We start from the raw sequence: 140,381 nt of genomic DNA on the forward strand, positions 1-140,381 counted from the left end.
AAGATGAGGTTGGGATCGATTTAGGAGATCGGCTGGATTAATTTTTGCTATCCAATTGCCATTTTTTTTATTCTTCTTCTAGCCAGAGTAGGATCATTACAGCAAAGAATGTCCGTGCAGATTTCTAACTACATCTGACTATCAACCTTCAGTTTCGACAATATCTCGAGTGCTATTTGCAAGTGGTCGACAGTTGCTGATCTTGGTTAGTGTATAATTTGGACATTGCCTGAGGGTGATACCAAGTTGCTAAAATATTATATCAAGTAATAATTCCCAAAAGGATCATAGCATGTAAAGAAAAGGAATATGCCAAATGCCCAAATGTATATCATGGTCAAGCTGGGTTATGTTGTTATGCTACAATGTTTATAGCATCTTGGCAGAATGGAAAAAACTGAAGAAAAAAAAGTTGTATTAATAGTAAGCCTCTTTTCTTATTTCAGAACTTAATATGAAATTCTTTTTGTCATAGTGTAGCAGTCATCTAAATCAATATTAACTAAGACCATATCCGGAGGAACTTGTCCACCCGGATTTAAGTTATCGACTTAACACAGGTGCTCGTATTTTTTTAGATTTATTCTAGAATTTAACTATTCTTTCAGTAATAGACGATATGTCCATCAACGGCGAGGCTTTGTGGTGAGTCTAAGTGTATGTATATGAGTGTCAACGTATGTACTGTGTGATTTTTCACGAAAGAAATTAGGACAATATATGGATTAACATCTAGTTTAGTCAGATGTTTTTCGTAGTGGTGAGCTTGCGTGTATGTATGTGAGTGTTTATGTACGTGTGATTATATGTATTCTCTGCGGTATGGGGCACTCGTGCAAGTGGCTCCACATGTCAATGTGACAATTAATGTGGTTCTTGTCCTCGCATGAGGACCATGCAGGCAAACTTGATTCACAAATATCGTTAAACCATGTTAAAGCAATCCTTAATCGATCCCTTTATTTATTCACCGTCTTTGCTGAAGAATCTTGTCCTCGTTTTTTTTAATCTTCGTATTGTTTCATGTTAGTCCCTAATAGATTAGATTACTAAACTGTGTAAGAAAGAGCTATCCACATGTGTACAAATGTAACAATCCTACGGCTGTGTGATCAATCTAATGCCTCAGCAGCGCAGCCAGTTCAGGCTCCGGACACCAGTCGCCAGAGCGCGTCTTTGGAGGCCGCGACGTCTCTTCTGGCGACGAACGGGTGCGCAAGAAGCTGCGCCACAGACGCCCGCTTGGTGTAGTCCTTCTGCAGGCAAGCGGCGACGAACGCACGGAGCTCCGGCGACGCTGCGCCGTCTGGCAGCGACGGCAGCTCGCCGAAGCAGATGGCGCACATGAGCGCCGCCCAGCTGGGCTTCTGCCCGGCGGGGAGCAGCGGGTACCGTCCCATGAGGAGCTCCAAAACGGTGACCCCCAGGCTCCACACGTCGGCGGCGCAGGGGTCGGCGTGTCCGTGGCGCTCCGTGTCGAACCGCTCGGGGCTCATGTACGCGGCGGTGCCCTCGTAGGCTGCGCAGTGGTCGCCGGCGCGCGAGAGGACCTTCGCGATGCCGAAGTCGGCTATCTTGACCTCCCCGGCGGCGCTGACGAGGAGGTTCGCCGGCTTGACGTCGCGATGGACGACGCTGCGCGCGTGGAGATGCGCCAGTCCGGCCAACGCCTGCGCCGCGACCTCGGCGAGCGCGGCCTCCGGGAACGCCCCGCGCCGGGCCGCGACGGCGTCCAGCGAGCCGCCGTCCACGAGCTCGAGCAGGAGCGCGACGTCGCCGGGGGCCGCCGCGGGGAGCACGGAGTGGCACCGCACGACGTGCGGCGAGCTGTCGGCGCGCCGCAGGGCGTCCACCTCCGACGCTGCCCCGGGGTCGCCGCGGTGCAGCACCTTGAGCGCGTACAGCGCCGACGTCCGGCGGTGCGCGACCTTGTACACCGTGCCCCCGTTCCCGCGCCCCAGCACGGCGAGCCTGTCGAAGTCCGAGAGCCGGAACTCGCCGCTGGCTCGCGACGCGGACGTCGAGGCCGCCGCCGGCGGGTTGGGGTTGGGGTGCCGGAAGGCGCACGAGGGGACGTCGAGCGAGATGTGCAGCTGCGGAAGCCTCCTCTCTCTGAACGTCAGAGCCATTTGCACACTAACCACGAATAGCTTGAGATGGGAAACTGGGAAAGGGAGGATTTTTGGTAGAGGTGTGGCCTGCTTATATACTCAAATTTCCGATTAATTTAGCATTGGTGCTGATTGTGCTAGAGAGTGACAGGCAAGGACCGGTAATTTTCTGATTTGATTTCTTTTCATTTTTTACTTCAAGATTTTTACTTGGAAAGCGATGGCGAACTTTCGGCTTCGTGCAAGCATTGCATTGCAGGTAGGCGTTAAGAAAGTTCGAACAGGCATATCTCCAAACACCTTGGGCTCTCTAGCTTATCCTGTGAGATGGAGACAGCTGGTGTAACCTACGGCTCACAATCTTGACGGCTCCGCCGTCAGCGTAGAATAGCAATGTCATTTTAAACTGGGAGATCCGCCGAAAAGATCCCCTGGATTAGATAATCATTAACGATTACACGGTAAGTAATTAGCAATTCAGCACGCCTACACTTACATTTTTCATATGAAATTAATTACACTTTGGATTAGCTTGATGAAGCGAGAGGTGTTGTCCAGCCAGGCTGGTCCTAATTCAACAGAGGAGTCAACAAAGGCACTCCATCCGGGAATGAACGCGGCTTGATTTTTGTTAATGGCGCTGCATGCGCGGTGTGCCATCAGTCGCGACCTAGACGGCTAGACCTTCGTCTAATTTCCAATTCAAACAGCACAAAACGAGACCACTCCTGAGTTTCGCGTGACTAATATGGTTAATATTATTACTATATGAAAAGATAAAGAGATCAATTTGAGGGAAATGAAATATGTAACTTTTTTTTGAAACCATCAGTCACGTATACGTACACACCCTTGAACACGCCCATCAACGCTAAAAAAACATAGAGTAATAGACATCTAGCATTGAAAAAAAAGGTTAGCCAAAACACAAGCACTCGTGTTTAGTTGGAGACATAATAATGAAGTAAACATGTTCCACCGTAACATGGAACAGCAACGGAGAACTTTCGAATTTCAAGTTTGATGCAAGGAAACAACGCAATCAACTACGAAAACAGAAAAATAAGAGCATAAGAACGAACAATTGCAATCGAGCAATCCTTCCGGTCACAAGCAAATGTGGTTTTCAAATGTCGCAGTCTCTTTAAAATACACCTCTCCTCACAATTTGCGTCTTTTTTTTAGGGAACCACCTGATTTCATTAAGACCGTGAACTAGATAAATCACTGGTCGCCAAAACATTAAAACAATCTGGTAAGCTACCAGGATCAAAAACTACGACATCCTGATTTAGACTACCTGATGTAGCCAATTCATATGCTACTTTGTTACATTCGCGTGGGACATGTATTACTCTAGCTTCCGAAAAATCTTCGTTGAGGAGCTCCTTCAGTTCATGCACCAAAGCTCCCATGGACGACAGTCTGAAGCTAGATACTTGCAACGCCTGTTTTACCATCATAGCATCCATTTCAAATATCACTTTGTCAATGCCCAAGGACTGGGCGGCCTTCGCCCCTGAATACAAGGCCATCAGCTCGGGTCGCCAGGCTTCCATCACAATCTGCGTCTTGCTCAACTTGTCCGGTTACAAAATTTCGTCTCACGAAAAGCGAACCATCATTGGGGATCAACGTACATCTTTTGGGCTAAAATGAAGAGGATGCGTAACTGGGCCTTCGATGAGCTGCTTTGCATTCAGCCTTTTAAATGGGCCTTTAGCCTCCGCTGTTTGTAGTTGTTCAAATTATTAGAACACAAAATTTGTTTGGTTTAGCACTGATGATCAAAATTGCTTCAGACATCCTAAAAGGTTAAACGGAACGGATCTAAAACTATCGTTGCAATCAGATTTATGAACGGCCCACGTTGTCGCTGGTTATATTTTGGAGGAAAAAATTTATGTTCTGCATCTGAAACTGGCCGATCCAATTGGTTTGACTAGGTCAACGAGCCGATGGTTAACCAAATGAGATCAACGCCGACAACGCGGCCTGGATTTGCACGGTACATAATCGGCTAAAGGTAAACGGTAAACCCTTTAGAACACTGACCATAGCCTGTTCGGCAGCCTGTATCAACCCATGTACGTAACAAGCTTGCCCCAGGCCTGTTTAGATCGTCTCACCTAAATATTAGTTGTTGTGTTAAGACTTGTTTAGATCCATTAGCTCTAAAAATTATTGCTAGCTAATAGCTAAAGAAAACGGAACCTCAGCTAACTTTAACAGCTAATAGTTATCTCTAGGGGATCCAAACATAATAATACGCAGAAGCAACTGCATGATCGTAGATTTCAAATATACACTCGCGAAATTGAACAAAGATACGTTTGAGTATATACGGTTCCTTCGTCAAGTTTGGGCTTTTGGCCATGCATCTGCAGAATAGCAGTTCCCGAACCATGGAAGACAGGCAGGAAAAATTACAGCGTGTTCCAACAACCATTGATTCAGGGCTTTCAGGTACATCATCTGACCAGTACACCATTAGACTTTCCCCAAAAAAGGAACCTCAGCCTCGAAACTAAATCCTCAGCCAAACCAAATAGACAAATCCTCCACAAAGCTAATTTTTTTTTTCCTTACATGTTTTGGCATCCGCCCGTCCCACGACACAACCAACACCCTGCCAAGATTCAGTTTGAATTTGAAATTTTGAAATCAGCATGGTACCCAGCTGCTGGGAATGGCTGGTGGCTGGAATTGGCTGGCTGGGCTGGCTGGTCCAGCCCCAGCACCAGAAAATCTAATGGTGTACAGGCCTGCCGAACAGGCTGAAGGATGACACCAGAAAATCTTGACAGACAGACAGCTCCAAGAGACTCATCTTTCGACAAGACCCATTATAAAACAAGCAAATGCCTTCCAGTGCAATTGGCTCCTGAAATTTAGGGAGAACAAGGGTTAGAGTCCCCAAAATTAACAAGGGCATGTGACTCTCTTGGGTCACAAAAGACAAAATTACAAGTTTGCAGTGAATGTAGATTCTTTTCAAAAACCATTGGAATGTCAACATTTCTGAAGCAAATATGACACCTCCCACATTCCATACAAGCAAAAATATTAGTATTTATAGAATGAACAAGTAACCAACAAGATAGCACATTCAGGATCACTTCAACAGAATTTTGAGGTTCTAGCTGAAAATTTGACTTAGTACAACTCCAGAAGTTGATTTATTTGGGAACAAAGATAATACTTTCAGTTTCATGAGTCATACCATAATAATAACACTATAAGGTGAGGCGGCAGTGTGTTAACCACTCGGTATTTAGGAGTTATAACATCGCCCAAGACATCTTAAAAGAAACAAATTTAGTCATTAATTGTGTCTGTAGCAAGAATGACTATTAATGGGACAGCCATGTAGCTAAATCCTCCTCCAAACTAGAGAGTTGAGACCACTAAGTGCACACACAACACCCAATTTCCAACCAAATTTCGACAGTTAAAACTACCAAAGTACTCCATACCAATCACATTATAAATTTGGAAAGATGACCTAAGAACATGCAGTTTGAATATCACCTTTGAGTTCCCCCAAAAAAAAGAGGCACAAGATGTGCTACCATTGAAGTTTCTGGCTTGGAAAATGTGAATGACATTAACTGTAGTCATGAATTGCAAGCTGAGAAGAGATCCAAGAGACCTTCAATAGCCACTAGTGGTTAATATATGAACATTTTTTCAGTTTTCAAAATAATATCCAGATGTGCAAGGCTTTTCAATGATATAGTTGAAGCAACTAGATATGAAATTGTAAAAAGAACACAACAATTCATAGCAATGGCTAATCAATTGCATGTGACCATTAAGATGTTGTGAACACGAAGCTGGATGCCTAACTCACCACAGATGATAACTATGCTACTCAAATAGCCTCGCATACCATTCAGCAGTTTCTGTTGTTACTTTGTTAACAGGTATGTACATGATTTACAAAACTTCAGAACAAAATGGTAAAAGTATCAAACAGATGTTCCGTGTTTTAAGCTCATAAAGAATACCATTGAAATTTGTTTACCTAGACAATGTTGACATTGTAGGCTGCACAAAGTTGAAGAAGCACACTTTTGTTTGCTGGGTCTACATGCTGCTCAATGACAGGACCAAACCTCCCAGGAAACTGGACAGAAAGTGTGGCCAAGGATGTGACCACAAACTGTTTTGTATCATTTACTTCTTTCAAAAGGTCATCTTCACTCTTTCCAGCATATTGAAGCCGTACAAATGAGACAGAATAACTTGATGTCTTCTGAATATCCACTGCATCAGTACCATCATTTTGCTCTTGTTGCGCCCCATCTTGATTCGTTCTGGACAACAGTGAGACAATACTGTCAAGTAATTTACCCCACGACTGGGCTGCAGCAGCATCCAACAGCACCGCAGACTCACGAAGCAACTTTGTCGAAGCAACTGCTGTCAACTTAACTTCAAGAGCACCTTTGATCAATTTGAGGTTGGGAATCCAAAATCGCTGAAGGATTTGGGTGAAAAGATTTGGCTGAATTGCATCAACGGAACTGACAAGAACACTTGATCCATATTTGACCAGCACTAGTGACATGAAAACCACAAGAGAGTTCACAAATTTCACTGCCTGTCTAGTCTGTAGCCGAGTAAACAAAGCACTCCATATCTCACTTATATATGGGTTCAGAATGTCAAAACCAACATTTTCCACTATTGTGTTCAGCATGTAGAATGCAGAATCTTCCGTGCTGCTGCGTGAGAGGAGACTACGGGATATTGCCAAGATATTTGGAAGCCTGCCCTCTTGGTTTAGCTCATTTGGAATTTTCCTAAGGAATGCTCGCAGCAAGCGAACCAAGGCAGGAACACATGGTGGTCGGTCCCAAGTGGCATTACTGAGAAGGACACCAAATAGCTGCATGTAATTCTGCGAGAGAGGTGGCCGACTCAAATTGACGAGTTGTGCAAATATCTGAAAAGCATATGGCCAGAACTCTGAGATGTCCTCAACCAATATCCTCTGGAGCACTGGGAAGAGGCTGGCCTCAAAAGCAGAGAGTAGTGCTGGGTCCTGCTCACCAGTCCGGCCAATAACTGCTGCCAGAGCCTCAAACAAGTAGTGGTTGAAGTCAGGGTTCTTGGGGTTATTGCACACTTCCATGAGAATACCCACAAGTCGAGCAGTGATCTCATGAACAATTTGACCAGCTATATTAGCAATCCCAAGCACCCGCATCAGGCACTTCATCAGGTAGGGGTTCTCGTATGAATCAGGGAAACCTAGTGCTGTGGACAGGTTCTGAATGACCTGTGCGGCAAATGGATTGATATCAGCAGCAACATAACGTGGAGACCTGGAGTTGCAAAACAAAGCAGTCCATAGATTAGGCTAAAATGTAAGTCAGCATTTTTATTTCCTATTTATTTGCACAGTAACATAGCATGAAGTAAAACAGCAGCATATAAACGTAATACATCATCGAACAAGCTGCCTACAACCAGAATTAGTATAATTGCTTTGCATGTCATGAGAATATTAAGCACGTCTTTTGTTTAGAAGTAAAATACGTAAATCAGTCAGCTTGCATTAACCATTCAGTACTGCGAGCAAACATATTCTAGCAGTAAACCAACATTAGGAAGATTAACTTATCAACTTCTAGCAATAAGAAATTCAGTGTACCAAACATGGCATTACCATGTCAGAATGCAATGGAACTAAAGGGTGCGCATTAAGGTTCTTATTCTCAGCCCATAGTACTAACCGAAAGCTGATGCACCACTAGAGTACATGAACTGAAAAGGCAGAGTAGAATGTACGACTAACAAGAAAGGCAAACAAGGAGGGTTCTAGCTTGTCAATATCAGAAACTCAAAAGCATTGTTTTTGTCTACTCAACAAACTAATCCAGATTGGCAAGAGAAGAAGCAATCCAGCACTAAAGGAAACTAACTCATGCGGCACTAAGGAATATAGTCACCTGCTCCTCTGACCCTCTATTCTAGAACTGGAAAAAAAACACTGGCTCAAAAATCAAACAGATTCAATTGTAACTGATTGAGAATTGAATAAACGATCACTATAACAGCACAAGTTCAAGGTGTAAACCACTTATTCCTAATTCGTGTATGAAACTACTGTTGATAGGTTATGTGGTTCAACTCGAATTGCATCCCCTATGGAACCACTGGTAAATAAACAGCAAGAAAAGAGGTCATATATCACATGACAGCCGAAATGGGGGTTGTCAGCATTTTACGCACCTGGTCACTGTGGTCAACCCTGGTACCGGGACAGCATCCTTGATGATCAGCAGGTTCTCGATAAAAGTAGCAGCATATGAATGAACAACATTGGACTCATGTGTCAGAAACCTCACCACACTTGGTAGGAGTGCCAGTGCAGTGGCTTTGGGGATCTGATCCCTGAACTCCTTCAAGAACCTGAGCACAGTTGCCTTCAACATTGGCTCAGACTGCCAATCAGGGGCCTGGAGCTCAGGCACAATCACAGATGTAAAGAAGCTCTCCATGTCAACCACGGGTGTACCGCCACCTGTGGCACCAGGCTTCTGCATAAGAGCAATAAGAAGGTATATTGCAGCGTCCTTCTCCTTCCAGTTGTTTGCCCGATTAGCAACATATGCAGTCAACATCTGCTGGACCTGTGCTGACACAAGTGCAGCCACCTGCTCCCGGTAGTTCGCTGCAAGGCCTCGCAGCAGCCGGCACGCTGCCCGTCTGAGCGTATCTGCATCGCTACCCTCAGAGTCACGCCTAACATATTCCACCCAATTGCCCTCAAACAACTCCTCATCCTCATCCCGCAGGCGCAAATTAGGCACGACAACACTATCACATATCTGCTTCATTGCCTCAGGACTCCCAAATAAGGCATGGTGCACGCTCTCGGCAACTGTAGTCAAGAACCTTATTGCAGTAACGGCAAGCTGTGCACGGGATGGAGAAGCGGTCTGCGCCATGAGGAGCCCCCACACAGCTTCAACAAACTCCTTCAGGTACCCCCTAAACTCCTCCTCGTACTTCTCCATATAAAGCTGCAGGTTATCACAGACAGCAGCACGGAGCGCATCCGGGGCACCATCTGCCTCCACAGGCGGTGGGTAGGATGTGGTGAGGAAGGCTCGAAACTCTGTCATCCACTGGCGCATGTTATCCTCGAAGAACTCAGGCAGGTCGATGGAGTTAAGCGAGTAGAAGATCTCGCAGCAGAGGCGAAGGCAGTCAAACACGGGGCGGAGCTCGAGCGGGTTGGCCGTGGTGGCTGCGGCCTGAAGGCGGCGGGAGGCGAAGAGGAAGACCTCGAGGAGTGGGGCGGCAAAGATGTCAAGGCAGTACTTGAGGTCGAGGCGGAGGGCATTATTGTCGAATGCGTTGCGGAAGCGGGAGAAGAGCGACACGATGGCGGCGAGGAGAGAGTTGGTGGCGGCGATGTCCCCCGCGTTGACGGCCGTACCGAAGGAGGACACGATGGACGGGAGGAGCGACTCCCACTTGGCGGGGAAATCGGAGGCCGCGGCGGCGGCGAGGGCCTCGGAGAGCTGCGCCTGGATGAGGGGCGGGGCGGTGAGGAGGAGCTGGAGGAGGTGCGTCTTGATGATGGCGCAGTCGGAGGCGGGGAGGTGGTCGGCGGCGTCCGCGGCGTCGGCGTCGGGCTTGGGCCACCGGCTGCGGAGCAGGTTCTTGAACTGGACGGAGGCGGCGAGGCGAGCCTGGAGGTCGTGGCGCGGAGAGGCCGCGAGGGCGAGGATCGCCAGCGCGAAGCCCGGGGAAGAGGCGGCGGAGTCGATGCTCTTCTCGGCGGCGCGGCGCGCGGCGGCGTCGGGTGAGAGCGAGTGCGCGAACCAGCCCGCGAGGGCGTCGAGCGTCTCCGGCGCCACCTCCATTTAGCGCCGCCGCGGGCCGGCGATCTGGTTGGGAGAGGGAGATCGGGGTGGGTGCGGAGTAGGGTAGCGAGGTAGGGTTTTTGAAATCCACCTTGCGCTTTGCGTTGCGGCTTGCAGAGGAAGGGGAAGGCCGGAAGCGAGGCAGACAGACAGAGAGAAATAGGGGCGACGTGTGAAGGAAAGGGCAAAGGGAAGTGGTGGGTATGGGCCGAAGTATTGGGCCAATTATTCGCCGGCCTAGACTTTTTGGTTGGCAAAGTAGTACTAGGGCCGAAGGTGATTTCAGGCCGCCCCGGCCTTTTTTTTTATGATGCCAACTTGCCAAGAACAATTCATCAATCAACTACAGGAAAATGTTAAAATACATCCAGCAGGCCAGCATGAGATCAGAGGATAGCAATGGCCTGTTTGATGCGTAATTCCTCTTGCCATAAGCCAAAACAGGTGCAAGAATCAATTTAAGAAATACATGAAGCTTGTTTCTGTAACCATTGGAAGTCAAAATTGCTTCAAAGATCCTTAAACGTTGCAACTGTCGCCGCATCAAATTCATTTTTAACATCAAAATATCATTGTCTGATGCGTAAATAAAAGTGCATCGGGTTTGTAAAATTGTGTTGCATATATAGAGGTTTGTTTCTAAAATATGTCTGAAAGCATCTAGGTCTTTAGTTGGGTTTCAGTGATTAATGACAATACGATATTACTATGACTAACGTGTGTTTTGCAGATGTAATTAAGTTAGGTCATGATAATGACAATTAATTGGCCAATCATGATTGTCATGTCCCTATGGAAATTGTTTCGGTTTTCAAAGGATGGACGACAAGGTTAATGATGGACTAGTTATAAGTGTCGTTTGGTGTTGAAAAGACACTTAGAGTAGTTTAGGACTTTGTTTTTCTTTGGCCGTACTATTAAGGGGGTATGGACTAGTAGCTTGACCTATGTGAGTCTAGTGGGTTAGGTGTGGCGCACACTTGTCAAATCTAGCACTAGGCAACTCCAAAGTAGCCCTTAGATCAATTGAAGCAAACTTCATTACATATGATTGCGAGTTTAAAGTGAATGGAGGGTCAAATATTGACCGAACGTTGGTTCCAGTGTGATCGAACGCTGGCGTAGAGTCCGGTCAGTTCATTTGAGGTGAAGTCGTCTGGATGCGACCGGACACTGAGTGAAATGTGACCGGACGCTGGGTGCCAGAGTCCGATCAACTCTAATAAGGTTCTAGAGAGCGAGAATCCTGATCGGACGCGTCCGATCAGTGCTAACCGGACGCTGATCAGGTTCCGGCTACTGACCGGACGCTGAGCAGCAAAGTGACCGGACGTTGGGTGCCAGAGTTCGGTCAACATCAGTAAGGTTCCAAAGAGAAGTTTTTGTGACCGGACGTGTCCGGTCAGTGCTGACCGGACGCAGGTCAGAGTCCGGTCACAACTTAACGGCTCAGTGACGAGGAGAACTGACTGGAGCGTCCGATCACCTTGACCGGAGCGTCCGGTCACCCCGCAGAATGCTGACTCAGGCACATAACGATTCGTTTTGAATGGGGGTATAAATACTTTCTCTATTCATTCAAGGAAGTACTCTTGCCCATTTCAACAACTGAGAAACACCCTTAAGAATGCCAAGGAGAGTAAGATCCTAATGAGGTGATTGAGATTTGAGAATCCAAAAATAAGGCCTCATTAGCAAAAAGAGAGTAGCAAGTGTGCATCCACCCCTCTCATTAGGCTTGTTGTGGTCAAGTGAGAGTTCTTGCTTGTTACTCTTGGTGATCGCCATCACCTAGACAGCTTGGTGGTGATTAGGAGTTTGGTGATCATCCGGCGCAGCTTGTGGATGACCCAACTCAAGTTGTGAGCGGTTGTGGGTGATTCACCGCGATGGAGTGTCGAAGAATCAACCCGTAGAGAGCACTTGATCCTTGCGCGGATCAAGGGGGGCTACACCCTTACGCGGGTGCTCCAACGAGGACTAGCGGGGAGTGGCGACTCTCTGATACCTCGGTAAAACATCGCCGTGTTCCTTCTCCTCTCTTTACTTTAAGCATTTACATTTGAGCAATTCAATTCTTGTCTTTACATTCTTAAAATTGCAATGCTAGAGTAGGATTGGAACTTAGGGTGCTAAACTTTTATGCGGTAGATCAATAGAATCACTTTCTAGGCATAAGGGGTGAACTAGGCTAAGTGTAAGGTTTATTTATTGTAAAGAATTTTAGAATTAGCCTAATTCACTCCCCTCCTCTTGGGCATCTTGATCCTTTCAATTGGTATCAAAGCCTCGTGCTCACGCATTTAGGCTTAACCGCCTAGAGAAAGATGTCTCACGGGGATGGACCTCCTCCTATCTTTAAGGAAGATGATTTTTCTTATTGGAAAATCCACATGGAGACGTATTTAGAAGCTCTAGATGTTGGAATTCTTAGAGCCACCTCTCAAGGTTTCTCAAAACCTAGGGATCCCACGCACCTTCAAGGCGATGAAGTGAATTATAGAAAATAAAACGCAAAGGCTAGAAACACTATCTTTAGAGGCTTTTACAAAGATGTGTTTAACCAGGTGAGGAACCACAAGGATGCCTATACACTATGGTCGAACATTTATGCGCTCCATGAGAGAACAAAGAGTGAGCATAAGGAACGCTATCATCTCGTTATGAAAAAGCTTAATTCTTTTGAAATGCTTCCTAAAGAAAGTACAAATGAAATGTACTCACGCTTAAATATTCTTGTAGAGGAAGTCAATAGGCTTGAACTTACACAAATGCAACCATCTAATGTTGTAAGGAAGATCTTGAGTGTCCTCCCCATTGACAAATATGGGCATATTGTGACCGTGCTTCATCAAGGCAATCTTTCCACCGCTACACCAACTAAAATCTTAGGAAAGATCAACGCTCATGAGATGTATATGCACATCACACCATAAGATGGCTCATCCTCTAACAAGAAGAAAGACAAGGACTTAGCATTCAAGGCTAGGCAAGAGAAGGACAAAGAAAGAATTGAGTATGAAAGCTCAAGTGATGAAGAAATTGATGATGCAAGTCTTGCTCTCTTGGTGAGAAGAACTGCCAAGATGCTAAAGAAGCTCAACAAGAACAGTGTCAAGTTTGATAGCAAGAAAAAGTTCTTCACTAGCACTAGAAGGAAGCCAATCTCCGAGATGGATTGCTATAATTGTAGAGAACTTGGTCATCTAGCACATCAATGCCCCAAGCCTAAGAAAGATAAATACAAGAAGAAGAACAAGGGCAAGAAAGATGACTCAAGTGATGAAGATGAAGATGAAGATGAGAAGAAGAAAAACAAGCCATACAAGAAGAAGGATGGTAAGAAGAAGGACTTCCACAAGAAGAAAAATAGCAAGGCATACATCGTCGGTGATTGGCTCACGAATATTGATTCATCAAGTTGCTCATTCGATGATGATAGTGACAACGAGAAGGTGGCCGCCATTGTGATTGACTCTTCATCATCTTCACCGACACCACCACCTTTTTCCTCTACACACCTATGCCTTATGGCCAAGGATGAATGAAAAGTATCAAATAATGATGAAAGTAGTGGTGATAAAATGCTTGCAATGATGATAGTGATAGTGATGATGATGAATTTGAATCACCTTCATATGATGATCTTATTAAATTGCTAAATCAATACACTAAGATCATTATAAAGTCGAGAGCTAAGAATGAAAAACTAGAACTTAAGAATGATTCTCTTTTAGCTAAATGTGACATAGCGGAAAAGGCTAGTGTTGAGCTTAGAGAAGCAAATGATGCTATGTCATCCAAACTCAAGGGGCTCAAATCTTCTAAGAAAGAGCTTAAATATAAATATGATAAACTTGAAGGGATACATAATGAGCTCATCACTAGCTATAACATGCTAAAAGAAGAGTATACAAATCTTAAGATCAATCATAATAATCTTGTTATCTCCTAAGAGTTTTTATCCAATGAGCCACATGATGCTACTAACCATGTTGTTAAGATTGATATAGCTACATTATGTGATGACTTGATTATTGAGAGCATTGAGTAAGGTTTTAGTAGCAAATGCAAGCAAGTGGTTGAGTCCGATGACTATGATGAGTATGTCAAGATCAAGAATGAGAATGAGAAGCTAAAGAAAGATCTTGAGAAGCTATCAACCACCAATACCATTGTGTTAGAGAACCTTGATCATGATTATGATGTAGAGCTCAAGGAAGAGAATGAGAAATTCAAAGAAGAGAACAAGAAACTAAAGATGGGGAAAATCATGATGAGCTAAAAGAAGAGAACAAGAAGCTCAAGTTGGAGAAAAAACATCTCAAGATTGGTTTGAGCAAGTTCACAAGAGGCAAGTATCTTCAAAGTGAGTTACTCATGAACACCATCATGAAGATGGATAGAAGTGGAATTGGATATTTGGTAAATCAAGAGAATAAAGCTCAAGCTCAACACCAATAATACAAGTCAAAGCCAAAGCCAAAGAGATGTTTTGAGTGTGGACAAGAAGGTCACTTTGCCTATAAGTGTCAAACTCCACCACCACAACTCTTGCCCAAGCATGCTAGACCTTTTGCTTTCAATGCTCATTACATGCTTAGAAAGGATTCTAGTGATAAAATAAAAGTCATGTTCTTAGGACCTTGCAACAAGAATAGGCATAAGAAAATTTGGGTTACAAAGTCATTTGTTGAGAAAGTTAAGGGCCATCAACAAGTTTGGGTCCCTAAAGCTTGATCTCTTGTGTGTAGGTGAACTACAAGACCGGTGGAAGTCATTAGGTAATTGATAGTGATTGCACACAACATATGACCGATGATCCTCGTATGTTCACCTCCCTAGATGAAGAAGTAGATGGCCAAGAAAGAATTACATTTGGAGATAATTCAAAGGGCAAAGTCAAGGGATTAGGCAAAGTGGCAATATCAAATAATCATTTTGTCTTAAATGTGCTATATGTTGCTTCTTTGAGTTTCAACTTGCTATCCGTTGGATAATTGTGTGATCTTGACTTCCAATGCTTGTTTACCAAGAAGGAAGTGGTTGTATCTAAGAAACATGATGATAAAGTTATATTCAAGGGATTTAGATACAACAACCTATATCTAGTGGATTTCACCTCCGAAGATGCTAACTTGAAGGCATGTCTATTCACCAAAACATCACTTGGGTAGCTATAGCATAGAAGACCTGCTCATGTTGGGATAAGCTCACTCAAGAAGCTTATGAAGAATGAATTGATGAGAGGGTTGAAGTATGTGAAATTTGAGAAGGACAAGCTTTGTAGTGCATGTCAAGCCAGCAAGCAAGTTGCAAACACTCATCCTACAAAAGCTTTCATATCAACAACAAGAGTCCTAAAGCTCTTTCACATGGAGTTATTTGGACCAACAACATACAAGAGTTTAGAAGGAAATCTTTATTGCCTTGTGAATTGTGATTGTTGATGACTACTCAAGATATACATAGGTGTTCTTCCTTCATGACAAGACCGATGTTGCTTCATGCTTCAAGAAGTTTGCCAAGAGAGCACAAAATAAGTTTGAAGTAAAGCTCAAGAAGATTAGAAGTGACAATGGTAAAGAGTTTGACAACATAAACATTGAAGCCTATTGTGATGAAATTGGAATCAAGCATGAAGTCTCCGCAACCTACACTCCTCAACAAAATAGTGTAGTTGAGAGAAAGAACTGGACACTAATCACACTTGCAAGAACAATATTGTACAACACACCTGAAGCTCTATGGGCGGAAGCTATCAACACCACATATTATGCATCCAACCGCCTATTCCTTCAAAAGTTTCTTAGCAAGACACATTATGAGTTGCTCAATAGGAAGAAGCTGGACGTCTCTATGTTTAGGGTGTTTGGTTGCAAATATTATATCTATAAGAAGCGACAACACCTAGGGAAGTTTCAAAGACATTATGATATTGGTTTTCTTTTTGGTTACTCATTAAAGTCCAAAGCATATAGAGTATTTAATTATGCCACCGGCTTGGTTGAAGAAATATATGATGTGGAATTTGATGAATCTAACGGCTCTTAAGGAGCATATGAGAATCTTGATGATGTAGGTGATGAACCATTGAGGGAGGCTATAAAGAACATTCTAGTTAGAGACATCAAGCCTAAAGATAATGATGATGTATAAGTGATTGATCCATCTTCTTCATCAAATATGTCACAAGATGGTGATGAAGACAGGAGAGTAGAAAATGAAGATACTTATATCTCTCATGATCAAATGGTGGCATAAGCACAAGATATTGATGCTCCATAACCTCCCCCTTAAGTGGTTGATAGAAAAAATTCACCTCTACTACAAGCTCATCAACAAGATCACATTATAGGGAGTCTATCAAAGGGTGTAATGACTCGATCTCAAAAGCTTTCTTCTTTTATTGAACATCACTCTTTTGTCTCATGTGTTGAACCTAAGAATGTAGAAGAAGCACTTCAAGATTCTGATTGGATAAATGCCATACATGAAGAGTTGAACAACTTCACCCGCAATGAAGTTTGGACTCTTGAAGAGCGACCACAAGGTGCAAGAGTCATTGGAATAAAGTGGGTGTTCCGCAACACGTAAGATGATCAAGACATTGTTGTGAGGAACAAGGCAAGACTAGTTACAAAGGGGTTCTCTCAAGTTGAAGGGTTGGATTTTAGAGAGACCTTTGCACCCATTGTAAGACTTGAAGCCATTCGTATCCTCCTTGCATATGCATCGCATCATAAAATGAAACTATATCAAATGGATGTTAAAAGTGCATTTTTAAGTGGCTTCATAAATGAACTAGTCTATGTTGATCAACCTCTCGGATTTGAAGACCCTAGATATCATAATCATGTTTATAGGTTGTTCAAGGTGCTATATGGGCTTAAGCAAGCCCCAAGAGCATGGTATGAACGCCTTTGAGATTTTCTTATTGAGAAGGGCTTCACCATTGGAAAGGTCGACACCACGCTATTCACCAAGAAGCTTGATGGAGAGATCTTCATTTGTTAAGTATATGTTGATGATATCATCTTGGATCATCAAATGAAGATTCTTATAAAGAGTTTGGTGAATTAATATCAAAGGAGTTTGAGATGTCTATGATTGAAGAGCTTACATTCTTTCTTGGTTTTTAAGTCAAGCAAATGAAAGAAGGGATTTTCATCTCTCAAGAAAAGTATACCAAGGATCTTCTCAAGAGGTTCATATGAATGAATGTAAGCCAATCAAGACACCAATGCTATCTAATGGACATCTCGACCTAGATAAGGAAGGTAAAATGGTTGATCAAACTATCTACCACTCTATAATTGGTAGTTATTATATTTAACCGTATCTAGGCCCGACATCATGTTTAGTGTGTGTATGTGTGCTATATTTCATGATAATCCTAAGGAAGCTCATTTGATTGTCGTTAAAAGAATCCTTAGGTATCTTAAGCACACACCAAGCATTGGCCTTTGGTATCCCAAAGGAGCTAGATTTAAATTAGTTGGCTATTCTAATTCGGATTATGCCTGTTGCAAAGTTGATAGGAAAAGCACATCCGGAGGGTGCTATTTGCTTGGTAGATCACTTGTGTCTTGGTCTTCCAAGAAGAAAAATAGTGTGGTTTTGTCCACCTCTGAAGCGGAATACATTACTGTGGGTGCTTGTTGTGTACAAATACTTTACATGAAGCAAACTTTGTTAGACTATTGTGTAGTTCTAGAAAAGGTACCACTTTTGTGTAACAATGAGAGTGCGGTAAAGCTTGCTAATAATCTAGTTCAACACTCTCGCACTAAGCACATAGATATCCGCCATCACTTTCTTAGAGATCATGTTGTTAAGAATGATATATCATTAGAAGGTGTAAGGACCGAGTATCAATTGACGGATATCTTTACTAAACCGCTAGATGAGGCTACATTTTGTCGACTGAGGAATGAGCTCAATGTGCTTGATTTTAGCAACTTCACTAGAAAATGAACTTGTGTTGTCCCTTGCATTGCATTGTAATATACAACATGTTTAATTTTTGGTAATGTATTTAGGTCTTGTCTAACATGGTTAAGATAACCGCCAAAACGCGTGTGAAGAAGCTTAACCTTGGATCAAACTTGACAAGCAACTAGAATTACTTTTAAGTATTATATTGCATATGCATGTATGCTGTTTTGTCGTTTCTCTTCAATTATCCTTTTACTGCCTAACTCCTTAAAAAGAATTATAGCATAAGGCAAAATACTTGAAAAGTTTAAGGGTTTGAGAGAGGTCACTCACATCAGTCCCAATTGGTGTTTATTTGGGTCTTATTGAAGTTGGGACTTGATTGGAAACAGGCAGCACGAAGGAACTTTGAAGATTTGCTGAAAAAGAGTGATCGAACGCTGCACCAGACTTTGAAGTGCAGCGTCCGGTCAGTTCATAGGAGGTGAACCATTGCTGCGAAGGAGTGACCGGACGCTGAAATAGTTCTTTCCCTACGTCCGGTCAGATGATGTCCTTGCGTCCGGTCAAGCGAATAAGAAGATCTAAGGATCGACCGGACTCTGGCTACGTCCGGTCAGTGGTGATCGGACGCGTCCGATAGCGACTTGAGAGGTTTTGAACCTCTCTGGAGTCGACCGAACTCTAGGTGACAGCGTCTGGTCATTGCCACCGGAGCATCCAGTCAGTAGAAAATGTATGGGTTTCGAACTCTTTCTTCTTTCCTTATCCGTTACATCTGGGGGCCACCATATAACGTCGCGCCTTGACCTAATCCAATCACCCATGCCGACTTCGCCGTTCCCGAGTTGCCATGCCATGCCCAAATCACCGAGCTCATGCCCGCAGCCATGCCTCCACGCATCATGCCGCACTGCCTGCTGCGCTGCCTAACCATGTGCCCACGCCTCTGCTCCACTGTGCCTCCACTACCTGCAGCTCTCCCGCACCGCCGCCTGTGCCTCACCTACCACAACAGCGCCACGCGCCGCCCTTCTCCTCGCCATCGTGCCCTAGCACCATCACGCCCATGCCTCCGCTCCATGTGCCCAAGCCACATTGCACTGCCCAACATCTTCTCTGCCGCCGATCCATGCCGCATTGCAACCCTAACCCTAGGTGTTTTCCCCGTGGTGCCCTCGTGATTCATTCCTCTACTTTTTGGATCACCAGTTCATCAGGTAGCAAGCCCTCGATTCAAATTTCATACCTATTGCTTGCTTCTTAGAGTTTCGTATCTCTAGATGTATGTTGAAATTATTCATATATCCGATTTATTCTATCGTGCAGCAAGTCGGTGTTTCTGAGATCACTTTGGCAGTTGTCAGTCAACTCAGGGCCAAGCTCGCAAGTATGGATCGAGGCCAAGCCTCAGAAGTGACAGTTGATAGTTGATTCTTGTCAGTGGCAGTTGTTCTTTCTAGCTCTAGCAATGGCACATGCAAAGAATGCCGGAGGTGGTCCTGGTGATGAGGATCCGAGGCCTCCGCCTCACTTGCCTACTGAGGTGAAAGGCAAGGGGACAAAGAAGACTACATCCAAGAAGCAGAAGTTTGCAGATGCCGATACAGCGAGAGCAGCAGTAGTAGTAGCCCCATAGAGCGTGCAGAGAGAGGAGGTGCTCGGAGTGGTGTTGTCATTGTAGATTAGCTTTCACCAGCACAGAGGGCAGCCATTAAGCAGGTTGAGCATCATTATGGTAGTCTAACTAGGACTATCATGCTTGAGGGACGACGTGTTATTTTGGAGGAGACTTAGCCTCAAGGGGAGCCACAGCAGCAGTCACATCCACCAGTGCAGTCAGAGGGTGCTGAGCAGACTTAGGAGGGAGAGGAGACAGAGCAGGCATCTCAGCCACAACTTCACCGCTCTAATCGTACATGTACCTAGGTGACACCAAGGCTAGAGACATAGAGGAGGGGTTCTTGTCCACCTTCTAGACCATAGGGTCTGCCTCCAGTGACTCACCTAGACTTGAGGACCACTACGACCAAGCAGGTGCAATAGCTTAGATTTGTTCAGTTCGAGGACTGGTTCCCGCCGAGGAGGGACGAGCGTGCTTCAGAGGGTTTCTATACACCACTACATGAGGACTTCTATAATGCTTATTTGAATAGTGGTGTGGCTTTTAGATCTCAGAGAGTATGCTCTATTAAGGCCATTGTAGCAGCAGCTAGAGAGCAGATCCGTCCTTACCTCTCTTACTTGCTAGGGTTGATAGACTTACTTGGACAGATAGGCATATATGTTCCATCTTGGGTCCATAAGTTCTATGCTACACTTTGGATTGACCCGGGGCATAGATTCATTTACTTTGCTTTCAGAGGCCATGACTATAGGCTGATGAGCTTCAGGGTTAGAGAGATACTCAGGCTTTAGGAGTCACCCATCTGGCTACATGAGGTTTCCTATGGTCATACAGAGCCTCCTAGATGCCCTCATGGTGGTCTCGTGCCTCCCACAGATCTCATCCGACCTTGCTTCATAGAGCCATTCGGTGAGGGGTCGAGTAGGACACCCAGTGATCTTACTCCTATAGCTAGACTGCTTGATGCTATCATGAGGAGGACACTGCTACCAAGGATGGGATATTGTGAGGGATTGACTCACATTTAGTTGTGGGTACTGAACTCCCTGATCCAGCAGACAATATTTGATATATGGGATCTCATTCTTTTTTAGATGGAGGATACACTTGCAGAGGGATTTTGAGGTCATAGGCAGCTACCGTATGCTCACTGGATTACATTTCTGATTCATAGGGCAGTCACAGTGAGGCCTCCTAAGATATTGGCAGAGTATTCTGGTGCTACTATAGAGTTTCTGGCATATAACATAACTTAGATGCTCCACCACAGTGTAGCGAGGACACCTAGCCAGCCACACCATCGTCCAGAGGTGCCAGAGACTGCAACCTAGCAGGATGATATCATCAGGGATGTAGCAGCTACAGAGGAGGAGTAGCTAGATGCTCAGCAGGAGGGTATGGTCGAGAGCAACCCTAGCGATAGTTCTGATGATGACTATCAGGATATCCCTCGGATGCCTCCTTGAGGACATGATGGTGAGGCCAGTGGCTCTAGCTTAACTCCACAAGCACCGCAGACAGACCCCGCTCTTCTTGCTATACTTGAGCGGATGAGGCAGGATCATGCTCGCCAGGCCTAGGAGACCATAGCTGCTCTAGCGTAGGTTCAGGCCAGATAGGACGAGTTTTAGCGATAGCAGTAGGCTATCTAGCAGTAGCAGCAGGCCATGCAGTAGCAGCAGCTCCTCATGCAGCAGCGGCTACTTGGATTTATGCAGCATGTCATCTCTACTATTAGGGCTCCACTGCCACAGCTTACACCTTAGCTCGACCAGCCTGCCACTAATTCATAGACTCTAGTTGTACAACCTAGTGGGCTTTAGAGTTAGGGACAGCTAGCTCCATAGTTTGCTTCACCGATAGAGCAGGTGTCTCAGTGGTTTGCCTCGCCTTTGACAGCCCAGGGTCTTTCCTTGACACCTCTACATATGGGCTTCACACCGGCTCAGACTTTGTCGATGCTTATGACTGATACCCTAGTTTCTAGGAGCCTTGGTGCTACATTGAGTGAGTTGACAGGATAGCCTACACCACCAGATCTATATATCCATGGTCCTTCCACAGTTGCTCCTATTACTAGGACTACAGAGACGCTCCCTTCATCTGTTGCATCATTAGAGCCGCCTGCTTCAGTGATACCTGTAGAGTCATAGGCCGCACTAGTTCTAGATCCGACCTAGACCGCTTCAGCTTTACTTCCAATGATAGAGGGTCATATAGCTTAGAGCTTCGGATCAGAGGATGATGCTACATAGTTCTAGATCGCTCACCGCACTTTAGCGCCCTACTCGTCTGCTCTAGCCCCGCTGATCGACCCTTAAGTTTTGGTGCTTGACACTAAAGGGGGAGATGGATCGAGTATGATAGACTTAGGGGGAGCGATATATTTAGGGGATCCTAGCTTATCTATTATATTTGTTTTTTATGTTTGATACATTATTATGCATTTTATGTTTACTTTCATGCATTGAACTACATACGTGTGATCATGATACTTATGTGATAGTGATATTAATTTGATATTTATGTGATATGTGACACGTGTGCTCTCTACTTTGATCTTTATATATGTCATGTCACTTGGTTATGCTCATTTGTTTTGCTTCCATGTTTTACTTCGATGCAAATGAGTTTTATTTCTTGTACTCATGCTTATTTCATATCTATTGAGTACATCATGTTGGCTTGGGTCATATAAGCTTGCCTAACTCTTTATTCTTATTGTCAAAAGCTTATATGAACCAAGCATGCTGAACACCTCATCTCTTTTACATACTCGAGGTTGTATTGTCATCAATCACCAAAAAGGGGTAGATTAAAAGCATTTAGGCTCCTAGTTGGGTTTTGGTGATTAATGACAATACAAGATTATTGTGACTAATGTGTGTTTTATAGATGTAATTAAGTTAGGTCATGGTAATGGCAATTGATTGGACAATCATGGTTGTCATGCCCCTACAATAGAAATCATTTTGGTTTTTAAAGGATGGACGAGAAGGTTAAGGATGGACTAGTTCTAAGTGTCGTTTGGTGTTGAAGAGACACTTAGAGTAGTTTAGGACTTTATTTTTCCTTTGACCGTACTATTAAGGGGGTAGGACTAGTAGCTTGACCTAGGTGAGTCTAGTGGGTTAGGTGTGGTGCACACTTGTCAAATCTAGCAGTAGACAGCTCCAAAGTAGCCCTTAGATCAATTAGAGCAAACTTCATTCACATATGATTACGAGTTTGAAGTGAATGGAGGGTCAAATGTTGACCGAACGCTGGTTCCAGTGTGACCGGACGCTGGCGCAGAGTCCGGTTAGTTCATTTCATCATGGTGAATTCATCTAGATGCGATCGGATGCTGAGTGAAATGTGATCGGACGCTAGGTGCTAGAATTCGGTCAACTCTAGTAAGGTTCCAGAGAGGGAAAATCCTGATCGGACGCGTCTAGTCAGTGCTGACCGGACGTTGGTTAGGTTCCGGCTACTGACCGGACGCTGAGCAGCTAAGTGACCGGACGCTGAGTGCCAGAGTCCGGTCAACATCAGTAAGGTTCTAGAGAGAAGTTTTTGTGATCGGACACGTTCGGTCAGTGCGGACCGGACGCAGGTTAGAGTCCGGTCACAACTTAATGGCTAGGTGGTGGGGAGAACTGACCGGAGCATCCGGTCACCCCGTAGAATGCTGACTTAGGCACATAACGGTTCGTTTTGAATGAGGAGGTATAAATACTTCCTTTATTCATTCAAGGGAGTACTCTTGCCCATTTCAACAGCTGAGAAACACCCTTGAGAGTGCCAAGGAGAGCAAGAGCCTAGTGAGATGATTGAGATTTGAGAATCCAAGATTGAGGCCTCATTAGCAAAAAGAGAGTAGCAAGTGTGCATCCACCCCTCTCATTAGGCTTGTTGTGGTCAAGTGAGAGTTCTTGCTTGTTACTCTTGGTGATCGCCATCGCCTAGATGGCTTGGTGGTGATTGGGAGTTTGGTGATCATCCGACGGAGCTTGTGGATGACCCAACTCAAGTTGTGAGCGGTTGTGGGTGATTCATCATGACGGAGTGTCGAAGAATCAACCCATAGAGAGCACTTGATCCTTGCACGAATCAAGGGGGAGCTACACCCTTGCATGGGTGCTCCAACGAGGACTAGTGGGGAGTGGTGACTCTCCGATACCTCAGCAAAACATCACTGCGTTCTTTCTCCTCTCTTTACTTTAAGCATTTATATTTGAGCAATTTAATTCTTGTCTTTACATTCTTAGAATTACCATGCTAGAGTAGGATTGAAACTTAGGGTGCTAAACTTTTGTGCGGTAGATTAATAGAATCACTTTTTAGGCACAAGGGGTGAAGTGGGCTAAGTGTAGGGTTTATTTATTGCGAAGAATTTTAGAATTAGCCCAATTCACCCCCCCTCTTGGGCATCTTGATCCTTTCAAGGTCAAGTCAAAGATTTGACGAGCCATGATAGCTATTTATTTTGATTTGCTGTTAAAACTTATCAATCTCTCATATTTGGCTTGACAAATCCAAGGCAAATTTATTTACTTAACTTCTGTTTGCTAAATATTTGGTATGGTAAATTTTAGCGAAGTTGCTAGCAACCGGACATCCTATGCGGACGGTGTCCACACGGGGAGCAAGCGAGCGCCTAACACGTCGAGCTCATGAGCGAGCGCACTAGCAATGGGCTCGCACCGTCATGGACGTCGCCCATGCCATCAACCGCTTCCCACACGCATCCCATGTGTAACACCCGATCTACTTTTAAAACATCCATATGCAATGGTTGCAACATACAAAAGAAGACAGATGAAACACTTAAAACAAGCGTTCAAAACACTTGCAAAAATTCCTAAAAAGAATTTGAAAATCATTGCAAATGAAAGGATCAAGATGTAATAAATAAACCCTACACTTAGCCCACTTCACCCCTTGTGCCTAGAAAGTGATTCTATTGATCTTCCACACAAAGTTTAGCACCCTAAGTTCCAATCCTACTCTAGCATGACAATTCTAAGAATATAAAGACAAGAATTGAATTGATCAAATATAAATGCTTAAAGTAAAGAGAGAAGAAGGAATGCGGTGATGTTTTGCCGAGGTATCAGAGAGTCACCACTCTCCACTAGTCCTCGTTGGAGCACCCGCGCAAAGGTGTAGCTCACCCTTGATCTACGCAAGCATCAAGTGCTCTCTATGGATTGATTCTTCGACCCTCTGTTGCGGTGAATCACCCACAACCACTCACAACTTGAGTTGGGTCATCCACAAGCTCCGTCGGATGATCACCAAACTCTCAATCACCACCAAGCTATCTAGGTGATGGCGATCACCAAGAGTAACAAGCAAAAACTTTCACTTGACCACAACAAGCCTAATGAGAAGGGTTGATGCACACTTGCTAGTCCCTTTTCACTAATTAGGACTTAGTCTTGGATTCTCAAATCTCAATCATCTCACTAGGCTCTTGCTCTCCTTAGCACTCTCAAGGGTGTTTCTTAGCTATTGAAATAGGCAAGAGTACTCCCTTGAATGAATAGAGGAAGTATTTATACCTCCTCATTCAAAACGAACCGTTATATGCTTGAGTCAGCATTCTGCGGGGTGATCGGATGCTCCAGTCAAGGTGATCGGACGCTCCGGTTAGTTCTCCCTGCCACAGAGCCATTAAGTAGTGACCGGACTCTGACCTGCGTCTGGTCAGCAGTGACCGGACATGTCCGATCACGAAAACTGCTCTCTAAACCCTTACTGATGTTGATTAGACTCTAGCACCCAGCGTCCGATCACATTGCTGTTCAGCATTCGGTCAGTAACTAGAACCTAACCAGTGTCCGGTCAGCACTGACCGGACACGTCCGATCATGATTCTCCCTCTCTAGAACCTTACTGGAGTTGATCGGACTCTGGCACCCAGCGTCCGGTCACTTTTCGCTCAGCGTTCGATCACATCCAGACGACTTCACTTGATTAAATAAACCGACCGGACTCTACTGCCAGTGTCTGGTCACACCAGGACCAGCGTCCGGCCAACATTTGACCATCCATTCACTCCCAACTCGAAATCATATGTGAATGAAGTTTGCTCCAATTGATCTTAGGGCTACTTAGGAGCTACCTAGTGCTAGATTTGACAAGTGTGCACCACACTTAACCCACTAGACTCACCTAGGTCAAGCTATTAGTCCATACCCCCCTTAATAGTACGGCCAAAGGAAAAACAAAGTCCTAAACTACTCTAAGTGTTTCTTCAACACCAAACGACACTTAGAACTAGTCCATCCTTAACCTTGTCGTTCATCCTTTAAAAATCAAAATGATTTCCATCGTAGAGGCATGACAACCATGATTGCCCAATCAATTGCTATTACCATGACCTAACTTAATTGCCTCTACAAAACACACGTTAGTCATAGTAATCTCGTATTGTTATTAATCACCGAAACCCAACTAGAGGCCTAGATGCTTTCAGCAAACATATGCAACATTCAGATGAAACACTTGTAAACATACGTATGAAGCACCTGAAAACACTTGAAACATATATTTTTGCAAAATGCATGCATATGTAACATCCGGATATACTTTTGCAACATTGGGATAAAAACACTTGCAGTATACATCTGAAACAGATGAAAACATTTAGAACATACACTTGAAACATACATGTATAGCCATTACAACATGTGCAACATCCCAATCTACTTTTGCAATATCGATATACAGCACTTGCAACATACTTCTGAAATATCTAAAATACTTGAAACATACTCTTGCAACATGCGATTCCCGCCCTTCTCCTTCCGTACGACGCAACTCACAGTTGTAAATTCCATTTCGATACTGGCCAGAATGGCCAGAATACCTCGTACCGGCACCTAGACCGATATAGAAGAGCCACAATCCCGTAGCTGGTCAAATACCGATCAATACCGGGCAATACCAGGCATGGTTGCATGTATTTTATTTTCCATGTATGAACTTTAGAGTTTGAAGTCTTATGAACTTGTTGAATGATATGTTAGTTTGGTAAAAAATGGTAATTACGCCATAAGCTAAGTCGAATATATTTATATGCACATTTATGTATACATTTATTCACATATTATTATTATTATTGTAAAGTCTAGAATGGTACGCTTGCTGACGGTCGTTAACATCAATCATAAACCATCAACATAACCTGCATATATACTTAATTCCATCACCAAACATAGGTTTAAGGGTTTAAATTAATAAATTCTACGAGTTTTGATGAATCTGTGAATGCAGGAGGATTTAACTAGAAAACTGTCAAGGAAGACCCAATCGTCATATTTAACCGTGTTTATCCGCGACGAAAACAACTCCAGAAGACTCTAGAAGACCCTAGAAGACTCCCCGCCGAAGATCGAGCCAAGAGGCTGACAGGGGGCCAACCTACTAGTTCCACCATTCAGCCCCTCCTCGCTACGTTGGTTCTCCACCGCTTTAAGGATCACATATACACCGTTGATTTAAGTCAGTTTGATCCGAGGGGTCCAGAATTGATGCTACTCCCTATATATAGTAGCCCCTACCCCCTCCTTGGAGTCGTCCCTGAAACCCTAATTCATATCTCTCATTCAGATCAACACACACCTAAAGAAATAGGTCTAGAACTCTCCAATGTAGTAGATTAGTAGCTCAGGAGTGAGGGTCGAGATAGGCTCATGCTCAATTTCTAGATCTAGTTTTGGAGGCTTGTATCTTTACTTCTACATCTTGTAAGACTTATTATCAATTTATCATATTCTTATCTACATGGCTATACTTACTTTGAATATATATCTTGCTTAGTTAAGGTTATCATTACTTTTGTGTGCGGGTTCATAGAGCGCTTAGCCTGCTAGTTTACCTGTTGGGCTAAGTAGCCGAGTCTCGTGTAAGCATAGTGTTTATACGATGCTCTACTTGTGAGTACACCCTGTTCCCTGGCCGTGTGGTAGCAGCGGGAGGTGACAGCCCTGTCTATCCTCTGTAGTCCACCCCATATGAGCAGGTTCTTAAATTGTATGATCGTAGTCGCGTCAGTAGAGTTATCCTTTGCGGTGCTCAACCGTCTAGCGGCATCCCGAAGTACACAAGAGTAGAGTTAGTCTTACCTATAGTTGGTTATACTTTGACCATGTAATAAGAATGTCATACGAATCTACCTCACCCATTATTCTCCTGAGTTGACTAGTTATTTATCTTCATTGATTTATCCCCTGAGTGCCATTATACATAATTCCTATCATTACATTAACCCCTACTCTAACTATGCTGGTATGTTGATTAGTAGTTATCCCTTTGTTATTCAATAATCTTTACTCCATTATTTCTCTATGATAAAAATATAAATAACGATACCTAAAATATTTTCGGTAAAATGCTACAATGGTATTCTGTGCGCTTGCGAAATCCTTCATATTCTATTTGCACTTATAAATACCAACAACGTTGGTATGGGACTGTATGTTCCATTCCAATAGCCAAAATGGAACAGCCTCTGGAATGGAATTTACAAGTTAGCGCAATGGAGCGGCGGAGGACGGAGCACGGCATGACGCGACAGGGGACGGAGGTGGGGATGGGGTGCGCTGTGGGGGATGGCTGCGGCGGCACGCCGGAGTGGGCCGTGGCGTGGGTTTAAATTTAATAACCTGATCATCCATCAACATGGCATATTAGCATGGATCGTTGCCTCGATGGATTAGATGATGCACGTCACGTAGGTCTTGTTTGGATACGCATATATTTATCTTAATTTACATTTGTTGAAGCGGATTGGAGTAAAATTAAACTAAGTTTCATTCCAATTCACTTCAACACATGTGGATTGAAGTAGATACACGTGCAGTCGTAATTGGCTGATGCGTAAAGCCGTAGACCTTCCAGAACATCAACCACGTCTCACGTCTGTAATGCGACACTGTGCAGTTAACCATGATTATAGTGTATTCCGTCTCAAGGACAAAGCATGATTAGTGTATTCGTTTGTTAGGCTCGCCTTGCTCGACAGCGAGGCGCAGTGCTTCATGACACGAGCAGATCATCGTGTTCAAGTAATCAAGTACGTAAGCAGTCAATGGCCATTCGCCGGGCACTAGTTGACACTCAGGGCAGGCAGGATGATAGGCCAAGCAACACCAACACGATCCTTTTGGATTGATAGACAGTTAATTGCTTCATTTTTACGGCTTAAATACTATATATATATATTTTTCTATATTTCAGGTGTCTAAATTTTAAGATGATTTCAGCACTCTTGTACAACCAACTGTAAAAGTAAATTATTGCTCTTATAATTTGTTATTTGTCTTTGTATCATAACATTCAATATTTTGTCCTTGACTATATAAACAATTGTAAATTGTTAATTGTCTTTGTGCCAACGTGGATTAGATTTGTGGTTTTATCTAACGAGTTTTTTATTCTCATAACAAAAATTGCATGTTATGCTTACGTAAATTACGTTAAACTAAAGCTATAATTTTAATATAAAATATATGCAATAACATGTTTGACGGCATTCTTCAATTCTTTTTGCCGCTACCGCAAGATAAGCAGAGACAAACATGGCCTTGAATCCATTTATTTCAACCTGCTTTAACTTTTTTTTTCATTCCATACATAAGTTGGGGTAAACAAAAAGATGGACCAGGTTAGTACTACTGGGGAAAAAATCCTCGACATAATTGCATTTATTTATTTAAATAAATTGTTTCATCATATTCTTAAATTCGGTTTGATCCGTTTCTTTTTTCATTCAGACCAGTGTTTTCTCTCTCATAAATTCCTGTAGATTTATTCTCTAAGCAAACGGGGCCAAACTAACGGCCGCACGGAGGTGAATGGGGCGCGGTGGCCGATGGGGGATGGGCCACCGCGAGTGACGCGCACACTCTGTTCCAATACGCGGGGACAGACACACTCGCTCGAATCGTCTTTCTGTTGCGGGCCGGTTTCATCGAACACATCGAACACATGGAATCACAAGCTGGGAGCTACATCCGGACACGTTCTGACGCCGGACGTCCGGGCGCCAACTGTTCCCCAAACCAAAAGCTAGCTGTTTCCCATGATATAGCATCCCAAGAGTCCGAGAGCATAGGAACACTGGACAAGTGACACTCATTGTTGATTGCTCACAAGCTAATCCATATACTCCAAGGCGAATAGCTTAAGCCCGAAATAAAATGGAGACACACACAATTCACAAGAATTGTGACAAAGCATGTTAGCATGTATACCAACATGCTTGCTTTCTAGTTGTGTTTTTTCAAAACTTTTTTTGATGTCTTTATGTCTCAAAACTTTGTTTTGAGATTTTTTGGACCGTTTTGCTCTTACTTGTAATAACAAACAATTATATGCATTAGTCGACGTAGAAGCTGAGATATTAATATATTCATTTTTCTTTTAAAAAAAAGCATGTATACAAACTCCACGTTGTCACTGTACAGTGTTAGCGACAGTTAGTAAAGTATCGCTTATTGTTCATTTACATTCCTATGTGATATCTAATCCAGATCCTAACTATGTGCAGCATGATAACTATTAACTAAGCTCTCTAGTCAGATTATTGTACAAATTTACAACTAAGTCTACAGTAGCATGTACAGGTCTAACAAAATTGTTCTTATCTATATGCATGGCGCCGGCAACCAGGTAGTCCGTAGATGATTGCGCGATAGCCGCCGATAGCCGCTAGATGAGCTTGCTAGGACGCGTGATCGACGATGCCTCGCGCACGACGACGGCCTCGCCGCCGGGGACCAGCTAGGCCTCGGCGACCAGCCCGTGGAGCGCGCACCTCGACGCCAGCACGTCCCTCCCGGCGACGAACGGGTGGGCAAGAAGCTCCGCCACGGACGCCCTCCTGCAGTAGTCTTTCTGCAGGCACGCAGCGATGAAGCTCCGGAGCTCCGGTGACGCCACGCCGTCGGGAAGCACAGGCGGCTCGCCGAAGCAGATGGCGCACATGAGCGCCGCCCAGTTCGGTTGCTGCTCAGCGGGGAGCAGGGGGTAGCGGTCCATGAGCAGCTCCAGGACAGTGACCCCGAGGCTCCACACGTCGGCGGCGCAGGGGTCGTAGTGCCCGCCGTGCGCCTCCGGGTCGAAGCGCTCCGGGCTCATGTACGCGGCGGTGCCCACGTACGACGTGCAGTGGTCGCCGGCGCGGGGGAGCACTCTGGCGATGCCGAAGTCGGCGACCTTGATCTCCCCGGCCGTGGTGGCGAGGAGGTTCGCGGGCTTGATGTCGAGGTGCACGATGCGGCGGGCGTGGAGGTAGGCCAGCCCGGAGAGCGCCTGCGCCGCCACCTCGGCGAGCGCCGCCTCCGCGAACGCCCCACGCCGGGTCCTGACCGCGTCGAGCGACCCGCCGTCCGCCAGCTCAAGGAGCAGGGCCACGTCGCCGGAGCTGGCCGCCGGCAAGACGGAGTGGCACCGGACGACGAACGGAGAGGCGGTGCGGCCCAGGATGTCAGCCTCGGCGGCGGCGGCGGCGTCGCCCTGGTGCAGGACCTTGAGCGCGTAGAGCGCGCACGTCTCGCGGTGGCGCACCTTGTACACGGTGCCGCCGTTCCCGCGTCCCAGGACGGCGAGCCTGTCGAAGTCGGAGAGGCGGAACTGGCTCGACCGGGCGAGCGGTGTCGAGGCGGACTGCGGCGCGGCAACCACCGGAGGAGGGTTGGCGTGCCGGAAGGACGGCTCCTGGACGGCGGGACGGGAGGGGACGTTCAGCGAGAGGTGGAGTGGCGGAAGCCTCTTCGCTCTTGCCAAAGCCATGGTCGAGCTTAACCAAGTGTTTACTCGCTAACTTCTACAAGCAACTACCTGTACCTAGTGTCCTAGTGTTTGATTAGAACTAAAAAAGCTACACTTGAGAGCTGAGCGATCTGATCATTAGCTGGCTGCTTATTTATACATCTGTCGCTTTGAGTCATTTGTATCTGTATGTGTTGCTTTCACCCAGTCATACTCAAACTGTGATGTGATGTACTGATGTGTAATTCCCTTGAATGAGATCTAGAAGGAGATGTTTCCATCAGACTAAGCCTGCGTTTGTTCTTGGTGGACAATAGTTGAAAACAGCCAGTTTCCTGAATTTGTGGACTCTGGTTCGCCAGGGACGGCCACGGTGGCTGGATTTGCTTTGTGAAGACTCTTGCCACGAGTATCTCCCATGGAATATAATAAAACCGTCACCTGCTTAATTAATTAATCTGCAGAGATAGGGGCCGCCCATCAGAGATTAACAAGCATTTTTAACGAAATGACGTGTGAGAACGTGACAGACCAAAATACAAAACTAGGCAAAAGAATATTGAGGTGTACCGGCGCCAATTGTCATGTTAGGCGTTTATTAGAACAAAAGCGAGAGAGATGAGAGCTCAGTCCGTGTGTGAAAATGGCCATGTCAACACAACACCACCAACGAGTCAAGCAAGCGGTTCTCGTATCAGGTAGCGACGTCTTTAGCTGAAGGAATGTTGGGCAACGTGTGTGATCAGCCGTGCCCCATGTTAGACTAGCCAAATCACCACGCCGTAACACTTCAGGTGCGACCATTGTTTGGCAGCCGCCCATGCGGATGCGATGCATTGCATGATCCTTTTAGTCCTGTTTGTATGGCACTTAAGGTTCAACAAACATTAGTTGCTTCAAAAATACTCACCCACTCGTCGTGTTCAAATAAAACTCACGGCTCACGCCAAAGGAAGTTAACTGCGCTGCCCGTTTTTCTTGCTAGTTGAACTAAATCCGCGTCCAAAGAAACTCACAGCAGAGAGATAGGACCCGTTTCGGCAGAGCTGCAGCTCGATAAACCATTCCATTTATAGCTTAGTTTAAAAATGAGATAATTCCCGATTTGACACTAAAGAAACTTGTGCTTCCCTATTTAGCACTGGAACCTGAAATCTTCCCTATTTAACACCGGTTTTATCTTCTTCCGTGCCTTATTTGTCATTGTCGTCAGTTTAGGTCTATAACAGCGTTAAGTGTAAGGCAAAAAGGACCATTCTACCCTTGTTTGTTGTTTTTAAATTCTTTCTTTATATGTTAGAAAACGCGGTTCATGATTAGTTAATCACTGAAACTAGCTAAGAGACATAACATCCATGCCTCCAACATATTTCATAACGCTTGTCTGACATTTTGTCGAACACAAGACAACCAAATGCAAGAAAGGCAAGCAACCTCACCGGTACAGGAGCTACTTGGAACATTCTATGTCGGTGCACAATATGACCAACTACTAAACATTTGTAGTTTTATCATACGTTGTGATCGGAGGTGGCCTAGCACTCAATGACACAGGGTTTATACTAGTTCGGACAACGTGCACTACGTCCAGTTTGGGTCAGTCAGTCCTGAGCCCAGGTGCTCGAAGTTTGCAGTGGGGTTACAAACGAGAAGGAGAAAGATGGGGTGTACAAGATGTCCGATCGACTCTGGTCGTAAGAGCCAAGAGCGACAGGAGCTACGCTATGAGCTAAGTGTTCAAGCGTGTGCTTGGGGTGCGAACCCGGCGGTTATGTGGTTGTGAGCTAGTGAACTTGATCGGTGCTTGTTATCTTCAAGAAGGGCTCTCCTTTTTTGGAGGAGGCGCATCCCCTTTTATAGATAAAAATGATAGCTTTACAAGTGAGAGAATGATGGTACGTATGCTACCGAGTCTTGTTACCCACGCCTATCGAGCCTTGTCGCCCACGCTGATGGGTACAAGATAATGGTAGGCGCCTACAACACTGTTGATGTCACTGTAGAATATCAGATGCATGCGGGAGGTCGTGCTGCCTTCTTCAGGGATGGTAGACGTCGGTACCTGCAAATACTGTTTGATGCCTAGAGGCATGTGAGGAGTCTCACCACGTTCACCCGGTACGGTAAATCCCGGCGCCCATAACGCTATTGATTCCCAGAGGCATGTGGGGGGTGGCTTACCGTATGGGAGTTTTAGCGGCGCCTATAATACTATAGAGGGAGATGCCGACACCTATAATACTATTTGTGTCAGGGTGGCTGTAGAGTACTGTTCCATGCAGGGTATGGTCCCTGGTATAGTGGTTTTGACTTATGAGCCTTGCCTTGCTTTTCTCCGCACGTCTCCTGGTTCCTACCGAGCGGGCGTCCTTGGTGGGATGGCTCCAGTCGGCTCTAAGTGCGCCGGTCGAAGAAGAGCGGTGAGCAGGGTTCCTGTGATGCCTGGTCGGAGACGCGGGGTCAGAGTTGGAAGTAGTGTTTTGGGCTAGGCCTTTCGATCAGAGAGGCCATCCGGTGGCGGCTAGAGTCGAAGCGAACGCTCCGATCGGAGAGGTGGGCCAAAGCAGTCGACGAGCGGGCATTGTTCCTCTTTGGCCAGACCTTTCGGTCGGTGACTGGGCCACCCTTCCGGTCTATCGTTTTAGACTATTGGGCCGGCCCATGAGTTACGTGCTGTTGGCTCGGGCCGAGCCTTGGCGTGGAAGCCGATCCCTGAGGGACCCTGGGTTTATGAACCCGACAGGAGCCCCCAAGCCCCTGGGTGATTCGGGCAGAATCATCCAGGGGATTTTTGTCTTACTGGTAGGTGCGCGCGAGCACACCCGTGGGTGTAGCCCGCGAGCCCCCAGGCAGTTTGGGCAAAATCGTCTGTGGGGTTTCCTATGTTATCAGTGGGGGAGTTTTTATTTTGAGACAGAATTTTGTTGCCCGAGGCATCGTTGTGTAGCCGAGGCGGGTTTTAGTTATTTTGAGAGATTGGGTGAGATGGAGCTTGTGGATCTTGACGTCAATGTGCGCCGTGGGATCAAGTGAGGGAGTCAGTCAAGGGTTTTGGATGAGACAGAGCTCACTGATCCTGGCGTCGATGCGCGCCGTGGGATCGGGCAAGGTAGTTAGTTTTGGATGAGACAGAGCTCACTGATCCTGGCGTCGATGCGTGCCATGGAATCAGGCGAGGCAGTTAGTTTTGGATGAGACAGAGCTCACTGATCCTGGCGTCGATGCGCGTCGTAAGATCGAGTGAGGGAGTCAGTCTTGGACGAGACAAAGCCCACTGATCCTGACGTCGATGCGTGTCGTGGGATCGAGCAAGTCGGAGTCATGTCTTGGATGAGACAGAGCTCACTGATGCTGGTGTCGATGTGCGCCGTGGGATCGAGCAAGGGAGTCAGTCTTGGATGAGACAGAGCTCACTGATGCTGGCGTCAATGCGCACCGTGGGATCGAGCGAGGGAGTCAGTCTTGGACGAGATAGAGCTCACTGATGCTGGCGTCGATGCATGCCGTGGGATCGAGCGAGTCGGAGTCATGTCTTGGACGAGACAGAGCTCACTGATGCTGGCGTCGATGCGCGCTGTGGGATGGAGCGAGTTGAAGTCATGTCTTGGACGAGACAGAGCTCACTGATGCTGGCGTCAATGCGCGCCGTGGTGTCGGTGTTTTGGACCGGCGAGCCCTCAACCAACTAGTAAATTTGTACTACGTGTTCCCAGTCCCGGATGATGATGCAAAGAGACACAAGGTTTATACTAGTTCGAGTAATGAACACCCTACGTCCAGTTTAAGAGATCGATCTTGTATTCCTTGCACCGAAGTGCTTGTAGTAGGGGGTTACAAGCAGGGCGAGAGGGGGGCTTAGTCCCAGGTCTCTTCATGGTGCGGCGTGGATTGCTTAAGATGTTGATCTTAAGCCGTGGGGGAGCTCGGATGTTTATCCGTGCGTTTGTGCATGAGTTCGTTGCGTGAGCCTAGGTCTAATCGCCCGTGTCCCCCCCGAAACAGCCCTGGTCCCTCTCTTTTATAGTTGAAGGGGGACGAGGATAATACATTCACTAGCTACATGGCGTCGTGCGGATGGAGGCGGCATGTTCAAGCCCTATAGCCTATTCCTGTGGTGGCGTGATCGACGAAGTGGTCCATCCTTGAAGTACTGGGGTGACGTGCCGGTCACATCCGATCCTGTGCGTCATGGGAGCTCCAGTGTTATCTCAAAGCGAGCGCGGCAGTCGGCGTGTTGGTCACTACGTGCTGATAACGCGAGAGGTCGAGGCTTAATTGGTGCCGAGGCTGAGCCATCATGGGAGGCTCGGCAGACGTGAATCCCGTGGTTGCTGAGACCCTACAGTAGATCGTTGAGGCTCGAAAGGAGCAGTTGGCCTCGTACGCTGATTCTGAGGCTATGGTGACCTAGACCTGACTCCCCATACCATGTTGTCTCTGGGCGGGGGTTAGGTGGCACAGCGTAGTGTAGGCGCTTGATCGTGGGCGCAGTACCAGAACATAGTGGCTAGTAATCCCGGCCACGCCCTGTCCTGGTCGGTATGGTGTTGATGGGACTTCTTGTCCCGTCGACCACTCCGCGGTGTCGAGCCGTCGTCCGGCTGAGATTGTGGGAGTGGTTGATGCATTAATGGGATGCGGCGCGCTGTTGGGAAGACTGGTCGAGGCAGGAGCGACGGGTCATTGCCGAGCCGGCCTTGAGCAATATGGAGAATCGCCATCTAGTCCGAGACTTCACGCGTGGGGCCCAGGGCGAGACAGAGCATTGGTTCCCTGCCGAGGCCTCCCGTGCAAGGCCTCGCGTGAGGTGGAGATTTGACGGTCTACCGAGGCTGGCTCGTGCGAGGCCTCGAGCGAGACGAAGAGCTGGCGGCCTCAGACAAGGCCGGGGTTTAACCTATGGCTTGCCTTTTGGCTTTGTTTTCGATGGGGTCTAAGTGATTCTTTTGGTATACGCTTGAGGTACCCCATTTTATGGTACCCGACAGTAGCCCCTGAGCCTCAGGGGGAGTGTGAGCGCTCTCCTTGAGGTTTTGACGAGGCTCGTCTTGCGGTAGCTCCTGGTAGGATAGTGTTTCATACTTTGAGGCCCTGGTGGGTGCGCACGAGCGCACCCGCCGGGTGTAGCCCCCGAGGCCCTGGGGGAGTGGATTCATTCCTCTAGGGTCTTTTTTCTCATGCTGAATGAGAGATTTTATCATTTTTTGCCGAGCCCACAAGTGCGAGTTCGGGTCATGGGGTTTCGGCAAGGTCGCAGGAAGAGCCCTTGAGCCTCTGCACGGAGCGAGAGGGCAATCAGGAGCTCCCCTGACTTTTTGTACGACCCTCACGCTTCCTTTTCGCTCAGAAGGAGGGAAGGAATATGCCAGGCTACCCTCGGTGGGCGTGAGCGGTGACACTTCCGATGAACTGTTATCGGGTAGTCCGAGTGAAGGCCCATGCCCCGTTTGCTAGGGGTCGGCTAGCGGTCCATAGACGCTCTCTAAGAGTACTAGAGGGTTTCTCTAGTGGGTGTCAGGGCCGTTCGCTGGGCCCCGGTGGCTCGGTGCCTCCCTACGGTGGGATCCTATTCGGAGACCTCCCTATCGGTCTCGGACACGACTTAGGATGTCCCGAGCGATCGTTTGCTCAGGCCTTGGCCATATGTGGGCTCACCCATAGTCGTCCCTGACTCTATTGCCCTAGGGTGACTGTCGAAACCCTAGGGGGGCCAGCCTTTGAACCCCTGGACCATAACGGGCTCGATGCCCTTTATCGTGTTTTTAATGAAACTTCTAGCGCGGGCTTAGGTCGCTTGTCTTTGTCTTGGGTGCAGGAGGAGCCCCCGAGCCTTCACACGGAGCGAGAGGGCGGCAGGGGTCCCCCTAACTTTTTTGTTCGACCCTCACACATCCTTTTTGTTTGGATAGAGGGGTTGTTTGCCGAGCCCATTCAGATGCGAGCCTAGGTCGCTGGGTCTCGGCAAGGTTGCAGGAAGAGCCCCCTAGCCTCTACACAGAGCGAGAGGGCCATCGGGAGTTCCCCTGACTTTTTGTATGCCCCTCGTGCGTGAGGGTTTGTTTGCCAAGGCCCCCTTGGGTGCGAGCCTAGGTCGCAGGGTCTGGGCATATCTATAGGAAGAGCCCCCTAGCCTCTGCATGGAGAGAAAGGGCCGTCAGGAGCTCCCCTGGCTTTTTGTATGACCCTCGCGCTTCCTTTTCACTCAGAAGGAGGGGTTGTTTTGCTGAGCCCCCTCGAATGCGAGCCAGGGTCGCTAGGTCTCGGCAAGGTTGCAGGAAGAGCCCCTTAGCCTCTACACGGAGCAAGAGGGCCATCAGGGATTCCCCTAGCTTTTTGTATGACCCTCGTGCTTCCTTTTTGCTCAAAAGGAGGGGTGAAATGTGCCAGGCTACCCTCGGTGGGCAGGAGCGGTGGCACTTTTGGTGAGCTGTTATTGAGTAGGTCCGTGTGGAGGCCCATGCCCCATTCGCTGGGGGTCGGCTAGTGGTCCAAAGACGCACTCCAAGAGTACCAGAGGGTTTCTCTAGTGGGTGCCGAGGCCGTTCGCTGGGCCCCGGTGGCTCGATGCCCCTATGGTGGGATCCCATTCGGAGACCTCCCTGTAGGTCTCGGACACGACTTTGGGCATCCCAAGCGTTTCGCTTGCTTGGGTCTCGGCCCTATATGGGCTCGCCCGCGGTCGTCCCTGACTTTTTTGCCCTGGGGCGGCTGTCAAAACCCCTAGGGGCCCAGCCTTCGAACCCCTGGACCGTAATGGGCTCGGCGCCTCGTTCCTTCATTTGAAAGGAATAGGGTGGGGGATATCTTCCCCATCAGCTCAACAACGACTAGTGCGCCTTTTGAGGCAATTTTCCCGGGGAGGCAGAACGACGCCTATCGCTGCTGCGGTTGGACGCAATGTGGTGTCAGTGGATGGGATGTAACTGTTCCCACAATTAACGAGGAAAAGGTGGGCACGTGGGTGGTAAAATCGGATCGGGGTTAACCGCACCGGATCTAGGAGAAACTTCCTCGATTTCATCGCCCATCCATTTCGCCTTCACCCTGCATAAATATGCAACGAGCCTCGCCCCTCCCCACCTTACCTTGCCTACATTAGCTCTACCCCCATTGAGCCGTCGCTCGAGCAGCGAGCACCAGGAAGAAGAAGGGAGAAGGGCGAGCCAGAGAGAGAGAGACAGAGAGATAGACTCACCGCCACATTCAAACCCTCCACCGCACTCATGGCCAGTGACATCATTGTCATCGAGGCGGACCCTTGGGATCCATCCGACGTCACCGTGGAGATGCTTCAGTCGCTCGTCGACGGTGGACTCCTTCATCCATTGACTGACCCCAATAGGCCAGAGTGGATCGCTCCGTCGGGCAAGCCAGAGCCAAGGCCTCGCGACGGTTATGTCGTGGGCTTCATGTCCTTTCATGAGCGCGGCCTCGGCGCCCTGGCAGACCAGTTCATGCGGGCGCTCCCGCACTACTATGGCGTGGAGCTCCACAACTTCAACCCCAATTCTATCATTCAGGCGGGCATCTTCATCGCTGTCTGCGAGGGGTATTTGGGGATTGCTCCCCATTGGGAGTTGTGGCTCCATCTCTTCTGGGTGGGGCATACCACCAAGCCGACGGGCACATCAGGCATGAGGAAGGCGGTGAGGGCCGGCGGCTGCACTCTCCAAGTGCGCCAGGACCGCCAGCACCTCTACATCCCAGCCCAGCTTGCGTCAACCAATCATCGATGGTACACGAGCTGGTTCTATCTCCGCAACGATGATGGTGGACTTCCCCCCCTACACTGGGCGGATTGTGGGGAGCTGCCCGGAGAGGTGGAAGTATGGTGTCCCGAGGGAGGATTAGCCCAAGCTGCAGCTGCTCCTGGAGGGGCTGTAGAGGCTGTGGGATCGCTGCCTTACTGCGGCTGTGGTCGTGGCCACCTTCCACCACCAGAGGGTGCTGCCACTGATGGCTCGGTGGAGGTGCCTATTCAGATGAGGCCGGATGAGCCGACCGTGGGCATCCGGATGTCTGCCTCCGCCCTCTCTGACGAGGAAATTCTTCGCCGAGTGAGGGAGATAGTGGATATAAAGTTGAGGAGCGGTGGTCTGACCACCCTTGTGATGTGTCTGTCGTGGGGGTTCCTCTTGCTGGTAAGTCATGCGCCGCTGTAGCCCCCGAGCCTTCTCCATCTCTCATTATTTCTCATTCCCATATCCGCGTTCGTCGTTCCTGCAGGGGATGAGGGACATGTGAGCCTCCCTGCTACCTGTTCCCGAGGACGCGAGGCGGTGGGCGATCAACCGGGCACACACCGAGGCATGGAAAAAGCAGAAGGACACCAAGGCGGCGAAGCGCACGAAGAAGATCCTTGCGCGCGAGGAACTAGACAAGCGTCGTCGGCAGCAAAGGAAGGACGGTCTCCCGTTGGAGGAGTCCCCTTCACCGTCACCATCGATGGATGCCTTGGACGGAGATGACAAGGGCGAGATGGGGCGGGGTCCCCTGGACCATCTCCCTGACATTAGGGAGATGGTGCCCGAGGCGTCGGCAAGCAGCCTGGCACTCCCAGGAGGAGGAGGAGGAGCTATCTTGGGGTCGGCAATCGCCCGCCCCGAGGCTGAGGCCGACACGCCCGAGGCGCGGGCGCTGGGAAATCATGCTGTCAGCCCGATGGGATCGACGGTAGCAGCGGAGTAGGTGGCGGCGGGGGCGATGCAACCGCCCCTACAGAGGACCGAGGGGGCGCCGGGTCCACCGAGGACTGGCCGGCGCCGGTGGATACAGAGGCTGTGCCTCTGCCACCGCCATCACCTTTGTAGATGAGGGTTGCCATGCTGAAGCGGTTGCAGCCTCGCTCAAGTTAAGCGTATTTTTGGCAGAGCCGCAGTGTTTTTCTATTCATTCTTCGGTCTTATGCTGACCCTGCAAGTGTTCTATTCTTAGTCAGAAGCAACCTACGGAGGTTCCTACCTTGGCGCTCCTTAAGGCATTCAAGGTGAACCCCGGTTCCACCGCCCACTGGGTGGTAGAGGCACAAGCCGCCCTACAATGTGGTGTGGCGTCGGCAAGGGCCGACCCAAAGGAGCCGGCCACCCAAGGAGGGGCTGTCGAGGCGGCCCCGACACGGATGGGGGAGGGAGCGCCTACGCCCCACGAGGGCGAGGCCCATGAGTCAGATGGGGCCGAAGTGCCCTCAGTTGCTGAGGCCACCGAGGTTGAGGCCCCCTTGGTCTCTGAGGCCGAGGCGGCGGAGGCCGGGGCGCCCAGGACCATCGAGGCCGCTACGACAGGCGTCGGAGCCCCCGCGACCACTGAGGCCACGATGGCGGAGGCTGGAGCCCCTAGGACCACCGAGGCCATGATGGTGGAGGTCGGAGCCCCTAGGACCACCGAGGCCGATGTGATCACGGCGAGGCCGTCGGCCTAGGAAGTGGAGATGAAGGCGGTGGAGGCCTCAGTGGCACGCTTGGTTCAAGGCCCACCGTCGTTGCGGGAGAGTGCTCGGGAGGTGGAGGTCCTTCCAATCTCCTCTGACGATACTTCTCGGGGCACAGGAGATGGCTAATGCCAAGGGGGGCAGTGCTGTGGAACAGCCGGTTCCAACCCCAGGCGAGGGAAGCTCAGCCCTCGCGTGGGTACGACTCGAGCCCCATGGGTAGGATCACCTGCGTGTCCTGTGGCAGAGCCAGGATGACCTTGAGGCAGAGCCTCTGTTCGCCCTCGAGGATGCAGCCAAGGGCGAGCACTGGGACACCTTCGAGTAGTACCGCCAGCTGGCGGAGCGGTCACTATAGACGGCGCTGTCTGTGGTGGCCGACGATATGCTCGGAGTCGCCTAGGTTCGTGCTTTCTTTTCTCACATGGTGTTGTCTTTTTTCTGAGTTTTCTTATAGGGATTGACCCCTGTTCTGTTTCCCCCAGGAGCTCGAGACCCGGTCCCTTAGGAAGTTGGTCTTTCTCTAGTGGGAGAGGGACGTCTAGGACCAGCTTCAGCGGTAGAAGGGACTTCTTGCCGGCACCAACGAGCTCCTATCGGCACGAAGCGCAGAGGTGGAGGACCTTTGCCTTCGTTGTGCCGATGCAAAGGTCGAGGCAGCCATGGCCTAGGAGCAGGTCGCCCCTTTGGCGGCGCGGGTCAAGGAATTGGAGGAGGAGCTCACCCACGTGGCTGATGATCGAGATGCCTTCAGGTCCCGAACCAAAGAAGCCATGGCCTTGGGCAAGGCTCTTGCTGGGCAGCTAGGAGCGGAGTAGAGTGCGCACCAGCTGATGAAAGATGCCTTGGATGAGGCCCTTACGGTGGTTGAGGCCTCCTGGACCGAGGCTGTGGTCTGGAGGGGAAAGGCCGAGGGTGAGTCCTATTCCCCTCGTTTTATTTGCTTTTCTTGTATTCGCCCCCTAATTCTCTGGTGTGATGCAGAGCTGGGGAGAGAGGCTTCTAGGGCGGCCGAGGCTACTCGGGTCAAGGCCCAGCGCTTGAAGGAGAAGGCCAAGGCTTCCCGGGTCGAGGCCCTGTGCTGGAAGGAGAAAGCCAAGGCCTCTCGGGTCGAGGCCCGACGCTGGGAGCAGAAGGCCAAGGGTGAGTCCCGTAGGATTCTATCCCTATTTGGCTTGTTTTCCTTTATGCTCAACCCCATTCCGTTTCCTATGGCGTAGAGTCGGAGGCGGAGGTCACTCGGGCAGTCGAGGCTTCCATCGCGGTGCAGGTGGTGCTCGAGACCAAGATCGAGGAGCATGACGCGCTGAAGGGTGCCACCCGTACCGCCTACAAGGCCTTGGAGGTTGAGGGGGTTTAGTCAGGTAGCTCCCTTGGGAGCCGTCTGATTGCATTGAGCGGTCAAGTGCGCGAGTGGCTCCGAGGAGCGCTGCATACAGGCGTCAAGCGCACGCTGGCCGTCATCGCCTCGCACTACATCGGTGTTGACCTCCAAGCCATCAGCGATGGCTATGTCCTGCCTAATGATGACGAGGAGGCCGACGAGGCGGTTGCAAAGCTGATAGAGGCGGTAGAGGGCCTCGGCACGGCGCTAGCCAAGCTATTCAAAGAGGAGGAGGTCCCTCCGCCGCCATCTACCGATGCTGGAGGCCCTGAGCCTTGACCTGGGTCCCAAGAGGCCATGTAAATAGAATAGGGATTAACTTTGTATCGTGATGCTTATGGCCATCGAGGCCTATTTTTAAAGTACTCGTGTTTCTTAGTCATTTTTCTTATGTTTCCGAGCCTCTGCCCTCTGTTGTCTCTGATCAGATTTCTTTTGCAAAAAACCTCCTTGGAACCTAAGCCGTCCCTTGGGCGAAAGGTGGTGAGGGAGTGCCATAGCCCAAGGGCATAGGCCGTCTCATGACTCTACCGGCCTTCTGTCCCTAGAACAAACTTTTTGGTCCTTGGGTTTTTTACAACCGATTCGTCAGAGCGTGCTAGAGAGTTTGGTGTAGGAATTTTTTCAAAAAACGACTTAAAAAAAGGTGCATGGGACTTTGGGGGGAGTCCCCCATCTAGCCCCCGAGGGAGGCTCGGTTCTGCAGAGGCAGAGCCGAGTCTCCCTTACGGTGTTATCGTATTGCTGAGACTCGCGATGGGCTCGGGGGGGTTTCTCGAAAAATTAGAACAACTAAAGAACGCTTCTCAATTGTATTCCGAGAAACAATATATACAATGCTTGGAAATTTAAGGGTAAAAGCGATGTAGCTGTTCTATGTTCCAAGCATTGGTGAAGATTTTGCCCTTCTCGTTGGCTAGCTTGTAGGTCTTGGGCTTCAGCACTTGGGCGACGATGTACGGTCCTTCCCATGTTGGGGTCAGCTTGTGGCGGCCCTTGTTGCTCTGTGTCAGCCTCAACACCAGGTCGCCTACCTTCAAGTCTTGGCTTCGAATGCGTCAGGCTTGATAGCGCCATAGGGCTTGCTGGTATTTGGCTAAGTGCAATAGCGCGACATCTCGAGCTTCCTCCAGTTGGTCGAGGGCATCCTCATGGGTGGTGCGGTTGCTTTGCTCGATGTAGGCCTGTAGCCTCGGGGAACCATATTCCAAGTCAGTGGGGAGGATGGCCTCGGCTCCATAGACTAGGAAGAAAGGTGTGAACCCCGTGGCTCGGCTTGGAGTGTTCCTTAGGCTCCAGATGACCGATGGGAGTTCGGCGAGCCATTTCTTGCCAAACTTCTTCAACCGGTAGTAAATTCTTGGCTTGAGGCCTTGTAGGATCATGCCGTTGGCACGTTCTACTTGGTCATTGGTCCTTGTGTGTCCTACGGCCAACCAGGCCACATGGATGTGGTGGTCATCGCAGAATGTCAAGAATTTTTTGCCAGTGAACTATGTCCCGTTGTCGGTGATGATGGTGTTAGGGACCCTGAACCTATGGATAATGTTAGTGAAGAATAGCACTGCTTGCTCGGATTTGATTTGATTAATCAGACGAGCCTTGATCCATTTGGAGAACTTATCGATTGCTACCGGTAGATGGGTGTAGCCCCCGGGGGCCTTCTGCAGAGGCCTGACCATGTCGAGCCCCCACACAGCAAACGACCATGTAATAGGGATGGTTTGGAGGGCCAGGGCTAGGAGGTGCGTCTGCTGAGCATAGTACTGGCATCCCTCGTAGGAGCGTACTAACTTGGTGGCATCGGCAACCACCGTCGGCCAGTAGAACCCTTGGTGGAAGGCGTTTCTGACGAGCGTCCAAGGCGCCGCATGGTGCCTGTAGGCCCCTGCGTGCAAGTCCCAAAGTAGGGCTTGGCCTACCTCGGTGGTGATGCATCGTTGGAGGACACCGGAGGGACTTCGCCTATACAATTCGCCATTGAAGAGGATGTAAGTTTTGGCTTGTCGCGCAAGCCATCAGGCTTTGGTCCTATCACTAGGAAGCTCTCCCTGAGTGAGCCAATCAAGGAACGAGACTCACCAATCCATGTCCTGGTCGGTCTGGGGAGGCCCAGTGTCGATTTCCATGACCTCAGGCTCGGCCGAAGGAGTCTCGGTAGCAGAGGGGGTGTCGAGCCCCGCGGTGGGTTTGGTCGGTGGGCCCTCTTTTGCTGCTGAGGCATAGTCAATAGAAGGTTTGTGGAGGTCCCTGGCAAAGACGTTTGGGGGGACCGGAGCCCATGCCGAGGCCATCTTTGCTAGTTCGTCCATGGCCTCATTGTATTTCCGCGCGATGTGGTTGAGTTCAAGACCATCGAACTTGTCTTCTAGGCAACGTACCAACTTGTAGTATGCCTCCATTTTGGGGTCGAGGCAGTTTGACTCCTTCATGACTTGATCAACGACGAGCTACGAGTCGCCCCAGATGTCGAGACGCCATACTCCAAGTTCGATGGCGATCTGCAAGCCGTTGACAAGGGCCTCATACTCGGCTACGTTGTTGGAGGTGGCAAAATGGAGCTGAACCATATAGCGCATGTGTACTCCGAGGGTTGAGATGAAGAGTAGACCCACGCCTACCCTAGACTTCATCAGGGACCCGTCGAAGTACACGGTCCAACACTTCGTCTAAATTTGAGCTGGTGGCAGTTGGGTGTCGGTCCACTCTGCTATAAAATCGGCCAAGACCTGAGACTTTATTGCTTTCCAAGGCACAAAGGTCAGGGCTTCCCCCATGAGTTCAACCGCCCACTTGGCTATCCTACCCAAAGCCTCCTGGTTATGGATTATCTCTCCCAAGGGGAAAGATGACACCACGGTTACTGGGTGAGACTCGAAGTAGTGATGCAGCTTGCGCTGAGCTAAGACTACAGCGTAGATCAACTTCTAGATGTGGGGGTATCATGTTTTGGTCTCGGAGAGCACTTTGCTAATGAAGTAGATAGGTCATTGGATGGGTAGAGCATGCCCCTCTTCCTGCCTCTCTACTACTATGGCAGCGCTAACCACTTGGGTCGTTGCGGCGACATAGAGTAAGAGGGCCTCGTCCCTAGCTGACGATACCAGGATGGGAGGATTGGTGAGCAGTGCTTTGAGCTTGGCGAGGGCTTCTTCGGCCTCAGGGGTCCAAGAAAAGCATTTGGATTTTCTCAAGAGACGGTACAGAGGCAAACCTTTTTTGCCGAGGCGTGAGATGAAGCGGCTTAGGGCCGCAAGGCATCCCATGACCCTCTGCACTCCCTTGAGGTCTCAGATTGGTCCCATGCTAGTTACAGCCGAGACCTTCTCTGGGTTGGCCTCGATGCCGTGTTCCGAGACTATGAATCCCAAGAGCATGCCTTGGGGGACCCTGAACACACACTTCTCAGGATTGAGCTTGATGCCCTTCTCTCTAAGGCATTTGAAGGCTATCTTTAGGTCATTGACAAGATCCTCGACCTTTCTGGACTTGACCATGATGTCGTCCACATAGGCCACAATGTGGTCGCCAAAGACCTAGGTCATGCACCGCTAGTACGTGGCCCCTGCATTTCTGAGGCCGAAAGGCATAGTCACGTAGCAGTACATGCCGAATGGGGTGATGAAAGAAGTCATGAGCTGGTGGGACTCTTTCATCTTGATTTGACGGTAACCAGAATACACATCAAGGAAAGATAGGGTCTCACACCCCATAGTGGAGTCAACGATTTGATCGATTCGAGGTAATGGGAAGGGGACTTTTGGACAGGCTTTATTCAAACCGGTGTAGTCTACACACATCCTCCACTTCCCACTTTTCTTCCTGACCAACACGGGGTTAGCCAACCACTCTGGATGGGATACTTCCTTTATGAATCTGGCCGCCAAGAGCTTCTGCACCTCCTCGCCGATGGTCCTACGTTTTTCCTCGTCGAATTGGCGTAGGCGCTGCTTCACCAGCCTGGAGCCGGCCTAGATGTCCAAGGCGTGCTCGGTGACCTGTGTCGGTATGCTTGGCATGTCTGAGGGACTCCATGCAAACATATCGGCATTCACATGGAGAAAGTCGACTAGCATGGCTTCCTATTTAATGTTGAGAGTGGTGCTGATCCTCAGCGCCTGGTCGTCGGGACAGGCGGGGTCAACTGGGACAAGCTTGATGGCCTCCGTGGGCTCGAACGTCCCCACACGACGCTTGGAGTCAGGCGCCTCGCCACCGAGTCGATCGAGGTTGGCGATGAGGGTCTCGGCCTCCACGAGAGCCTCGGCGTACTCGATGCACTCGACGTCATAGTTGTATGCATGTTCATACGTGGACTCAATCGTGATGACGTCATTAGGACCTGGCATCTCGAGCTTGAGGTAGGTGTAGTTGTGGACTACCATGAACTTGGCGTAGCACGGCCGCCCTAGGATGGCATGTGTCGACAAAATATGGTCGGCAGTCTACCTAGGGGTATGCCCAAGGTAGTAGATTATCGGCAGACAGATGCACAAGCCCCAAACAAGATGGTGACGCAAGACAGACACGAGGTTTTATCCAGGTTCGGCCGCCAAGAAGGCGTAATACCTACGTCCTGTGTCTGATTTGTATTGCTGTATGTCAATGAGAGATATCTTTTAGAGGGGTCCCCTGCCCGCCTTATATAGTCCGGGGGGCAGGGTTACAGATCTGGAAACTAATCCTAGTCAGTTACAATTGCCATATGTGGCTGGATAAGGATTCCTATTCTAACCGACCAGGATCCTGCTTGGTCGCCAAATCCATCTTGATTCCTTGTGCGGGACTCTGATCAGGTTAACTGGGCTGCACGTCGCCTTTCGGGTGGACTGAACCCATTAATCCGGGCCAGCCCAAGCTTAGACGTAAGGGTATAGGGGTTAATACCCCCACAGCTAGTCCCCGAGCATCATGTATTATGCTGCGACATGCCATTTTAACCTTCTCCGACAAACGAGGCTTGAATCCTTGACGCCTCCGACCACCGTCATCACCGGAGAAGTAGGTTGTTCGAAGAATGTATGGTGCTCTTTAAGAAAAAAGAAAAAGATTCCTGTCCTAAGAAGTGTGCCCACTTGTATTTCTGATAAGAAATGTAAGTGGTCTTGAAGCATAACGTCCTTGAACATCAGAAGCGTAGGGGTCGAAAAACAAACACATTCACCGCAAGGTGAAGTGTGCCCACTTAGTCCCCGAGCCTGGTAGTAGGTGACTTAGGCACGTGGTGCCAGGGTCTAAAAAGAATTCCCAGTTAAATTGAGAACCCAATCGTCGTACAGGCGATACGAGATGCACCGACAGGTGCATCGTACCGATGTAGTCCCCGAGCTTGCTGGAAGGCGAGGTATGAGCCTTGTAGCAAGGTCTAAAGAAATGTCTCTTAACTGTATGTGAGTATAAATCACGTGTAGCCAAGGAGAACCATTATTCAAGCAGTGGTCGGGGCAGTCCCCGAGCATATTAATAATCCTTATAATAATTCAGAGCACAGGGGTCGATTTAAACAAACACATTCACCGCAAGGTGAAGTGTGCCCACTTAGTCCCCGAGCTTGCTGGAAGGCGAAGTATAAGCCTTGTAGCAAGGTCTAAATAAATGTCTCTCAACTGTATGTGAGTACAAATCATATGTAGCTGAGGAGAGCAAAACTATAAGAAGTGGTCGGGAGAGTCCTCGAGCACGGCGGTGGTCATAGTAGTTCCCGGGCACGGCCGTGGTCGGAGCAGTCCCCGAGCACAAAAGTGGTCTGGGAAGTATCAAGCACAGTAGTGGTCTGGGCAAATCCACGATCACTTGCGCTGCTTGTACTATTATTTGGTGTACTTATTTCTCTATTCTTTGCCAAGTCCAGTCTGACACGTCTGGTCAAAAAAGTAAATAGGTATAGTACGTCATTCTGTCTTTTTTTTTGCAAACAGTCGGTTGACACCTGTATTGAGGTGTGTCAGTGTGGGCCCTCTTACACCATCAACGAAGAGGTGCGTACACTGTTAACGAAGGAGCACGTTTATTGGCACAGATTTCGAGGTTGTGTGAACAACCGTCTGCGGCGCGTGCGCACGACTCCCAATTTTCTCGGGCGAACGAAACGACGGTGCTCTTTGTTTTATATAATGTAGATCTGGTAAGTTACTCACACCGTTCCCCATTGCCATCCGCTGCCACAACCTTCTTCTTCCTCCTGCCGAAAACCTATTCCCCCAAAAATCATCGCCAATCCCCTCGGTCTCCCGCATCCACCCACTTAGTAAGGACGAACTAATGGCGAAGAGAGACGCCCAGAAGAAAGGCAGGGTCATGGCGAAGGAATGGTGGAAGTCGCGGAGCAACGAGCAGACCATCGAGGACCTCGTCGCCATGGGAGTGCTCCACAACAAGGCACTTGCGGGATGGCGTGCGCCGGAAGGAGAAAGCTTCCCCGATCCACAACCAGGTGAGATTGTGGTCTTTGAAGACTTCTTCAAACGGGGTTTTGGGATTCCAGTGCACCCATTCCTTCAGGGTCTCTGCTTGTACTATGAGATTGGGATTTGCAATCTGCATCCCAACTCGATTCTTCTTGTCTCTACCTTCATCCATCTCTGCGAGGCTTATGGTGGCTTCCAGCCCCATTTCGACCTCTTTCGCCACCTGTTCTATCTTCGGAAGAAAGGAAGCGGTGGCTCGAAGATCGCCGGAGGCGTCTACCTGAACCTGCGTGACGGCATGAAGGCCCAATACCTGCACTGCCCCTGGAACACCTCATTGGACGAGTGGTACAAGAAGTGGTTCTACATCCGTGAAGAGCCGAACACCATCACTCTGTGCGATGTGGGGCTGATTCCAGAGAAGAAAAGTAGCTGGTTGGAGAAGCCCGAAAACTTGGAGCAGATCGCCGAACTGCTCGGGATGATCCCGTGGGGAAGGCTTGATGGCCCGAGCGTGGTCAGCAACTTCATCAGCTGAAGAATTCAACCCTGCCAGAAAAGGATTCATCCTGGCTTCGAGTACCAAGGAGGCGCTGATCCAACGAGGACCAGGAAGGAGCCGCTCGACAAGATGGAGATCAAGGCCAGGATTGGAGAGTTGTTCAACCTGGCCGATCCTAATTATGTTGCACTAAACGCCATCGAGCACGCCTTCAAGCTGGCTCGTCCTCCCCCAAAGGTAAATGACGCCTCCTTTTAACTGTAGAGTCATGTTGTATCAAGAAAATAACTGTCTTTTCCTTCATTTTATGTCTCAGTGTAATGGCCGTGACCGAGCAGAAGTGTTCGTGTTGCCTCCCCCCAGTGTAGAATGGCCGCAAGCTACCGGCCCAGCCGCCTAGACCAGCACCAGGACCGACGACATTCACTGGGTGGTTCTCGAGACCGTAGAGGACGCCTCGACCAGAGCCGCTGGCAAGCGTCCGGCTGCCAACAAACGACGTCAAGCCATCTTCCCCCTGTCGGATGACGAAGCAGAGGATGCGGACATCTTCCGGCTCGTCCCTCGAAAGAGGAGAAGGCAGGTGGGACTGTCGGAGCAGGGTGGCTCCTCTGGGCCAATAGTGGTCACAGCACCGACCACCGCAACACAGAGGGCAGATGAAGGAAACATGCCACATCATACTCCGATGCCCGTACCGGAGGTTGAACAAGTCCCGGTTGTTTGCTCCGCAGGGGCGGTCGAGGAGACGTTCCTTCACCACATCCTTCCGCAAGTCGAAACTATAAGTATCTATATTTTTTATGTAAGCTTTGCATTTTGCACTGGATGCTATTATCTTCTGAATTTGTCTCTGAATTCATCAGATCGGCTTCCACCGAAAGCCCCGACCAGCCAACTGGGTGCGGAACATCCTCACCAACAACAGCAGGACAAACTGCTCAGCAACTAGCCGTGGAGGAGCCCATGGCAGGGACTCCACCTGAGCCTCAGTAGGTGGACGACCAGACGCCAGTCCCCGAGCAGCTGGTCGGGAAGACAACCGAGCAGAATACAAGTGCTCCAAGCACGAAACCTACTGAGGCGGATACCACGGCGCCAAGGAAGCTGGATCTAGCCGAGGGGCAGCAGCTAGAAGTTGCCTAGAACATGGTTGCCGACGCGACGGCCCATGGGAAAGCCCTGGTGGTCATGGAGTCTGAGAACTCCAGACCAGTGCCGCCTCTCGAACAGGAGGCTAAAGAGGAAGAGGTGGAAGAAGTCCTGGGCCATCCCCAAGATAGGCGACAACATATATATGTGTCGCGCTATCGGAACGACGAATGGGTCATGCACGAGGAAATCCCAGAGGTCGAAGAGACCTTAAGAGTCAAACGGGCGGCCAAGCGTCTGGTGACGGAAGTCTAGGTATATTTGGCTTGAGTCCTTTGACCCTGTTGTGTAGTCGAACTGTCTGACGTAGCTTGTCTAAATGCAGGACTTGATGAAAACTGCAAGATACCAAAAAAGATGCTTCGACCAGATAGAAGGAATCACGACGACCAATAAGGAGCTGACGGCTGAAGTGGAACGCCTACGGCACCAACTTGAAGCCACCGACCAGGAGAGGATAGTCCGAGAAGCACAGAACCAAAACCTGGTCGGCCAGCTCAAAAACAAAGAGCGGGAGAGAACAGGTAAGTTTTCACCGTATCATAGCAAGTGCGGGACTTGTGTGACTGTGTTCTTGGCAGTAATAGCTGTAATGCAGGTTTAGAAGCTGAAGTGACCCGCCTCTAGGGGGAGAACAGCCATGTGCTTGCAGAATGTGGTCGCCTGAAGGAGGACAACGAGAGACTGGCGCGCAGCCAGTCGGAACTCCAAGACCACACTAATAGAATGAAGGACGACCTGAAAAGTAAGCACTCCAGGCCACCTTTCTCATTCTATTGCCCACCTTGCCTTGTCGTGTCATCACGTTTGATGTATTGTACTCTTTTCAGTTTTGAAAGTCAATGCCAAGAGGCATCTGGAGGCCGTGATCAAGGAGCGTGACAACTTGAAAGCACAATGCCTTAAGGCCACCGAGGAGTGGGACACATGGAACAAGCGGTGCCAAGAAATGGCAACTGGCATTGTGCCCGTCCTCGACCTTATCGACCCGGCGCTCACAGAGGAAGAGCTAAGGACGCCCCAGCTCGGACTGGTTGAGAGATGCAAGCAAGCATGGGGATGGTTCCAAGACTTCGTAAAGGAGGCAGGTGAGTACACGAGTGCCCATGTGCTAAGCATGGGGGGTGCTCACTACCCCCTAATCGATCTCAAACGCTTGGAGGCTAGGTACCCAAAGGAAATAGACCTAGACAAGGCCGAAGAGCTTCGGACGGCCCAGCTGGATTTGTCGTCAAAGATAATTGGCGATATTAACCTGTGCGGAGGTGGGACAGCACCTGTGCAGGGTATGCCATCGACAAGCCAGCTGGAAATGCCATCAGCTGCAAGCCAACCAACGAAGCCTGCGGTCTCGACCAGCCAGGCACCGACGGGGCCATCCCCTTCAGCTTGACTAGCTCAAGAGTCCCCGAGATTCGAGTAGGGTATCAGAGGCGGCGAGCAGTAAATGCCATGCGCCCCGACCAGCCAATGTAATAGGCTTAGAGCTGTAGAAGGAGGACATAGTTGTGTTATTGTAAACTTGAGCCTTTTCAGGCAAGCTTGTAATAACGTAACTGTATATCATTGTAAGCTTGTTGGTTTTATGCAAAACGTACTTTAAGCTTGAAATTTTTTGTTGGTGTAACTAAGTGGGAACGTGTTAACGTTCTGTTTAGTTGTACCATTTTGCTCGACACGTCATCCTGAAAAGTTTGTGCGGCCCTAGTCTGGCATGTGGTCGGAGTGTGAGGTACTATGACCTGTGCACACGTGGACGCAAACAAGTCAAACCAGGGGGACCTGCCGATCACCCGCAACGTAGAGAGCGGATCCCGTGCACGTGTTGGGAGGAACCAGAGACAGGGCCTGCTCCGAAAACCATAGAAGGAGTGGTGGTCGGCTTGTACTGGCTTAAGTTAGAATAACCATAAAATTCGGAGTGACACATTAGAGTGGTCGGAGAAATCATAATTCTTTAGTAAAGTAAATCGAAAATACAAGTAGAGTACATATCTCAGTAGTTAAGCATAGAAACGTCTAAGCTTGTCGATGTGCCATGAGTTCGGTACGTCCGTGCCGTCCAGATGAGCTAACCTGTAAGACGTTGGACGTGTGACTTCCTTGATCATGAAGGGTCCCTCCCATGGGGTTGCGAGTTTGTGGACACCAGCCTGGTTCGTCTTCCACTTTAGGACTAAGTCCCCGACCACGAAGAAACGCTCTTTAACATTCTTGTTGTAGTACCTGCGCAAAACGGCAAGGTATTTGGCCGTGCGTACGCAAGAATCAAGCCTTTTCTCCTCTGCGCTGTTGACTTCTAGCTCCCGTACTTCATTAACCTTGCCTTCGTCGAAGTTCTCTACCCATGCTGATCTGAAAGCTATATCTGGTGGGAGGACTGCCTCAGCGCCGTAAACCATAAAGTATGGTGAGACGCCGGTGTTACGACTGGGCTGAGTTCGGAGGCCCCAGACCACGGCTGGTAACTCCTTGAGCCATCTTCCAGGAGCTTTATCGTTTTCTCTATACATCCTCTTCTTCAATGCGCCCAAGATCATGCCATTTGCCCGCTCGACTTGTCCATTAGCTCTAGGATGCGCCACCGAGACGTATTTTACAACTATGCTCCTTTCATCGCAGAAATCCCAAAAAGCGTTCCCGGTGAACTGAGTACCCAGATCAGTAATGATGCTATTGGGCATGCCAAAACGGTGGATGACCTGGTCGAGAAATGTGACAGCTTTCTCTGAGGATGCCTGTACCAGAGGCATGTATTCTATCCACTTAGAAAACTTATCAATTAGCACGAAGACGCATGTAAATTTCCCAGGAGCTGGTTTGAAAGGCCCGATCATGTCCAGTCCCCAGCAGGCGAGGGGCCAAGAGGCTGGAATCGTCTAGATCTCATGTGCTGGTACATGGATTCTCTTGGAGAAGAACTGATAACCTTCACAGCGGCGGACTAGCTTCTCTGCGTCGGCCACTGCTGACGGCCAATAGAACCTTGCTCGGAAGGCCTTTCCGACCAGTGTTCTTGAGGCCGCGTGGTTGCCGCAGGAGCCAGAGTGGATTTGGTCTAGGAGATGCTTGCCTTCTTCCTGGGTTATACACTTCATCAAGATTTCCTCCTTAGCGTTTTTGCGCCATAACTTGCCATCGACGAGAAGATACTGCTTACTATGACGCATCAGGCGTTCATTTTCTGTTCGATCGATATAACCGCTACCATCTGTTAAGTACTTGATGAAAGGTGTTCTCCAGTCCGGCTCATGAGTGGTCGGAAGCGGCTCGGTTGTGCTCGGCGCCAGAACCGTAGCCACTAGTTGCTGGTCTGAAACTTTGTCGGTCGTTGAATCCTCGTCTTCAATGGAAGGCGTGAGCAGGTCTTGGATGAATACGCCATGTGGGATTTTGGCTCGGGATGATCCTAACTTTGACAACGCATCCGCTGCCTGGTTCTTGTCCCGGACCACGTGTATGTACTCGATGCCATAGAACCTGCCTTCCAGCTTTCTTATCGATTTGCAATATGCGTCCATCTTTTCACTGGTCGTGTCCCAGTCCTTGTTGAGTTGGTTGATGACCAGAGCCGAATCTCCATAGACATAGAGACGTTTAACTCCAAGCTCGATCGCAATGCGTAGACCATGCAGGCATGCTTCATACTCGGCGGCATTATTAGATGCTGGGAAATAAATCCTGAGGACGTACCGGAGCTGCTCCTTGGATGGTGACACGAAAAGAACTCCTGCTCCCGCACCGTCAATGTTGAGAGAACCGTCGAAGTACATCGTTCAATATTCGTCGGATCCCGGAGAGGCAGGCGTGCTTAAGTCTGTCCACTCGACGATGAAATCGACGAGTGCCTAAGACTTGATTGTAGTACGGCTTGCAAATTCCAAGGAAAGGGGGCATAGCTCCATTGCCCATTTGACAATGCGCCCGTTCGCATCCTTATTGCGAATGATGTCCCCCAAAGGATACTCGGTCATGACCACCACACGATATCCGTCGAAGTAATGTCTCAACTTTCGGGATGTTATCAGTATGGCATAGAGCAGTTTCTGAATCTATGGGTACCTGGTCTTGGATTCGTTGAGTACCTCACTAATGAAATAAATTGGCCGCTGTACCTTGTAGGCGTGGCCCGGCTCGTCGCGCTCGACCACCAGTGTAGTGGAAACCACCCGATCAGTTGCCGCAATGTAAAGTAGGAGAGTTTCGTCTTCTCTGGGAGCGGTAAGTACCGGTGGTGACATGAGGTATTGTTTCAGCTACGTGAAGGCAGCGTCTGCTTCCTCCGACCACTCAAACTTCTCAGAGGCTTTGAGCAGTTTGAAGAATGGTAGTCCTTTTTCTCCTAATCTTGATATGAAATGGCTTAGAGCAGCCATGCAGCCAGTGAGCTTTTGAACATCCTTCACCTTTTTTGGTGGCTTCATGTCTAAGACAGCTTTGACTTTCTCCGGGTTAGGGCATATGCCATCGTAACTGACGACGTTGCCGAGCAATATGTCATAAGGGACACCAAAGATACACTTCTTTGGGTTTAATTTCTATTGGAATGTATTAAGGGCTGTGAAGGTGCGTTCTAGATTGTCAACAAGGGTATGTGCTTCCTTGGTTTTGACAACTACATCATCGACGTAAGCCTCGACGAGGCCGTCTTTTATCTCGTCGTTGAGGCAGGCCTGTATAGCGCGTTGGTAGGTAGCACCGGCGTTTTTGAGCCCGAACGACATAGTCGTGTAGCAATAGGCGCCGAAAGGCGTGATGAAAGATGTCTTGATCTGGTCGTCCTTTTTGAGAGCGATCTGGTGATAACCAGAGTAGCAATCGAGAAAGGAAAGCAGCTCGTAACCGGCGGTTGAATCTACGACCTCGTCTATGCGAGGTAAACCAAAGGGGTCCTTAGGGCAGTGTTTGTTGAGATCAGTGTAATCAACGCACATTCTCCATTCATTATTCTTTTTGCGTACAAGAACCGGGTTGGCTAACCATTCCGGATGATACACTTCTTTGATAAATCCGGCTGCCAAAAGCCATGTAACTTCTACCCTAATCGCCTCCTTTTTGTCGTGAGCGAACCGTCGTAACTTCTGCTTGATTGGTTTGGCTTTGCTGTTGACATTTAAGGAGTGCTCAATCAAGTCCCGAGGTACACCGGGCATGTTGGAAGGTTTCCATGCAAACACATCCACGTTGCCCCTCAAGAACCTGACGAGCGCGTCTTCCTATTTAGGATCCAGGTTGGCCCCGATGAGGGCCGTTTTGCTGGGATCGCCCTCGACCAGCTGGATCGTCTTGTGCTCCTTGGATCTGATGTTCTTGCGCAGAGTCTCGAGCTCTGGGATTTCCAGGTGGTCGGCCGGGGTCTTCTTAGCGTCGAGCATGGTCTCGGCCATGCGAATAGAGAGGTCGTGGGCCTCTGCTATTTTGAAGCTGTCATCCTCGTAGGTATAAGCTACGTATACGTTGCCCCTGAGGGTTAAAACTCCTTTCTCAGTAGGCATCTTGAGCACCAGATACCTGTAATGAGGTATGGCCATGAACTTGGTGAGCGACGGTCGACCAAGGATAGCATGGCAGGTGCCGTCGAAATCAGCAACCACGAAGTTGACGTAGTCGGTGCGGAAGTGGTCCGGAGTCCCAAACTACACAGGTAGCGTGATCTGCCCAAGAGGTGTGGAGCTCTGTCCGGGGAGAACGCCCCAGAACTGTGCCTCGTATGGCTTTAGGTCTGCCTGGGCTATTTTCAGAGCGGGCAGGCTGTTCTTGAACAGTATATTAATGGAGCTACCGCCGTCGATCAGTACCCTGTCGAATTGAACCTTGTTGATACAAGGATCGAGGACCAGGGGAAAACGCCCTGGCTCGGGTATGGCGGCCCATTGGTCCTTCCTGCTGAAGCAGATTTCACGGTGAGACCACGGAGGAAGCCGTGGATCGGTGAGAAGGTTGTCGGTCTTTGCCACGTTCAAGCAAGCGCGGGCGAGCAGCTTGCATTCTCGTTTGGTCTCAATGGACACCTTGCCGCCGATGATGGTGTGCATGCGATCAGTCGGCTTGACGTATTTATGACGAGGATCTGCATCATCGTCGTCGTTGTCCTCGTTGCGCTGTTCCCCCGCGTCGTTAGGCTTGTCGGACGTATCCGGAGCCTGTTGATGCGTGTAGATAGTCTTGAGGACGCGGCAATTCTCCATGGTGTGGTTCGACTTGGGATAGAGCTGGCAGGGTCCCTTCAATTCTTTGGCGTAGTCATCCTCGTAGTTTCGATGTCCGCTGCCCTTTTTCACAGTATTGACCTCGCCGTCGTCCTCCCGGGTGCGCTTGCTCCTGTAATCGTCCCGGTGGTTGCGCCGCTGATTACGTTGATCACGGTGGTCGCGGGAGTCATTGCGCTGGTTGCGGCGGTCAAAATTGTCGTTCCGACCATGATTACCATGGTAATCGTCGTGGTGTGGGGGGTGGTCGGAGCGTGGAACCCTTGCTGCTTCTTCAACGATTATCTTTTTAGTGTCGTCAGCGTCCGCATATTTCTTAGCGGTGGCCAAAAGCGCTGTGACCGATTCAGGTCTCTTCTGGAGGAGCTTGTCTCTTAGGGCGTCGTGGAAGCGAAGTCCGGTGACAAAAGCCTCGATTGCTTTGTTGTCGGATATTGATGGGACCTTGATGCGCATCTCCGAGAAACGCCGGACGTACTCGCGCAGTGGTTCATCCTTTCGATCTCGGATCCGTTGCAGATCGTACTTGTTGCCGGGTTGTTCACAAGTAGCGATGAAGTTGTTGATGAAGGCCTGCCTGAGCTCCTGCCAAGAGTCAAAATAGTTTGCTGGCAAGCTAACCAGCCATTGGTGACCTGCATGACCAACAGCGACTGGGAAGTAGTTAGACATGACGTGCTCGTCAGCCATGGCTGAGCGGCACGCGGTTTCGTAGAGCATGATCCATAATTCGGGGTTTTCCTTGCTGTCGTACTTCTGAAGCTTCTCGAGCTTGAAATTCTTGGGCCATATGACTTGGCGCAGGTGTGGAGTGAACTGCTTCAGACCCGGCGGGCCGTGGGCGGTGTCATACTCCATACGGCGATAGCTTTCATGGGATGCACGATCGTCGGCTCTCTGGTTGATGCGAGCACGCAGATCACGTCCGCCGAGGTAATGGCGGAGATCGTTATTGCCATCGCGGCGATCTCGATTGCCATCTAGATTAGCCCTGTGACCGTGGTTATCACGGCGATTGTCGTGGTTATCTCGGCGGTTGTCGCCTCGAACGTCGTGGCGGTTATCCTCCCAGCGGCGGTTGTCGTTCCGACCACCATCATGACCACCGTTTCCGCCTTGACGGTTGTCTGATGGGTCGTTATTGCATGAGCCACGTTGGTTGAGTGGCTGTGAGCGACTCGAGTATTGGCGGCTATGGCTTGATTCGACAGAAACGGATGGAGCCCGGGCTTGATTCATCTCTGCGGTCTAAGCCATAACAGCTGTCAGATAAGCTTGTATGTCATCACGGACTGCTTGGGTCTCGGGAGTGTTGGGCAACCGCTGCATTGTCGCCATGGCAACGGCTACGTTGGCGCTTGGGGTCTTGAAGACTTGTTTGTCCCCCACCCTGTCGAAAGCGTTGTTGAGGTCACGAGGTTGGAGCCTTATGCGTCGTGCCTCCTGGTCTGCTTCAGCTTCGATTTGCCGGCGATTAAACCGGTCAATATTGCATGCTTCGCGTGCAGTCTTTTCTTGTTCCGTTTTGCCAACTGCTGGTGGCTCGTCGTTGCTGACAACATGGATCAAATCCCCTCGTCTTGGCGGGAAAGACGGAAATTGGGGGAAACCTGGGGCGTGGTCTGGTAGATCCAGATCGTATTTGACGCCTTCATCTTCGTGACGCTGAAACTCGGTGTGGACAGATGTGTTGGATGCGACACCGGATGAGGAGCTGGAGTCACCCTCTCGGACTGTGTGGACGGATCCTTCTTGATAATCTTCAATCCGGACCATGTTGACGATGTTGCATGGCTTTGGCCGAGATCAGTGGATAGGACATAGGTCCGAGCGGCGTCGTAGGTTGTACGCGTAGCTGGAGGCAGCGTTTCGCAGGCTGTAGGGCTGGACCTGGTGGTTCTCCGTCGGGACTTCGTACTCGCAGAGTCGAAGACCCGTCGTGAAGGCTGGCTGGCGATGAGCGGAGCGCCCCTCAGGAGTAGATACAACCACAATATCTGTTCCAAACCGTGCAGGATGACTAGCCCGAGCTGGTCGGATAGATCTGTTGTGGGAAGCTGTTACCTGCTCATTAGGTTGGCTTTGAATTGTACTTACCAGAGCTAGGGTTTCAGCGAGTTTGATGCCGACCCGATCGATGGAGTCATGCAGGTTGGTGTCGTCGATCTGCTTTCCTCTGTAGTGGGGAAGCGGATGACGGGTTGTCGGCGTGGCTGTGGGCATGGTCGGAGCCAGATGTACCGTGGTCAGAGCCAGATCCATCGTGGTTGGAGCTGTGTTCGTCGTGGTCGGAGCCGTGTTCACCGTGGTCGGAGCCGTGTTCACCGTGGTCGGAGCCGTAGCCGATGCAGGTGAAGTAGTCGTCGGCGCAGGTTGAATCCATGCCTCCTCCGCGGTCATGGCGATGGAGACGCCAGGGCCAGTGGTCCAAGTGATCTGGCCGACGGTGAACGTGAGGCCGTTGGGCGTAGCCATGGAGCCAGAGATGATGACCATCTTGTTCACTTGGAGAGCAGTACGCACACCCCCTACCTGGCGCGCCACTGTCGACAAAATATGGTCGGTAGTCTACCTAGGGGTATGCCCAAGGTAGTAGATTATCGGCAGACAGATGCGCAAGCCCCAAACAAGATGGTGACGCAAGACAGACACGAGGTTTTATCTAGGTTCGGCCGCCAAGAAGGCGTAATACCTACGTCCTGCGTCTGATTTGTATTGCTGTATGTCAATGAGAGATATCTTTTAGAGGGGTCCCTTGCCCACCTTATATAGTCCGGGGGGCAGGGTTACAGATCTGGAAACTAATCCTAGTCAGTTACAATTGCCATATGTGGCCGGATAAGGATTCCTATTCTAACCGACCAGGATCCTGCTTGGTCGCCAAATCCATCTTGATTCCTTGTGCGGGACTCTGATCAGGTTAACTGGGCCACACGTCGCCTTTCGGGTGGACTGAACCCATCGATCTGGGCCAGCCCAAGCTTAGCCGTAAGGGTATAGGGGTTAATACCCCCACAGCATGGTAGGTTCCCCTGAATCCGACCACCTCGAAGGTAAGGACCTCCTTGCGATAGTTGGAGGGGGTGTCGAAGCAAACGGGAAGGTTGATGCACCCGAGGGGTCACGTGCGTTTCCCCAGCACGATGCCATGGAAAGGCACGGTGTCACCCTAGAGCCTCGACCGATCGATCTCCAGGAGCTCTAGGGTGCTGGCATAGAGGATGTTGAGGTTGTTGCCTCCATCCATCAACACCTTGGTGAGCCAGGTGTTGCCCACGATCGGGTCGACAACGAGTGGGTACTGCCCGAGATTCGGGACATGGTCGGGGTGGTCATCTCGATCAAAGGTGATCGCCTCCCAAGACCAGTCGAGGTATCGGGGAGTGGCCACCTTGACTGAGAAGACCTCTCGGCGTTCCTTCTTTCACTAGCACGCCGTAAGGCATGCCGAGGGTCTACTAAAGATCATGAAGGCATTGTGCACCTTGGGGAACCCGTCGTCCTTGTCATCGTCCCGATCACCGGCACCTTTCTGCTTGGCGTCATCATCGGGGAGCCTGAGCTTGGCGTAGTAATGCCGCAGCATGGAGCAATCCTCGAGGGCGAGCTTTACAGGGCCCTGGTGGTAAGGGCTAGGTTTCTTAAGCATGTTGTTGAAGGGCCTGGGGCCCCTGGGGCCTCCGGGGATTCTTGTGTTCTGCGACCACGACCAGATTGGCCTCGAGGATGGCCTGCTTCCCCTGGCGACCCTTTTTCTTTCTCTTGGGGAGGTGGGGAGCCGAGGCCTCGGGGGCCTCGTCCCTCTGCTTCCCCTTAGCGTCATTCTCGGGGAAGATGGCCCCAACAGCCTCTTCACCCGAGGCAAAGTAGGTGGCGATATCGAGGAGCATGGTAGCCGAGCACGGCATGTTCTAGCCTAACTCTCAGACCAAGTCTTAGTAGGTGGTGCCGAAGAGGAAAGCCTAGACAATTTCTGAGTCGCCGATGCTGGGCAACTCGGTGCACTGTTTAGAGAAGCGCCTGATGAAGTCTCAGAGAGACTCGTCCAGTTTCTGGCGACAACTCTTAAGGTCCCAGGAGTTTCCAGGGCGCATGTATGTGCCCTGGAAATTCCCGACGAAGATCCTAACCAAGTCATGCCAGTCATGGATCTATGAGGGAGGAAGGTGCTCAAGCCAGGCTCATGCTGAGTTTGACAAGAGCAAGGGGAGGTTACGGATGATGAGCAGGTCATCGTCCACGCCACCTAGCTGACATGCCAGGCGGTAATCGGCAAGCCAGAGTTTGAGATTGGTCTTGCCGCTATACTTCATGAGGTTGGCTGGTTGCCGAAACCGGGCTAGGAAATGAGTAGCACGGATGGCTCTACTAAAGACTCGAGGGCCAGGTGGTTTAGGAGAAGGACTATGGTCCTCCTCACTGTCATAACGGCGACCTCGGTGTGGATGGTAGCCCCGGGCGGGCCCCTCATTATCATGGCATCGTCGCCTGCTGACCACCTCATGGTCTCCCTACACCTCGTGTTGGTTGCCGAGGCGGTCGAGTAGCAAGCAGACCCTGTGGGCTCGGGACGTATCAAGGCCTCCCTATTCTGCCGAGGCGGTGCCATGGGAAGGTCCAAGGCGCCCCCATGCCACCGAGAGGTGGAACTCTCAGCTTGCTACACCACAGTGGTTTCGAGGAGATCCTAGAGCTCGCTGTGGACCCGTCACCCCTCCATGGTGGAGGGCTTGGGCATCGTGTGGACTAGCATCGCCGCAGCCGCAACATTCTGGCTAGCGCAATTGAAGATTGGGGGTTGCTCACTCCCTTCGTCATTGTTGATACGGTGGTGCACGTCGTGGGCCCTCTGTCGGGCTCCTCCACCCTCGCCACGTCCTCGCTGCTCCTGCTCGAGACTGTCTCGAAGCTGCTGCAGGAGGAGTCGGTCTTGTTTGACCTTGGCCTGGAGCTCACGGAGCTGTTCTAGGTCTGGGCATTGAGGTCGCATGGGGGCTAGGTTCTCGTTCTACGCTACCGGTAGGACAACACGTAGAGGTGTGGCGGCGCCTACACCCGGGCGAAGCGAGGAATGGCTACCTGCCCCCTCATCCTCCTTGCCCATCCTCGGCATCCCGAGCTCGATGTGGAAGCACTCGCGAGTGGGGTCATAAGAACCCTCGTCGTCGGAGTCAGAGTAGTCGAAGTAGTAGTCGCTTGCAGCCAAGAAGTGGCGCATGGTTTTAGGGTCATGCAGTTTGGAGAAATCCACTCCAACCCATGCCTCATCCTCCTTCGAGGAGTCAGCATGGGTGTGGGTCGATGCGGTGGTGTCGAAGTCAAGGGCGAAGCGCTGGCGGCGTCCTGTGTGATCCGTGTGAGCAGAAGCATAGGCGTAAGCGTAGGAGGCAGCGGCATTTCTCAACCCGAAGGGGTATGGAGATGGTGCCATTGCCGGGCTCTGCTCCACCGGAGTTAGCTCCTTAGGATGTGGTGGAGCAGAGCTTGATGTTGGGGCGTCGCCGCACGCCACCGGCGTTTTTCCCTTGTCCAAGCTTAGGCTAGACAGGTCCCTGACCAGGGATCCTATGCCAACAACTGGGCGCGGGATGCCGGTGGAGCGTGGCATGCTGCCCTGAGCTTGGGCAGTGTCGTGGTGGTCCTACCCGTGTCGCGCTTGGCGAGCATGACGAGAGCGGCCGCCCGGGCGCCGCCTGCGCCTGGGCTGCCCATGTGTGATGTCGTCGTCGGTCGGTGGAGCTCGGGACATAAGGAGTACCATGTCATACTCATGCCCTAGAGACATGAACTCTAGGCTCCCAAACTAGATCACCATGCCGAGACGCAGTGGTCGTACAGGGTCTGCCATCCGAAACTTGTTGGGATGACGAAACTGACACACAGACGCCCCTACCTAGCGCGCCAACTGTCGGTGTTTTGGATCGGCGAGCCCTCAACCAACTAGTAAATTTGTACTGCATGTTCCCAGTCTTAGATGGTGATGCAAAGAGACACAAGGTTTATACTAGTTCGGGTAATGAACACCCTACGTCCAGTTTGAGAGATTGATCTTGTATTCCTTGCACCGAAGTGCTTGTAGTAGGGGGTTACAAGCAGGGCAAGAGAGGGGGCTTAGTCCCAGGTCTCTTCGTGGTGCGGCATGGATTGCTTGAGATGTTGATCTCAAGCTGTGGGGGAGCTCAGATGTTCGTCCGTGCATTTGTGCATGAGTTCGTTGCGTGAGCCTAGGTCTAATCACCCGTGTCCGCCCTGGAACGGCCCTGGTCCCTCCCTTTTATAGTTGAAGGGGGGACGAGGGTAATACATTTGCTAGCTACATGGCATCGTGCGGATGGAGGTGGTAGGTCCGAGCCCTATAGCTTGTTCCTGTGGCGGAGTGGTCGATGGAGTGGTCCATCCTTGAAGTATTGGGGTGACGCGCCGGTCACATCCGATCCTGTGCGTCATAGGAGCTCTAGTGTTATCTCGAAGCGGGCGCGGCAGTCGGCGTGTTGGTCACTGCATGCTAATAACGCGAGAGGCCAAGGCTTAATTGGTGCCAAGGCTGAGCCATCGTGGGAGGCTCGGCAGACAAGAATCCCATGGTTGCCGAGACCCTGTAGTAGATCGTCGAGGCTCAGAAGGAGCAATTGGCCTCATATGCTGATTCTGAGGCTATGGTGACCCGAACCTAACTCCCCATGCCGTGTTGTCTCTAGGGCGGGGGTTAGGTGGCACAGTGTAGTGCAGGCGCTTGATCATGGGTGTAGTACCAGAACACAGTGGCTGGTAATCCCGACCACGCCCTGTCCTGGTTGGTATGGCATTGATGCGACTTCTTGTCCCGTCGACCACTCCGCGGTGTCGAGCCATCGTCCGGCTGAGATTGTGGGAGTGGTTGACGCATTAATGGGACACGGTGTGCTATTGGGAAGACTGGTCGAGGCAGGAGCGACGGGTCATTACCGAGCTAGCCTCGAGTGATACGAAGAATCGCCATCTAGTCCGAGACTTCATGCACGGGGCCATAGGCAAGACGGAGCAATGGTTCCCTACCGAGGCCTCCCGTGCAAGGCCTCATGCGAGGCGGAGATTTGATGGTCTGTCGAGGCCGGCTCATGCGAGGCCTCGAGCGAGACGAAGAGCCGATGGCCTCGGACAAGGCCAGGGTTTAACCTATGGCTTGCCTTTTGGCTTTGTTTTTGATGGGGTCTAAGTAATTCTTTTGGTATACGCTCGGGGTACCCCATTTTATGGTACCCGACACGTGGGATCGAGCGAGTTCGGAGTCGTGTCTTTGGACGAGACAGAGCTCACTGATGCTGGCGTTGATGCGCACCATGGGATCGAGTGAGGGAGTTAGTCTTGGATGAGACAAAGCTCACTGATCCTACCATTGATGCACGCCATGGGATCGAGCGAGTCAGAGTCGTGGGGCGAGATCAGGGTCGCAGACCTAGGTGTTTGGAGCACAGTCGAAAGCTTAGCCAGAAGGGGCGAGATCAGGGTCATAAACCTAGGTTTTTGGAGCACAGTCGGAAGCGTAGCTGGATGGGGCGAGATCGGGGTCGCAAACCCAGGTTTTGGGAGCGTAGTCAGAAGTGTAGCCGGATGGGGCAAGATCGGGGTCACAAACCTAGGTTTTTGGAGTGTAGTCGGAAGGGGCGAGTTCGGGGTCACAGTCCTAGGCTTTTTGTCTTGAGCCCCTGAGCCCTGTTGGGCCTTAGTAGGGGTCAGTGTGAGTTATGTGCGTTACCCCATCCTTGGTTCCTCACAACTAGAGGGGCTGAGTTTTGTCGCTTGTCCTGATCGCTCGAGCTTGAGTGACGCGCTCGGTGAGTTCGCTAACGGGTGTGATCAAGTGGAATCTGGGTCCATCGTTCGTGATGGGGTCAGCATAGCCCTCTTGTGACATTCCACTACTCCTTTACGTGCAACCCAACAGATGCCTGGGTCATTCCAGAGACTGACCTAGGTGGCCTAACGGCCTCCCCTTGATGGAGATTCTATGGGTTTGGTGAGAGATTCAGGATCAAACAAGAAGGTTAAGATGACCCAGTCTGCTAGACTGAGCGAGGGCTGCACGAGGCTCATCTATGTTTTTCTCCCCTAGCTTTGTTGGTTGCTCATGTTGAATAAGGCAACCGCCGCTTCATGACACATCACAAAACGTTGTGATGCATTTCGCTGCACGTGCGATGCTTAGTTCCCGAGCCCCCGGGCAGTTTAGGGCCCGAATCCAAATTGTCCAGGAGGTTTGGGCATATGGAATGAATGCGCATATGGATGTATGAAATGATTGTAAGGAAATAGAGGGGGTTGATAGTGCTCACCTTGACGGCTTAAGTGATGGGGTTCGGAGAGCTTTAGTCGGAAATGTCCGACTAGGACCTGTGCTCGTCAATCGTGGGTGAGCCCTTATGTGAACAGTTTTTGTATTAATGAACACATGCTCACCTTGATGACCTGAGTGATGGGGTTCGAAGAGCTTCAGTCGGAAATGTCCGATCGGGACCTGCGCTCGTCAATCGTGGGTGAGCCCTTGTGTGAACAGTTTTTGTATTAATGAACACATGCTCACCTTGATGACCTGAGTGACGGGGTTTAGAGAGCTTCAGTCAAAAATGTCTGACCAGGACCTATGCTCGTCAATCGTGGGTGAGCCCTTGTGTGAATAGTTTTTGTATTAATGAACACATGCTCACCTTGATGACCTGAGTGACGGGGTTTGGAGAGCTTCAGTCAGAAATGTCCGACCGAGACCTACACTCGTCAATCGTGGGTGAGCCCTTATGTGAATAGTTTTTGTATTAATGAACACATGCTCACCTTGATGACCTGAGTGATGGGGTTCAGAGAGCTTCAGTTGGAAATGTCCGATCGGGACCTATGCTCGTCAATCGTGGGTGAGCCCTTGTGTGAACAGTTTTTGTATTAATGAACACATGCTCACCTTGATGACCTGAGTGACGGGGTTTGGAGAGCTTCAGTCCGAAATGTCTGACCGGGGCCTGCGCTCGTCGATCGTGGGTGAGCCCTTGTGTGAACAGTTTTTGTATTAATGAACACATCAGTCCTGTTCTCTGTGACAGAATCACTATTTGTTCCTTATTTTTATCCTAACATAGCTATTGTTTTTGTCCTTTCTTTTTCGCACCTACCCATTAGTTCCTTAGGCTACAACTTTTTTAAGAGCCTAGGCATGGCCCGCGGGGCTCGGCTGCTCGTAGCCGTAGGTCGTGGCGGGGTGCGTTCGGTTAGGAGTAAGAACAAAGTTACATAGGACAGTTTAAAGGAAAGGAAAAGTGCTTCCATTTGGGGAAAACTTTGTTTACCATGTGACAATAAAAACATAGGTAATATTCGGTATTATGCCCTTATGTAGCCTCCGAGCGACCTGGGCTACAACTGTTCGGGCCGGGGTGCTTTTCAGGACTAAGTGTTGACTTAAAAAAGCGGTAATACCAAATTTTTAGGGGAAAAACGATGTAGCTGTTCAATGTTCTAAGTGTTGGTGAGAGCGTTGCCGTTGTCGTCCTCCAGTCGGTAGGTGCCTGGTCGGATTACTTCAATCACCGTATAGGGTCCTTCCTATGGCGGAGAGAGTTTGTGTTTTTCCTTTGTTGATTGGGTCCTCTAGAGTATGAGGTCGCCGACTTCGAGGATTCTCCTCCTGATCTTTCTTTCATGGTACCTGTGGAGAGTTTGCTATGGAGGTGAGTTTCGTGGACTTGTCTTTGACCTCTGAATCTTTTGTTGGTTGCCTTAGCATGTTTGTTTTTCATAGAGACTGAAGGGGACATCGTCCCGCAAGTCTCGCTTTCTCTGAACAGAGCATGCCTAGATGGCCAAGCTCGAGCGTCAGCTAGCGTTCGCTCGTTGTGAGTCCCAGGACCAAGCGGCTGAGGTGATCGTGGCGTGGGCAGAGGGGCAATGTGTAGCTGAGCGGGTGACTACCGCCGAGCAAGGGCTCAAGGCAGTGAAGGCCCATCGAGTAGAGAACAAGGTGGGGTTACAGACATCCCTGGTGAACACCAAGGTAGCATTGCAAGAGTCCTTGACGACCCTTGAGCCAGAGTGGGCCGCTTTGGTGTCGGCGCAGAACGCCCTAGAGTCAGCACGGAAGGCCCTAGAGGTGGAGCAGAAGGCCTGGTCGGAGGCAGACTAGGAGGTGCTCACGCTCTAAGGCTGGGTGATGGGGATGGAGGACGCGAGTGCTTGGCTACGTGAGTAGGTGGCCCGGTAGGCAGAGGATCTCTCCATCCTTGAGAACTTCTGCATCGATACGTGCTTTTTCTGTTCTTTGTTGTTGGTTTTTTCCTTCAACCTGTTTCTGAGCTTGTCACTCTTTTCTCAGAGCTGGGTGGAAAGGTGAAGATGCTAGAGCAGAACTTAGAGATGATCAAGGCGACCCTCAGTCGGAATGCGGAGGAACTGGCCAAGTCCTGTGAAGAGCGATGTGCTCTCAAGGGGGATCTTGACCAGATCCACAACGTTGCCTAGCTTGTCGTCTTGGACATCTTTAGGTCGGCGCCTAGTACTAGCGCGCCCGCGATCCAGCTGGTGGAGGTCCCGAATGCGGTTCAGGACCTTATCAAGAGTGGGTTGTTCTATAGGGCATCAGGGGTGCTAACTTCGGTGGCGACGCACCATCTGAACCTAGACTTCGCTGCCATCTGCAGCGGGTATGCTGAAGGCTTGATCATGGAGGACATCCAGTCGATTGGGGAGGGCTTGCTGCCGCACTCAAGGTTGGTGGCGGAGCAAGTCTCTGCCCAGTGGGTGATGGACGTCCACCATGAAGATATGGCCAGAAGCATGCGTGGGGAAAATGCTGCCCAGCCTGTAGATGGTGTGGAGCCTAGGTTAGAAGTGAACGTCGCCCCTGAAAGCTCTAGTTTGGTTTTGGTTAATTGATGAAACCCTAAGTACTAACCTAGTTTATCAATATGATGATGAGATAGGTAGCACTACTCCAAGTGATGAAGCAATGGCGAAGATCATGACAATGGTGATGGCATGGTGATGGTCAAATGCTTAAACTTGGAAAAGAAGAAAGAGAAAAATAAAAGGCTTAAGGCAAAGGTATAAAATGTACGAGCCATTTTGTTTTAGTGATCAAGACACTTAGTGAGTGTGATCACATTTAGGATAGATAGCCATACTATTAAGAGGAGTGAAACTCATATCGGAATGCGGTTATCAAAGTGCCACTAGATGCTCTAACTCATTGCATATGCATTTAGGATCTAGTGGAGTGCTAACACCCTTGAAAATGTTTGTGAAAATATGCTAACACTTCTGCACAAGGTGATACACTTGGTGGTGTTGGTACATCTACAAAGGAGGTGGTGTTTCCAGGGTTGAGATGGGTTTGGGGCGCTTTCGGGAAAATGAAATGCCTATTTTCTATTGCGCCGGATGCAAATTCTTGTGGTTGGCACATTGGATCAAGGGTGAAGAAGTTAGAAGTGAAAATGAGTTGATCGCGAAGACGCTGGCATCGGTCAACTGACCGGATGCTGGGTCTGACAGCACCAGACGCTGGTTTCTGCGTTCGGTCAAACTAACGGGTCTGCACAGTAACGAGGGTATTGCACCGGATGCTGGTCTGTGTCCGGTCAAGGTGGACCGGACGCGTCCGGTCGAAGAAATATGCCTCGGGGAGCTTACTGGAAACGATCGGACGCTGAGGATTCTGTGTCCAGTTAGTTTTGCTGGAGCGTCCGGTCAGTTAATAGCCGTTGTGATCTGGCGGCTCAAGTTTAACTCAGAATGACACGTGGCTTACATCTATGGACCGGACGCTGTGTCTAGGGTCCGGTCAGTATGACCGGAGCGTCCGGTCAGAGCGCGATTTGCCCAGCGAAGGAGTATAACGGCTCTATTTGATGGGGGCTCTATTTATAGCCCCATGGCCGACTCAAGGGTGCTCTCTTGCACATTTTCATTGACATAACAACCTTATGAGCTTAGCCAAAGTCCTCCCACTCATCTCCATCATTGATTCATCATTTTTGTGAGTTTGGGAGAGAATCCAAGTGCATTGCTTGAGTGATTGCATCTAGAGGCACTTGGTATTCGTGTTGCGCTGCGGATTTCGCTTGTTACTCTTGGTGGTTGCCACCACCTAGATGGCTCGGGGCAGCGGTGGAGGATCGGCACGAGTTGGTGATTGTTTGTGGCCGTCTCCAGTGATTGTGAGGGGAGTTGTACCTTCCCCGGCGAAGCGCCGAAAGGTAACTCTAGTAAATTGCTCATGTCATTGAGTTACCTCACTTGTGGGTTAGTTCTTGCGGTGTCCAATCGTGTGGACAAGGTTTGTGAAACACCTCTTAGCCACCGAACCACCAAGTGTTGGTTGACACAATGGGGACGTAGCGTGTTGGTAAGCACATGAACCTCGGGAGAAAATCGATTGTCTCTTGTCTTTGGCATTCTCCCAGTGATTGGCTATACATTCATCTTGTGATTGGTTCATCCCCTACACGTCTGTATAATCACTCTACTCACTTATTTACATCCTTACAAACTAGTTGATACAAGCTCTTTAGTGTAATTAGAATTGAGAGCTTGCTTTATTATTTACATTCATCTAGTTGAGCTCTTTAGAGTAGCAAGGTTGAGAGCTCTTAGTGAGTAATTACATAGCAAGTTTGTGTGTCCAAGTAATTATTGCAACTAGAATTGTTGGATAGGTGGCTTGCAACCCTTGTAGAGCTAGAGCAAGTTTACATTATGCTATTTGTCATACTAATCAAATTGCTCTAGTTGATTTGTAGATTTTTTAAATAGGCTATTCACCCCCCCTCTAGCCATATTAGGACCTTTCAGCCCCAGCCCCGACTGAGCCGAACGTCATGCCATCGGGGAGTGAGCAGCCCGTGCCCTCATCGATCGTATCATCAGCAGATGTCGCTGGGCCAGTCCAATAGATTGCAAAATATAAGTAATTTAGTGAAGATAGAAGTTTAAGTTTGTGGGGAAGCCCCTATGTAAATATTACTATGTGCTTAATGACTATCGTCGGTTTTGTTTTCTGTGATGGAATTGCTCCATTCGGGGGAGCCTGTTCCCTTTCGTTCCTTAATTTTCCCTTAGCATAATTTTGTTTTTTATTCTTTCTTTCTCATACCTGCCCATTTGTCCCGTAGGCCATGACCTGAGAAGCCCAGGGTATGGCCCGTGAGGCTCGGCTGCTCGTAACCATAGGGAAAGGCGGGGTGCGATCAGTTGGAATGTTTTTAAAGCAAAGCTACGTAAAGCAAAACTAAGGAACAAACTATCCCATTGGTTGGGTAGGAAGGAATTTCACCATATGTAAACAAAACAAGGAGGTAGTCATTAAGCATAATGATAGTAGTGTACTCTAGTGGAGCCCCCAAGCGCCCTGGGCTAAAAAGTGTTCGGGTCGGGGTGCTTTTGCAGGAGCATATACTAAGTAAACAATGGTAAGATTAAAGCTTAAGAAAAATGACATAGCTATTCCAGTAGTTTGGAGAGATGAGCATCGTTGTCGTCCTTCGGTCGGTACGAGTTCGGTCGGATCACTTCGTCCTTCAATCGTCTAGATCCTAGCCCGCTACGCCCCCTTTCTTGGTTGCTGCTTCCTTCGGCCTGTCGGCCTGTCATAGAAGGTGCTTGAGGAGCTGACAATCCTTGTAGAGGTGTTTTACGGGGTAGTCATGGTTGGTGCACGGGCTCTCCATGAGCTCATGGAAGTGGTTGGAAGGGCCCTACTAGGGCTATGTGCCCGCATGATCAGCCGTAGCGACCAACGTGGAGTTGGTCAGTCAGCGGTGATTCTTTCTGTTTTTCCCCTCTGTGTGGAGGGGCCTTCGTCCTGATCCTAGCGCTTGGCCTTGCCCTTGACCCGGCCTCTGTCAGAGCATGGCGAGAGCAGCGTTTGTTGCGGGTTTTGAACAAGGGTCCATGGTCCTAGGCCATCAGGGCTAGGACTCCGGTCACTGCTATGTGTGTCTTGGTTCGGTCCAAGCCATGAGAATACAGGCGGTCGGTGCAGAGCGGTCACTAATTCAAGATGAGGTGCCAGTGCAGCCTCCTATGCCGCACTCGGCAATTGTAGCAATGATCGGGTGGAGCGACCCATCTGTCGCGTTCTCGTTCCCCTAGCGAAGAGCGAGGACATGTGTCGGCATCATGATATGGAGCACTCCGCTTATTGAATGGCGGTGGTCTCCACTAGTGCCTAGAGGTTCTGGTGGATTGCCTGTTCATAAGGGTCGTTCGGCTTGGACAGGCCATGTAGAAGCATTGTCGCGGTGGCAATGTTCTGGTTTGCCCGAGCGAAGTGCGGGGGATCGTTCCCCCTATCCATGGTGTTGTGCTGGACCTAACGGGTGTGCCCCCAGGCGTCGCTCATCGATCTATGTGCGTAGGGCACAGTGTGGTGTGTCGAGCGTGTCGGCATAGTTGGTGGCTGATGCAGCCACCGTTGTCGTAGTTCCTCCCCATGCTCAAGTGTGAGCTCGAGGGTCATTGTATAAGGGTCCGGAGAGGTGTGAGTCCATGAGGACTCTACTTCCGCCGGTGGGTGTCTCGGAGGGTCCACCATGGCACACTCCCGGGACAGATGGTGGCTAGGTGCTATGTCGCCGATGCTAGAGCCATCACTCTTGCCATCGTCATCCATGAGGTTGAGGAAATAGGTGGGTGCATAGCTCACCATTCCCATGAATTCAGATGCGAGAGGGGGCAGCGTAGGCATCCTTCGGAGCCCTCGGGCGTATGCATCCACAGAAGATGTGAGGCCATAGGGGAACTGGTCATACAACGGTTGCATTGGGGACAACAGGGTTCCACCGGAGAATCGGTGGAAGATAGAGAATAGTAAGTAAATAACAGCATGTATATTACTCACAGCGGGGTTTGAGCAGAGAGTTTGCTCGAAAAGAAGCGCAGATGCTGCGTTGTCGAAGTCGTGCATCCCAGAGTCGATGGAGGGCACCCCTCCGATGGGTGCTGGGACGTGAGCCTCCTCGCGGAGGTGTAGCACGCCGAGCCAGCCAACGACAAAGTCCAGGCTTCAGAAGAGGAAGGCCTAGGATGGCTCGAAGATGGGTGGAACCCGCATCCTAGCGGGTGAGAGTGCGGGAAACTCTAGCGAGCCAAAGCGAATCGTATCGCCCGAGCCTGCCATGGCGAGGGTGGCAGAAAAGTGGGCTATCCGTTGACCAAAAAGTGTTGAACGCACAACGTCTTCCCCACGGACGGCGCCAACTGTCGGTATAGAATGTGACCAACTAGTAAATATTTGTAGTTTCGCCGTACGTTGTGATCGAAGGTGGCCTAGCACTCAATGACACAGGGTTTATACTAGTTTAGGTAACGTGCCCTACGTCTAGTTTGGGTCGGTCAGTGACTTTATTCTTGAGCCTAGGTGCTCGAAGTTTACAGTGGGGTTACAAATGAGAAGGAGAAAGATGGGGTGTACAAGAGGTCTGGTCGGATCCGGTCAGAAGAGCCAAGAGCGACAAGAGCTACGCTATGAGCTAAGTGTTCAAGCGTGTGCTTGGGGTACGAACCCGGCGGTTCTGTGGTTGCGAGCTAGTGAACTTGATCGGTGCTTGTTATCTTCAAGAAGGGCTCTCCTTTTTTGGAGGAGGTGCATCCCCTTTTATAGATAAAAGGGATGGCTTTACAAGTGAGAGGATGAGGGTATGTATGCTACCGAGCCTTGTTGCCCACACCTACCGAGCCTTGTTGTCCACGTCGGTGGGTACAAGATAATGGTAGGCGCCTACAACACTGTTGATGTCACTGTAGAATGTCAGATGCATGTGGGACGTCGTGTTGCCTTCTTTAAGGATGGTAGACGTCGGTACCTGCAAATACTGTTTGATGCCTAGAGGCATGTGAGGAGTCTCACCACGTTCACCTAGTATGGTAAATCCTAGCACCCATAACGCTATTGATGCCTAGAGGCACGTGGGGGGCCTTACCGTATGGGAGTTTTAGCGGCGCCTACAATACTGTTTGTGTCAGGGTGGCTGTAGAGTACTATTCTATGCAGGGTATGGTCCCTGGTACAATGGTTTTGACTTGTGAGCCTTGCCTTGCTTTTCTCCGCACGTCTCCTGGTTCCTACCGAGCAGGCGTCCCCGGTCGGATGGCTCTAGTCGGCTCTGCGTGCGCCGGTCGGAGAAGAGCGGTGAGCAAGGTTCCTGTGATCCCCGGTCAAAGACGTGGGGTCAGAGTCAGAAGTAGTGTTTTGGGCCAGGCCTTTCGATCGGAGAGGCCATCCGGTGGTGGCTGGAGTCAAAGCGAACGCTACGGTCGAAGAGGTGGGCTGAAGCCGCCGATGAGCGGGCGTTGTTCCTCTTTGGCCAGACCTTTCGGTCGGTGACTGGGCTGCCCTTCTGGCCTATCATTTTAGACTATTGGGCCGGCCCATGAGTTACGTGCTATCGGCTCGGGCTAAGCCTTGACGTGGAAGCCGATCCCTAATGGACCCTGGGTTTATGAACCCGACATTCTATAAACTGGATTTCATGCCAGGAAATAGACAAAAAACACAAATGGGAGGAAGAAGCAGACAACGGGAAGCATAAGGTTTGTGCTGCTATTGCGCGTTAGGAGGCAGCGACCACAAGTGCTGTGGCCGCAGCGCTAACTAGGAGGTCCCAAGGTAGGCTATAGTGCAATGTCTTCACCGTCGCAATGGCCGGTAGCGCTAGCGGCTGCCGCACGGTTGCACAAGGCCCGCCCATCGGCCATCACCAGCTATGGCATGCTATCAAAGTTCAACCACGGGCCGCCCGTAGATAGGACCAACATCGCCCCTTGCACCATGCCCATATGACCAGGGGCGACCTCGCCGTGCGTGCCACACGCAGCATGTCCTATTGTAGCCAACGCCGGAGGCTGCCCTTATCACCCAAGCCCTCGAACCCACCTATGGCGGCACACCCCGCGCTGCACACGTAGGCGGCCTGCCCCGCATCAGGGCTCCAAAGTTGGTCGGGCCCCGAGCCTGGCACTGTGAGCCCGCTCTCCACGGTCGTGTCAAATAAGGCATGAAAAATAAAACTAATGTTAGATAAGAAAGATTTCAGTTTTTAGTGTCAAATAGGAAGGACGTTTATTTAGTGTCAGATAAAAAAATTATCTTTAAAAATACTCAAATTGCAGACTTGACATAAAAGGTGAGTACAATATATGTGTGGTCCTCAAAGATTTATTGTGATATCATCGAGGTCTTCAAACCTTCAAAGTACATTTTCATTTTCCCAAACTCGTCCTAGGATGTAATATAAGATTTAAACTCTTAAAATGTAACTTTAAATCCATTAACTCGTTACAAGTGTCATGTAGGTCCAAACAGATCATGACCAACCCTGTCTCCTGATGTGGCATGCCATAGTGAATCCCTTGGACCTAGATCCAGACAAGCATAGGTTTGACATCAATCTCTAGCGCTCTATTTCTATGCCTCACACATCTCTCTTCACACTCTAATCCAGGACAACATCGCATCGTGTCGCAATCTCCATCCGTCTTCTCCATACATCTTCCACCTCGAAGACAGCGATGTCCTTTGGAGATGGCAATGTGTAAGGATCGAATGGCCCTAAGAGGGTGAACTAAGACTTTAAAAATTCATCACAACGAATCTTAGCCTATCAGCCTATCGAAATTATCACTCCCCACCTATGGTCATAACCTAAGAACTAGAAAGATTCATACTAACAAGTTATTAGAGCTATCACGCTAAACATATCCATAGTAAACAGCACACCAAGATAGGGGCCTTTGTTGCATAATTAAGCCCTAAAGCTAAGCATACTCTGGCATGCAATCCAACCACAAAAAAAACTCTGGCATGCAATCCTAGTCTGTCTTAGTTTGTTGATTGTCCGGTGCTTTTATCTCCTACTTGTTGGACCATTTAGTGCATTTGTTTGCGTAGTTCCTTCACACAAAGTCACTGACCAGACATCAACTCTTCTACTTGGTGTGTGCTTTTACTTCATAGCTAGATTGTCCGTTGTGTTCAAACTCCTCTGCTTTCTCCTCTAACTTCTTCACATAAACTCTATTTGAGGTGAAACTTATTCTGCTGGATTCCTTGCAACATAACCTAGTTCTCTGGACCATTTGTTCATCAAGATTGCATCACTATGCACACTTGAATATCTAGTCAATCAATTTCGTACTTGACTCCCCTTTTTGGCAATCTTAACTCTTGAGAGGTCTTCAATCCTTAAGTATTTGCTTGCAACACGACTCCTTCATGATCCATTTGATCTTGAATCCCTGATTGCTTCGCTTGACTACTTTAATTGAATTCTTTGGCCCCGTTCGTTGGTCAAAAACTTAACTGAAACTAGCTGAAAACACTGTTCTGGATGAATTGTTGTGAGAGAAAAATACTGTTCCGGCTAAAAAAAGGAAGCCGAACAAGCCGAATATGGGGTAAGCCGAATAGGGCCACTGTTCAATCTTGAGTTCTATGATCGTCTTATCATTAACAACTGGGGATGTCTCCATTCTTCAAGCATTCCTTTTTTTATTCATGACGAGGGACAATAGACAAAGGTATGGACGCTGTAAGTAGTAGTAGAGATTAGATTTGCATTCTTCGTAGTCGATCTACTCGGTTGTACTTATTTGTGTGTAGGAACTTGTATAATCCCTAGAGAGCCTCTACAACAAAAAATTGTGAAAGCACAAGCTGTGACAAATAGATTTGGTGCTGTGTAGTTCAGCATCTAGAAGATCGAGTGGTCTGTTTGTGTATTCTAGTACGTTACGGTAAACTACTCCCTCCGTCCAGTAAAAGTGTCGTTGTAGGATTCGAACGGTGTCCCATAGAAAGAGTCATTTTAGGCTAGGGGCCCATCTACTGCACCATCCACTAGCCCCTGCTCCCTACACTAGAGGTCATCATTCATCGCTCCCTCCCACCCCACCTCATCCTCTCCTTCACCTCGCAGAGTCATAGTCACATCGCTGCATGCGTAGAGTAGACCAAGGCGGCACAACCTTGGGCGTGAGGTCACCGGAAGGAGCAGGCGCATCCACCCTCTTCTTCCCCTCCGATAATGCCCTCTCACCTCTCTGCCTACGACATCCTTCCTCTTCTCTTGCGTTGGCGAGGTGAGTGTAGGGCTCGGTGGCTGTGGCACTGACGCTGCAAAAGGCCTACGGCGAGGGCAGGGCCGCTCCTCGAAGAGGACAACGACGAGAGTGGGCATGGCCCCCACACTGTCTGGATCCGTCGTTGTCTGGTGGTGGCATAGATGGGCCCGTCTACTCCACTGGCGCATAGGCGGTGAGGACGCGCGGAGGTGGAGGTCAACGAGGGCTCGCTCGTGCGATAAGGTGGAGGCATGCTCGCCGATCGTCTGATCACGACCGGGTCACCAAGGTCCACCCATCACCAGCGCAGCGGTGCTAGAAAGAGCTCTTTGGCAAGAGTGAGGACAGTCATGGGCTCCACGCTAGGCTCCTCCATCTCCATCTTGACCGGGCACCTCCTCTTCCTATCAAGAGCGAGGACGGTCGTAGGCTCCTCCGAGGTCATCGGTATTGGGAGATGCCCCACGGCAAGAGAGGCCACCGTTGAGAGAGCGCATCTGGATCTGGATATCTACTCTGATAAGCATGTTGAGCTCTAAAATGACTCTTTTATTGGGGCGATTTAACTTTTTACCATTATAAGAATCGCCACCTCCGAAGATCTCACTTCAACGGATGGCAATATGATTTTAGCACGCAACGGAGAGAAGAGATACAGAAATGCCACATTTGCACTCATGGCACGACAGCACGTGAGTCCACGTCAGATCCGAGGCAACAAGGGGTGGCAAATGACCATGGCTGCCCCTGCCCTCTGCTGCTAACCCAGGCAAGCCACACTCAGTCACCTCGCCTGGCCCATTTCCCTGCTCATTCCTCGTTCTTTGTCTTCCCGGTCTCATCGTAGGCCTCCACCACCGCCGCCGCCATCCGACGACGCCACCGCCTTCCTCTCCCTCCTTCCTCTCCTAGCTTTCTCGATGGATTGAAGGTATGTGTGGACCGCCATTGTCGCCATCCCACTCATTTTATTGCACTGGTTTTGATGGGATTGTAGGTTAGGTTAGGGTTCCTATCAGTGATGGTGAAATTGTCCACCTTCCTTGCTTCGTAGGATGTTGATGTAGTGGCTTCTGTTGCGGTGGTGATTGAAGGAGACGCATTGGTAAGTTAACTTCAGTGCACTTTGTCCTTGCTTTGATTCCAGATTGGGAAGATGGTGTGTAGTAGGATAGTGTCTAACAGTTTTATTTGTGTTTTTGTTCGTTATTGTGTCAGGATTGATCCTGGCAACGCGTTTAGATTAGTTGTTAAGGTTTCTAAGTATGTTGCTGATGGTGAGTACGGGCAAGTAGAAATGGCACTGCAAGAGCATGAACTATGGCTGGATAGGACTGTGCAGTTTTCTCTGTCTAAATTTCATGATGAAATGGCCAGTAAAATAATCTGGGGACCTTCACAGAAATTGGATGTTTGGGTGGTTGACAGTGACAGTGAATCTGAATGGAAAGTTAGGAGGGATGAACATTTTGAGCAGCTAATAAAGGATAGATGGGATGATAGGGTAGCTATGCTTATAGTGGATGTAGTCAGCAAACATGCTCAAAGTGCCAATGCTAGCTCTGGTGCTAGGTGTGCATCTGGTGTCACTTCTGCACAAGGCAGTGCTGCTCCTGGTAATGCACAAGGCAGTGCTACTCCTAGTAATGCACAAGGTAGTGCTGCTCCTAGTAATGCACAAGGCAGTGCTGCTCCTAGTAATGCACAAGGCAGTGTTGCTCCTGGTAATGCACAAAGCAGTGCTACTACTGATAATGTAGAAGGCAGTGGTGACACCGGTAGCTCTCCACCTCCATCTTTGCTAGTGGAAGAAGTAGAAGAGGTTGATTGGGCTGAGTTGACTGTATTGGCAGAGCCTAATGAGGATGGAGAGGTGAAGGAAGTTGCTGATGAGGACAAAGTGTATGAAGCAATGAGTTTTAAAGCAGTAGATGAAAGAGTAGATGAAGCAGCTAGGGAGGCTTGCCTATCCCTACCATGACAGCTGAGATGCAGAGTGATATGGTAGAAGGACCTATACTAGTTGATGATCATGTGGGTGAGGAGCTAGTGTTTGATTGGGACAGGGATAATCCAGATATATCTGTAGGGGTTTCTTACCCTTCTATGGATGATTTCAGATTAGCTATGAGACAACATGCAATTATCAAGGAGTTTGAGCTTCATACTACACACTCTGATACATCAAGGTTTAGGGGAAATTATGCTTCTCTTGGATGTCCTTGGATTATTAGAGCTAGAACCCAACATGATGGGAGTGTCAGGGTATTTTTTATAGATTTGTTTTGTTTCATTTAAACTGTCTGGCTGTTATGTTTGTCTGGTTACTTATGTTTGGTTGTTTTGTGCATGTGTAGGTGCAAATAAATCAAGGGCAACATAATTATGCCTCTAGAAGCAGAGTGGTTGGCAGGATGGCCTCACAAGCTTGGGTGGCAGAGAGGGCTATTCCACTACTCAAGAAGAAGCCAAGCATGGGTCCAAAGGAAGTGCAGGAGGAGCTACAGACCAAATACAAGATTGAGATCCCATACCAAACTATAGTGTATAGCAGACAGAGAGCAGCCAACAAGCTTTTTGGTAAGTGGGATGACTCATTTGATTGGTTGTATAGATTTAAGGCAGAGGTAGAGATGAGATCACCTAGTACCATAGTTGAGATAGCTACTGAAGAAGTTGATGGGAAGATTCATTTCGATAGATTTTTTTGTTGTTTCAAGGCAGCCATAGATGGTTTTAGACATGGATGTAGACCATACATTAGTATAGACTCCACAGCCCTTAATGGGATGTGGAATGGCCACTTGCCCTCAGCCCAAGCATTAGATGGTCATAACTGGATGTATCCTTTAGCATTTGGATTGTTTGACTCAGAAACTAAGGGAAACTGGATCTGGTTCATGGAGCAGCTTAGCAAAGCAAGTGGACCTATGGACAAGTTAGCAGTATGCACTGATGCTTGCAAGGGTCTTGAGGTAGTAGTGGCTCAAGTGTGGCCTCAGTGTGAGAAGAGAGAGTGCTTCAGACATTTGATGGAGAATATGAAGAAATATTACAGTGGAGATGTCTATGCCAAAAACATGTGGCCTGCAACTAGGGCCTATACTCCTCACAAATTCAAGTATTTCTTTAACAAGGTTGTGGCAGCTAGCCCTGGTGTGCTTACTTGGTTGAAAGAGCACCATAACCTACTCTGGGCCAGGAGCAAATTCAGCAGTGACATCAAATGTGACTACATCAACAATAATTTAGCTGAGTCCTAGAATGCATGGATCAAAGAGCACAAGGATCTGCCTATGCATTGTTTGGCTGATACTATCAGGGAGAAAACAATGGTCCTATTTGCTAAGAGAAGGAAGATCTCTACTGCCTTGACTAGAGAAACCTTACCTGCTATCATACACCAGCTCAATGCAACTTCCAAGGGTCTAGGCCACCTCAAAGTGACCAAGGGGCATCCAGAAGAAGTAGAAGTCACAGAGATATACAAAGATGAAGAAGTGAGGAGGCATGTTGTGTATCTTACAAAGCATATTTGCACCTATAGAGAATGGCAGGTAACTGGGAAGCCATGCCCACATGCACTAGCTGTCATCACCACTATGAGGCAGCCCCAAATGGACCTATATGTGGACAAATACTACTCTATTAAGAAGTTTCAGGCTACCTACCATGGTATTATTCTAAACATCACTGACAGGGACCAATGGCCTGAGGTTGATAAGGGTTTCAAGTTGTTGCCACCACTGTTCAAGAAGAAAAAACAACCAGGCAGATTGAAGAAGAGCATGTACCTATCTCCAACTAAAAGAACTAAAAAAGAACTAGGCAGGTAAAATGTACTGGCTGTGGTGAGTATGGCCACAGAAGTGGTAGCTGGAGGTGTGCACTGACAGGGACAAAGAAAAGGCAAATACTAAATTGTTATCTTATTTCAACAAATAAGCAATAACTGTGGTGTTTATTTACAGGAAGAGGACCAAGAAGACAGCACCTAGACCAGGCAGAAAGAAGGCCAAGAAGGACCAGCCACCAACAGACTAAGGAACACCAAGGACAAGAGCAGCAATGGTTAGAGAGGCAGTTGCAAAGGCAGCAAGAGAGGCTACATAAGCAACAGATAAGGCTGCTGCTATAGCAGAAGCAGCAGAACAAACAGAGAGGCATCTCCTAGATGTGCCACCACTGGAGACAATTCCACCATCAAGCCCAAGAACACCTCCAAGCCTAGATTTGCAAATTGTAAACCAGATTGAAGACATGCCTGCTGATGGTGCTCTAAGGAAGATGACACCAAGGAGGAAGCAGCTAGCATCCAAGGTCAGAAAGAGTCCAGGAAAGAAGACTCCAGCAAAGAAAGGGAAGAAAAAGTGAAACACCTGAACATGTAATGTGCTTTATGTGGCCACAAGACTATGTAATGTGTGGCCTTAAGCTACTGTGATGTAAGTGGCCAAATGACTGTGTAATGTGTGGCCTTAAGCTACTGTGATGTAACATGTGGACTTAAGCTACCTGTTATGGTTTCTATTAAGTTATGTGCTACTTGAAACCCTTGTGCTACCTCTATGAATTATGTGTGGCCTTAAGCAACCTTTTATGTGTGGCCTTAAGCTACCTCTGTTATGTGTGGCCTTAAGCTACCTCTATGAATTATGTGTCAATTCATCATTTTAGTTTTAGTCATCCATCGGTTTCATTCATCCATCTAGTTTCAGTCATCCATCAGTTTCATTCATCCATCCAGCCAATAAAATTATGGGGACAACATTTTTCAGTTTCATTCATCCATTACTTCATTACAGCATACATCACTACACACACAAAGACAACACATACAACACAAGCAATGAACATGTTCATCTTCAACATCAGTTTCTCCAGCTTGAGCTCCAATCCCTTCCTCTGCTGCTTGTCACCATCTGGACTCCCCACTAAAGCTTCTTCTTCCATCACCTCTGCCTAGTTCAATGGCCAAACAATGACGATGCCGAGATCCTTCAAATGCTGGAAGTACTGCTTCTCGAATCGATAGTACCCACACAACTTGGGGAACTAAAAAAATGACACAAATTAGAACCCTAACTGTGCTAATTTAGGAAAATCCAGGAGACCACTCACCTCATTCCTTGCACACTTGAAGTACAGACGGCCATGATTCTCACTGCTCTTCTTGGTCCGCCCTTCCACCACTCAAGCAAGATGGCAATCCGGGCAAGGGATCAACGGGAAACTGCTGAGCTCACCAATGGGATCGAGACCGACCAAGGCAATGCGGGTGCTTAGGCCACTGTGAAGCCTGCTCCTCGCCCGTCCACCTCCAGATGACTCCGAGTAATGCTCCATTGAGAAAGCTGGGAGAGGAAGGAGGGAGAGGAAGGCGGCGACATCGTTGGAGGGCTACGGTGAGATCGGGAAGACGAAGAACGAGGAACGAGTGGGGAAATGGGCCGGTCGAGGCGACTGAGTGTGGCCCGCCTGGGTTAGCAGCAGAGGGCAGGGGCAGCCATGGTCATTTGCCACCCCCTTGCTGCCTCGGATCCGATATGGACTCACGCGCTGTCGTGCCATGAGTGCAAATGTGGCATTTCTGTATCTCTTCTCTCCGTTGCGTGCTAAAATCGTATTGCCATCCATTGAAGTGAGATCTTAGGAGGTGGCGATTCTTATAATGGTAAAAAGTTAAATCTCCCCTTTTATTGGAACTGAGGGAGTACACCCTTCCTCCCACCAAGCCATTTCGTTGCCGCCGACCATACACTGTGTCCATCCAAGGTCGAGATTCAACACCGAAGCGAAAATACAACGCCCACGAGCCCCTTCCGCAACCGCAAAATCGACTTTCCACTGCTATTGGGACCCACGGACCGGGCCCTAGTGCCATCCTCTCACCGCTGTCGAAACCTCGTGTACACGTAGTAGGGCCATGTGCCACTTCTCTCCGGAGATAACCCATCCCTCTCACCACTCTCCCAAGGGAAAATTGGGTACGTACCATCGAAAGATCGCATGTTTGGCAATGTACCATTAAAAGATCTGGTCTTAGCTATCTACCATTGAGAGATTACAACGTTACAGGTTTCTACCATTCTGTGAACTTCTCTGTGAACACACACCGTAGAAGAGTTCCCCCGTTTGTAAGAACAGCGGCCGCACCTCCGCGCGGATAAGGATTAAGGAGAATGACCCGTGAACTTCTTCGCAAGAAAGCCTGCCTGCCCGTTCGTTCTTCCAGCTGCTCCGACGGCCAAAGGGCCAACCCGGGCTGTTGCTTGCGTCCACCGCCTACCATGCTTGTTCGTGCGCGCGACGTAGTGGCAATGTGGCATGCGTGTTGAGTCCGCGGCTGCTGCTGTATCCGTATGGCCGCATTCGAACTGATGAGCCATCAATCCGTCCGTCCAGCGATTGATGGATTGCAATCTCTCTGCTCTGCAGTGCGATTGCCGCTGTCTCCTCGTCGATGTCCTGCCCGACGATGACGACCCTTGCATGCTTCTCGGTAAAAAGAAAAAAGGAAAACCTTGCTTGTTCTTGCTTGATGTCTGATGAGTGATGACTCTCCTACTGATGGTCGTGCTGCCTTGAATTACCCCCGCATGCCTTGAATTGCCAGCTGCTTACGTGCTAATCTAATGCGATTGCAGCAGCAATTACCTTATGGTGGTGAACGGTGGACTGCTGTTCTCACTCGTGCCTTATGACCACCGCCGTTCTGAAAGCTACACGACCATGGTCCATGGCAATCCTCTCGGTGTCGCTCGCTCCCTGCTCGTGAATCGTCAGCGTAGCCGCAGATGGAGTAGTAACGGAATCACGGCCGTGCAAGAACGCTCCATGGGCTGGTTCCCGATCCCGACGAGAAGCCCCTTGTAGCGCGCCCTGCTCAAGGTGTGCTCCACGGAGCTCTTCGCGCCGCAACGCCTCGCCGCGCAGCAGCAGGCCCTCCGTCGTGACAAGGTGCAGCGCTCGTGTCGCACGTGGCCGGGCTGGTGCGCGAAGGCGCGGCCATCGACGTCCACCACGTGGCATGACAGCCCTACGTCTGATCTCGTGCACCTCGGAAGAAGACGACTTGAAGAATGGAGGTACATGGAACGTTAGCAAAGTTAACGGAAGTGGTAGAAACCAATAACATTATGATCTTTCGGTGCTATATAGCAAACAAGTGATCTTTTAATGGTACTTTTCTAAAGTTATAATCTTTTAGAGCCCGTTCGTTAGGCCAAGAAAAGAGTCCGGAAGCGGTCCGACTGGACAAAGCTTACACAAATTAAACATCCAATCCTGACCTTACATCCTGGTCACTGTTCGCCAGGAACCGAACAGGCCCTTAATGGTACGTAGCTAATTTTCCCCTCTCCCAAGGTCGAGGGCTCCTCTCTCTCTACCATCCCCGCTCGATCCCATCGCCTCGCCGCCGCCGCCGCCATGGCGTTCCTCGCGCGGGCTCTCCGCCAGTCCAACTCGCGCCTGTCGTCGCGCTGCCCCTCCGTGGCCGCCTCCTGCCGCTGGATCTCCCCGACCGCCGCCGCGGGATCGCCGGAGGCCGGCGCGGCGGTGGCGCCGGCCGACCCGGAGCTGCCTCCTCCGCGGAAGCCCGTTGGCGGCGCCCGCGTGGAGCTTCCGCCCAACCCGGAGGACGCGCTGGAGGTGTTCGTGGACGGCCACGCGGTGCGGATCCCCAAGGGGTTCACCGTGCTCCAGGCCTGCGAGGTCGCCGGCGTCGACATCCCGCGCTTCTGCTACCATAGCCGACTCTCCATCGCTGGGAACTGCCGCATGTGCCTCGTCGAGGTCGAGAAGTCGCCCAAGCCCGTCGCTTCCTGTGCCATGCCCGCGCTCCCAGGTCAGCCGCGGCCACTCATGCGCCCCCTTCCATTTCGTCGGCGGTTTTCATGTTCTTTCGTGCTGTTCTGATATTGAAAACTAGGCAACGTTGATCTGCTGCGCTTGTTTATTAGCTATTGTTGTGTGCCTCAAATGCTCAGATCCATTAATTTCCTTGGTACCTCACTGCCTCAGCTACTTAGGGTTCTGCGTAGATTTACTCGTTTGATTCCTACAGCATTCGATATGGTTGGAGAAATTAGATACCTCAAATCGCTGTACCTTGGATTAGTGAAAGTTTGGAGTATTGAATGATCACCCTTGCTGGGTTAGGGATGAAGATTAAGACAAACACCCCAGTGGCGAAGAAGGCGAGGGAGGGTGTCATGGAGTTCTTGCTGATGAACCATCCACTGGATTGCCCAATCTGTGATCAGGGTGGGGAGTGCGACCTCCAGGATCAGTCTATGGCATTTGGTGCTGACCGCGGTCGGTTCACTGAGATGAAGCGATCAGTTGTGGACAAGAATTTGGGTCCCTTGGTTAAGACAGTGATGACTCGTTGCATCCAATGTACAAGGTGATGCTTTTTGCTTGCTCATAAATATCTATTTGTTATCGTTTCAGGTGTTTTTTTCAGGCCTATCCTGTTTCTATGTGTATTCTGTAAGGTTTTCATTCTTCAAGCATTCTATCTGATCTATTCATGCTTCATTATACTGGTTTCTTATTTTGCATTGTCATTGTGTGCTGTAGAAAAAATTGTTTCGCTACTTGTGCAGGCTCTGTACCTTGGCTGATATGTGATGCTATTTTCTTTTCAAATTGCAGGTGTGTCAGGTTTGCTACTGAGGTTGCTGGAGTTCAAGACCTTGGTATGTTAGGTCGTGGCAGTGGTGAAGAAATTGGAACATATGTTGAGAAACTTATGACAAGTGAACTATCTGGAAATGTTATTGATATCTGCCCTGTTGGGGCTCTTACATCCAAGCCATTTGCATTTAAAGCTCGGAACTGGGAACTGAAGGGCACCGAGACTATTGATGTTACTGATGCAGTGGGATCCAACATAAGAGTCGACAGCAGAGGACCTGAAGTTATGCGCATTGTTCCACGTCTCAATGAGGTTTGTTTATTCTCCATTTCTCTTAAAATTTTGACTCTTTTGTGTTTGTTTTGTTGGTGAGTATTCATGTGACCTAATGCTTCGTGGTGTATCGTTGATTCCATTTACTCTACTATTCTATATCTTTGAGAAAACGAAGGTTATTATGTTAATATGTTTTGTGAACATCACTTTTCCTGTTCCTTGCAGGACATTAATGAGGAATGGATATCGGACAAAACACGGTTTTGTTATGACGGTCTGAAGAGGCAAAGACTAAATGACCCTATGATCCGTGGTCCTGATGGCAGGTTTAAGGCCGTGACGTGGCGTGATGCTCTTGCAGTTGTTGCTGAGGTTTTGCATCAAGTTAAGCCAGAAGAAATAACTGGAGTTGCTGGAAAACTTTCTGATGCAGAATCCATGATGGCACTGAAAGATTTTGTTAACAGAATGGGTTCAGATAAAGTGCTATGTGAGGGAAATGGTCCCAATCCTCCAGCAGATATGCGATCTAACTACCTAATGAATACGAGCATTGCTGGGCTTGAAAAGGCTGATGTCTTCCTTTTGGTTGGCACTCAGGTAAAATTCTCATCAGTGCTTAGTGCCATTTTCTTGATTGCTAATTGCATTCTCTGAAATATACCATTATATTGTATAATCATTGGATCTTGTGCTGTTGGCATGCTTTTGCAATAGCTATGTGGTGCTTAGGAATTAAAATGGGGCTGATGTTCTTGAAACAAAAGTTATTGTTGACTTCAATTTTCTAGCATATGGAGACACCAAATTTATCAGGAAAAGTTATAAATTGAACTGGTTAGTTTGGCGTATCATGTTTATAAGTTCTACTATTGAGCTTTTTGTCTCCATATGCTGCCTTTTAGTCACGTCATGCTGTTATGAAGTTTTATTGTGAATATAATGTTATGATGACACATTCGTTTTGTGCCATGGAACAGCCAAGGGTGGAAGCTGCAATGGTTAATGCTAGGATTCGGAAGACTGTTAAAGCAACACAAGCAAAGGTGGGCTACATTGGTCCTCCAGCTGACTTTAACTATAACCATGATCATCTTGGCACAGGACCACAGACCCTTGTTGAGATTGCTGAGGGTTGTCATCCTTTCTGCTCAGTACTGCAATCCGCCAAGAACCCTGTTATCATTGCTGGAGCTGGATTATTTGAACGGGAAGATCAAGATGCCCTGTTCTCCACAATTGAGACTGTAGCCAAGAAGTTCAATGTGACGAGACCAGACTGGAATGGCCTTAATGTCCTGTTGCTCCATGCTGCACAGGCTGCAGCTCTTGATCTTGGGCTTATTGCTAATCCTGCCGAGAGCATCAAGTCCGCAAAGTTCTTGTATCTGATGGGAGCTGATGATATAAGCCTGGACAAGCTTCCAGACGATGCAATCGTTGTTTATCAGGGACACCATGGTGACAAGGCTGTCTATAGGGCCAATGTTATTCTGCCATCTTCAGCATTCAGTGAGAAGGAAGGCACCTACGAGAATACCGAAGGATGCACCCAGTGGACCATCCCAGCTGTTCCTACGGTTGGTGATGCTAGGGATGACTGGAAGATCATCCGCGCTCTTTCTGAGGTTGCTGGGGCCCAACTGCCTTATGACAGTCTCTCAGCTGTGAGGGACCGGATTAGTACGGTTGCACCCAATCTGGTACATGTAGACGAGAGGGAGCCATCCACAATGTCTGCTGAGGTTAAGCCCCCTGTAAAGCAACAAGTCAGCTCAACACCATTCAAAACTGTTGTGGAGAACTTCTACATGACTGATGCAATCACTCGAGCTTCAAAGATTATGGCCCAATGCAGTGCGACTTTGCTGAAGAAGTGAGAATTGCACACCTTCAAGCTAATCTTCAGAGAACTTCTTAGTCCCTTTTTTCCATGCTACGAGTTTCACCACCGTTGCTTGCTTGTTTTCTTGGGAGGTTGGTGTATAATTTGGACTGCCTCTAGATTTTCAGAGCAGCAAAACCTGAACAGTACATTTCCGTGTTGTGTATGGGAAGCAGAGCATACTCAATAAGCTTGTTGCCTCCATTGAATCATCATACAAGTGACACAAGCAAATGATTTTGCCTTTTTAAATGTTTGCCCCTTCTGCTTGGTTGTAATATGCAACTTGCGACAGCTAGCAAAGTAAATCATTACTTGCTTAAGTTTTTTAAAGGATTTAGGTGAACTGTTGCTTCGTTCCGGATTTTACTGGTGTGCTGAAAGATTTTCTTCAGAACAGCCATTAAAGATAACTGAAAGGAGTTGTATTTTATAACAAAAAAAATCACATTTCTTAGTTTCTTACTATTACCTTAAATTTTCTTAACGAGAGTTTGCCAGCCGGGAGCGAGACCACTCGCAAACTGCATGTTTGCCAGCCGAGACCGAGACCACTCACAAATTACAGCTAATTTCTTCGTCCAGAACTTACCAGTGTACTAGAACGGCACGCTGTGTCTTGAACTTGCTAGAAATTTGAGAGGCACCATCAGGTCATATATGTGCGTATGGCCACTGTATTCAGGCGCCACTCGCCTCCTCGTCTCCACACTGACAGTGCCAGGCTGCAGAAACGACGATTTAGTGACAGCGCACAGACCGCGCCTTATCCACCTGACGCCTCGCTCGCTGAGCCCTCACCCTCACCCAGCATGGTGCTCCAGCTCCACTGCGCCACACCGACCATCTCTCCGCCTGCCGCCCGCCCCTGCCACCTCCACCTCCACGGCGCCAGCGGAGCGCTCCCGCACCCAGCGCGCGGCCTCGGGCACCTTCCCCGCCTCCTCCTCGTCAGCGTCAAGGACGCGCGCGCGGACGGAGCGGTCTGCCACGTGAGGCGGCAGGTGCGGTACGACGAGGATGAGGAGGAGGAGGACGAGGAGGAGTGGGGCCACAACGAGGACGTCGCGAGGATGGAGCGGTACACCGAGGACGCCCGCGACCAGGCGCTCCTGGTGAAGGCCCGGGTGGACGACGAGGTCGAAGTCGTGCTCGTCTTCAGGGTACCCGACGACACTGGCCTTATTTATTACTACAGCGTTGTGTCGCACTGGTGCAGTGCAGTTTTTTCCTGAACTGCCACGATGGTGGACGCAATGCGGCTGCCGGGTCTACAGAAAAAAATACCGTTGCGGCTGGAAATTTACGATCGTTAAACGAAGAGGCTGCTAGTAGTGGGTCGGCGTAGCTGCGCAGGCTGACCCATCGATTCTGTCGCTGACGCGTGATCTCGCTCTGTCGCAGGGCTTCTCGTCGAACTTGAGCGGGGGAACCGCCGCGGATCCGTCGAGGAGTGTCCTGCCGGAGAGGGCGATCATACAGTCGATCGACGTGGTGAGGGGGCCGTTTGACCCCAACAACATCGAGTACCTGGAGAAGGGAGTGCAATGGGACGACTTCAAGAGCCGCCTGTGATAGCACTAGCTACCATAGCAGGAAAGAAATGCACTGCAAGCATTATTCTGTTGTTCTTTAAGACCATTTCATCCGCTTCCGACTGATCAGGGCACGCAATGGTCGTCCAAACCCAAATGTCTTGAGCCCACTTAAGACGACATTTTAAGGAAAGAAATATCCATCTGAACACCGTGCAGTGCAAAGCCTACCAGGATTTTTGGGAATACAAACGTCCCACGCAAGTAAAGCACTTTGATCGAACAAGGCGGCGGCAGTGGAGCCCTCGCAGAAGCGGCAACCTGCGCCGCAATTCGAAGAAATGGCAGCGATTCCAGCGAAGCAATTCGCTCCGGTCCACCCCCAATTTTACACATTCTTTTTTAGCAAGGTTTTCCTCCGATCTACACCCAAATTTACATATTCTTTAGCAAGGCTTGGGATACATACTCCTAAGCACGGAAGGAAAAGAAGCCAAAGCAGCTGAATCTACCTTTCCTTTACATCACTCCCATTAGTCGTCATCATCTTGCTTTGGTTGGTTGGTTGCTTGCTCCATAAAACAAAAACAAAACAAAAAAACAACGCAAAACCACCGGCCAACGAGCACAGTTTCCTTCTGAACCCTCATTCCAACCAAGTCCAGGGCTCCAAAGCTCGCCTCCTGCTATCTCCAGCGACTGTCCCATGGGGCTCTGCGCGTCCATGTTGCGATGCAAGGCCAACCGGCGGCGGCAGCAGCCTGAGCCAAGGCGCGGCACACCGAAGGCGCTCTTCGTCGTCAGGAACGACGACGGCCGGCCGTCCAAGCCAGAGGAGGTCGTCTTCCACCCACCGCACGGCTCTGGCCGTTCGGGTTTACAGTTACAGAAGGCTGGCAACGGCAAGGCGGGCAGCAGGAAGCCCGAGAAGCGCGGGTTCGAGTACTACGACTGCATGGACGTGCTGGGCAGGAGGCTCCGCGCGCCGCCGCCCCCCAGGCTCCCGTGCGGGAGCACCAGAAGCGTCGCGGTGGAGCCGGTGGTAACGGCCGGGATGAGGTCGACGGTGTCCAGGGGCGCCACGGCGGACGGGAAGAAGGCAGCGGCAGCAGAGGGCTGCAGGACGCCGATGACGCCACGGAGGACGCCGGTGTGGCAACGGAGGATACTGATGGGGACGCGCTGCGAGCTTCCGCGGTTCAGCGGGGTCATACTGTATGACGAGCACGGCCGGCCCCTGCAGCTGCAGAGCAGCTCCCAGAACAGGACAGACCAACTCATGAGCAGAGCAAGCAAATACGAGTCCAAGGTGATGAATGCATGGCAGATATTACTTTGAAAACTCGGTGTTGAATAAAACATGCATTTTCAGACGTCTCAAAAATCAAACTTGTTTTGTTTCCAGGGCAAAAAGAAGACTGCCAGGACAACTACAACTCTCAGGGACCTCCTGTAGTCAGTTACCTCACATGTTATTATTTGCTCATTACTGGTAGCTAAGTTGCACCTTTGCAAGTGCTTCCAGTAAATTAGTGCACTAGTATTTCTCATGTAGACCGTTAACCATCGAAAACACCGTTAACCATCGAAAACACGGAGATTCACGTACTGACGCAGCAGTATTTATCCATACCATGGTCAGTTGGTCATCCTTGTTGCACAATTTCATTTGTTGCAACTTTCAGTACAATCAAGCAAGCACCTAACAACACTCCCTCATCCCACCCAAAGTACCAAAAAAAAACATTATTCTCACTGGGGCAAAACTATTGAGATCATCAAGGCAGTAAAATCAACAAAAGAATACATCTATACTCTTTTATCAACCGGAGACCAGATCGTCCACGCACAACACAATCGTGTTTAAGACCAAGGCGGCCAAATAAGCATGTTTGGAAAAAAAAAATACTCGAGTGAAAACTGCGTACAAGGCCTCCAGGTTAAATTCAAATGTAAAAAAGAATTGAACATTCTACTGCAATCACACGTGTGCTGCTGCGGTTGTACATTCTACATTCCAGCTGTAGCTGTCACAATTCACAAGCCAATCATTTCCATGCGACCGAGTCGATCTCATTCCTTGCAGATTTGTACAGCTCTAGCCTCTTGACCAAGGCATCCCTCTTCTCCATCAAAGCAGGGTCCTCATCCAACATCGCGCTCAGCTGTTTCTTCTGGATTATGAAAGCAAAGCAAATGAGGGAAAGATAACTTCATTCAATGTCCAATATCGCGCTCAGCTGTTTCCAAGTTGTATTGCATAAATTGGAGTAATCAGGAATATGTAAAAATCTTTCAAGAACCATTTGCTAAAATGAAACGATCTAGACCGGATTAATTAAAATAAGGGGAAACTGAACACTACACCCAGGTTCTCTGAACCCTGTGATCAGCTGGTATCAAGAAAAAGCATCAGAGAACAAGTACACAAACTACAAGAAACCAGGGCTGTCTACATATCAAATTCAACAAAACTGATGTTTAATAAAATTTGTTGTGCATGCCCAACCAGTGCAGCCTTACAAAACAATTAAATGATGTGAAAAAACAGTAGTTAGTAAACCAAGATTTAACTACAAATGCAAACACCTGTCTTCAAATTGTGTACAAAACAATGTAATTAGTCAAGGAATCAAGGTAAACATACCTCCTTGCTTCCCACATGAGCATAGAAACGGTTAAGCAAATTTCTTTTTGCCTCTTTCACTTGACAATGTACGATGGCTTTTGGAATTGTGTTCCTCAGAGTCTCACAGACCATATTAATATAAGATGACACATTCGATCCTGACAAGGAAAAGAAAATAAAACAACAATCGAGCCATAACTAGTGGTACATCATAATGCAGAAACCAAACTCCAGGATGAGCTAATACAAAGGACCATGGTACTACAATCATGTGTTTACGTAGAGAAAAAAAGCAAAACGCTACCCTGATTGCTCCCTAGGTTAATGTCAATATCATATTCCACAATGCACTTGAGATATAGAAGCGTAGTTACAACCAACTGTTGGGAAACCAACTGGGCTGATAAAGTACTTCCTATTTTTTAATCTTGCGTTTCTACTGATGGATAAGAAATTAAGAAGTGGTTGCACATCTCTGCTAACCAGATGTCCTTTTTCTACAAATCTACAAAGAGAGAAAGGAAGGTGAATTTACCAATTCTTCTGAGATGATTGTCCTGATATCTATCACTCACTGGAGTGTTCTTATCAGCTGCTTTCTCTGGTTCAGTAGGAAGTTTACGGAAAAACTCTACTGTTAGGTAGCTGGCTTCCATCTCTACTAGACGAAGAATAGTCTTTCGTCCATCCTCACGGAATCTTTCCAGGCTATCGTTTGCAGCAGCAGCTATATCCGATTGAAGTGTTGGGAATCGCTTCAATTCCTATGATACCAAAGACAATTTGAGATTAACCAGTAAGACAAAACAAAGGAAGGTACAAAGAAGGCAACCTCTGTTGCTGCAATCGATCTCCGAACAAGCTCCTTTAAGACCAAATGGACCTGCAATATGAGAACATCATTAGGGCTTCTCCAGTGGCAAAGAAAAGCAAACCCTGAGCTGGCGTGGGAGCAAACCATATCAAATCAAACTACTGGAATATTCAATGCATGAGCAGGTGAGAGCAGAATCAACACTTATTTATGAGTCGATGTAATGTAAGTGCATTAAAAATTATTTTGGCTGCCAAAGTTTTGACCACGGGACTACTTCCAAGACATCGTAGCACTGTTTTCTTCCCGTAATCTTATTGTGGGGGTCTACTTGCGGAGTGATTGTTCACGAGCAATTTTTTTTATACCAGGGCAGTACACATGGTGGCAATGAACCGATGCAACCACCACTGATGCCCTTAACTGCATATAGTGACCAAGATCCTGTGAAATATAGCTTTAAATAAAATTCAAATGACCAAGAAAATATGGATATTGACATTTTTCTTCATCAAGCAACAACGTAAAAATTTCAATTTAGCATCAAACCAACAGCTTGTACTTCGCTTCCATCGCATTTCAGAACATCACTGTCACACTGCATCACTTGAACGTGACTTCATTCAGTCATTGGGACATCCCTAGACTAGGGTCATGCCGTCATGGTAATAGTGTGCACATCATATGATTTTGGCAGCAAGGCCAATGAGCCTTTAATTTCAGCTCTTTTTTGATGATTCCAAGACCCCAAGCAATTCCCTATTTTTTTCTCATGTGCCTATCTAACATTGCCAAAGTTTTTACCAGCAGACAGGAGTACATGTACACCAACAGTTATGAATGTAATGGGTGGATAATACAAGAATATATAATATCAGATATTAGGATATGAAATTACTAAATGTATACACACACTTATGCATCAACTATTCAAACATGAACTAGAATACTACAAGGAGATATGCATCAACATAGAAGTCATACCGCATCAACAGACGCTTCAGCTGGACCCTTAAAGTAGCTTAGAGAACTATCTATAAGCCTTCTGTATCCTTGCTCAGGGGCAATCAAGTGGGGCTGGTAACCATCAGCCTCCGAAATAACTTTACGAACATTTTGCATTGAAAGATGTCGGTCAAATGGAAGCTTTTTCAGTGCTGCAGGTAACTGGTTGTCAAAGACGCCATATATCCGATCTCCACCTGGCCGCCTGAGAAATAAGGTAGTAATGGTTAAGTGTAAGTTAATTATCAACATCATTCCTTAAAAATGCTCTATCTTAACAATACATATAAGTATGATAATTTGTCAACATACATCGGCAATAATCATGGAAGGCACAAGAACATTATGGAAAAGGCCAATTGAATATCTTACCCGCCATCTAAGTGCTCTTTAAAGACACGGTCAAATGCACGACACATATCCAAGATTGTGTACAACTGAGCCTGCAGATTATGGGAACAATATGAGAGACATACACCATAAACAAGATTTATAGAAATGTATAATGCACAGTGGCATCATCCCTGCAAATAAATAATGCAGCTTGTGGCACAAACCACCGACAATGCATATGAATAATTCTCGCCACAACGTAACAGAGATCATTAAAAAATACAGTAATTCTTACCCCAGCATCACCTCCGATTGGCCTACCAAGTCGATCCAACTCGGCTTCTATTTCATCAATTGTTTTGTTAATCATGGCTATAATACTTGGAATTTTGGCTCTGATAACAGCCTCTAAATGCTGGATAAATAAATGGAAACACATCAGCAGTCAGTATAAGAAATTCAAAAGTTTATGGTTAGAAGCATGCCACAGCAGCAAAATGCCCTCACCTGTGACAGAAGCTTGGCAAGATACTCTGCACCCATTTTATGTGCCAAGTGACCATATTCAGGACTACTCTCAAAGTACTCTTTTTCTTTGCGTCTTGCTGAGAGCATATCAACATTCTTGTTGATATCAGCTTGTGAGCGATTGACAATTCCAACCCAGGGGTGTTGTAAGCGATATTGCCTCCCTTCAAGTACCTAGGATTCCATGGAGAGAGGAACTTTTAGTACTACATACATGGAGGATGAGGAAACAAGAATTGAAAAGTGCCATACATCAACGGCATTGGTACCCTTGTCCATCAAATCAAGCTTTGTTAAGACTCCAAAAGTCCTGTCACCTTAAGATGTTAAGAGAAAAATTGTTAATATATAAGATTGGGACTGCACTGACTATTAGGTACGCCAACAAAATGGTTTATCGGTAATCCTGTCTAATGGAAAGTGTGATTTCAAATGCTGTAGGGAGGGAAAAAAAATCAAAACTGCACCTGAAGGATCAACATCCCTACCAAGCTTGATAGCGTCTGACGTTGCTATATCTTGGTTAGCTGGGGAGATAGCCAAAATGATGCAATTTGGCTGAAGATTCCAGAAAAAAAGAACAGAAGTAAAAGAAAATATTAGGTTTTAAAAATATGTGGCGAAACATAATATACAGCTCATGATTTTTTGATCTAGTTATGTGACTAGAGTTACACAAGTCTATCTGTAAATTCATAGTGCCCAGATCAGGGAAAATAGTGCTCACAAGTCAATGTAAGCTAAACAAAGGATAATACTGGAAATGGGCTACATATGCCACAGAAAATTCAAGAAGTACAAGTAACTCAAGTAAGCATCACACTATAACTAATAGCAACCAACAGAGATGATTTTCTTTACCTTGTCAATGTAAGATCGAACCATGTTTTCAATATCTTGAACAATAGATTCTGGTTGCCCCTCTGTAGTAAAATGGTGCAGGTACCAAAAGTTAAATAATAGAAGGTATGGTTACCAAAACCAAAGCAACTAAGTCATTACCTACAGCGACCTTTGTCAGTCCAGGAAGGTCAATAAGTGTCAAGTTAACAACTGCAAACAGAAATGTGACATTAATCTACAGACAGTTCACGGGATACGGAACATAAATGTACTCACTGCATATAAAACTTCAAGTGACATAATAAAGCTAACATAACAAGCTATAGTTATTTTCCCTTTTTGGTAATTGTACTTCAGGAACAGGAACGAGAAAGAATCATGAGTCTACATATGTGGCTACTACTTTGAGGCATATGTACACCTTGAATAGAAAACAGGACACAATATTTTTGGACAATCTAGACCCACCAAACCAGAATCGCTCAATTCAATATCATAATGCATAGAAGATTTAAGAGGTTTTGCCATCACTCAATCCTGAGTAAAGTTAATCTTAAAAGTTTTAGTGCACAGATGACTCGTACTATCTCACACCATTATTCTGACCTGACCTCTGTGTACCCAGAAAATCAACAAAACACAAACTAAACTATTTCAGAGCATTGCCTATGCCAATTCCATGAACACCTACAATATCTATAGGTTTTACTGGAGGAGCAAAATCAATGAAATCTTCAAATAAGAAATCCGCTGATTCTAAAACCAATGTTGGAAACTCTAGGTCCACCACACCTACCATACATTAGTTGATATTATCTTTGATCACTTCATGCATTACTTGTATTATCTTTGGTCACATTAAATAAGGTGTCCTAAATCCTAATGCCTAATCTCATATTCGTTGAAGCTTGGAATAAATCAACCAAGCACACTTCAGAAATCAGAAATTCAGAACAAGAATCAACACTTACCATGTGGCGAATATATACTCAAATGGATGGGAACATTTGAAATAGCTTTAGTTTTCCCAGTTATGCGGTCTGTTTCATCGGCAATCTCTTTCCTCACAGCAGCTGCAATTATATGGATATAACAATAGTGTAACCAAACATATCCAGCAAATATACAAAAATGGAAAGAGGAATTCAATAACAAATACTCTGGCATCTCATTAATAAAACATAGAGATAGATGGAAACGTAAATAACTATCAAAGCTCCATCAATGAACTAGTAAACAGATATTTCTTTCATGAACTAGTCACAATTAGTTCCTACCGGCTATCTCACATGACATTTCTCATTCTTTTTTAAATACAGTGAATAGTTTTTTTGTGGCATCTGATCTACAGCGCACAATAATAAGATAAAACCACTGCATTTCGTCCATTTATGAAAAAACAAAGCAACTAAGGTAGAGTAAGGCTATATGCAGTGCAAATATTTCTTGAATGTGTTGTGCGATAGTTTTTACATCTCACTGGTTGTAAGTGCAATTCGAAGGGCAACTCCTAATATGCCCTGTTGCTCTTAAATATTATGCCATGCTAGCTATTACTGGAAGCATGTAATAGTAATAGCACCATACATTAATATCATAACTCATAGAGCACGAAGTCATTTAAGTACATAGATTTCATCTGATCTTTGGGAAGACGGATGATGCACAATGTTCCATGTGTATCTGTTTTATTTAAGTCCAACCATAAGCTTCCCAACAAGCAGACAGTAATCTTAGTACACTACCCTAACAGAATTGAAGACAACAAGTAAATTGCTGAGATGAATAATGCAAAACGTTCGTCTTACCAAAGTCGGTGAACCGCTTCCGCGGGGCGTGGAGGAACTCAGCATACTCGTGCCCACCATCTGTCTTGTGGAGCTGCAGCACTAGAGGCCGCCTCGTGACAATACCTAATCAAACGCAAAGTGAATCCGTAAGCACCCGAGCGGACCCAAATCGAACAGCACGCGCGTGATCTAGCGGCAGCATTACCAGATCCACGGGGCAGGAAGTCCCTCCCCACTATGCTCTCGAGCACCGACGACTTCCCGGAACTCTGGAGGCATCAGAAGAGAAAAACGCAACCAAAAGTTAGCGGTTAGCGCGCTGGCCAGATCTAGGACCTGGCTCCTGAGCACGGCGGATCTGGAGGTGGTGGGCGGAGCGTACCTGCCCGCCAACGACAGCGACGGAGGGGAGCGCCTCCCAGAGGGAGCCCTCGCCGCCGCCGCCGCCGTGGTCGCCGAGGACGGTGCACGCGCGCTGGATCCGGTTCACCAGCCCGATCAGGCTCCCCATAGTCGCCATCCCGAGCGAGGCCGCACGCGAAGGTTCGCCCGCGGCTCTGTGTCAGGCTGCGGTGCTCGTCAGCGGCGAGCGGCGGGTGGCGGTGGGATCTAACGAGTGGGAAACAGAGGAGAGAATTGCAGCGACAGATTTTAAAAGCGAGCTTTTAGTTTTGCTTGCGAGGTGCCGACGGTCGGGGTCGGAAGGATGGGTTGCCTGGACGCGGCGTTCGAGCGCCGGTGCTGGTAAGCTGAGTCTCTGCAGATGGGGACAATAAAACTGTGGGCCATGACAGCAGTGAGAGAATTTGTTTGAAAGACTCCAAGGTGGGGCCGGCCGTCCAGTTGGTATGGATCGTATGGACATTTGAACGCGTAGAGGACGTGCGGGGGATGGGCTCGAATGGACCGGGGCTATGGATCGGGAACCGTTGGATATCAGCAGCCTTGGCCTGTACCCTCGTGGTGGCTGGTGCAGTGGTGCCGTCGTGCGTGAGCCTGAAAGGCTGAAACTGACGCTTCAGCAACAGCTAGGCTGGTGATGCGGTGGTGACAAAACTTGATTTGCAGTGAAATTGTAATTTTATTTCGTGATTTATTCTAATTTAGAACTCCACGGTGGCAATGCTGATATAAGCCATGTTTGTTTGGGCTTGTTTGGCTTATAAGCCATACATTTTTAGCCAACAAATAATATTTTTCTTACATATCAAATCAGCCAACAGTACTTTTGGCTTATTAGTCAAACAAGCCTAAACGAACAGGACGATTGTCTTAGTCCTTTGTTTTGATGCGCATGCATTCATCTCAATCCACATGTATTGAAGTTGAATTAAACTAAATTCTATTCCATTTTCACTCTAGCACATGTGGATTAAAGTGGATACGCACGCATCCAAACAAGACCTTAGCAGGGACAGCATGCCAATATGCAAGATAAAGGAAAATAAGTCCTACAGGTCTAGGTTATTGATACATTTCAAGAAATGTTACTGTCCGTGACAAGTGACTCCAGTAGTCGAGCTTAGGCTGTCCGCACCGCGCAGCGCTAAAGCGGCCGATACGCCAGCGGTAGCGTACCGTGCGCCTGCAAACGCCCCGGGAGCGTACCGGCTGCACAGGAAACCGCCACAGACCGAGCACGCGAGAGCGCCACGATAAACACCGTAGCAACACTGTAGCAGAGAGTTTGAAAGTTGGGGAGAGAGAGAAAGGGGGAGAAAGGAGAATAAAATATGGAGTAGTTGGTATAGAATATATGATAGAGATAACACGGGTGCGGAAAAAATACGTATAGAGTAGAGAATCTCAATGACTAGGATATAATATTTCTTTTAAAAGATGAAAATAGAGATGGAAGTGTGGATAGCCGTGACCACCAATCGACGTTACAACAGTCGCCCCACCGTTTCCTCGCTGCAACTCTGAGTAATGGCAACACAAGTACACAGCATCAAATCGACCATACGACTGACACGGTATCGCGCTCTCACCATGACATTGAGACCATCCATCCAATCGAAACAATGTAACAGAACATTACACCACACAAATTCTCAATTTCTTATCACATGATACGCATTCTGTAAAATAAAGCTTGGCACTTTCACAGACACGGTTTACTTATGCTAATAAAATAAAAGATTTTCTCGTAGTTTGAACTTTAGACGACAGCAAATGGCACAAAGGAGGTTTAATATGCCTTCATCTATGCTTCAGTTACAATTCTTGTCATACACAAAAAAGAAAGAACATTCAGATCTTACTCAAATTTGTTGATAACTCAATATTGCAGAGAGACAAGGGTTTACACTTTACAGCAGTAATGCAGCCCAAATCACAATTACATAATTATTATCAGATATTTAGATAACATATTGGTTATCATTATTTGACAAACTCTAGGTGCTGCAAACCGATAAATTGAGATCACGAAGCACAACAACAAAGATACACAACTGATACACTACATGATCTGGATAAACAGATGGCACACTGAAGCTACATTTGGTGACGGCTTCATTTCAACTTTAGAAGAAACTTGCACTTCTACCTTGCAGCAGAATCTTCCTTGAAAAGTGTCACCAACTTATGGGAGCAAAGCCATATGACATTAGACCTTTGGGTCACGCAACAGCAACCGGTATATCTCATTGTTGTGCTCTGACATGTACTCGTACCCGAGATTCTCAGCATGACTCTTGAATTCATTGAACTCTGCTGGCGGCACTTGTATACCAACTAATACATTTGCTCCAGTTTCACCCTGCACAAGAGAATTAGATCAGATGATGAAATTATATAATTGCAACCCTTGTTGGTTCTCTCCATTGTTTAGTATCATCAATACAAGCAATATACACGTCCCAGAACAACTTCAGCAAGGCATATGTTTTTTTTCTCATGTTTGAAATGGAAAGGGGCATATGATCATTTGAAGAGCAGAGATGTTTTTTCTGTTTAGGTTCCGGCTTTCAAAGAAGTGAAAAACGATCATCGTTTCAAATTATGAGATTGCATAATAGACACTATTGTAAGAAGGCTACAGACAAAACTCATCATGTACCTGTGCACGGTAATGGAAAAGGCTGATGTTCCAACGAGGGCTGAACGCGTCCAAAAATTTCATAAGGGCCCCAGGCCTTTCCGGGAAAATGAACCTGTAAACCAGTTCATCTTTTATTTCTGATCTGCCTCCAATCTGAAAAATTGATAATGTGAAATCACGAACAAGATAGCAGAAATTTGCACAAAAATGGACGCGAGGTAAGTAAAACAATTTTGATAGGTCCTATGTCACACAATGCAAATCCAGTTAACTATTGTCATATTAACACTGAAATGAACTAAAATTACAATTGATCTCTTTGACAAAATAATTTGCCAACAGAGTGTGAAAGATGCAACTTACAAAGTATCTAAGGTGGTCCTTTGCCAAATCATTGTCAGTAAGGTTAACAGTCCTCAGTTTTGCAGATTCCATGCGATCCACCATTGCTCCAAGCTCGTCGTCAGTGTAGATGCCAACACTGTTACAGATAATAACGTAAGCATCTAAGCTAACCGTTGCTGTACATACTAATAAATAAAAATCTCAGATAAATAAACTAAAAATAATAAAATATATATCTTAGTCAAGGTAAAGAATTTTGGTAGTTTGATATGGATACATAATTAAAAAGAAAAACGACAAACTTTGATATGTACCTGTAAAGAACAAGGGCATCTTTTGCATTAGAATCATATCTGTATTTGAATTCAGTAATATTCATCCTGCCAACCTGCAGAATGAGAAATCATAAGACAGGAAATGGATCTTAAACTTATGTGTTGGCAGAACTACCTCATAAGGCATACCAATTCGGTGAATTTTTTGAAGCTTCCCTGCTCCTCTGGCAGAAATGTAGCTAACACAGCTTCCCGTTTTCGGCCAACATCAGCTAGCTCAGTTACTAGTCTAAGTCGATCAAAGTTCATATTTGCCCCACTAGTTATTGCAACCACATTTTCTCCTTTCAAGTTATAGTATTTGCAGTAGGCTTCAGCCCCAGCCAATGCAAGGGCACCAGCAGGTTCAAGGATACTTCTTTTCTCCTCAAACATATCCTGCACACATGAAAAGACATATTTTAGCACCAAGAATATAGAAGGATCAAAATGCCATGTACAATGCAGATGCAGCATTGGTGAAGAAGGATGATAGGAATATGAATGTAAGATTGGAATGCAATAGACATTGCATAATATTTATGCATCCTATATGTGTATCCATAAAACCCCAAACACCTCACTAAATTAGACAACACTCTACACATCACAGGAATTGACGCTAGATTACAGAGTTAATGACATAACAATATAACATTATACAACATTCCCCCTAGATAGTGTTTTGAACATGTAACTTTAAAAAAAAAAACTCATGACTGGGTGGTTTATATTGACAGACCACTGCAGCAGAGAATACTGGTGCAACAAAATTACTATCTTCCTTTTCTTGAACATTGTATACTGAGCTCGAAGTGAGTTCAGACTATAAAATTTTTAACAGTGTTCAGTAAAACACCCATATGTATAGTTCTCACCTTTATCGAAGCACAAATAGCATCTCGACTGACCATAACAATGCCATCTACTAGCTCTCTGCACAGGCGAAATGTTTCCTCCCCAACAGTTTTGACAGCTACACCATCAGCAAACCCACCAACATGCTCCAACATGACCCTCTTACCATGACACAAGGATAATGCCATTGCATTTGCATCTGAGGGTTCCACCCCAATTATTTTCACCTGTACAAAGAAAAATGTTTCAAAAACATTCCAAAAAAATATCAGCCTGACTAGAAACCAATGTAAGATCCAGAAAGAAATTACATTAACAAGATTGATCCAATATGAAACGATTCAACTTAAAAATGAACTTAATATATCAGGGACACGCCAGTCTCCATGAAGGCGTGTAAAGAAACTTTGTTGTCTTCAGCATAGGATTTTTAAAAGAAAAAAGAAATGGTAAGATGGAAAGCAGACCTCTGGGCGAACCCGTTTTACATAGGCAGCAATTCCACCAATTAATCCACCACCTCCAACAGGTACAAATATTGCATGCAGTGGACCTTGCAGCTGCCGAACAATTTCCATGCCGACAGTTCCTTGTCCAGTGATGACATCAGGATGATCAAAGGGAGGTATGAATGTGCGGCCTTCCTGCTGACATCGTAATTTTGCGTATGACTGAGCTTCATCATAAGAGTCCCCCTCAAGGACCACCGTTGCACCCAACCTCTCCACTGATTTCCACTGGAATTAAGGTGTTGCATTATTCAGTGAGCACTAAAGTAAACTGAATCATGTAAAGGGGTGTCTTAAGTTCAGCATCTAAAGATCAGAAACCTTGATTTCTGGTGTTGTCACGGGCATGACGATGACAGCATCGCATCCCAGTCTCTGAGCGGAAAGAGCAACACCCTGGGCATGGTTTCCAGCAGAGGAGCATATGACGCCGCTCTCTAACTGCTCACGGGGGAGCTTTGCCATCATGTTGTATGCTCCCCGCAATTTGAATGAGAACACCTGTACAGCAAGCAAACAAAATATGAGGAAAGTAAAGAAAACATAAAAGTAGAATAGCAGTTTTCAATGAATTTGGAATAGCACATATAAACGCTAAATACAGTCAAACAAAATTAAATTAGGAACCATATCATGTATAAAGCGTGTGTATGGCAAAATACTAGATAGGGAAACTATCTTTGAATATGCATATAAGGGTTCCCTCTTCTTGAAAGAATATGCAAATAACGTCCTTTCATTATGGTTTTTGCTGTTGCTAATAACACAATATATACAAATTCTCAAGACCCTGAATCATGCTGCAGTTCACAAGTCTAGCCCTAGTCTGTTGAGCTTTGAGATTCTAAAGAAACTAAAGCTCCTATAGACTTGTGGAATCAAGTTTCACAGACTCTAGCTACCCAAAAAACAGCCACCTCAAGGTTTCAGCACTCCCAGTATCAGCGATAATAAATAACAAGTCAAAAGTGCAAAATGTCCTGCAACGTCTATTCTCCTTGGAGAAAGCGTGACAAGAACGTATCAAAGCCAAAGTGGAGAAATAAAGGGAATGTCCGAGTACCTATCCCCGTGATTCTGCGAATCCAAGCATCCCGTTGGAACCCGGTTAACAGCATAACACGACAGTACCAAGGTAAACCCCCAAATACCCAACAGATGACACTGAACAAGGTCACAGGCGAGTGCAAATCTATCCCACAAACACAAGTAGCAGCTGAAAACATCTAAACCCCAGCATCTCCAAGAAATGGTGCTGTTTTTTGGAATAAAAGTACGCAAATATCCACGTCCACGAACGCAAGCCAACCAAAAAAAGGTGGCGGGGTAAGCAAACGAAGGGTGCGCATCGTCATCGATTACCGGCTGCAGGTCCTCGCGCTTGATCCAGAGGTTGACCCCGAGGCGGTCGGAGAGCTTGGTGGCGAGCTGCAGCGGCGACTCGATTGCGACGTCGTACACCTTGGACGACAGCACGCTGGTGAGGTACTCCATCGCGCCGGGGCCTCCTCCTTCCGCCGCGGCGTCCCCGAACCCCTCGCCATCCGCCGCGCCCGCGCCGCGCTCCCGGAATCCCGCCACGAGGCACCCGCTCTCCCGCTGCAGCGACTCCGGCACCACCCGCACCAGGGGCGTCGGCGGCGACGCCGGGACGGCTGCGAGCCCCGCCTCAGCGGCCGTCGTCGCCGCGGCGGCGGCGGCGGCTACGCAGGAGGGCCTGCGCGTGTCGCGGCGGAGGGAGGCCGCGGGGAAGGAGGCCGAGGCCGAGGTGGCGGTGGCGGCGGCCGCCATGGTGGTGCTGTTGGGTTGGTGCCGTCGTCGAATTCCCTCTGATTTGTTTTCCTCTCGTTATGCGTCGGGTAAAGCGGAATGCGTCGTCACAAAAGTCACAGGCGCCGGATGCTATGTGATGTGGCGGGGGGCGGGGCAGAGGAGGACCTGTGTCGCGGCCTCCTGCCTGTGGGGGCGTGACCGCGTGAGGGAGGGGTGCAGTGGAGGCCGGGGCCCGCGTGGGATCAGGACGTCAGGATCCTGGATCCCCGTATCCGTCCGCGACCGCGCGCGCACCCCTGTCCCTTGGCTTTTCTACGGTCGTTTTCCGCGCCTGGGCCGGGGGCATGCTTAACACGAGCTCGACGAGACCGGCCGTTGGCGGCTCGCGAGTACTGCCTGTACGGGCTCCGCCGGAAGTCAGAGGCCGTGCCGCCCGCCGGCGGCTACACGGCGGAGCCTTCGACAGTTTCAGCGTCGACAGCTTTTGACTACACAGCGGGGCGCTGTCCTGTACTAGATTTGGCTTAAGCCTAAATTATAAGACGTTTGGCTTAAGTCTACATTTTTCTCCTTCTATTTCAAATTATAAGACGTTTTGCTTTTCCTAGATCTATCAGTTTTATAATATATGTATTTGACATAAATATATCTAGAGTACATAGTAAAATTTATACATCTAGAAACATTAAAACATCTTGTAATTTGAAATGGATGGAGTATTACTGTGACCGTTCCGTGTTTCGTATTTTTAATGAAATACTACATGTGCTTGGCACAGTTAAAGCACGGTAAGCTAAGAAAACTACACCGCGGTACAATGATGAAGGTAGTAGAACGAATAGAAGAAAAGTAAAATTGCATAGAGTTAGATCATGAAGGACGTGTATATGGGAATATTTTGAAGTTATCGCTAATTTTGGCTCTGTTCGTTTCTCTTATAATCCATCTTTTTCAGCTTGTTTTTTCAACCAGAACAATATTTTTCTCCCACAACAAATCAGTCGGAACAGTGTTTTGACTTGTTTTTTCAGCGAAACAAACGAGACCTTTATATTTGTGGGGTGCATCTACACCGAATTTTAGGGGTGTGCAATATGAGCCTCTTTGACGAACAATTTTTTACTACACAGCCGATGCGTATGTTTGATTAGTACGTGATTGATTGTATTAGGCATTATATTGTATATTTTTCTTAAGAAGATCACTTATGCAGTATAATTTAAGCTAGTTAGATATAAGCTAGCATAAACGTAGGCATTATCTTGGTGTTTCATCTTTGGTTGTTCTACATAGGCAAATCGTATTAGGCAAAATTGTGTTTGGTTATTTGTATTTTGCTACGTGTAGTCACTTAGGCCACGTACAACGGGCCTAGTTGGCAAGGCGCTTAGACTGTCTCCAACAACGTAGGTAAACGGCGACCCAAACACAAATTGTCTAGTGCACAGTGTTTTGGGTCGCAAAATCACGGTCCAACGGAGAACGCAAACACGGCAGCTATTTTGCGTAGCAACCGACTCGGATGGCAAAAAAGCGTCGACGTTCTCGACGACGCAAAACACTGCAGAGAGAGAGGGAGGAGGGAGCAGGGGTAGACGGCATCGAGCAGGGGAGGGGCTGCGGCGGCCATCGGAGGGAGCAGGGGAGAGGTTGCGGTCGGCGATGGAGGTCGGTGGGAGCAGGGATAGTCGACATCGGGCAGGGGAGGGAGGATCCTGCCGGCGAGGTCCGTCTGCGGTGGAGCAGCGCTGCCGGCAAGGGCCGCTCGCCGCCCGTGGAGAAGAGCGCGAGCTCAGGGGAGCTGCCGCCACGCGCGAGCTCGGGGAGCCGTCGTCGCTTGGATCCGGGGGGCCACCGCCGCGCGCGCCTAGATCTCGCCGGCCGCGGGTCAAGAGCTCGCCCCCATGCCGGCACATGTAGGGGAGACGACGCCATGGGCGCGCGTGCGGTGAAGCCTCGCCGGGCAGGGGTGGACTCGCGCGGAGCGCCGGAGTGCAGCTTCGCCGAGTGGGGGGCGGACTCGCCGGGGCGCAGAAGTGGATCTACCAGGGCAGCCCTCTACGCGGAGCTCGAGCGCGGGTGACGGGGGTGGGGGTGGGAGAGCGCGTGCACAGTGGCGGCGGTGTGGACGGCCATGGCACGGAGGCCGCACAGGTGAGCTGAGACGGGCACGGCCATGGCGTTTGGAAGAGGAGAGAGAGAATACGGGAGGTGCCATGTGCGCTTGCGGTGGTTTGTTGGAAAGGTGAAAGTTATGGGTACGTACCTCATTTATTGTACCTTACCTAAACTGTAAAATGGGTCTCAAATTTAGGTCACGCTGTTGGAGTCGGTCTTATGGGTAGTTAAACGCCTTGCTTGCCACGCTGGTGCTTAGTGCATGCAAAACCAGGCGCTTGTGAAGGGAAGCGACGCTTCCTCAGGCGGCCGATGCTCCCGCAAATTTCGCACATGTTTTGGAGTCCGACGCTTAGCCTCGAGTAGAGAAAAACACTAGAGAACAAGCTTGTGCGTTGTGAGTTCACAGGCTCTTAAATGGTATTTTTTTTCTTTAAACTATCTAAAATCTGCTAAATTGTTTCTTCCATTGTGAGTTAGAGCTCTTGTAAAGACGCTTCATCTCTTCTCTTTCCTTAAGTATCTAATTAAGCGTGTAGGCATTGTACGTGTCCTTATATGTTGCAGTACAAATCTACTAAACTATTTAAACTTGGCTGAAACTGGCTGAAAAATATTATTCTGGCTGAATTGTTGTGAGAGAAAAACACTGTTCCGACTGAAAAAAAAAACAAACCGAACAAGCCGAATATAGGGTAAGCCAAACATGGCCAATATGAGAGAATTCTTCGTGAGTCGTTAAAAAAGATCGCAATCCCATGTGAGTCGCTGGAAAAGTTCAGCGGTCTTCAGCGCCACTACTCCAACTTTTTTTTTTGTCCTCCATGACACTGTCGTCAGATTGGGCCCTAACGGTGTCAAACTGCAGATGTGAAAAGTCGAAAATACCCTTAAGTCTAAATATGCCATTAATTTTTTTGAGCATCTTAACGACTTTAAATGGAAAAACTCAAAACTAGAAAGTTGTAGATCTCGTCGAGATCTATAATTTATATATAAAAATTATCTTCTTTTAATACCGTAAAAAAGATATGATTTTTCTAAGATATATTAATCATATCAAATCATATCTTTTTTGCGGAATTAAATGAAGATAATTTTTATATAAAAATTATAGATCTCGACGAGATCTACAACTTTCTTGTTTTGAGTTTTTTCATTTAAATTCGTTAAGATACTCAAAAAAATTAATGACATGTTTAGACTTAAGGGTAGTTTCGATTTTTCACACCTGCAGTTTGACACCGTTAGAGCCCAATCTGACGGCAGTGGCATGGAGGGCAAAAAAAAAGTTAGAGCAATGACACTAAAGACTGCTGAACCTTTTCAGTAGCTCACAAAAAATTACGATCTTTTTTAATAGCTCACAAGGAAAATCCCCCCTACATATAGGCTGCTAATGCAAACAACCATGCCCTAATGGTTGGTGTCCTGACATACCTTATCTATACAACATTACAACACCATCTAACCACGTGCAAGCAATCACTGGCGGAGCTCAGTACGTGCAGCCTGTTCGGCTGGGCTGAAACGATCGTATACGATCGTGGATTATTACTGTTGGCTGGTTTGGTGTGAGAAAAAAATACTATTCTGACTGGAAATTTACGATCGTTTACGACCAAGCGAACAGGGCGCTGGGCTGTGGCCCCCCTTGCTCCGTGCAAATTTTCGAGGACCTACGCTGCGCTGGATGCCAGGAAGACGAACCAACTGCACGTACAGTACAACAGACGAAGGAGAGAGGCATTGCCCACAAAAATCAAAGGAAAAGAATTTGTTGTGCAGTGCTCTCCCTCGCGCGGAACTCTAGAAGGCGCCTATTCGGCTAGTATTAAAGCCGACTGATAAGTTTGTTAAAGCTGTTTTATTATGAGAGAAAAATACTATAGATTCTAGTTGATAAGCCGACTGATAAGTTGAAGTGAATAGAGCTCTGCTGCGGCTGGGGCTAGCAACGGGTAGCACAAAGCTGCACAGCTACCATGTGTTATTTTAACGAGCTTGAAACTCATCCCAAGACTTACAAGATCTGTGCAGTCAGAAGTTTCACCGCCCCCCCCCCCCCCCCCCCCCCCCCCACCCCACACACACACAACATGGATTAGTCTAGAGAGATAAAATACATAACATGTATTATGAATGTGCCATGTTTTAATGCTTTAAAACATCAGGGTATGTTTTAGATGGATTTTCACCGTTTCAACATTGTGCCATTTTCACCAGAGACCACGCAGGGCTTGAATCACGATTGAATTTTACTACATTGTTTTACTTGCCCGGCCCAGGGCTTCTACGAGAAAGAGGGAAACATTGCTTAGTTTCTGGCTTATGAGCGTTTTATTTATTTACTACTAGGAGTAACATCATAATAATGTGTAGACATTACACGGTACTTTCAGAATTACAAAGTTTGGTTTATAATTGGATTATATATCTTGATTTACCTTTCGACGATGATTGGGTGTGGCTATGGCTGTGGCGTAGGTTAAGCAGCGGCACGAGTTCAAGCATAGCGGCATAGGCATACATAGCATGTGAATTCACTCACCAAAATATAACTGTCTACGACCCAACTAATCGGCTTTTATTCTCCTATTCCCTACCATTACAATAGTTACTTTTAAACTAACAGAAGTTCGATGGAGCTAACCATGTTACATGTGACCATCACGTTTGGCTATTATACCGGCTATTTGGGTGGATGGCATATTGTTAATTTCAGATTCGGATGGCTGTTGCCTCTACCAACAGAAAAATGGAATGCAAGATGATAAGACTGACGAAATCAGGACTCCACTAGACACGTGAAAAAAAAACAATGATAGCCGCTTTTAGAGAAGTATAACAGTGATCAGCCCTTTGGCACGTTTTAAATGGTTTGTAATAAATAAAGGGAAGGCAAAGAGGGATGCATTTCGTCCATACCCATAGCGTGATGCTGTTCTGTACGCTGAAGAATCAAAATTCAGCATCAATAATCACAATACTTGCAATGCAAAAAAAGAAGAAGCTTGGATTCCCTTGCTAATGATATTTGCAAGTCGAAGAACAGACAACAGAGTGAATATGACTTCGCAAAAAAAAAGAGTGAATATGAGGCAATCAGTATAATGCGGACGGCAAGCGTCCGTGCCAATTTCTGAAAAATATATTGCCTGTTGTCCATGCGGAGTCGCAAGCAGGTACTAGTATGTAAATCGCATATGAATATACTAAATCCGTTCTAAATTATAGTTTGTTTGACTTTTTATCCAAAGTTTTACCACTTGTCTTATTCAAAAATTTAAGCTAAATATCACTTCTTTTGTTGTGGCTTGCTTTATTAACAAAAGTTCTTTAAGAATGACTAAAATGTGACTATGTTTGCATAAATTTTTGAATAAGACAAGCGGTCAAACTTGGGGTAAAAAAAAGTCAAACGAATTATAATTTGGAACGAAGGGAGTATGATACTAACTGTGATGCAAGTGCAGATTTGAACTCATGTAATCTTCGTATCATGTTTAGGCCCCATTCGTTTAGCCCTGAATCACCCTCCGGAACAATTCCAGGCTCGAATGGTTAGTTTATTTATATAAGATTTCATTACCCGGAATGAATCCTGACGCCTAAACGAACGAGCCTTAATGAGAAACCCTGTTGGAGCTTCTCATCTCATCCATAGACCTTCTCGGACCTCTTTAAAGTTTAAACGAAGCATCCAAATTGCACGACACAATGTAAGGCAAGTTGCGAGAGATACGGAGACAGGTTAGCCTCATTTTTGCACGAAAAGATTGAAGAGCACACCCAATCTGACAAACATAATTTTCAAAAAAAAAAAAAAAAAACTGACAAACCAGGAGACGAGTACTAGGCCTCAAATGAGCTCTCTTCCTGATTCTGGTGCAGTTCACGCCGAGTTGGAGGAGCAGAAAGCAAGAACCTTTCTGACCCAATTTCGGATTCCTGATTTCGTAATCGGATCCCCGTGCAACGGCCAACGCCCGAGGCGTGCACGTGAAAACGGGTCCCCGTGAAAACAAGACACACATCCCACGCAGCACAGCAGAGGAGGACCACATTGCGGCTCCAGGTCTTATAATTCAATCTGGATGCAACAAACTCGGCTCAAAGCACGTGCCTTTTACGACATTTGATTATGGTCCAAAACTGTTATGAAACAGGGAGGTGTTTTGTTTGCACAGTGATAAACTAAGCAAGATACAGTGCGGTCATATACCAACTCTATCCTATCTACAGGTAACAATCACTAAAACATGCAAGCACGGCTGCCACGAGGTATTTCTATACTGTATACTCTACCCTGAAAAGGTGCACAAAATCAAAAGCACAAATGACGGGTGTATTCCAACTGTTTAACCTCTTAATTGTATTAAAAAAACTGTTTAACCTCTTGGAGTGCTCAGAGGTCCAAACACTTCATGATTTTGTACAAACTACCTGGTTGTATTAGGCGTATTTTGCTGCAGTCCAAATCTGAGCATATATCTTAATACAAATTGTTAATTGAAGAATCTTCTTAAAAATCGATGATCAGGGGTAGTTACATGATTCCCTTAGACAATGATGCATGATATAATATGATGACAAAAATATCAGCCCAATGTATTACCCTGATACAAGTGTTTTACATGTGAGCAATGGCATTATCAGAATACATCTCAGTGACAGATCCCCCCACCCCACCCAAAAGTTTGCTGCTGGGTCCATCCCTAATCTCAATCAATTCTCCAACTGAAATCTGCCACAAATTTGATGATAGAGATCCTCCTAATCTGGATCACTGCAAAAGTACAGACTGTTCAATCCTAACATCTTCATATGGACCAAAACTAAGCTTCACATGAAATACACAATGTCCATAAACTAAGCTTTCCAGTAAATAGTATCTGTCTGCTTATCGTGAACAACCAATTGGTGTCACACATGAACCAAAATATTCTAAACAAATTTTGTTTGCCATGCCCCTTATCTCAGTAATGATAAACTTCATACTGATATAGCATTTCAGTATTCTAGGCATAGCAACATAATCACGTGATCGATATCAAATGCTCATATAGTGAAACAGAGTAGTTATGAGCAACAATGCCGCTGATCCGAGAGAACAAGTACACCTTACTGAAAGTGAAAAGTAATGCTAAAAGTATCACCATGAACTTCCTATCCCAATTCAACCAGCCACAACCAACCAACCAAAAAGTTGTAGTGGAGGAAGCGGAAGGGGAGCCGATGTCATCGTCATCCAGGAAGAGGTGTAGATGATAGAGAGAGATGAAGGGAGAATGAAGAGGGTGACAACGGACGACAAAGGACAAAACAAAGTGCTCGACTGCACGTCCTGTTTAATTTGGTTGTAACACATGCATACTGAATTACTGATAGCATATTCATGTCAAAAAAAAGGGAGAAAGAGTTCAAGCACTTAATGGAAATAATGATCTTAAAAAATCGATACTAATAGTCAGCATAATGTGAACTGCAACAAATGAGAGCATGATTGAGTCACAACAGAGATCGATTTCTGGCCATAGATCCCCTATTTATTGCCTTACAACTGGTTTTCTTGACAATTGAAGCCCATAGATCTATGAACCTGATGAGGCAACAGAGTCATACCTAGCTTTGTCGATTGCCAGCTTAGGAAGAGCCATAGGAACCTATCCGCAATCATACCCCAGGGATAATGGCCTTAAACCAAACTTGATCGATACATTCCCTGGCAAAGCAAGCAATTAACACCAAAGACAGCTCTTCTCTAACTTATTAACCGAAGAGAAGTATCCATAGACTTGACCATCATCGGACAAGAACTCGAGAAGGCACTGGTAGTAGGGTCCGCACCTAATCTGGTAGGATCGAAGGATCCCGTGGGGATCCTATTTTGTGATAGTGAAAGAACGATGGCTCCATACTCAGTACTTTGTATAGAATTTCTGAATTAACATCTTTGCAATGGAGTTCGAGGGGAAAAGAAAGGTCCTCCCGAGCCCCCCTCCAGAAAAGAAACAGAAATATCTGTAGGTACATACTCAGTACTTTTAATCTTCTGTTATCCAATAATCTAAGAAGGCATTTTAAAAGAGCTTTCCAGTAGACAATTGTGATCAAGTAATTATAGCTAGCCTTAGTGATCACTGCAGTTTCATTTGTCTGACATTTACTGGATACAAACTCCAAAAGATAACAAACCAAAAAAAAAAAAACTAGGGAAAGAGAAATATGGCAAATTTAATTAAATGCTGCCAAATTTACCTCATGGCAGTTTAGAACTTTAGATTGACTATGAATGTGTGATGTGATACAGGAAGATCTCATTCAATGCAATTGATGCAGTTTGCGGAATTAAATGTGTCCTTTGGCCAACAGTCTGCCTAATCGTCTTAGGGTGTTTACTGGAAGCCCACAGTAACGTCTCTAAACCGCCAAGACATCAGAGATTAAGACTTTTTGGCTTTATGGTTAAAGCAGGAATATCAGTGAGCATACCGGAATATCAGTGAGCATATCGAAAGTGATCATCACTCCAATAGTTTGGTTCAGCCAAGCCTTCTGAACTGCATTAACTCCGAATATTCAGCACTACAATAATCATGATTTGTACAGCAGTTTTCCAGTTTGGATATAACAAGAACATACCTTGTAATGGTTAATACAAATAACAGATATCGCACTGTTTTCGTTCGTATTTTTTTGCCAGTTCATTTGTGCTGCTATGTTTGAATAGGAGTACTTGGAAAGCAGCTATTGAAGTGCCTGAACCGTGACTTTGGGCTCTTGATGGGTTTCAACTCTAGCCTACCCCAACTTGCTTGGGACTGAAAGGCTATGCTGCTGTTGTTGTTGTTCATTTGTGCTGCTGCCTTCTCTTTTCAATCTCCTTATCAAGGAAGATCAATATTGTTTCTGTGGCATAGTTTGGCGCAATGCCTTCTGTGATCATCCTCCTCAAATATTTGTCAGCTTCCTTTAGTCTACCAGCTTTTGCATTAATATTGATCAATGTATTAAAAGTAACAACATCTGGCTTCATGCCACTTCTGATGATCTGCTCAAACAAGCAGCCTGCTTCTTCAACCTTTCCGACCTTTCCCAACTGATTGATCAAAGTGTTATACATGACAATGTCCATGTAAAGACCTTTCTTTGACAACCGATCAATAATTGTGCTAGCAACCTCTGCTTTCCCCATCTGGCCAAGACCTTGAATGATTAGATTATATGTTGCTACATCATTAGGGCAGAGCTGTCCACCCCTTTCATGAAGAATTGCCCATACCTGTTTCAAATAGCCCTTCTTGACAAAGGAGGTCATCAGTGAATTGTATGTATAACTTGTCCCTTTGTTTCCTAGATTCGTAAAGATCTCAAATAACTTGCAAGCAACACTCAACTTCCCTTTGGCTAAAAAAATTGACAAGTATGTATTGACCATGTCAGCATCAAAAGTCTTGGCACCCATACCTTGCACCCTCTGCCCTCTGTGCATTGTAAATACAGCAGAGCTGTTCAAACTGTCAGCATGTTTAGCAAGATGGTCCAAGTGTGGTGACAGTGACCAATCATCCTTGGGATCACTATTTGGGGTTTCTTCATCAGTACCAGTATGTCCCACATGGTTAACCAAACTCATCACATCATCCATATTACCATCAAAGGAAAACAGTGGTGTCCCATCTTTCTCTCTGCCGTGAGGTCCTCTCAAGGCAACCATCATGTTTGATTTCCACCGAATGGCATCCGGCAATACAGTGCCGTCCCTTATAAACTTTACTATTTGCTCTTCCAAGTCCCAACGTTTACTCTTGTTAAAACCTATTAGCAATGATGTTATTGTAACCAAATCAACACTGAAGCCTTGCTGCTCCATCTCCTTCACCAACTCTACGGCCTCTGCAACTTGGTCCCCCATCCCCTCCTTGCAGAACTCCCTCACCATGATACTATAAGCAATTCCATCCAACAGTTGCCCTTTCCTTCTTAGCTCATAAAAAAGCCGACATGCTGCTTCTGCCCTCCCATTCTTAAACAGCCCATCTATCACAATGTTGTGTGTGCTTGCTGAGCATTGGATTCCATCAGCCACCATTGTCTCAAAAAAACCGCATGCCTCGTCAAGCTTCTTTGCTTTAAACATCCCATCGAGAAGTGAATTGTACACCACCACATCACTCTTCACCCCACTGCTGCCCCACATCTCCTGAAACACACGCAGTGCATCATCCATCCGAAAACTCTTGCAGCACCCATTCATGACTGCTCGATAAGTAAAGACATCTGGCTCAATTCCAGAAGATTTCATTTCATCAAAAATCACCAAAGCATCCGGTACCCGTCCACCAACCACAAGCGCCCGGATGACTGAATTATACGTGCATATGTCTGGCGCAACAGGAGGAGTGGCGGCCTTCATTGCTGCGAAAAGCCTCAGCGACATACCCAGCTGCCTCCACTTGCCAAACGCGTGGATGCAAATGTTGTATAACCTTACATTCGAAGGGAGGCCCCTCCTCGACATTTCTTCGAACACATAGCGGAAGTCGTCGCAGAGGTTCTCCTTCGATAAGGCCAGGAGGAGGCGGTTCGTTGCCCGGACGGGTGGTGGGTGGGAGGCGATGGGAAGCAGCTTGCGGATGGCGGGGACGGCGGCGATGAGGTTCGGGGAGGCTATGAGGGAAGGGAGAGCAGCTGCGGCGAGGCGGGGGAGGAGGTCTGGCGGCGAGGCGTCCAAGAGGGAGAGCGCGGCGTCGAGGCGCGAAGCGGAGAGGAGACATGAGAGGAGGGCGGGGAGGAGGGTGGACGGGGACGCGGAGGAGAGCGCGTACGGGAGGAGCTCGTCGAGGAGTGGTGGGGAGCCGGCGGCGAGCGCGCGGAGGAGGACGGGGAAGGTGGACGCGAGTAGCGGGGAGGCGGGCGGCGTGGCGGCGAGGAAGAAGGAGAGCTTGGAGGCCGGTGGGAGCGCCGGGTGGCGGAGGATGTGGAGGTGGACGGGGAGCGGCAGCGGCGCCGCGGGCAGCAGCGCGGCGGGTAGGTGCGGCGTGGTGAGGAGGTGGCTAGCGAGGCGGGTGGCGAGGAGCGCGTCGGTGAGGCTGGACAGCGGCGTGGCGGCCGCGGTCGAGAGCCGGCGGCCGATGGGAGCGGCAGCGACCAGCCCGGGCGGCATGCTTGCCTCCTGTGAGCTGCGACGGTCGCGCTTTTTCAGGGGGTTCTCTCCGTGCACGACCGCGATTTGGCGTGGTTTTGTCCGTGCGCAGGGACGTGTTTAGGTGGGGTTCCCCATTTGGCCACTTTTTCCGGCCGCGCACCCGGCGGGCCGCGGCGGCGCGTACCGGCGAGAGCCAACAAGTCTGGGCGCGTAGCGGAAAGAGGGAGGGAGGGTCGCAGAGGCGATGGAGTAGGGCCCAATTTTTTTCCGTTATATGTGCTCTGCGTCTTCGTTCTGGCAATAGCAGGCTGGGGCCAGTGGGCTGTGATGTGTGCTTCGTCGATTGGACCCAGATTGACATGTACTATAGCCGTGGGCTTATCGTGAAGGACCGAAAAACATACAGGCTCCTTACAAAGTGAATGATCCATTGGACCCAGATTGACATGTATAGTAGTCCCAAAATGAAGCCCACAGCCTAAAAGATCTCAGAGCTACGTACATATTTAAAGATATATACCAAACAAATCTTAAATTTGACCAAATATATATCTCAAAAAATATTGTTATTTGTGATATCAGATAAGTATTATTAGACTAATCACACCATATGTTTTCATAGTAAATCTAATTTTTTCAAATGAGTAAATCCATTTGAAGATATAAATATGAATATATATATTTTTTTAAAAACTTAGTCAAAGTTAAGATTGGTTGACTCCTTGAGATATAAGATAGGGACTTATTTTAGGACGAAAGAGTACTAGGAGCAAATAAGGTCCTGATGTATATATACTCCACCTACCCATAAAATAATGTAATTCTCGCTTTATGAGGAATCAAACAATTTCTAGTTTGATAAAAAGTTATATAAGAATAATAATTTATGATACAAGATAAGTATCATTAAATTGATTATAAAATATATTTTCACAGCAAACCTAGTTAAAGACATAAATATTAATAATATACACTATAGATTTAGTTAAGTTAAGCTAATTTGATTTACATAAATCTTATAGTTGTAGTACTAGTAGTTGTATTTTCTTTTTTTGGACAAGTGGGTGCATTGTTATGTAATGCAAGGGAACACCAACATCACCCTTCTTGGTGCAGTACACCGAGGTATACGTTCAGACGTGCTTAGGGCGTCCACAGCAGAAACATTAAGTCGACATCTGGGCTGGAGGTTAGAAACAGTGTAGAAAATAGAAAAAAGTATGGAGCATATATGCGTGGACAGCAGGACTGAGAGATAGCTCTTCTAGGAATCCGTGTGAGACTAGCGAGTGCAGTTGCTAGCGAGTTGTTCTATTCCTAAGGGCAAGCCCATCGGAGGCAGTCAAATATGTTAGCCTTGCCTAAAAGTCCTGCACGTGTTCGTTTGATCGTATCAGCCATACTTATTAATTATGATACAATATTTTTCTCTTACAATAAAACAACATCAGCTAACTTATAAGCCACAAAAATGATCAAACCAACGAGATGTAGTCCATGTAGACTTGAGATGATTTAAGGTTGTCTTCTCAACGCAGGCCACAGTTGCTGGTCTCACGAGCCACTGATTCTCTGTCTGCCTGCATGCTACTTTTCCATCCTCTTGACTTTATAGTGTCGATGGCGAAAAAGTGATGGGTCGATCCCCGCCGTCGACACGCTAGCAAGCCAAGAGAAACTGCATGGAGCAGATCCCGAGCTCTCTCCGGACTTAAGAGGACACCGGATCGGATGGTCGTGGCCTAGAGCGTGCCAGTCAATTTGACCCTGCAATTAATAAGGAGACAAGATTGATCAGTAATTTAAGGTGGAACATACCGGTGTTTGTCTAGACAGTTCCAAATGTGCGGCTAAGTAGCCGATGAAAAAGGCTATCGACTAGAGAGTCGATATCCAGCATGTTCATGATGCATGATAAGCACAAACGAGCATATCGTCAATTATCATTTACTCAATTGCATAGATCTAACTTAGCCGATGATCATGAAAACATGCTAAAGATGTAAAAAGATAGGCGTGAGAGCATTCATATTAATTGAGAAACATATTAGCTTTTAACCAAGATAAAGCATGTAAATAGCCAATACATTCTCAAAAGATAGGTTATCAGCTAAAACAGTCGATTCCAATGAAAGATGACTCGTAACATGTAATCACTCAACTATTAAACGTGGATAAGTCCATACACTTATTAGATCCAATCTGCCATCTTTAACAGTGGGGATACGAGCCAGGCCGATGCAACCATGATAAAGATAACAAGTTAAACCTTCAAAGCATACGAATCTATACGCGCTTAATAGAGTCATGAAAACATACTACGATCGTGGAAGCGCAGGCGATCGGCTAAATAGCCGATGCGGATATAACATGCAGCCAGAGGCTATGTTTGACCGTAAGCAAGGCTTACTATTTAATGATTTCCGATCTATATTGCTAACAGTGGGGTCGACCGGATCGATGACAGCCATAATAACAATTGTAAGCCAGATTTCATTAACTGGCAAGCTTTACTTAGGGTTAAACACGTCCTGACCACATGCTATCTTCGATCAAGATTGGATCAAAATGGCTAAGCTAGTTGAAACCATCATCAAAACATGATGTAAACGGGGTAAAGCAACGCGACGATGATATAAAGAGATATAAAGTCGATCCACTTCAATCCTAATCGGGCAAGGGGTGATTTTGTTACAAATAGTAAGGAACTAATTATAACAAGATCCATAACTAGCAAATTTATTAAAAACATCAAGGAAACCCTACCAATCTTAATAGATTTAATCGATAACTAATCCATATCAAAATTTGTATGAGATACAAGCCGGATCGATACAACCATACAAATTTTGATAAGAATCAATGGTAACTTATATTAGTAATTGTAAGAGATACGAGCCGAACAGATGCAACCCTACACTTAACTGATGATAACTAACTTATACCGTGCTTGTAAGAGATCAGACTTAACCGAGGGCAGCCTTACAAACAAAATATAAGTCGTGATGGATACTCACAGACAAACCGGAAGTCGGACTTAACCGAGGGCAGCCCTGTTTGCCGAAGAACTCACCGAGATCTACTCTACTCGTCGTAGAGGCATCTGTGGAATGGACTGGTAATCATCATCAGAATTGTCACTGGGCTCGCTAGTGACTAACCCCTCCTACTGAGCAAGCTCCTCCTCATCTGTAGTTGCAATACCCCTGATGATATCATCCTGCTGGGCTGCAGACTCGAGCACCTCTGGACGACGGCGTGGCTGACTCGGTGCCTGTGGTGTACTGTGCCGAATCATTTGAGATAGGTTATAAGTAGGGAACTCTATCGTGGCACCACTGTACTCAGCAATCATCTCAGACGACTTTACTGACACAGCTCTGTGGATAAGAAAAGTGACCCAGTGAGCATAGGGTAGCTACCTATGACCTCTAAAGCCCTCAGCTATAGTGTCCTCCATCTCTGACAGAAGGAGATCCCAGATGTCGAAGACTGTCTGTTGCATCAGAGAGTTGATAAGCCAAAGCTAAATCCGAGTCAATCCCTCTCTGTATCCCATCCTCGGGAGTAAAGTCCTCCTCATAACTGCCTCAAGCACACGAGCAGTAGGCGTGAGATCACTGGGGTTCCTCATCGAACCCTCGCCAAAAGGCTCAGTGAAGCAGTGACGCACCAAGTCTGTAGGGGGTACCAAGCCACCATGAGGACGTTTGGGGGTGCAGTCTGTCCATAGCACACCTCATGGAGCCTGACTGGCTGCTCCTAAAGCCTAAGAATCTCCCTGGCCCTGGTGCTCGTCAATCGATAGTCTCTCCCACCGAATGCAAAGTGAATAAAGTGATGGTGCAGGTCAATAAAGGGAGAAGCATAGAAATGCCAAACCTAAGATGGAACATATAATCCAGTCCGTCCAATCAGATCTGTCAGCCCCGACAGATATGCAAGGTAGGGGCGAATGTACTCTCCAGCTGCTGCAACAATAGACTCAATGTTGCACACTCTCTGTGGTCTGAAGACTGCTCCACTGTTTAGATAGGCATTGTAGAAATCCTCCTGCAGTGGAGTGTAGAAGCCCTCTAAAGCTCTCTCATCCCTCCTCGGCGGAAACCATATATCAAAATCAATAAATCTTAGCTGCTGAACTTGTTTGGCCGTGGCAGCCCTCAAGTCAAGATGGGTCACTGGAGGCAGACCCTGTGGTCTAGGCGGTGGACGAGAACCCCTCCGCTGTGTGTCAGCCCTCGGTGTGACTGGGGCACGGGTACGACTAGAGCGGCGAGGCTATGGCTAAGGTGCCTGCTCTGTCTTCTCGGCCTACTGGCCCTCCTAAGTTGGCTCTGTCGGCTGTGCTGGTGGGGGCTGCTGCTGTGGCTCATGCTGTGACTCCCCCTGAGGCTGAGGCTCCTCAATGGCAAGACGACGTCCTGCCATCATGATAGTCCCAGGTGGACCACCATGAAGACGCTCAATACGCTCAAGTCTGGCATGCGCTTCTGGTGATAGATGATCTGCAATAACAACTCCACTGCGTGCACCTCCTCTCTCGGCACGCTCTATGGCCTCTGCAACTGCAGCTACTCTGACTGTCTCTGCATCAGGGTACTTCCGCTTCTTTGATGCAATCTTCTTCGTTGCCTTGCCTTTAGGATCTACGGGCTGGCGAGGCGGGGGCCTCCGATCCTCATCACCGGGACCACCACCGACATTCTTCGTGCGAGCCATTTGATGAATCTGAAGAGAATTAACTGTCATTGACAGGAAACAACTGCCTCTGACACTTTCAAGGCTTGGCCTCGATCCTTACTCATGAGCTTGGCCCGAGTTAACTGACAACTACCACACGATCTCAATGGCACCGACTCGCTGCACGATGGAATAGATAGGATATACAATAAATGCAAAGTATCTAATAGATGCAAAACCCTAGGAAGCAAGTAATTTAGATACGAAATTGAAACGCAGGCATGCTACCTGACGAAATGGCAAAACGGCGAGAGGAGGAACAGATCGGGGGACACTGAATCGAGGGTTAGGGTTCGCGATGCAATGCGGCTCAAGCAGTAACTTGGCGGTTCTAGGGCACAGGCTTGCTCGGCGGTGCTGGTGAGTTGCGACGGCAGTGGGCTGCGCTGGCGCTTGGGCAGTGGACCTAGCACGACAGCGTGGCACTGGTGACACGGGGCAGTGGTGTGCGGCTGCGCTGAGCAGTGGCGACGTGCGGTGGCACGCGGTCCCGGCTGTGGTGGTGCTAGGAGGTGCGGTGGCGCACGAGAACGGAGGCACAGGAAGCTGAGGTGGCGTGGGAGCTCTGCTGGCGATGCGGGCAGCGCGCGAGGATGATGGTGGCGAGCACTGGAGGCGGCGGCTCGGTGCACGGGCATGGGAGGCGGTGATGATGGTAGCTAAGGGCTGGATTAGATTAGGTCAACACACCAGCGATGATTAAATAAGGTGGCCCCTGAGTCAGAGAAGGAAACGAGAAAAGAGATCTGATGCCGTACGTTTTCTACTGACCGGACGCTCTGGTGGTAGCGACCGGACGCTACCACCCAGCGTCCGGTCGATTCTAGAGAGGTCCAATTCCTCTAGAATCACGACCGGACGCGTCCGGTGGACACCGACCGGACGCAGCCAGAGTCCGGTCACCTAGCCTTGACGCCTTCATCATCGATCGGACGCTGAAGCACCTTCTGACCGGATGCTGGGAAAACACTGTTTCAGCGTCCGGTCACTCCTTCGGCAGTAGGTTCACCTCCTGTGAACTGACTGGACATTGGACACCAGAGTCTGGTGCAGCGTCTGGTCACTCCTTCTTCAGCAAATCTTCAAAGTCCTTCGCGCTACCTGTTCCCAATCAAGTCCCAACTCCAATAAGATCCAAATAAACACCAATTGGGACTGATGTGAGTGACCTCTCTTAAACCCTCAAGTTTTTCAAAATATTTTACCTTAGGCTATAATTCTTTTTAAGAAAATAGGCAATAAGAGGGCGATTTAAGATAAACGACAAAACAACATTCATGCATATACAATACTTGAATGTAAATCTAGTTGCTTGTCAAGTTTGATCCAAGGTTAAGCTTCTTCACATGCTTTTCGATGGTTATCTTAACCATGTTAGACAAGCCCTATATGCATTATAAAGCATTAAATATGTTGTATATTACAATGCAATGCAAGGGACAACACAAGCTCAATTTTTAGTGAAGTTGCTAAAATCAAGCACATTGAGTTCATTCCGCAATCTACAAAATGTTACCTCATCTAGCGGTTTAGTGAAAATATCTGCCAATTGATCATTGGTCCTTACACCTTCTAGTGATATATCATTTTTAGCAACATGATCTCTAAGAAAGTAATGGCGGATATCTATATGCTTAGTGCGAGAGTGTTGAACCGGATTATTTGTAAGTTTTACCGCACTTTTATTATCGCACAAAAGAGGTACTTTATCTAGAACTACACCATAGTCTAGCAAAGTTTGTTTCATGTAAAGTATTTGTGCGCAACAAGCACCCATGGCAATGTATTCCGCTTCGGCGGTGGACAATACCACACTATTTTATTTCTTGGAGGACCAAGACACAAGTGATCTACCAAGCAAATGGCACCCTCCGGATGTGCTTTTTCTATCAACTTTGCATCCGGCATAATCTGAATCGGAATAGTCAATTAATTTAAATCTAGCTCCTTTAGGATACCAAAGGCCAATGCTTGGTGTGTGCTTAAGATACCTAAGAATTCTTTTTACGGCAATTAAATGAGTTTCCTTAGGATTAGCTTGAAATCTAGCACACATACACACACTAAACATGATGTCAGGCCTAGATGCGGTCAAATATAACAAGCTACCAATCATAGAGCGGTAGAGAGTTTGATCAACCGGGTTACCTCCCTCATCTAGGTCGAGATGTCCATTGGTTGGTATTGGAGTCTTGATTGGCTTACATTCATCCATCTTGAATCTCTTGAGAAGATCATTAGTGTATTTCTCTTGAGAGATGAAAATCCCTTCTCTCATTTGCTTGACTTAAAAACCAAGAAAGAATGTAAGCTCTCTAATCATTGACATCTCGAACTCCTTCGACATCAATTCACCAAATTCTTTGCATGAATCTTCATTTGATGATCCAAAGATGATATCATCAACATATACTTGACAAATGAAGATATGCCCATCAAGCTTCTTGGTGAAGAGTGTGGTGTCGACCTTCCCAATGATGAAGCCCTTCTCAATGAGAAAGTCATGAAGGCGCTCATACCAAGCTCTTAGGGCTTGCTTAAGTCTATATAATGCCTTGGACAACCTATAAACATGATTAGGATATCTAGGGTCTTCAAACCTAGGAGGTTGATCAACATAGACTAGTTCATTAATAAAGCCATTTAAAAATGCATTTTTCACATCCATTTGATAAAGTTTTATTTCATGATGTGATGCATAAGCAACGAGGATACGGATGGCTTATAATCTTGCAACCGGGGCAAAGGTCTCTCCAAAATCCAAACCTTCAACTTGAGAGAACCCCTTTGCAACTAGTCTTGCCTTGTTCCTCACAACAACACCTTGACCATCTTGCTTGTTTTGGAACACCCACTTTGTTCCAATGACTCTTGCACCTTTTGGCCGCTCTTCGAGAGTCCAAACTTCATTGTGAGTGAAGTTGTTCAACTCTTCATGCATGGCATTTATCCAATCCGGATGTTGAAGAGCTTCTTCTACCTTAGTAGGCTCAAAGCAAGAGACAAGAGAGTGATGAGCAATAAATGAAGTAAGTTTTTGAGATCGAATCATTACACCCTTTGATGGACTCCCTATGATAAGATTTTGTGGATGATCTTGAAGTAGGGGTGTATTTCTTCTATTGACCACTTGAGGAGGAGGTTGTGGAGCATCAACATCTTGTGTTTGTACCACCATTTGTTCATGGGAGACATGAGTATCTTCATTTTCTACTCTCCCATCTTTTTCATCATCTTGTGGCACACTTGATAAAGAGGATGGATCAATCACTTGTACATCATCATCATCATCTTTAGGCTTGATTTCTCCAACCGGAATGTTTTTCATAGCCTCCCTCAATGGTTCATCACCTACATCATCAAGATTCTCATGTGCTCCTTGGGAGCCGTTAGATTCATCAAATTCCATATCATATGTTTCTTCAACCAAGCCGGTGGCATGATTGAATACTCTATATGCTTTGGACTTTGATGAGTAACCAACAAGAAAACCAATATCACAACGTCTTTGGAACTTCCCTAGGTGTTACCGCTTCTTGTAGATGTAGCATTTGCAACCAAACACCCTAAAGAAGGAGACGTCCAGTTTCTTCCCATTGAGCAACTCATAAGGTGTCTTGCCAAAGAACTTTTGAAGGAATAGGCGGTTTGATGTATAGCATGCGGTGTTGATTGCTTCCGCCCATAGAGCTTCGGAGGTGTTGTACTCATCAAGCATTGTTCTTGCAAGAGTGATCAATGTCTGGTTTTTCCTCTCAACTACACCATTTTCTTGAGGAGTATATGTTGTGGAGACTTCATGTTTGATTCCAACTTTATCACAATAAGCTTCTATATTTGTGTTGTCAAACTCTTTCCCATTATCGCTTCTTATCTTCTTGAGCTTCACTTCAAATTCATTTTGTGCTCTCTTGGCAAACTTCTTGAAGCAAGATGCAACTTCGGGTTTGTCATGAAGGAAGAATACCCATGTATACCTTGAATAATCATCAACAATCACAAGACAATATAGATTTCCTCCCAAACTATTATATGTTGTTGGTCCAAATAAATCCATGTGAAGGAGTTCTAGCACTCTTGCGGTTGACATGAAAGCTTTTGTTGGATGGGTATTTGCAGCTTGCTTGCCGGCTTGATATGCACTACAAAGCTTGTCCTTCTCAAATTTCACATCCTTCAACCCTCTCACCAAATCATTCTTCATAAGCTTCTTGAGTGAGCTCATCCCAACATGAGCAAGTCTTCTATGCTATAGCCACCCAAGTGTTGTTTTGGTGAATAGGCATGTCTTCAAGTTTGCATCTTCGGAGGTGAAGTCCACTAGATATAGGTTGTTGTATCTAAATCCTTTGAATATCACATGATCATCATCCTTCTTGGATACAACAACCTCCTTCTCGGTAAACAAGCATTGGAAGCCAAGATCACATAATTGTCCAACGGATAGCAAGTTGAAACTCAATGAAGCAACATATAGCACATTGGAGATGGAATGATCATTTGATATTGCTACTTTGCCCAATCCTTTGACCTTGCCCTTTGAGTTATCTCCAAATGTAATTCTTTCTTGCCCATATACTTCTTCATCTAGTGAGGTGAACATACGAGGATCACCGGTCATCTGTTGTGTGCAACCACTATCAATAACCCAATGACTTCCACCGGTCTTGTAGTTCACCTATACACAAGAGATCAAGCTTTAGGAACCTAAACTTATTGAGGGCCCTTCACCTTCTCAACAAGTGACTTAGCAACCCAAATTTTCTTAGGCCTATTCTTATTTGGAGGACCTAAGAACATCACTTTTATTTTCCCACTAGAGTCCTTTCTAAGCATGTAGTGAGCATTGAAGGCAAATGGTCTAGCATGCTTGGGCAAGGGTTGTGGTAGTGGAGTTTGGCACTCTTGAGCAAAGTGGCCTTCTTGTCCACACTCAAAATATCTCTTTGGCTTTGGCTTTGGCTTTGATTGTTGTTGTTGAACTTGAGCCTTCTTCTCTTTGTTTGCCATGTACCCAATACCACTTCTATCCATCTTCATGACGGTATTCATTAGAAGCTCACTTTGAAGATACTTGCCTCTAGTGAACTTGCTCAATCCAATCTTAAGATGCTCTTTCTCCAACTTGAGCTTCTTGTTTTCTTCCTTGAGAGCATCGTTGTTCTTTTCTTCCTTGAGCTTCTTGTTCTCATCTTTGAGCTTCTCATTCTCAAGGATCAAACCATCATCATAAATAATAGTTTCTAGCACAATAGGTTTGGTGGTTTTGAGTTCTTCAAGATCTTTCTTGAGCTTTGCATTATCATTCTTGAGCTTGACAAACTTATCATAGTCATTGGCTTCAACCACTTGCTTCCCCTTGCTACTAGAACTTTGCTCAATGCTCTCATCAATAAGATCATCACATGATGTAGCTATATCAATCTTAACAACATCATTAGTGGCATCATGTGGCTCATTGGGTAAAAATTCTTGAGCAATAACAAAGGTATTATGATTAACCTTAAGAGTAGTGTATTCATCTTTTAGCTTGTTATGGCTAGTGATGAGCTTTTTGTGCACCCACTCAAGTTTATCATGTTTATCTTTGAGCTCTTTCTTAGAAGATTTGAGCTCCTTGAGTTTGGATAACATAGCATCATTTGTCTCTCTAAGCTCAACACTAGCCTTTTCGGCTATCTCACATTTAGCTAAAAGAGAATCATTCTTAATCTCAAGCTTTTCATTTTTAGCTCTAGTCTTTATAATAATCTTAGTGTATTTCTTTAGTAATTTAGCAAGATCATCATTAGTAGGTGACTCATATTCATCATCGCTATCACTATCACTATCATCATTATGAGCATGATCATCATCATGTGATACCTTGCGTTCACCCTTGACCATAAGGCATAGGTGTGTAGAGGATGATGACGGTGAAGGCGGTGAAGATGATAAGTCAATAGTAATGATGGCCACCTTCTCATTGTCACTTTTATCATCGGATAATCCACTAGATGAATCAATGTCCGTGAGCCAATCACTGACGATGTAAGCCTTTCCACTCTTCTTCTTCTTGTGGAAGTCCTTCTTCTTGCCATCTCTTTTCTTGTATGGCTTGTTCTTTTTCTTCTCATCTTCATCTTCATTGCTTGAGTCATCTTTCTTGCCTTGTTCTTATTCTTGAACTTGTCTTTCTTGGGCTTTGTGCATTGATGAGCTAGATGGCCAAGTTTGCCACAATTGTAGCAATCCATCTCGAAGATTAGCTTTCTTCTTGAGCTTGTGAAGAACTTCTTCTTCTTGCCATCGAACTTGATGCAACTCTTGTTGAGCTTCTTTAGCATCTTGGCGGTTTTCTTCACCATGAGAGCAAGGCTTTCATCATCAACTTCATCATCACTTGAGTTCTCATACTCAAGCCTTGCTTTGCCTTTCTCTTGGCTAGCCTTGAATGCTAAATCTTTTTCTTTCTTCTTTGTAGAGGATGAGCCATCTTGAGGTGTGATGTGCATATATATCTTATGAGCATTGATCTTCCCTAAGATTTGTGTCGGTGTAGTGGTGGAAAGATCATCTTGGTGTAGCACGGTCACAATATACCCATATTTGTCAATGGGGAGGACACTCAAGATCTTTCTTACAACATCGGATGGTTGTATTTGAGTGAGCCCAAGTCCATTGACTTCCTCTACAAGAACATTCAAACGTGAATACATTTCATTAGCACTTTCTCTAGGAAGCATTTCAAAAGAGTTAAACTTTTTCATGACAAGATGATAGCGTTCCTCACGCTCACTCTTAGTTCCCTCATGGAGCGCACAAACGTCCGACCATAGTGCATGGGCGTCTTTGTGGTTCCTCACACGATTGAACACATCTTTGCAAAGGCCTCTAAAGATGGTGTTTCGAACCTTTGCATTCCACTTCTCGTAATTTACCTCATCGCCTTGTAGGTTAGTAGCATCCCGAGGTTTTGGGAAGCCTTGTGAGGCGGCTCTAAGTATACCAACATCTAGAGCCTCTAGATATGTCTCCATACAAATTTTCCAATAAGCAAAGTCATCTTTCTTAAAGATAGGAGGAGGTCCATCCCTGTGAGACATCTTGCTCTAGGCGGTTAAGCCTAAATACGTGAGCACGAGACTCTGATACCAATTGAAAGGATCAAGATGCCCAAGAGGGGGGGGGGGGTGAATTGGGATAATTCTAAATTTCTTCGCAATAATTAAATCATATGGTTAGCCCAATTAACCTCTTGTGCCTAGAATGTGTTCCTAATTGGTCTATCGTACAAAAGACTTGCAACCTAAGTTCCAATCCTACTCTAGCATGGCAATTCTAAGAATGTAAAGACATGAATTGAATTACACAAAGTAAATGCTCAAAGTAAATGCTCAAAGTAAATAGAGAGGAAGGAACGCGGCGATGTTTTGCCGAGGTATCGGAGAGTCACCACTCCCCACTAGTCCTCGTTGGAGCACCCGCGCAAGGGTGTAGCTCCCCCTTGATCCGCGCAAGGATCAAGTGCTTTCTACGGGTTGATTCTTTGACACTCCGTCGCGGTGAATCACCCACAACCACTCACAACGTGAGTTGGGTCACCCACAAGCTCCGTCGGGTGATCACCAAACTCGCAATCACCACCAAGCCGTCTAGGTGATGGCGATCACCAAGAGTAACAAGCACGAACTCTCACTTGACCACAACAAGCCTAATGAGAAGGTGGATGCACATTTTGCTACTCTTGATCTTCACTAATGAGGTCTCTCTTTTGGATTCTCAAATCTCAATCACCTCACTAGGACCTTATTCTTCTTGGCACTCTCTAAGGTATTTCTCAGCTGTTGGAATGAGCAAAAGTACCCCCACACATGAGTGGAGGTGGTATTTATAACATGGGCTGAAAAACGAACCGTTATGTGCCTCTGCGGGGTGACCGGACGCTCCGGTCATGTTGACCGGACGCACCGGTCAGTACACCCCGAACTCCAGGGTTTACAGTATGATCGAACGCTGCCAGCGTCCGGTCACGATTTACCCTCTCTGGAACCTTACTGGAAACGACCGGACGCTGGCTCTCAGCGTCCGATCACTTGACCTTCCAGCATCCGGTCACACCGAACGATTTTACCTCAGTCAAATAAACTGACCGGACTCTGCGCTAGCATCCGGTCACACCGAAGCCAGCGTCCGGTCAGTATTTGACCCTCCATTCACTTCCAACTCTCGATCATACGTGAATGAAGTTTGCTCCATTGGATCTTAGGCAAATGTAGGAGCTACCTAGCTCTAGTTTTAACAAGTGTGCACCACACCTAACTCACTAGACTCACCTAGGTCAAACTACCCGTCCATACCCCCTTAATAGTACGGTCAAAGGAAAAACAAAGTCCTAAACTACTCTAAGTGTCTCTTCAACACCAATTGACACTTAGAACTAGTTCATCCTTAACCTCGTCGTTCATCATTTGAAAACCAAAACGATTTCCATCGTAGGGGCATGACCACCTTGATTGTCCAATCGATCTCCATTACTATGACCTAACTTAATTGCTTCTGCAAAACACAAGTTAGTCATAGTAATCTTGTATTGTCATTAATCACCGAAATCCTATTAGAGACCTAGATGTTTTCAGGCAAGACGCCAACCTGTCGCGTTGGGCACGCCCTTAGAAACCGTCAGGGATGCCCTTATTGTCTCTTTTCAGAGCAGCAATTTAGTTCGGACCGGCCAATTACGTTGATAGGAGGCTGACGCTGCGTACTTTCTTCTTCCACATGGGAAATGGCCCCAAGAAAGGGTAGGTTTGTTCGAAATCTGACGAGCAAGGCTGCGAACGTGGAATTATATATTATTATACACGGCTTTTTTTTTGTTATATCAACCAAACTCCACCAAAGAACACCAGCCCGCAAAAGTGGAGGGGGCGAAGAACACACAACCGAATACCTGGAAATGTGCAGTTGTGCTTTGTGCATGTGAAAGATGAGATGATGATTCTCCTTATCCTCGATGGATCGGCCGGTTCATCTTTCGCCGTGCATGCCCATCCGTGAGATAGGATTTAGTTATTCTGTGATCGTAATCTCTATCCATCACGGTCCGCCTGAACTGCAGTTGGTAGGTCTGGGTCTGACCGAGGAACACGTATACCTGCTTGCTCGCATCAACTAGCTAGTGTCGCTTTTTTAAAATTTTCCAGCGACGGGGCGGATCGGAAGTGGCCGGCCTTGCAGTGTCCACTTCTCTCCTCCGTACGTTCATGCATGGGCACAGGAGAACGAGTGCTGCTACGTGCTGTGCTACTCCTACAGAACTACAATACCGAGCACGTGCGGCATGCCGTGCCCGTGCGCGGTCGGCGGTTGGTACTGGCTAGTGGTGTGGTCGAGCGGCGATTGCCCAAAGCAGCTCAAGGGCCCGGCGCCGGCCGGCGGCTCGCGGGGCGCCGCCTTGCCCAGCGTGCATGTGCGGCGTACGGCCTCCGTCAGGGAAGGACGATCTCTGGTAGGGAAAAGGGCTTCAGTGACACCACGTGCCGCGTGTTCATGTTGGTGGTATCACGTTTCGATTTCACTTCTCGGCTCGTCTCGGCGCCGCGCCGCGCCGCCGCCGTGTGTCACTCATGCTGTGTCGCGCTGGACCTGGACGGACGCTGCCCGATCCCGGCCTCTTTCGGCAGCCTGCCTGATACTAGTGATATGATTCTTCTTAATAATAGAACGAAGTTCCGGCCTCTACACTCCAATCTGAAGATATTTGTGATACGGTAGCATAGCAGAACCGCCGGCCGGCAAATCCTGCATGTGCACGAGATCAATGCTGCCTGCACTGCGACTGCAAGTGCGTGTAGGCGAACTCAGAGACTGACACAGCCACACAGTCATCGTCGATAGCTGCAGTACTCCTATCATGGTAACCTGTGGACCCACTCTGAAGATAGCTGCAGGACGGTGAATGGGTCAGCGGATAGCCTGCCAGCACAGACGTTTTGTTTGTTTGTCTGCGTGCAATGCATGAGCTACACCTGTACCTGAAGCGGCACCGGTGGACGGACGGTGGTGAAATGTGCACAATCAGTCAATCACGGCTGCAAGTGGCATGTGGTAACATTGCACAAAAAACATTGCAGACATGCACTTCTCCAAAGTTAGGTCGATCGGTCCTAAAGGAGTTAGGGCGTGTTTAGTTCCGAAATTTTTTGGCTTTTGGCTACTGTAGCACTTTCGTTTGTATTTGGCAAAAATTGTCCAATTATGAACTATTTAGGCTTAAAAGATTCGTCTCACGATTTCTCGACTAACTGTGTAATTAGTTTTTTTTCGTCTACATTTAGTACTCCATGCATGTGCCGCAAGATTCGATGTGACGGTTACTATGCAAAAATTTTTGGCTTTTGGGTGGAACTAAACGGGGCCTTAGGTTCTTTGCTCAGATAGGGTGCAATCATGCGTGCTTTCCCCCGAAATACACACCACAAAATACCTGGAAAGATTAAAGAACGGTGGGTGCGAAAAGACAAAGGCCGGCCAGGTGATAAAGCTGATGCTCGAGGTTCCATCCCCTTATCTCCGACTCGACCGGTCCATATTCGCCGTGCACGCCCACCAGGGTACTGTTTAGTTTCACTTCATTTTGTAAAATTTTTCAAGATTTTTCGTCACATCGAATATTTGAACGTATGTATGAAGCATTAAATATAAATAAAAAATAAAACTAATTACACAGTTTAGACGAAATTCACGAGACGAATCTTTTAAGCTTAATTAGACTATGATCGGACACTAATTGTCAAATAACAACGAAGTGCTACAGTACCATTTCCAAAAAAAATTCGCCAACTAAACCAGGCCCAGGGCTCAACGTACGGGGTACGGTCACCAACGCCTCATTCCGTGACCAGTCGTGATGACGACGCACGATCTCGATCACGGCGCACCTCACTTGCAGTACGCCACTATGGACGCATCAACTTCATCGATCTCATCTTCGTTTCTTCTCCGTGCAAGCGTGTGCTGCATGTCCTCTAGTCAAGATACGCGGAGAAACTGGCGTGCGCTGCGCCGCGGTTCCTTTTCCTCCTCTGCGGAGTGTGGTCCGAGTTCCTCAGCGACACGGCACCAGCCATAGCTGCCTCGATCGATGCTCGGGGGCGCGAGAGTTTGGCGGCCTTTGGCCAAGGGTGGGGGACGCATCATGCTGCATGCGGATCGGATGCGGTTGGATCGGAGATCGAATTTAAGTGCCCTTTGTCTTGTCTTGCTGCTCGGTACTCTATGATTATTGTTTGTGAATAAACAAAAGTCAAATGACCGAACGTCACCACCGGAACAGGTGTAGTGACCGAACGTCACTACCGGCACAGGTGTAGTTGAAGCTTGAAACGTCGTTAGGCTTGGTCATTAGAGAGCTTACAGATACAAATATTAAGATAGAGATAGAGATATACAGATAGATAGGAAAGGGGTAGATACAGATATTAAGATATAGACAAACAGATCGATCAATCATAGGAAACCATATGGCTAGAAGGCAGATAGATAGATAGATAGATAGATAAGTAGTAGAGAAGATAGAGATCCAAATAATAAAAATAGAGATATCAACCAATTATTACTCTCAGTCTAGAATAAACAATACAATTAAATAAAGAGTTTTGCTCTGGTGGTCTTTGGAAGGACTATCGGAGCAAAACTCTTTCGTCGAGGCAAATCTACTCAGACGATCTGTGACTGAATTTGCCGTGTAGAAATAACTCCATGCTATTCTGGCCGATGAAACACGTAAAACAGCATTAGCGACCTGAATGATAGCACGGCAAACAGAACCAAGCACCATGTATGTCAAAAGACACCCACTTCCACTTCTTTACCAAAGCACTCCAAAATTCACTAGTGACAGCGCATGCATGCAGCTGAAACGTTTGCAGTCGAGGATGGACAACCGTACCACGGAGCCTTCCAGAATTGAGTTCTAGAGCCCTGGTCAACGGAACGCACTTCCCAAGCCCACACCACCACACCAACCACTCTCGGGCGCTCCCTTCCCTTCCCTTCACTGCCCCGCCCCTATTTATAGAGAGGGCAGCCAGGCAGCCAGCTACGGCTGTGCCACAAGCACACACAGATCAATCACCCATTCTCTGCTCGTGCGTTCTCTGCCATGGCTCTGCTCTCCGATCTCATCAACCTCGACCTCTCGGACTGCACCGAGAAGATCATCGCCGAGTACATATGGTGCGTATAGATCGCCCTTTTTTCCCTCTCGTTCCATCTGATGCCGGTGTGTGTTCATCTTGTGGGTTCTCTTTTCTCCGTTTTGTGTTCATTTCATTCACATGGGGAAGTAAGTAAAAGAGTGTTCTATTCACATCGGCACGAATCTCTATGACTAGTTTTCGGATATTTGTTCTATTAAACATTTTAGGAAGACCATAGGGCATACTAATCCACTGTCAAGCACCTTGTCTGATCTGATGCAGGGTTGGCGGTTCCGGGATGGATGTGAGGAGCAAAGCCAGGGTTAGTACACTTTTTTGGCACCACTGATGACCTTCAATCTTATTCTTATCTTGGTACTATAGTTTTGGTGGAAGATAAATATGTGCCGTGCAAGTGTGCCTTTGCACCTTGTAACAACTTTTCATGGGCCTTCTTCACACGAAAACACGCAGCCAGCCCTCCTGCATGTTCTAAAAAAAAGTCAAAGTGCATGACATCTCTGTGCCTGCTTTTTTACTCAGACGCTGTCCGGACCTGTTGATGACCCTAGCAAGCTTCCAAAATGGAATTTCGACGGCTCCAGCACAGGCCAAGCTCCGGGTGACGACAGTGAAGTCATCCTTTGGTACGTAGTATGAACGTATCATTCATGCTCTCCCGTTCACTCTCCATCTTCCACCTTGACACGCGTGCCTCACTGGTCACTGCCTTGCTGTTGCCGCGTTGCACTAATTCACCTTCACTTTTTTTTTGTTGGCGTCAAGCCCTCGGGCCATCTTCAGAGACCCGTTCAGGAAGGGGAAGAACATACTGGTAACCAGAGACCATCCTTTCGCAGATTCTCTCTGCATGCATGAAAGTTGATCATGGGTATGGAGAGAGACCATTCATCCAATTTTTGAGCTGTTTGTAGGTTATGTGCGACTGCTACGAGCCAAATGGAAAACCGATTCCGAGCAACAAGCGGCACGGGGCGGCGACGATCTTTAGCCACCCTGATGTCAAGGCCGAGGAACCATGGTCCGTATCTCCAACTTTTCCCTATATTTTGTCCTGCACAATACAAATATTTGGTTCAATGAAGTGCTTTTTCTTATACTGAACCTGTCCAAATTCAGGTTTGGGATTGAGCAAGAGTACACCCTTCTTCAGAAGGACACCAACTGGCCTCTTGGTTGGCCGCTGGGCGGCTACCCTGGCCCTCAGGTACCTAGGCATTTCTTGCACTCTGCAGTAATTAGTTTATCGCAAGACTACTTTTCAGCACAATTATGTGCAAATTCACAGAAACAAAAGCTCGAGACTTCCTTGTAATCTGACTCCAACCATATCGACATTGCGTTAACAATATCAGAGTTTCAGCTTATGGAACGAAGAATGATCCTGACAGGGACCTTACTACTGTGCTGCCGGAGCGGACAAATCCTACGGGCGGGACATCGTGGACGCGCACTACAAGGCCTGCCTCTACGCCGGCATCGACATCAGTGGCATCAACGGGGAGGTCATGCCAGGGCAGTGGGAGTTCCAGGTTGGCCCTGCCGTCGGCGTCTCGGCCGGCGACCAGCTCTGGGTGGCTCGCTACATTCTTGAGGTAGAGGCTGCCGCCTGCCGGCTGTGTTCAGTTCTTCTTCCGTCGAGACATGACGTGTGCTCTGTCAGTGTGTTTTGCTGATGAGACGTGTTCTTCTTTCCCTGTGACTGGCAGAGGATCACCGAGATCGCCGGTGTGGTCGTCTCCTTCGACCCCAAGCCCATTCCGGTGACCATTTCTTTACCAGATATTTTGGGTTTTGATATATCTGTGGTTTTGTTATCCTGCTGGTCTCATGTCGTCTGGATCTGTGCATGTGACTGCAGGGAGACTGGAATGGCGCTGGTGCTCACACCAACTACAGGTACCAATGAAACGAGAAAATTTCTCAATAAAATTACGCCTAGTCACGACTACTTAGCTGCTCGTGAATGTGCATGCAGCACCAAGTCAATGAGGAGCGACGGCGGGTACGAGGTGATCAAGAAGGCGATCAGCAAGCTGGGCCTCCGGCACCGGGAGCACATCGCCGCGTACGGGGACGGCAACGAGCGCCGCCTCACCGGCCGCCACGAGACCGCCGACATCAACACCTTCATCTGGGTGAGCACGGCGAGACCGTAACACCTCTTCTTCGCGTCACAAAACGGGCTCGCTCATCCCATTTGTCTGTCTTGTCAGGGAGTCGCGAACCGCGGGGCGTCGGTGCGGGTGGGCCGCGACACCGAGAAGGAAGGCAAAGGTGAGAGGCAGCGGAACCGGTTTCTTTCTTTCCAGTGTGGCCTTCTGCTGCTTCGGTTGGTTCTTGCGGCTGAACCGAACCCTGTGAGGTTTCTTGGTTTGCCTCAGGCTACTTCGAGGACAGGAGGCCAGCGTCCAACATGGACCCGTACGTGGTGACCTCGCTGATCGCGGAGACAACTGTCCTGTGGGAGCCCAGCCACTCCAACGGCAGCGGCAAGGGCGCCGCGGCTCCTTGATTCTCTGGCGGGGACTGACCTACCTCTGTGTGAGAGGCGGGCTGCGTAGATGGCAAATGAGACTGACGCTGTCAGAAACTTGAGATGCCCATAATAATAGCTACAGTGTGCTGGTTCTAGTGTTGGATAACGAGCCAAGAACACTTTTTTTTGAGCTTTCTTCGAAATTAGCATAATTTTATTTATAGTCTCCTGAATTATCAACTTCAAACCAAGTTGAATGAACTGAGACGAAGTCAAATTAGCATAATTTTATTTATAGTCTCCTGAATTATCAACTTCAAACCGAGTTGAATGAGCCGAGACGAAGTCAGAAGTCATTCAAAATCATTTTTTTTTTCATTTTAAAAGAAAAACTAGTTCGTCCGGCCCCATCTGGTTCCCTAGCTTGTTGTCGTGTGCTTGTGATCGCTGATACATGTCTAAATGCGTGGGTTCTGGGTTTCTGGTTTTTTTCTTCAATCGGCTTATCTTGGCGTACTTGCACAGATCGTGGATTGGTTTATGCCACCGCTCTCGTTAACATTCAAAAGAACTCGATTCATTTCCACTTTCAAAACATCAAAAATTCGGCAGATGGAGCTCAGAGGGCCATCTATCACAAGAACAGAACATGTATCAGAAATTCAGAACCACCGGTCACTCCGGCCTGTAAATCATGGAGCTGAACCAACACAGCTGTGCTGATCATATAAAACAAGACCAACACCGATGCAAATATATCCCAACCCACAACCACAATCCCCTGCCATAATGCCACAAGGAACTTAAGAAGACAAGATCTACAACCAGATCACACAGGAATGGTTAATTCTCGGACGGTTCATAACCAAGCCTCACCAAACAGCCATCAAAACATTAGTGACAGGTTATACAGGTGAGTAAAATATTTTTGTTCCCTTCAGAAAGAAAAAAATGATACGCAAATGCTCAAACAAACCAGAAACACTTCTAACAAGATTTGAAGAAACACGCTCCCAATTACAACACTGTGACAAGATTATTACCGCATGCTGGGCCTCCGGCACCGGGAGCACTCTGGGGTATGGGCAAAAAAACGAGACAGTCTGATACATACATTTTATTCATCGGTGAGATGCAACATGAAAGAAAAACTATGGAACAAGAGGCCGGAATGAGAGTTTGTGTAACCGCCTCAACTCATTCTAAGACACTCTTCAAAATTTTTATGTGATAACGGTCGGGGCAGAGCGGCCAGTGTACTCTTGCATCTTGGAGAGCTTGAGCGCAACATCAACCTTGAGATGAAACACAAAATTAGTAAATGCAGTTTCACAGAAACCCAAGGTATATTCAGCTCTGTGAATTGAAAGGACAGGGTAGTATCTTACCAACGGAGCAAGGGCATCCTGTGAATCCCTGCCGGTCTTGGAGGAATCCTTCTCGTACTGCTCGATGTAGACACGGATGGTGGCACCAACAGAACCGGTTCCAGAGAGGCGGAACACCTAGAATGCCGAAAATCCATGTTAGCTCACCAGTATGATATAGTCAGAGATCTCAAATATATCCGACCAAGGATGAATCCAACTCAGACTTATCATGTACCGACTGATAATATTGCAAAAAAGGAAATGTATTGTTGACTGGAACAAAGTTTTCACACCACTCCCTTTGTTTTGGTTCAAGACATAAAATAGAGGATATCTGAAACAACACAGGTCTACATACCAGTCGTGAACCATCTCCGAAGAGGTATCGGATGCCCTGGTGCTTGGACACAGAGCCATCAACAGGATCCTTGTACTCAAACTCGTCAGCTACAACTACTTCAGAAACATCAGACCGGATCTCCTTGATCAGCCTGACAGAGATAATTTAGACATGGCACTAAAATGTTCAAGATTGCTTAAGTTGATATATGTATAATCGGAAGTACAAGCATAATTTTTTGGAGGTACTGATTCCTTTACATTTAAAAAAGTTCCACTTACTTGTTGACATCAGAAAGTGATGACTGCATGCTTACTAGGTTTGCCATAAGCTCCTTAGCAGCCCCCGCGTCAACATTCTTCACAAACAAACTTGTGCATTTAGAATGATATCTGAAACAGGTGGTACATATATGCAAGGCGCATGTCAAAAAAAAAGTTAGTACCTCATAGTCATAGCGTGTGTAATAATGGCGACCATATGTGGTCCAGTGCTGACCGACAATATCTTCAACACTGACAAGCTTATCTCCTCCAAGGTTGTCCTTATTCTTGAAAGCAATAATAGAAAGCCATGCAAGCACAGCCCAGATGCCATCCTTCTCACGAATGTGGTCAGACCCTGGCCAAAGTAGTACATATAAACATCTCAATAATGTCTATACCAAATACCAACAAGTCCTTGACTTTACTATGGGTTGGATTCATGACCAACTCAATAAAAGGGCGAGAGAGCTCACTATCAGAACACAACAAGTGATTTGCCCCATTCATGTACCACATGTTAACACAATTTACCCATCTAACATGACGATACAAGAGGTGCTAGCATGTTTACTACTGTGATTTTATATAAATGATAGCCAGAAGCCAAATATTACCAGTGCCAAAGCTTTCTTCACCACAGATTGAGCACATTCCAGCATCCATCAAATTCCCAAAAAACTTCCACCCAGTAGGCACCTGAAACATGGTTTTTTATGTTAGATTTATCTGGCATTCAAAAATCTTGCAAACCAAGGTCTTAACACTTTACCTCAAAGAACTTGAGATTCAAATTCTTTGCAACAACATCAAGGGCAGCAGATGTTGGCATGCTCCTGCAATTACAACAATGGATTATCATAAGTAGCATATCAGTGCATAGAGAAATTTTAAATGCATCTAAGGTCAGACGGCTGGGGGATGAAAAAGTTGGCATTAGCAGAAACTGTGTTCCAGATGGTATTGTTGCTGATATGTTAAGCAGATTTATTGAGCAGAACACTGCCAGACTTAAAACAGATGGAGCACAAAATGTAGAGAGAAACATGCATTTTTACTGCAGGCTGCAGTGAAGCTTACCGCTTGGAGCCTACAGTGAGAGTTTTTACAGTAACAATATATCTAGGTGTTATATTAGCAGCACAGTATGGAGAGCTTTTTACCTGGCAACTCCCTTCAGGCCAGAAGCAAAGTAAGGAATTGATTGAACAGCATTGGCCGCGATAATGGCAACAGAGTCCGATGGTGTCACAAAGAATCTATAACAAGGCAAAGGAGGAGTACCATGAATTCCTTATGCTTTTCTAGAATCCAAAACAAATTTTCTACATAGTAAGATATTCGAACATATCATACCTTTTACCCAGAATCATGTTGCGATCAGCATCTCCATCAGCTGCAGCGCCAAATTCAGGGGGCTCAACATTTGAGGATGACTTTCCAAGACCCATCTGTTCAACCAACTCTTTTGCATAGGTGAGGTTAGGATCCGGATGACCACCTCCAAAGTCCTCCTGCAAAAACATAAGTGATGAATTAATACCAAGCCACATTTTAAGTAGAAATTTGTGACAATAGAAGAGCTCATTACTTTCGGGACACAATTCAACAGCGAGCTTTCATCAGCACCAAGCTCTTCCACAAAGATGTGTTTGGCATAAGCTCCAGCAACACCATGGAGCGCATCATAACTAAAAGAGCACAGCAAGATTTCATGTGTTGCAGTAATATTATTACGGCAATGATGACATGGTTGCAGTCAGAGATGAATACCAGAATGTAAACTTTGGGGAAGTCAGCAGCTTTTTTATTGCTTCAAAGTCAAAAATTGTCCTGGAATGATGGCGGTAATTAAATCATTAGATTCCCTTGTTACACAACATGATCCAGGTAACATGTAATGATATAAAGCACAGATATTCTCACTTCAATGAAAGAAAACACGAAAGAACAAGCTACTTACTTCATTAACTTTATGTAATCTACACTGGAGTCAAAGACATCCACATCAAAGGGGCCATCGGGTCCACTGAAGCTGGTGAGACCGACAACAGAAATATCAACCTACAGTAGTAAAGTAGGAGAAAATGAATATTCCACTAACCTGTCAAAAGAAACAGTGAGAAAATACTTAGCAGGTTGGCACTGAATCATACATCTGGAAGGTCTTCAGAGATGAGGTATTCAGAGATTGTCGTTGTATTAGAGAAAATCTTGTCGGTAACAGATTCAGGGGCAGGTCCACCATTTCCCATATTGTATTTGATACCGAAGTCCTGGAAAGTTCAATGCGATGTATTCAATAACATAGAGCACGAGTGGCACTTGTGTTGCAACAGAGATACTAGCAGTGAAGTTGGTACCTCCGTAGGACCACCTGGGTTATGGCTCGCTGTCAAGATGAAGGCACCAGTAGCCTTTGATCCCTATTTACCATGTGTTTATAAACCAATAGTCAGGTTATTCATTAGTCATTAGACCGTATAAAGGAGTAACAAGTAAATATTCATACTGCTAAACATTGTCCTTTATTAAGAAATCAAACTTACATCTGCACCAATTCTTTCACGGATGACAGCAGATACAGCAGGAGTAGACATGAGACTGTTTAGTCCAACCCAAACACGTCTTACTCCATTGGCAGCAGCCATTTTTGTTATGATCTGTAACAAGCAAAAGCAATGGGATTCTATTTAGTTGATGAAAACCAAGTCTATTAAAAAAACTCGGCCTCAGAGAGAAGACAATACTAAGACTAGATCTGTATCGGAATTGAAGTCTACAGTAGCTACTATCAAAACAGTATACAAATTGCAAAATGGGGTTGGAAAATATATAAGGGAGATGGATAGTATTCTAAATCACCTGAACAGCATCTTTTGAGAAATAGCGACCATCACCAGAGACAACAATGGTTGCACCTATAAGAAAGGAAAGAAGACATGACTAATGAGCAACAACTGCAGAGAGAGAACAATGGAGATCATGAAAGTTTTGGCGATGGCAACTACATTTCCCATTTACAATTTCTATGTATACATGAAAACTGCTCAATAATAATTTACTAAAACCTTGCGGTATCCTGAAAACCTTGTCTGAAACAGGACTGGTATTTATCCGATAAGCAGGTTACCTTTAACTTGGTCCGCAGGAAGGGCATTGAATGTTGATTGGACAAAGTTCTGCAGATAATGAGGCTGCTGGAATACAGTAACCTGGTAATATTAACAGAAGATTAATTATAAGAAAAAAGCCATAATGAATTGTACTATGCTACAGATGAAACCAAGTATTAAAGTAACAAAGTATCTGATGACAAAATCACTTGCATCTGCAATCAGTGACCATTCATACATTTTTTCCTTGATTAATTCCCACCAAGGGAAGGCTAGCTAACTAGGAACAAATGCTATGCCCAGCATCAAAGAAAACAATGCATGTGTATAAACACTAGGAGTTACACTGTTCAAGCTACACAGACAGATATAATGGACATAGCTGCCTTGACTGTAGGATAATTCCTTGATCTATACCAGTAATAATAAAATGTATTATTTTAATGTTTTCCTACTTAATAATGTGTAAAAAGTAACAACAAAGATACAACCATATAAAGACAATCAGTATTGTGTGAAAACATTAAATTGATAAAATTTAGAATGGATATTGTATAATTGTATACCACTCTGGAGATCCATACACACTAGTACAAAATACTCAGATCACACCTCAAGCAATTTGAGGCGTGCCACAGAATTTTCAGAGTGGTGCCATCATATGCAATCAACAAAAGGTCGATGTGAAATCTAAATAACTTGCAGCATAATTTCCACCTCTATGAATCGAAGTCACCAACTACGTCTATAAGCCAAGGGTATCAACTACAAAATCAAAATACTCTGCCCCTCATCCCATTTTGGAAACACACGATCCACTCAAGCCTGAACCAGGATGGAAATGAATTCCATGAATCTCAACATATGATGAGTTGGGATTTAATGAATGTCGAACCAACCCAACCATATGCATTAAATGATGCTACAACAATTTTCATGTGAACATTATCTCGAATGGAGTAATCATGGAGAGACCAAAAAACCATATCCACTATTATGCACGAGCTAGGAAAACAGAGAGCACTGTTATCTTCTAAGCCAGTAACTGCATCAGCGAGATCCGGTAACAATTAGCAAAAGCTGATGAATGCGAGTGCAAATCGCATGGATCAAAGCCATGCAGCACAAGTCCAGATCATTCCAACCCCGCACAGGTCCAGCGTTCTATAGGAACCAATGGATCAAGCCAGCAGGCATGCTCCGAACAACACCCATCCGACAACGGTTTCCCAGCAGATCCAAGCAGAAGGACAGATAGAACAGAGCTCCGAGATCCTGCGCGAAAAGCCGCCGCGGCGAGATCCGCGAGGTGGCGGGAAGCGAAAGGCTGTCGCGCAGCGGATCCGAGGCACCAGAATCGAGCACGAACCCGCCGTGTCAGAGAAAGAGAGAGATCCGGACTGGGCACCTAGAAACTTGGACGGAGATCGGGGGCAAGAGAGGGCGAGGGCGGGAAGGAAAACCTTCTTGCGGAGGCCGGAGGTGCCGGGCTTCTGGCCTTCGAAGGGCGTGGTGGCCTTCTTCGTCACAGTGAAGAGCCCCATGGTTGCGCCGCGGACGATCCGCCGCTGGTCGCCGCGCGAGGCGACGAGAGGGGTGGCGCGGAGGAAGCGGTGGTGGTGGAGGGATCGGGAGTGAGAGGGCAGGGAGGGAGGAGTGGTGGTGTGGTGACGATGGCGACGAGGGCGCGGCGATATTATAGCGGGGGAGGGCAGGGATAGCACAAGAGGATGGATCATTCCGTTGTTCTGCTCGGCTCCTCGCTTTTTTCCTCACTTTTTCAAAAATTCTGAGTGGTTTCTTTGGTGATGTGTTTATCGCGATCCCTGTGGACGTGAAGAACGCAGCCGTGGAGGTAGGCTGACGTGGTTTCTACGTATAGCGTTTCTAGGTGGTTCAGTGTACAGGGGTTTCATCTTGTTCTAATCTAGGGGTATATATATATTATACACATGCAGTTTTGTCTCATTTGGGTATGTTAATTG

The 140,381-nt window shown here is 47.6% G+C and overlaps 12 protein-coding genes and 1 pseudogene across 17 annotated transcripts; 5 read left to right on the forward strand and 8 right to left on the reverse strand.

Annotated features, from left to right (window-relative positions):
- Positions 1-1,142: 1,142 nt before the first annotated feature.
- On the reverse strand, positions 1,143-2,129 carry LOC136474653 (mitogen-activated protein kinase kinase 9-like). Its single transcript, XM_066472219.1, has one exon. It carries the CDS (start codon positions 2,127-2,129, stop codon positions 1,143-1,145), a length of 987 nt encoding a protein of 328 aa, XP_066328316.1.
- Positions 2,130-4,429: 2,300 nt separating this feature from the next.
- On the reverse strand, positions 4,430-10,116 carry LOC136474663 (exportin-2-like). 2 transcript variants are annotated; one of them, XR_010762991.1, is made up of 4 exons: positions 8,355-10,116; positions 6,139-7,444; positions 5,643-5,763; positions 4,430-4,995 (listed from the first exon to the last, which is right to left on the reverse strand). XR_010762991.1 is itself a non-coding variant. In XM_066472227.1 (3 exons), exons 1-2 carry the CDS (start codon positions 9,995-9,997, stop codon positions 6,139-6,141), a joined length of 2,949 nt encoding a protein of 982 aa, XP_066328324.1. In that variant the 5' UTR covers positions 9,998-10,116; the 3' UTR covers positions 4,430-4,995. The 2 variants fall into 2 exon arrangements, 1 of the variants encoding a protein (XP_066328324.1); XM_066472227.1 differs by lacking the exon at positions 5,643-5,763.
- A 20,219-nt stretch (positions 10,117-30,335) lies between these two features.
- On the reverse strand, positions 30,336-31,346 carry LOC136474673 (mitogen-activated protein kinase kinase 9-like). Its single transcript, XM_066472240.1, has one exon. The coding sequence runs from the start codon at positions 31,344-31,346 to the stop codon at positions 30,336-30,338; it is 1,011 nt and encodes a 336-aa protein (XP_066328337.1).
- Positions 31,347-46,218: 14,872 nt separating this feature from the next.
- On the reverse strand, positions 46,219-46,521 carry LOC136452761 (uncharacterized). Its single transcript, XM_066453363.1, has one exon. The coding sequence runs from the start codon at positions 46,519-46,521 to the stop codon at positions 46,219-46,221; it is 303 nt and encodes a 100-aa protein (XP_066309460.1).
- Positions 46,522-66,229: 19,708 nt separating this feature from the next.
- On the forward strand, positions 66,230-79,530 carry LOC136452769 (uncharacterized; annotated as a pseudogene).
- Positions 79,531-82,805: 3,275 nt separating this feature from the next.
- Positions 82,806-86,493, forward strand: LOC136474683 (NADH dehydrogenase [ubiquinone] iron-sulfur protein 1, mitochondrial-like). The gene is made up of 5 exons (XM_066472249.1): positions 82,806-83,335; positions 83,650-83,896; positions 84,148-84,442; positions 84,632-85,006; positions 85,387-86,493. Exons 1-5 carry the CDS (start codon positions 82,918-82,920, stop codon positions 86,284-86,286), a joined length of 2,235 nt encoding a protein of 744 aa, XP_066328346.1. The 5' UTR covers positions 82,806-82,917; the 3' UTR covers positions 86,287-86,493.
- Positions 86,494-86,987: 494 nt separating this feature from the next.
- On the forward strand, positions 86,988-88,003 carry LOC136474701 (uncharacterized). Its single transcript, XM_066472270.1, has 2 exons — positions 86,988-87,454; positions 87,696-88,003. Exons 1-2 carry the CDS (start codon positions 87,104-87,106, stop codon positions 87,864-87,866), a joined length of 522 nt encoding a protein of 173 aa, XP_066328367.1. The 5' UTR covers positions 86,988-87,103; the 3' UTR covers positions 87,867-88,003.
- Positions 88,004-88,101: 98 nt separating this feature from the next.
- On the forward strand, positions 88,102-89,341 carry LOC136474691 (uncharacterized). Its single transcript, XM_066472260.1, has 2 exons — positions 88,102-89,135; positions 89,232-89,341. The coding sequence occupies exons 1-2, from the start codon at positions 88,533-88,535 to the stop codon at positions 89,280-89,282; spliced, it is 654 nt and encodes a 217-aa protein (XP_066328357.1). The 5' UTR covers positions 88,102-88,532; the 3' UTR covers positions 89,283-89,341.
- Positions 89,342-89,618: 277 nt separating this feature from the next.
- LOC136553195 (phragmoplastin DRP1C-like) lies at positions 89,619-96,410 on the reverse strand. Its single transcript, XM_066544594.1, has 16 exons — positions 96,151-96,410; positions 95,974-96,037; positions 95,787-95,891; positions 94,950-95,051; positions 94,138-94,188; positions 93,997-94,058; positions 93,603-93,693; positions 93,388-93,452; positions 93,115-93,309; positions 92,903-93,022; positions 92,647-92,717; positions 92,254-92,479; positions 91,288-91,338; positions 90,991-91,219; positions 90,474-90,613; positions 89,619-90,000 (listed from the first exon to the last, which is right to left on the reverse strand). The coding sequence occupies exons 1-16, from the start codon at positions 96,286-96,288 to the stop codon at positions 89,875-89,877; spliced, it is 1,836 nt and encodes a 611-aa protein (XP_066400691.1). The 5' UTR covers positions 96,289-96,410; the 3' UTR covers positions 89,619-89,874.
- A 1,601-nt stretch (positions 96,411-98,011) lies between these two features.
- LOC136474713 (threonine dehydratase 1 biosynthetic, chloroplastic-like) lies at positions 98,012-102,726 on the reverse strand. Its single transcript, XM_066472278.1, has 9 exons — positions 102,203-102,726; positions 101,162-101,341; positions 100,799-101,068; positions 100,352-100,558; positions 99,624-99,872; positions 99,474-99,547; positions 99,178-99,295; positions 98,833-98,967; positions 98,012-98,532 (listed from the first exon to the last, which is right to left on the reverse strand). The coding sequence occupies exons 1-9, from the start codon at positions 102,629-102,631 to the stop codon at positions 98,380-98,382; spliced, it is 1,815 nt and encodes a 604-aa protein (XP_066328375.1). The 5' UTR covers positions 102,632-102,726; the 3' UTR covers positions 98,012-98,379.
- Positions 102,727-109,291: 6,565 nt separating this feature from the next.
- On the reverse strand, positions 109,292-114,097 carry LOC136474724 (pentatricopeptide repeat-containing protein At4g01570-like). 4 transcript variants are annotated; one of them, XM_066472288.1, is made up of 4 exons: positions 111,377-114,097; positions 111,227-111,294; positions 110,357-110,456; positions 109,292-109,520 (listed from the first exon to the last, which is right to left on the reverse strand). In XM_066472288.1, exon 1 carries the CDS (start codon positions 113,898-113,900, stop codon positions 111,585-111,587), a length of 2,316 nt encoding a protein of 771 aa, XP_066328385.1. In that variant the 5' UTR covers positions 113,901-114,097; the 3' UTR covers positions 109,292-109,520; positions 110,357-110,456; positions 111,227-111,294; positions 111,377-111,584. The 4 variants fall into 4 exon arrangements, with proteins under 4 accessions (XP_066328385.1, XP_066328400.1, XP_066328396.1 ...); XM_066472303.1 differs by lacking the exon at positions 110,357-110,456; XM_066472299.1 differs by having other exon boundaries at positions 109,292-110,755.
- Positions 114,098-130,677: 16,580 nt separating this feature from the next.
- LOC136474754 (glutamine synthetase root isozyme 2) lies at positions 130,678-133,628 on the forward strand. 2 transcript variants are annotated; one of them, XM_066472320.1, is made up of 12 exons: positions 130,685-130,844; positions 131,090-131,129; positions 131,351-131,454; positions 131,594-131,642; positions 131,743-131,849; positions 131,948-132,035; positions 132,220-132,423; positions 132,538-132,591; positions 132,690-132,727; positions 132,807-132,966; positions 133,045-133,105; positions 133,213-133,623. In XM_066472320.1, exons 1-12 carry the CDS (start codon positions 130,771-130,773, stop codon positions 133,341-133,343), a joined length of 1,110 nt encoding a protein of 369 aa, XP_066328417.1. In that variant the 5' UTR covers positions 130,685-130,770; the 3' UTR covers positions 133,344-133,623. The 2 variants fall into 2 exon arrangements, with proteins under 2 accessions (XP_066328409.1, XP_066328417.1); XM_066472312.1 differs by having other exon boundaries at positions 130,678-130,844; positions 133,045-133,628.
- A 498-nt stretch (positions 133,629-134,126) lies between these two features.
- On the reverse strand, positions 134,127-140,200 carry LOC136474771 (phosphoglucomutase, cytoplasmic 2-like). The gene is made up of 18 exons (XM_066472330.1): positions 139,860-140,200; positions 138,414-138,495; positions 138,146-138,201; positions 137,830-137,943; positions 137,644-137,706; positions 137,437-137,556; positions 137,244-137,344; positions 137,054-137,113; positions 136,872-136,971; positions 136,637-136,794; positions 136,444-136,539; positions 136,053-136,116; positions 135,898-135,979; positions 135,463-135,638; positions 135,299-135,375; positions 135,036-135,168; positions 134,696-134,812; positions 134,127-134,602 (listed from the first exon to the last, which is right to left on the reverse strand). Exons 1-18 carry the CDS (start codon positions 140,133-140,135, stop codon positions 134,531-134,533), a joined length of 1,947 nt encoding a protein of 648 aa, XP_066328427.1. The 5' UTR covers positions 140,136-140,200; the 3' UTR covers positions 134,127-134,530.
- Between the last annotated feature and the right edge of the window lie 181 nt (positions 140,201-140,381).

Source organism: Miscanthus floridulus, chromosome 1 (genome assembly GCF_019320115.1).
Source record: "Miscanthus floridulus cultivar M001 chromosome 1, ASM1932011v1, whole genome shotgun sequence".
Lineage (NCBI taxonomy): Eukaryota > Viridiplantae > Streptophyta > Magnoliopsida > Poales > Poaceae > Miscanthus > Miscanthus floridulus.

Bases quoted from the DNA above. Each gene is read 5' to 3' on its own strand.
- LOC136474653 (XM_066472219.1), bottom strand. From the start codon at position 2,129: ATGGCTCTGACGTTCAGAGAGAGGAGGCTTCCGCAGCTGCACATCTCG.
- LOC136474663 (XM_066472227.1), bottom strand. From the start codon at position 9,997: ATGGAGGTGGCGCCGGAGACGCTCGACGCCCTCGCGGGCTGGTTCGCG. The intron at 7,445-8,354 runs GTGCGTAAAATG...TTGCAACTCCAG, and splicing joins GGGTTGACCACAGTGACCAG to GTCTCCACGTTATGTTGCTG.
- LOC136474673 (XM_066472240.1), bottom strand. From the start codon at position 31,346: ATGGCTTTGGCAAGAGCGAAGAGGCTTCCGCCACTCCACCTCTCGCTG.
- LOC136452761 (XM_066453363.1), bottom strand. From the start codon at position 46,521: ATGGTAGTCCACAACTACACCTACCTCAAGCTCGAGATGCCAGGTCCT.
- LOC136474683 (XM_066472249.1), top strand. From the start codon at position 82,918: ATGGCGTTCCTCGCGCGGGCTCTCCGCCAGTCCAACTCGCGCCTGTCG. The intron at 83,336-83,649 runs GTCAGCCGCGGC...TTGCTGGGTTAG, and splicing joins TGCCATGCCCGCGCTCCCAG to GGATGAAGATTAAGACAAAC. The intron at 84,443-84,631 runs GTTTGTTTATTC...TGTTCCTTGCAG, and splicing joins TTGTTCCACGTCTCAATGAG to GACATTAATGAGGAATGGAT.
- LOC136474701 (XM_066472270.1), top strand. From the start codon at position 87,104: ATGGTGCTCCAGCTCCACTGCGCCACACCGACCATCTCTCCGCCTGCC. The intron at 87,455-87,695 runs GTACCCGACGAC...GCTCTGTCGCAG, and splicing joins AAGTCGTGCTCGTCTTCAGG to GGCTTCTCGTCGAACTTGAG.
- LOC136474691 (XM_066472260.1), top strand. From the start codon at position 88,533: ATGGGGCTCTGCGCGTCCATGTTGCGATGCAAGGCCAACCGGCGGCGG. The intron at 89,136-89,231 runs GTGATGAATGCA...TTTTGTTTCCAG, and splicing joins CAAGCAAATACGAGTCCAAG to GGCAAAAAGAAGACTGCCAG.
- LOC136553195 (XM_066544594.1), bottom strand. From the start codon at position 96,288: ATGGCGACTATGGGGAGCCTGATCGGGCTGGTGAACCGGATCCAGCGC. The intron at 92,480-92,646 runs GTAAGATATTCA...CTTATTTCTCAG, and splicing joins AAAGAGCACTTAGATGGCGG to GCGGCCAGGTGGAGATCGGA. The intron at 91,339-92,253 runs GTATGACTTCTA...CTCATATTGCAG, and splicing joins CTGAAGCGTCTGTTGATGCG to GTCCATTTGGTCTTAAAGGA.
- LOC136474713 (XM_066472278.1), bottom strand. From the start codon at position 102,631: ATGGCGGCCGCCGCCACCGCCACCTCGGCCTCGGCCTCCTTCCCCGCG. The intron at 99,296-99,473 runs GTACATATCAAA...TATCTGTAACAG, and splicing joins GATGCCCTTGTTCTTTACAG to TGTTGGCATCTACACTGACG. The intron at 98,968-99,177 runs GTAAGTTGCATC...TCAATTTTTCAG, and splicing joins AGGACCACCTTAGATACTTT to ATTGGAGGCAGATCAGAAAT.
- LOC136474724 (XM_066472303.1), bottom strand. From the start codon at position 113,900: ATGCCGCCCGGGCTGGTCGCTGCCGCTCCCATCGGCCGCCGGCTCTCG.
- LOC136474754 (XM_066472312.1), top strand. From the start codon at position 130,771: ATGGCTCTGCTCTCCGATCTCATCAACCTCGACCTCTCGGACTGCACC. The intron at 131,850-131,947 runs GTCCGTATCTCC...GTCCAAATTCAG, and splicing joins GTCAAGGCCGAGGAACCATG to GTTTGGGATTGAGCAAGAGT. The intron at 132,592-132,689 runs GTGACCATTTCT...ATGTGACTGCAG, and splicing joins TCGACCCCAAGCCCATTCCG to GGAGACTGGAATGGCGCTGG.
- LOC136474771 (XM_066472330.1), bottom strand. From the start codon at position 140,135: ATGATCCATCCTCTTGTGCTATCCCTGCCCTCCCCCGCTATAATATCG. The intron at 137,707-137,829 runs GTAAGTTTGATT...CATGGTAAATAG, and splicing joins GTGAAAGAATTGGTGCAGAT to GGATCAAAGGCTACTGGTGC. The intron at 137,557-137,643 runs GTACCAACTTCA...TGAACTTTCCAG, and splicing joins ACCCAGGTGGTCCTACGGAG to GACTTCGGTATCAAATACAA.